The 122,756-nt window shown below is 39.7% G+C and overlaps 3 protein-coding genes and 1 long non-coding RNA gene across 6 annotated transcripts; 2 read left to right on the top strand and 2 right to left on the bottom strand.

Moving 5' to 3' along the window:
- Positions 1-3,506: 3,506 nt before the first annotated feature.
- Positions 3,507-11,604, bottom strand: slc5a1 (solute carrier family 5 member 1). Its single transcript, XM_038734602.1, has 15 exons — positions 11,377-11,604; positions 10,842-10,913; positions 10,301-10,405; positions 10,019-10,078; positions 9,718-9,822; positions 9,507-9,612; positions 8,950-9,030; positions 8,594-8,802; positions 7,937-8,072; positions 7,708-7,815; positions 7,459-7,609; positions 7,184-7,352; positions 4,904-5,119; positions 4,666-4,771; positions 3,507-4,567 (listed from the first exon to the last, which is right to left on the bottom strand). Exons 1-15 carry the CDS (start codon positions 11,509-11,511, stop codon positions 4,353-4,355), a joined length of 1,974 nt encoding a protein of 657 aa, XP_038590530.1. The 5' UTR covers positions 11,512-11,604; the 3' UTR covers positions 3,507-4,352.
- An 11,465-nt stretch (positions 11,605-23,069) lies between these two features.
- LOC119915042 lies at positions 23,070-28,505 on the top strand. The gene is made up of 4 exons (XR_005446882.1): positions 23,070-23,218; positions 24,608-24,636; positions 25,412-25,566; positions 28,082-28,505. It is a non-coding gene; the product is annotated as an uncharacterized LOC119915042 (long non-coding RNA).
- Positions 28,506-46,644: 18,139 nt separating this feature from the next.
- On the bottom strand, positions 46,645-72,922 carry gnaz (guanine nucleotide binding protein (G protein), alpha z polypeptide). Its single transcript, XM_038734333.1, has 3 exons — positions 72,654-72,922; positions 57,599-58,937; positions 46,645-48,716 (listed from the first exon to the last, which is right to left on the bottom strand). Exons 2-3 carry the CDS (start codon positions 58,319-58,321, stop codon positions 48,372-48,374), a joined length of 1,068 nt encoding a protein of 355 aa, XP_038590261.1. The 5' UTR covers positions 58,322-58,937; positions 72,654-72,922; the 3' UTR covers positions 46,645-48,371.
- Positions 72,923-80,763: 7,841 nt separating this feature from the next.
- On the top strand, positions 80,764-122,297 carry sppl3 (signal peptide peptidase 3). Of its 3 annotated transcripts, XM_038733681.1 has the most exons (12): positions 80,764-80,822; positions 83,040-83,156; positions 104,695-104,772; positions 111,106-111,215; positions 111,327-111,446; positions 111,666-111,744; positions 112,802-112,914; positions 114,025-114,131; positions 115,593-115,756; positions 118,064-118,254; positions 118,444-118,553; positions 119,253-122,297. In XM_038733681.1, coding segments are annotated over exons 2-12 (1,146 nt in total). In that variant the 5' UTR covers positions 80,764-80,822; positions 83,040-83,154; the 3' UTR covers positions 119,325-122,297. The 3 variants fall into 3 exon arrangements, with proteins under 3 accessions (XP_038589609.1, XP_038589608.1, XP_038589607.1); XM_038733680.1 differs by lacking the exons at positions 80,764-80,822; positions 83,040-83,156 and adding an exon at positions 83,786-84,256 and having other exon boundaries at positions 111,106-111,197; XM_038733679.1 differs by lacking the exons at positions 80,764-80,822; positions 83,040-83,156 and adding an exon at positions 83,786-84,256.
- The last annotated feature ends 459 nt before the right edge of the window (positions 122,298-122,756 follow it).

Below are 122,756 nucleotides of genomic sequence, written 5' to 3'. Positions count from 1 at the left end.
CTTTGGGCTCAGTGAACAGAGATGTAGGCCTATAAGATGTATCAGTGGACAGAGAGTGTGGGAAGGTGACTAGCCTCTGCAAAAGAGGAGGAACACACACACTCGATAAGTCCAACATTGTCTTAATTACATGGCGTGAATCACCTGGTTTTGTACAGGGTTGGAGGGTGTGTGAACCCAGTGGCTTCATCATGAGGACAGGACTTCTGGAGAGGCACATGCAGCGAGGGCTAATGCTAAGCTAGTACCTCCAACTGTAATGTTCGGCTGGCTGCTTGTTAAACTGCAATGTCCTGTTCTCTATTTCAACATGTGTGAAGTACGAAAGGGCCCTGCGATGGATTGGAGACCTGTCCAGGGTGTTCCCCTCCTTTTGCCCGATGGCAGCTGGCAATGGCCCCAGCCCCCCGTGACCCTGTACGCAGGATAAGTGGTTGACGATGAATGGATGAAGTACAAAAGATGCAACTTGTGGTTTTGGAGGCTTTGGGGTTGTTTTGTTGTATTTACCATGTGCAATTAATCTAATTTAATCTTTTTTACAAATGCAAAAAAAAACCCTTAACCATCAGTTTATTGTCACTGCACATGAGTTATAGGAACATGACATAAACCTGGATATACAGCTAGAATATTTCAGTATATTAGGCATATCAAAAAATACACTGTAGCTCACAGCCATGACTGCTGATATCCCAAACCCCACAGATCTGATCTGGGGACAGTGAATGGACTCTAAGGAGCAAATACTTTATGTCTTCACAACAATTAGAAATATGCTAATTCACATAGAAAGTCTACATGAACATTTGAATAATGCTTAAATAACTACAGACACTTCATTACTTTTATTTTTAAATAGACAAGAAATTGTCAAAATCCATACTGACACTCAGAAAGATGCAGTGAGCAGAGTACATCTCAGCTTCTCAAAAGGAGTGAGCCCACTGCTGCACAAATGCAGTAAGTACACTGTGTGACATAATAGTGACTATCATTTCTGGACAATCAGACTTGAGGTGTGATTGCTGAGATGTCACATTAAAGCTGCAGCCTAAATAGCTTCTTCATTAGAAGGGCTTAAGCCAGTGTCCTGGATGGAGTAATGTAGCATCTTGCCCTATGTAATGAGGCTCTTGTGCCATTAGGAGGAAACTGGTTTTCAGCGATCACATGTAAGGTCACTATCATGGTATCATGCACGACACTTTCATGAAAAATCATTATCTTTATAATTAATTAGATATAAATATGTCAGAGGTGGATGTTTAGGCTAACAAAACCTTTAAATTTTCATTATTTATTCTTGGATGAGGTGTGTATTCATGTCCATCATATAATTATAGGACTCAGCTCAGGGCAGGATAACACATAAGAAAAAATATAAATGTGCTGTACATTTACAGATAATTTTTGTAATTTTAAATACAGGCCCAATTGTTTTGTCAAAATGACTACTAGGTACAAAAGTTTTAAAATCCTTGCAGAAGATTGCTTCAGCCAGCAGCTTCAACCAACTGTAGTGGCTGCAAAGTATTCCTTTGGAGTAACCACTTCTTTTGGCCACCGACAGGCTCAGACTGTTACATGCGGTGTCTGACAATATCATGGAAAGGATCCCTTGTTTTTAACCAGAATTAGAAGTCTTGCTCAAGGACAGTTCTCACTCTGAAATTTTGTGAGAGGCAAGTTGTTGCAGGAATCACTGTTGGAAACAAGGGAGTTTGTATACATAGAGGAACTGCAAGCAAGACATAATTTCCTAATATTACTTCAACACAACAAACTCCTCTCTCCAACTCTGACTGTGCATTTAGACCAAACGCAAATTTAATCTTCAAGTTGCTTTTCTCGTGTGAGTTTTCTCTTCTCAACCGCTCCCCGAGACTTTGTCCCTCCTTTCTGCCTGGTCCTCTCCAAACATGCTAAAGCGGCCGATGATGTCGATGACAATCTCAATACTGAAAGCCTATCCTGTCACGCGACTTTGTTGCTCGAGTTGTGTGTTACCGCGTGTTACCCATAGGGATCCTTTTCATAATATTGTCAGACACTTGGTATAACATTCTTAGCCTGTCTGTGGCAAAATTAAGCACTTCTTGTGGACATCATTTTGATGGGCCCCATTTGCCCCAAATTTTAAAAGGACATTCTGCTGAGACACTTGTGCTTCTTAATGGTTCTTTGTTGTATTTTGCTCCTTCATAGAAATGCTTTGGATGCAGCAGCGTAACACAATTGTGATTGGCCCCGGTGCAAATATTTTTCTTGTGCCTCCCACCTGTCGCCCCAAGCACTCTTGTTTACACTCAGGCAGACAGACACACAACGACTCCACACAATTGCAAACCTGCAGCCTTTGATATGCTACACGCCGGACAGCAGCCAAAGTGCCAGATCTATCAACGCATATCTAAAAGCCTGCCCTGGACTCAAACAAACACAGCCTGCTCTTTCCGACTATCAAACAATTGAAATAGCTTTAGCAAGCCCACAGTACCAAATCAACAGAAAGTAGCTTACACGGTATGTCAGTAGCTACAGAACAAATAGCAATCAAGAAAAGCACAGCAATTCATTATGGGCCTACACAGAATGAATGAATGGATCTGTCCATCGTTGGCCCCAGTGCTGCACTATTGGTACTTAACACCACTGTTTGGATGTCATATTTTGAAAAATGTTACATGTTGAAAACTACCATCTCAAATGGCTACTGTGAGTGAGACAGCTCAAGTTCTTTTTCAGACTGGGTTTAACAGCTAGAGTCTGCTTAGACAGCAGCCTGGGTTAACAAAGCCTAGCAAGTACATGAGAAAAACATTTAAAAAATATTTTCATTCTTCTTCAAACAATGACCAACTGCTGCATTAGGTTATTTATCACAAACGACTCACTCTTTGCAATTTTCAAAGAATTCAAAACATGTCTCTTCATTACTCATCACTGTGGGTAAAAGTGGCTGACAGATGGCATTTGGGCTAGAAAATGTGTCTTTTCACTGTTGAGAGTGAGAAAAGCCTCCATTTGGACCTTTGACCGTGGTTCGTTATATCTAGTCACCACGCGGGCCAGCAGAATCACTGTCAAACGTATGATTCAAGCAGACATAAAGTAATATGCAGCTGGTGGATAATTAAGCAGGGATAAAAGAAATAAAACTCCAGAGAACAAAATATTCAAGTCCAAGGCTGAACTCATAAATCATTCAACAGCAGCGCACATATTCAAGGCCTGCATTACTGCTAAGTGTAGGACATTAACCACAGAGTTGGTGATAAGAGCTAGATTATAAATGTGGAATGACTCACAAGACTTATGGTAAATATGTTAAAAGGGATTATGGGTTTCTCATTAAGCATTTGGTTAGTACATTAAAGATATAATTAACCTCAGTATGAGCAGATTTGACCAGAAATTAAATATATGATAAAAACAAACAACAAACCAGTTACAGCAGAAACAATGCTGAACCACCAGAGGGAAGCAAAGAGAGTCAGACTGTGCTCTGTGTAATTCACAACTTTCTTCACTGAAATGTTTTTATTCATTAACACCTAAAACAACATACAAAAAGGTGTATAGATTTAAGAAGTGACAGCGTTCATGGACTTTGAGCACAGAAAAACAAGGCCTAGGTAGAATGAGGTAGCAAATACAGTAATTACCAGGAATTTAAAAATCTTCTATCTTGTCCTCAGATACCCACATCTTTAATGTATTACAAGTAAGTTTCTGTTTATCCCTCCTTTGCAATTAAAAAACATAAAAATGAACCTGGGTCAATTCACTTTCTCGTCCGTTACATGCAAACTTGAAAGTCAATTTCAGGTGAAGACGAGCATGAGTCACCCTGCAGCTCCATTCATGAACTGCTCTAACGTTCTCATTATGCTTAAAATCACAAAGGCAACATTAAAGACAAGGAAGAAAGCTGTGAGCGAACACTGGAAGACCTACATCTGTGCGGGGGGGGGGTGTTTCAGCATAATGTTATTATTATGCAATATTTAATTTATTATAAATTCAGCTGCCAAAAGGCAAAGTTAGCAGAAATTAAAGATTATATACAACCTGTGTACAGTTATGATATGTTTTTAGAGTTTTAGACGGGCATCTACTTTACAAAAATATACCTTATGTCCTGGAGGAGTTCAGTAGCCAAATACGACACATATTGCGACATAGTACTAATAATACACTATAGAATGGTGTACAAGTTCATTATCTTATAATAAAGGATGGGGGACTACTGAACAGTTCATGTGATCATAAATTAAATTCATAAAAAAATCCTGGCATTTTAATATAAATTACAGTATCCGAGTGCAATTGAGGTGATGCGAGTTTCTTTAAGCGAAAAAACCATGACAGAAAACAGCCACACACAAAAGGATGATGGCGTTGCCGTTCACAACGTTCCTCCATAGAGGCACCTCCGTGGTGTCTGTGAGCTTCTTCTGCAGCTCTGCCTGCTCCTCTGCACTCAGCTTGGGGGCTTTTTTATGCTCCAGGCCGCAGAAGCACATCACTGCCTTCTTGCACAAGCCTGGCTCCTCCTCGGGTTCTGTGAAGGAAGAGACAAAGGCGATGAAGAAAATCTGCTTGTGTGCGTTAACATGCAGGAATGCATTTATATTATGACACTATACGTCTGCTGATTACCTTCTACATCCATATAGTTGGAATCTCTGTTTTCAACCCAATCATCCTGTTCAAGGTCCACCCTTTCCTCAGTACAGTTCCTTAGGCCCCAGCACAGCCTATACAACTAGACAAACGACAAAACACATGGGTTAAAAGTAATTATTTATAAAGTTGGCCATTGCGGTGTCTTCCACTGAGTGAGTCATGTTTGGGACATTAATGATTTATCCAGCCTTATCTCACAGTGGTCACGTACATGCTTGTCGTCGATGGGTTTGGTCATGAGAGAGACTGTCAGGATGATGATACAGGAGATAACAAACAGGATAATGGAGAAGTAGAGGTAGTGGACCCCACATATGATGGTGGGACAGTTACTGGGGTTAACACAGCTGCCAGTCCCAAAAGCAAACTCAGCAATCATCCTGGAGAGGCCAATACACAGGCCGATTGTGAGGCCATAAAAAGCACCCTGAGGAAAGAAACAGGAAAATAAGTAATAGGAACACTAGCATGGCAACATTACCACAGTGACAATGCTAATATGTGTAACATTGTGATGTTTACTATGTTCGCCATCTTAGTGTAGTCTATGTGTTAGAGTGAAAATTTGCTAATTAGCAATACACATAAAGTGCAGTTGAGTCTGAACCAAATTTCATGGCAATCCATCCAATATCCAAAAGAAGGTTAAAGTCAAGGGCAACTGGACTTGGTTGAAGATACTAGAAGACGTTTCATCCCTCTTATATTTCAGTCTGGACCAAAGTGGTGGACAGACCAACCGACCAAACGTAAAAAAAGGAAACTGTATCCATTCTTGCAAAATATGGTAAGAAGGTTGTACTTAATGCTATGCTCTTGAGGATGCATCCCAAATAATTCCAAATGGCATGTAATGGATTCTGTTGGTGCCACAGTACCACCACAAGAGTAAATGGAGTGGCATCCAGCAGACGCATGAGATATGAAATATACATTTACATTTACATTACATTTACTCATTTGATGTTTTTATCCAAAGCGACTTACATTTGAGGAACAACATACAAGCATCAACAGAGCATCAACTACAGATCTACAACTACAAATATACATAATGCAGATTGCAAAACAAAGTCATGGGAATATGATTAACGAGAAACCAGGGCAGGAGGAAGCTGGAGAGATGAGCTAAGACAGTGATAACAGCAGCGTGAGTGAGAGTGAGTTTGTCGGATTATAAAACCCTCATCACTGACCATTTTGAATGTGACTGGTGATTGTATGAATCTGTTGATAACCATCACTGATCAGCTGATGGCGTGCATGACTTCAGGGTTTTGCCTAAGCTAATGTGACGATCATGAGAGTAAGATAGGGGTCAACAGGGGGTCCAAGTCTTTAGAGCCCAGCCCTACCTTTTCAGATCACATAACATATGTCCATGCTATTCAACAGCTTTATTGTTAAAATACATCCAGTTAGACAATAAAATAAAGCAGTGAAAAGAAATGTTACCAATGACATTTCAGCAGTATTTACTTCAGATATTTATAACGAACTGCATTTTACCTCACAAAAAAGTTAACTTCACCATTTAATCTATGCTAGTGGCATTGCTTTAGGGATTGCAATGATACAATGTCTGTTGGTCTGTCAGCTGGTCCACCACTTTGGTCCAAATGGAAATTGGCATGAAATTTGGCACAGACATTCATGTCCCCCTCAGGATAAAGTGTAATCAGTTTGGAAATCCCCAGACTTTTCAACTAGCGTCATCAGGTCAAAATTCCATATTGTCCAGAAATTACTTTGGTTCAGCCTCAACTGCACTTTGTGTTTTGTGCTAATAAGCACATTTTAGCATGCTATCATGATTATCTAAGATGGTTAACACAGTAAATGTTATACCTGTTAAACATCAGTATGTCATTGTGAGCCTGATGTAGTACGTAGAAGTACGTTAACTCATTTATGGCTGTAGACTCTTACACTTGTTTATATGAAAAGCGCGGTAGAGTGCACTTCACATTTAAAAGGGCCATGTTTAGTTTTCAGTGGCCTCTAACAGTGACGTTTCAGATTGCAACCACTATGTTCCCGTGTGTCCTCCTGCATGTGTTTGAACTCATGAGAAAGCACTTAGACATAATACACAGGATAGTAATCCAAAACAAAGTGGAGGTCTCTCCATGAACGCCTTCACAATGTTGACCGTGTTTTTGCCTGATCACCTGTAGCAGTTTTTTTATCATTATGTGGAGTTTGTGCTAGGGTCTGTGTTATGCCGGGAGCCGGTCATTGTTTGGTGTTAGCAGACTCCATTTCGTTAGCTGCAGCGTTGTCGCTGTGTGTTTGGTTCAGAATCAGAAGGCAAGAGGCTCAGGAGCGCACATGCAGAAAATCCAACCCGATTTCGAAGAATCGTACATGGTACAAAAGGGCATGTTTACAATCCGTTCACAAATAGGCAATAAAAAAGTGATTAGCTGATAAGTGATTTCATTTAAAACTACACCCTTTAAATGTAGAGATTATTCAAGAGGAAACTTACAGGCTCATTGACACGTTTGCAGAAGATGGCAAGCATGAAGACAGCTGCAATGGGTGGTGTGAGGTAGCTGGTGATGGACTGGATGTAATCAAAGAGCTGACCGCTCTGGGCTGACTGCACCACAGGGATCCATGCTATGCTCACACCAATCAGGATCAAGATAAACACTCTATACACATTACAAACACACACATGTGGAGATAGTGGGAGTGAGGCACAAATGAATTCTCATAATCGGATATCATATCAAACAGAACCCCAAACATGGGTTTTACCTGCCAGCAATCATGAGTTCTTTCTCACTGGCGGAGCGGCGAACCTTAGTGTAGATGTCCATGGTGAACAGAGTACTGGCACTGTTGAAGATAGAGGTAAGTGAGCTCATCAGAGAAGCCAGCATCACGGACAGCATAAGACCACGCAGACCTGAAATAGATAGAATTACAGATTTAAATGGGGGAAGATACCTTGAAGATAAGGGCTATTGTTTGCATTCTCAGCTCATAAGGTCTTTAGCCACCCACCATTGGGCATGAGATCCACAACCAGTTTGGGATAAGCGATGTTGGTGCAGCCCACACTGGCGCCACAGTATTCCTGACATTTTACTGGGTCCACACATGCCACCACATCTAAAATAAAATGACTAATATCAGCAGGATATTAAGAATATTTAAACCCACCACTATGTCTGCGGTAAGATGTGCACAAGCTACAACAGTACTTTCAGCCAGTGAGCTACAACACACTCACCAGGATAGAGTATCCTGCTGATCATGCCGGGAAAAACCATGAGGAACATTGGCAACAGCTTCAGGTAGCCACACAAGATACAGCCTGCCTTAACGTGAGATAAATTTTTGGCGGAGAGGCAGCGCTGGACAATCACCTACAGAAAAGTAATAGATATAAAAAGATCAGTAGTGCCATGATAAAATCAACGGTTCTCTCCATTTCAAGGTCAACTCGAAACATTTCTTAGTATCAGAATAAATATTTGAGTAAATGCAAAACTTAAGCCAAAGAAGCCAATTTCAAGTGTTCTGCTGTGCTAACAGAACAGGGATAAATTGGTTAAACAGAATTTGTTTATATGTGTGTTGGATGTCAGCACTGGAATAGGTATCTCATTCTTCCCTAAGGTCCAGCATTAGACTGACTGTTAATCTTATCTTAGTCACTGTCCTATTACAGCACGCCACCTCAGAGCGCTTGAGCGAGTCTTGCAAAAATAGGCAAGATAAAGGCGCATAAATGTGTGTACAAATGTGTGGATCAATTGAATGAGTCTGTGTGTGTCTTTATGACCTTGGATTGTTGCTAGTCTTTTCTAATAGCTGCCGTTGAGTCAGCACAAGTAATGTCACAATCACAGTGGTCATGCCCGGAAGTGCCATTTGCTTGACTGACCTGATCAGTGCACCAGTACCAAGTGGCCTGAATGGTGAGTCCAAACACAAGGCCAGGCCATGGCAGGTCTCCTGTAATCGCGTTTCTAAAGATATGAAAGGAGTCTGGGCGAGGCTTGTAGCAGCTTGAACTGATGTTTGCCGTCACAGAAGGGACGGCCTCCATGTAGAGCTTCTCTAAGTTTTCATAACCTCCCACCTCAATGAAAGCTGAGGATATGAGTGCAAGTTAGACTAAATTACTTTAGTCTTTTTTACTCTTCGACAATTTGATGTCACAATCAGGATTTGTCTTGTCACAATAACTCATAAAAAAGCAAATGAGTATATGGATAAAGAAGGAAAATACCATATTACCAAAGGCCATTAGGATGAATGATCCAACAAGCATAATGATGGTCTGTAACGTGTCTGTGTAGATCACTGCAGCCAATCCACCTGCGATACAATATGTCATGTTATCAATCTACGCATATTTATCCAAAATTAACACATTTTTCATCACTAATGCACATAACTGAACTTTTTGAAGAGAATTAGCTCAAATAAGTAACTTTGTACATGATCCAATTCATCACGCCCAATCTGGGTATTCAGTGTTTAGCTGTGTTATGTAAGGGCTCTTTCACTGCTCATCCTGTAAAACTTCACATGTGGACGCATTATTACAAAACAGCAACAGAAGGCCATTTCCTGCTTATCGCAGTTTCATGGGCAATTTACCACAATAACACACCATAGATAAACTATCCAGGAAGAGAGAGAGTATGTGTGCATGTGTCTACATGTCTACATGTTTCCTTGAGAAGACTTCGACCCCCCGGTTGTTGTGCCATTCAAAAATAGATAAGACTTTTATGATTGATCTGTGAGTTCAGTGTAAACGGAGGTGAATGTATCTTGAGGGGACAGACCTGTGACAGTGTACAGTGCAGTAATCAATAGTAGCATGACAACAGCAAGGTAGATATTCAGCCCGAGAGCCTGGTTGATAAAAATGGCCCCAGAGAACATGTCTGCCTGAGTGGAGAGGAGAGGAAAAAAACCATCATTTCAGTCAATAATGTACAATACTGGTGCAATGTTGATCACTGAGGGTTAAGATATGGTGTCACAGTGACTTACTGAGATCTTGGTGAAAACATACAGGCAGAGTGACAGCACAGAGAGATAGATGCGAATACGCTGTCCTCCAAATCTCTTCTTCAGGTACTCTGGCATTGTAACCACCTAAAAACATCCATATTAAATGAGATTACTTTATTTGTGTATGTTTTAATTACTTTACTCCGGGGTTTCTAGAAAAGTATCTATTTATTGCATCTTGAATGCAATAAATAATAAAAGGATAGGATAGGTTAAATAATTATATAAAAAGAGTAAGAGGTTTTGTATGTCCAACATGTGGCCTGTGTGGTTTGTTTACCCCAGCTTTTATGTAGATGGGAACAAAGAGCCATCCCAGAATGACGACCACTATAAGAGCCTGAAACACACAAAAACACAAAGACAAAACTAACACGTAATCTACGCCACCATTTACTCAAAATGTCCCTTTAAAGATAGATTCCTATAACTATAATCTATTGACTTATAAGCTCACCTGCCAGAGATAACTGATCTTATCTGTGTGACAGGTTAGAAACACATTTATGTGAGAAGTAATAATGGTATAATTGGCACATCAGACACAGATTAATGTACTTACATTCCATTCAAATCCACCAATGGCTAGTCCTGCAGCTGCAGCGGTGCCAGAAATTCCTACAAAGTGGCCACTGCCAATGTTGCTGGCAAAGAGAGATGCTCCGATCTGAGGAGTGCATAGTGTATTTATTTATAAATAATATGCATGCCTAATTTCTAAAACCTTCACAGCTTTTTTTTTGGAATGCATTTGATAACAAGAAAGGCAGTGAACAGATTCCAACTTTTCAGCTGATTATGGTCTTTTATGGTATGTCAATATAATAACTAAGTATGAGATGATTTACACACCTAATTACTCTAATAAAACAAATTTTACACAAAGTGGCTGGGGCCTAGGACTGGTGGGGGGGGGGGGGGGCTGAGCATACAGGGCCTTCTAGAGAATGCCTATTAGCACAAAATAAAAACTTCAGCATGTCAGCATGTCCGCATGTCCATAATGTCCCTTATTGCTGTAAGATTGGAAGATTAAGACAGAGCTTAATTTCAATAAGCATGAAAGTGACTCTCTGTCTTATTCTGAGCAATACGATACCCACCGGCCACCACACCATACTCCTGCCTGCAAGGAAGAAGCCACCGACAGTGGATCGGTTGGTGCGGATCATAGCCTGCAACAAGAGAAAGGCACACTTCAGAAAATCCATAAATGCATTCATACAAACGACTCACACACCTTTTCAGCAGCCACTGTGTATTTGTTAATGATTACATTTAATTTATATACACAGCTGCTACAAGAGTGATAAAAAGAGAAAAATAAAACCACAAAATCACTGCATGCAACACAACAATATCCCAGTAACATTACTGGTCATAAATTAATCCAAGCTATAAAACGACGTGATGTGAACCAGGTTGTTGAGAAAGATGCTGTGATTACACAATATCAATCAACTCAATTACATTTCATTTAAGTGCACAAAAATTTTTATTATTTTCACTTCTCCAACATGTAAATCTTTACTACGTTTTTTTTTCATGGCTCAGTGCAGACAGAATTTCTTTAAACTTCTTAGATTAAAGAAAACAAAGTATTTAAGTAATGGTCAGCTGAAAGACTGAATAACTCACCCATACTCCGACAGCCAATACAACCAAAAAGTAAATCACAATAACGGAGATATCTGCTGCATTGTTAAGAGCAACAGTGGCATTGTTGTTCCTTGCATGGCTCCTTAAAGAGGATCCAATATAATCAGAAGACATTTTGCTGAGAGGGTTACCAGACAGCTGTTGGTGGAGTCACTCCTTTTTGAGAAGCACCTGCACAGATACTTATGTACCTGAGTGGAGGTGTGTGTGAAAGAGTGTGTGTGTGTGTGTGTGTGTGTGTGTGTGTGTGTGTGTGTGTGTGTGTGTGTGTGTGTGTGTGTGTGTGTGTGTGTGTGTGTGTGTGTGAAAGAGTGTGGGAAATATGGGAGTGTGGGAAGGGGAGAAAACAGAGTGAGTGTGTTTATCTAATAAATTACCAAATATTGTGTTTGGTGTTGTGTTTGAAAGTGAATCTGGATGCGCAAATGAACCTTGCTGATACATGACTGTGGGTGAGAAAATCAATGTGTTAAAATATGTAACCTTTTAGCAAATAATGTTGTTAATGATCAACCAACAAGGAAATACTCCAAGTAAAGAAGCAGGTGTTCCTTTTAAAAAATGAATTACAGAAAAACCCCTTCACTGCAGTTAAAGTCCACTCAATTCAATTTCATCAATTCAATTCCAAAATTTTCCAAAACTAAAGTAGTTTGTTATAACAAAAAAAAAAGGTTGTATCAAATGGTGTAAAAATTAAGGTATTTTTAAATACTATTTTTCAAACACAACTGAGTAGCTGCCTCTGCATTGGAATAACATTAGGTTTCTATATGTTAACCCTATAAAAGCTTTTGCCCTCTCGTTGTCCCCTCACATTGACTCTGACACATCTGTCTGTAAGTAAAAACAGGATATCGAGTGTCAGAGGACATTTTTTGTCCATTTACACAGCGTTCAACAGCAGTGTAATCCAGGAAGACCTCTAAATAGGTTTACCAAGGTTTTCTTTGGTTGTTTTTGGTTGTTCAAAGTTTTACTGGGAAACTAAAAATAAAAGGCACTTAAGCATGACTTCCCCCACCCACAGTGCACATGTTTCTTTTTATGCACAAGTGTTTATTTGTGTGTTAATTATTAGTCTAAAAGCAAATGTTTGAAGGAGGTCACAACAGAGACTGAAATATAGATGATCATCAGTTGCTACAGTTGCCATCATGTTATACTCCTGTAAAACAAACGAGAAAAAGAAAGTACTTTGATAAACCACTAGGTGTCGCTACAGGGTAGTGAAACTAATCTGAGACTCGGGTATGAGCTCATACAAATGAGGGACAGTTAAGGGTATAGTATTCACCTTGTTTGTTTGTTCCCAATGGTGGAAATTAACTGAGTAAATTTACTACTTTACAGCTTTGATATACTTTTCACTTTACCTGAGTATTTCCATTTTATGCTACTTTATAATTCAACTACATTAAATTTGCAGATTCAAACAAATAACACAATATAATCAACAAATAAATAATGAGTTATTAGTATAGTAGTAAATAAATAAATTTAAATTAATTCACACACCAAAGCATCAATGATTATAATACAATATAACACATCACATATAGGCTTCATATACAATACATTATTCTGAAATGAGTCAGTGTAGTATTTTTCCTTTTGTAAGTATATTTTGATGTTAATACTTGGTGTGGCTACTTTTACTTTAGTAAAAAAAAAACTGAGTACTTCTTTCATGACAGTTTGTTCCTCACTCTTATTTTGCAATAATTTTGCCTCACGTCCAAAAGACAAAGCATTCATAGTGTCAAAGCTCCTACTGTATGCACATAGTCCACCCACCACGTGTTTTCACTTATGTTTCCTTATTAGACCTCTTCTCAAGAAGTGGACAGACTGATTATCTAGTTATTATTACTAGTTGGTAATACCTTATCTATAGTTTGGTGACATCATGTCATTTTCAGCATAGCTCTGCCCATCTTCGACCTTACTAGAGAAGTAAGAAACACCCATGAAATATAATGCATGTCAAATACCCTAATTAAGAAAGTCATTAAGTTCTCTAATCAGATAGCCGTAAGCAATCGCCCCCATCTCCTGCCAAAAACACAACCCCACTCCATCAAATTTGCACTCACTCACCAGTGATTTAATTATTGAAGGCTGTTGTACTGAATTACATTATGTATACCTAAAAGTCTTGCAACTCAGTGTACAGGATGTTTTTCCTCAGTCTTGGCAGATCTCACCAGCACTAAGCTCACTGTTCCAGGCACAAAATCCAATTTGCACCACTTTTCATACACCAACCTAACCTTCAACCTTTGTGTCATCTTTCTTTCATGTTCCAGTGTTTCCGGACTGCTTTGACCCAGTGAATTGCTGCTCGCAGCTTCATCTATCATTGTAATGCTGACATGTTCTAGGCTACAGTGCTCTGCCACAACTGATAATGCTGGAAGCAGAGAAATAAAAAATGGATTTTGAAAATGACAGGTAATATGATGAAACCATGTGTGTAATAAACACAAGAAGATTAAAACCATCTAACTGGAAAAACACATGATAGGTTACAGGCTACAAGATAAAATGTTTTAATGAATTTATGACTGTATAAAAAAAAGCCACACCATTAAAGTGACCACCACAGCCTTCTACTAAAGAGTAACAGCATAATGGGGAGGAAGAGATGTAGAGAGTGAGATAGGGGGTTATCTGACTGGTACTGTTACAAATGGCTGCTTAAAATCTCTAAATGGGGACAATCAATATTCACTTGAATGAGAATCAATCACTGGAATGAGGCCAGCACTCTGTAGGGATTATGGCTCGCGCTGATTTCAGTCCTGATTTTAAACCCAAGAGGAGACTTCAGCCTTCTAACAGCACCAGACAGATCAAGATCTTCTCAAACGTTTTTGATTTGGTGAGGCCCAGTTTACTTTTATGTTCACCAAGACTGCAATATGAGCATAACCCTGGCTAGAACCAGCCCCCAAACACACCACAGAGCCGATCACATCCCAGGGCAGCAAGACCAAAGACAAGCACTGCTTATTAGTGAAAGAAATTGATCTCTTGCATGAGTCCATTCCCAATATACAGCAGTCTACATAATGTGGGAAAATACTGTAGTTGTCTTTGGCAAACAGAGTATTGACTGAGTGTCCTGCAGCCAAAAAAGACATAATTGTGTCTTGTGAACATCTCCCTGTCTACATATGTCTGATTCAGGAATCTCTGGTAGCCCGCAGGCCTGGCCTAAAAAAACAGACATATCTTACATACTGTATTTATCTTATGACTTCAACACCAGCAGTGATGACTTCACATTGTGCTTTTCTGTGATTCAGTGTCACGTAAACTGTTAATTGTAAATGTTCATTTTCACATCATCCAAATTCACTTTTTTTGTCTGATTGATTTTCTAGCCTGTGATTGCACTGATGTCTATCCAGCTCTCAAATCTTGAATGGCAGGACATCAAACACTGTCATATGAAGACAGCACATTTAAGGGTTTTCAAAACAATCCATACATGTAAACCCATTAACAACAACAATAAAATATGTCAGCTGGAATGGATTACATTTTTCAAATGAGTTTAAAGTCTCTGTACGTCTGTTGATTTTCATTACATATTGATCAGAATATAGACCATTGGCTGCTTTAAATAAAATGACATGTATGCAGGCTCACTTTCACTTCCTACTATGACAAGTCAGAATGACAGTTAGACAGAAAACAATTAGCATAAGATGAAATTGTGTTTCAGATTTTCAGACAGTTCTGTAAAAGAAACTCTATTAAAAAACATTTTGTGGAATGGAAGCTCATGAACTGGCTCATGGAGGTTGCCCTGGAAGCAAGGGCGTCACTTTGTGTTGAAAAGTGGTGGGGACATAAATGCACAGATTATGGACGTGATGATACACGATGTCACGAGACTTGATGGTCAAGAACAAGATGAAAAGATTTGTAACACTATTTTGAAGAAATATGAAATGCTGAAACATTTGAGTGAGGAGTCTGGGGGTCCCAGAAGATTTTGAGCATTAAATACTTCATTTCCTGGATTCTGAAGACATTTCCTGCTCCAGTTTATGGTGGAAATGTCTATTTATATAAAAAGAATCAAAAAATTAGCTGGCAGGTGACATTTCAAAAATATAACAGAATACAATGCAGTAACCAGCAACTTGTTTTTTTTAGCTTAAGTTACTTTTTTTGGACAATGCATTTTTGTTTCTTATATTTTACTTTCTTATATTTTTTCTATATTTAAATTGCATTGAATGCTTTCTTATTGTGCGAATAAACCAAGTGTTTTCATTTGTTAGTTAACCTTTCTTTGTGCAAACTATTTTCCAGAACATTTTAACAAATGCTTTAAAAAGTGATGGGGACAAAATCAGCCATTTCAAAATGTGGTGGAGACATGTCCCCAGGGCCCCAGTGTAAATTACACCATATGGCGTAAGAGGGAAAGGACTTCGTGTCTCCATGCAGTTTGTACATGGAAAAGAAAAAAGCAAGTGAAAATCTTCAAAATGTGCATTATCCTTGACTTTAGTGACACCTTTGTGATAAACTGTCATTTTGGTGTTGGCATTCAATGCATGCAGTGGTCCCGCATGTTTTGATAATACATATCAATGAACCATTGTTATACAGGTGATAGATCAAGTAAAAACTAGTATACCCACACTGTAACAAATTTTGTCGTTAAATTACAGTAAATTACTGGCAGCTACAGTTGCCAGCATGAAACTGTTATTTTACAGTGTAACTACTGTAATCAATAACAACAGTTTATTACTGTAAAAAATATTACAGTAATGTGCTGTATTGAATATAAGCAATACAGTATAATACTGTTTGTTTGGTTTTACAGTATAACACTGCTGCAAGCTAATGATTTAAACATTTTACATTTCAAAATAAAAATATCTCAAAATTTCTAGCATATAAATGGATCAAAACAAGAGATGGCCTTACAACATGTGGCATTTATTAAAGTCAATGCGCTATCAAAAAAATTAAATGAAAAATTTTAAAATAAGTACATTTTTGTAAAATACAATTCATTAAAACGCAATTTCTGAACAGGTTCTCAATATGCTATACTAGCCTAGTCCATGTATCCTATAATCAGTTAAATTATTTTCTTGAACTAAGACGGCCATGTAACATTATTTATTAAAGCCACTGCTTTATACTCCTTCAGTAGCTGACAAATTTACAGTAATGTAATTCTTGTAAAATACAATCCATAACAACAATTAATCATCTCAAGCAGGTCCTCAACAATCTTTCAACAACTTGCATATCATAGTTAAAACTGTACCCTGCCTTCAGTGTCCATAAGGTATGATTATGACGTGCAATAGAAAGCGCGTGAAAGAACAAACCAGGAACTAACAGTACTCAAACAATAGGACTCAGCTATACTGAACGGAACACAATGCTCAGACATGTTACCTTAAAATGACCTCATGAAGATCTGGTTGTGGGCTTTTGTTTGAAAGTGAGGTCCTGTGTCGAGATGTGTTGTGGACTACATAAAGCCTCACTCAAAGTCCAGGAGTTTTTTTTTTTATATAAGGGTGGCCACATAGAGATTCACAGTTGCTGCCTTTTTATGGACCAGCTTCCTGGTCTTCTTGGACACCACCTTCCCCTGGCTGGCCTTTGTTCCCCTCTTGGGGTTGACACCGCTGAAGTGCCTAAAACAGAGAAAGCATAAAAGAAATTAGGTGTGCTAAATAAAGTTTATTTGCACTCAATATGTAATCCTCTCACATTAGACATTCCACTTTAGATCATTTCAAAAGAGGAAATACTGGCTATAGTATTGTTGTCATAGAAGTCAGTGTTTCAACTTAGCATGTTTCCTTAATCTGACATATCATGGTTATTTTGTGATTTAGTACAGTAAATATATTGGTCCTTTAAGACTGTACTTTGGATTTTTTCCAACCATGGTGTCTATTCTTAAAAAACTTCAGATATGCATGCATTATCCTCGGTTCAGACCTCACACGCAAGCGCATTGAAGCCCTCCTCTCTATCGCTCTCTTTTGATATTAAATTCTGACCTTTATTGGCAGATGTGAGAGCAACCTAATAACGCTCTATTTATCTATCTATTAATCTATATTTTAGCATGTAACTAGTAAATGTATACAGTATAGCAGTTTCTGAAACTTTGTTTAGGCTCTATGTTTTGTGTCCATGCATGCTTTCAACATGGGTTAACACAAAGTAGGCTAATGTCAAGAAGTTTCACTTTGTTATGCTTTTGTCTTTTACATTTGATAAAATCAACACACAATGTCATAACCGGGTAATGCTGACTTTGATAAGATTGAAATTACCTTGTTAAGTAAGCCACAAGAGCAGGATGGATAACAGTGTGCAGGCTTAGGCAAGGAAGAAAGCACCAGGTGGTGATCTGCTTCGTCCACTTCAGTGCTGCCAGGGCCAGAATCCGGGTGAAAACTGTCTTCAGTTCTTAATCTCTTTATTATCCTTCCTATTATGTTGATTAAAATTACTACTCTATGATGCTAAACTTGTATTTTTTAATTTATGTAAGTTGACCACGTGCTAAATGAGGTGGTGTGACATGAAGCAACATGACGTGATCAGATGAGTTATGGGCGGACTCAAGCAACAAAACAAGAAAATACTGTATTATACCGTGACATTGTACAGTAGCTTGCTGTTAATATGTTTTTCCCTCAAAGGCATCAACATTGACAGTATTCAACTGTATTTACAAATAATGGTGCATTACTGTACAAAATGTCCCGTTATTTTACAGCAATTTGTTACAGTGCGTTGACTGTCTCTATTTTGAGTGCATTTCATCTACATGCATTGACATCCTGTCAAACCTTTATTTCTGTATGTATGTAGGCTAAAGTTTATTTGTAAATATCTGTCATATTGTTATGTATGTTGAATTATTTTGTTTTTGATTGTTATCATTCAATAACAACCATGACGTTATTTACACAATAATAGTTAATAAACTAGGTTTTAAATAAAATATATATATTTCTTAGTGGCCCCTGTGCATATCTGGATGAATCGAAAGGTGTCTGCATGTCTCTTAACCAGCATCTGGAGGTATGCATCTGATGGACGTCTGTTTAGGATTTCATCACTTAAAAAACTAAATATCTAACACACAAGTAAACTTCAAATAAATTGTGTAGTACACATTATGGAATTAAGAAAGCTCACTTTCAAAGCAGCAGTTACTTATTAAAAGACAAAATGATTGGACTTATCTACTGTGAAGTCAATAAACAGTAAAGATGGATGTAGATGACTTCACTTGGAGGCCAGAATAATTCATGTGCAAGAGTTGTAATCACAGCACCATCTCTGGACACGGTTTCATATTCAGCAACGGAGGGGTATTGTAACCACAAGTCATGACAAAGGGTGAGGGGATTTCACCCATGAAGCTGCTGATGTCATACAGGGTAGTAGACATGCTGAAGGGAGTGCTTCACGGTGATCAGATGAAACTTGCACACGACCCCCACGGCCGTCATTATTAGTGAGGCTCCCTTGTACATCAAAGCCACAATTCCCCCTCCCTCTAATCACAGTGGGGTTCACGTGAGCAGAACTGTGGGAGCTGGGACTAGGTGTCTAATGCATTTCTTCAGCCCCCAGTGACATGTGCTGAGCTAGAGCTTCAGCCACTCACCCTCAGAGAGGGTAATAACTCACTGTAAACCCAAATAAGAATACTCAAAATATTTGTGGAAACTGATTACCTCAAACTTTTTAAGTAGTGGTAATAATATTTTTGACTAAACCTTAACTTAAATATAATACTAACATTATTTAAAAAAATCTTTCATTTCTGCATACTAAATTACATCACTGATGCTTATTAAAATTAAATTCCACTAATTCTTTACTCAGTAAATTTAATTGTGCACAACTTATAATCTGGGGGAAATCTACTCAAAAAATTAATTGTGCTAGACTCAAATACTAATGGAAACTCACTCAACCAACCTACTGCTCGTACACTTCAAATTTACAAAATGCCCACTTTCAGATAGTTGTCCTCAAAAATACGAATCCAAATCCATTATTAGATTTCAAGTTCTCTTTATTAAACAATCAGTAAAACTTTAAACATCATCTGTCATTTAACAGACAATAAATTAAGCACATCTTGCATAAAGCTGAATGGACTAAGTATCTGACTGCTTGATCAGATAACCAGTAACAATTTTGATAATCAATTTGTTTTCATTCTTTTTGGTGTTAAGTGATAATAACTTGAATCTCTTGAGCAAAGTCCTTTGATCCAAAGAATCTTCAGGTCCAGCCCTACTAGATTGACAATCAAAATAATTATTATAGAAATATTTTTACAGCACATTAAGCCATATAGTGTAACATTTCTTTCAATGTAATTCTAAAATAATAATAATAATGTTGATAGCAATAATGAAGGTTACGATATGGTAACCCTAGTTCTATAAGCACAGGTGGAGCCCTCTACTGGTCTATGGGTATGACTGCTTGCCCTAGCCGCGACAAGCCAAAGTCCATCACACCAACCAGACCACCACTTCACCTAGTGACAGAATGGTGGGACACCCCTGAGAAGGTCGCTGGACCAATAGGGGCTTGGCCTGACCATTAACACCTGGACTGCCCTGACTTCTCACTGGAACGTCAGGCACTGCCAGTGTATGTTCCCCCTCTACACCCAGTAGTCACCAGATCCTCACTTTTCAGATCCTAGGTCGCACTTGCGAGCTGGATCCCGAGAAGGATCCCGACATACCCAAGAGATAGAAACGCACAAACGAGCACAGTAAGGGCCAAGATGCCATTGTGCAGATCTCTGCGACACACACCCTGCTGAAAAAGGGTCGTAGACACTTCCACACTTCCGAGTGGAATGTGCATGCACCGCTAAGGGTGGGTCTGTTCCTGCCCGTGTCCAGGCTTGGGAGATTCACTCACAAAGCCAGCTGGCCAGGCTCTTCTTGGACAGGGTGTTACTGACTGCACTATCACTGAAACAGACGAACAGCTGACCAGTGCATCGAATGGGAGCTGTGTGCTCTATATAGGATGTTAGCCTAGCACACATGGACACAACAGATGCACTTTCACCTCCCTGCACCCTAAGTGGGGTAGGGGGGTGGAAAGCATCCAGATTTTATTGTCCTGGACCTGAACATGCTCCTTATGTTCTTAAGAACAAAGGAGGTGTGTTGTCTCAAACTGGCTCCAGCATTTTCTTGATCATCAGCATGTGGAAACGCCCTCTTGTCCATTATGCTGGTTCAGGTGGCAGAGAGCCAGAATGGCTCAGAAGCCTCTTGTCTTTTTGGGGACCAAAAAAGTACATGGTACAAGACCTCTGTGCATGTCATGCGCAGAGATGCCCTAAGACAGCCTGCTTCAGCAGAAGTTGCTGGATCTCGGCGGCCAGGAAGTCCACTTCCTCTTGAGAGGATAGACTGGCTTCCATTATGTCCAGGAAAACTGGTGGTATGAATGGTCCTTGAATATTCCACGGTCTGTTGATCCGTGGTGTCCTTGAACGCAGCACAGCTCGCTGCTCCAATGACGGCTCAACGTGCAACAGTGTCACCGTGAGCGCGTCATCAGTGGAGCAGTCATGTAAAACAATGGCATCTTGAACACCAGACAGGGGATTGTGGCAGCGTCAGCAGGTCTCTGTCCCTGCATAACGGTCACCTGGCCAGTCGCTCCCTTCCCCATCCGCAGGCCTGGACTTGTCCGGGCAGGACATGGGTCAGCTCGTCCAGGTGCAAAGATAATTTTTTTAGAAGTGGCAGTGGTGAATTCAGTGAGCAGTTCGTCGTTTGCTGAAGAAAAACGGATGCTGAGGCAGTAGGGACACTGCTATTTATACGTCACGCACGTATCGGTAGCGACTTCCTATTGGTCAGCTACGTGCACAATAAAATTACTGTGGGCAAGTGCGTGCGTGTGATTGGAGGAGGTAGTACCCATAGAGTCCAGCAGAGGGCGGAGCCTGCGTGAGATGAACAACAAATCCATCCAGTTGCAACTACTTAAAGACAAGTCAAATTTACACAAATGCAGTGACTCAAACAATGGGTGAGAAATAGAAGCTAACCATAACCTTAAACATGACAATGAGAGAGATTTGGAAGCTAGTGCAGCAGGGCTGGACCTTATTTGACTATTCCTTCATTGCGTTGGTATTCATTTTTAAATTTTGGGATGTGGAGATTCGCACAACCACCTACATTTCTGTCCTGCACAACGCTGCACAACATACCAGCTTGCACCGCCCTTTTCAGTTTGTCTGCTGTATGTTTTGTTGCCCAAAAAACACAGCTCGCATTTTGAACTTTTTCACCTAAGACTCTGTGTTAACCACCGCAGGTGAGCTGCTTGTGGAGAAGGCCTATGGTAGATCGCTCTCTGTTTGTGTCTCTGCAACTGTCAGTAGAAAGTATGGCGACTGATCATGGATGGAGTTGGTCTCTTGGATGGATAGAAAAATAAAAAGTCATGCACAGCACATAAAATCTAAGTGAAATTGAGGATTTTTTGTCTTGTGTTATGTGTTCAGGGTGTCCAAAGAATTTAAAAATAAGCTTGTAAATGGCTTTTAAAGAGATCGTGTACACGCTATCATCTCTCGGTGCACTGCCTGCCTGCCCAGCATATCTTCAAGCCAGCCACACTACTGACTTCCCCTGCACCTACCTTGCCCCGTGTTGTGTCCTTACTGCTGTTGAATAAACTGCTTGAACGTTCTCCCATCAAAAGTCTGCTTCTGGGTTCTGTTTAAAACAATACGTGAAAGTATATTATAACTGGTAGTTTTCCAAATGGACTCTGGTGTATATTATACAGTAATTGGGAGTAGTTTTCCAAACTACTTATTATAATATTGACCAGACTCCCTTTGGAAATCTACCAATTATAATACGCCAGGTCCCCTGCTGGATCCCCTGCAGTTTGGTCAGTTGATGATGTAGCTTTTTATATACAGTCTATGTGATGTAGTCTACTTGGGACTACATTATCCTGCAACACCTTGACTCTCCAGGGACATATGCAAGGATCCTCGGCGTTCAACAGCATCCTCAACATCCTCAGCACCAAACTCATCCAGCTCACTGCGCCAGCCTCCACCTGTCAGTGGATCACAAACGTCCTGACTGACAGGAGTCGGCAGGTGCGGCTGAGGAACACCACATCCAGCACCCGGTCAATTAGCACTGGCGCCCACCAGGGGTGTGTGCTTTCCCCCCTGCTCTTCTCCCTCGACACCAACTAATTGGTAGGCCTAGTAGTTTTATTGTGTATTTGTACTTTTTAAAGTAGTTTTTTATTTAAATCTGTAATTTTACTTTTTACTTAAGTGTGTTTTGATGAAAGTATTGTACTTCGCTACATTTTCAATCACATCCGTTACAGTAGAAGTAAAAAAAGTTTAAAAAAAACTCGCGACCACTTTGGCTTCAAGAGCAAGAGAACAATTTCATCATGCAGTGTAAGCAGCTGTGAAAAAATGCTGTATTAAGTTACTGCTAATGCAAACTGAACATTTCACTTTAAAAGCATTTAACTGACGAAACACAAGTTGACTTTTATTTTGAAGTAGCCACCGGAAATGCAATCTATAAGTAGGTTTAGCGCCGACTGCTCTCATTCATTAAAAATGCGTCTACACAACAAGATAACCGTCATTTTCAACCAGTTTGAAATATTGCTGTGAGTAATTCTACAGTCAGGAGCAGACACAGCGAGCTGTTAGATAAAGAGCTGCAGGCGACAGGCTGCTCACCTCCACCTTCTGAGCCAGGTAACCAACTCCTTTCACTTTCGCGGTTCGCAGACTCATGTTGTGTGCGGCATAAAGTAAGATCATGGCTACTCACCTAATTATGGAAAATACCAATAACTGCCCGATAATAGTTTCTTTAGCTACCCCAGACTTCTATGTCCTGTGGTATTACTGTAGGCATTGTTGAGTTTTAAAAAGTTACAACAAACTTAATGTACTCCAGTGTTTCAGTGTTTTCCTTCAAATTTAAAACTGCAGGGTTTTAAGCCAGACAATTGCATTAGAATGTTAATTAAACCACTGTTTATCTCCTCTTTGTAATGTGAACGAAACTGACACCTCTTTGTTTAGTGCCTTTGTTTAATACCTGCCCACATACCTGGAGGAATTCATTTTGTGAGAATCAGGACTGTAAGCTGTAAATCTGAAAAGAGGAACAACTTTCCAGTCCACTGCAGTGTTTTTGTTTCATGTTTGTTCTGTAATGCCATCTTTTATTCACCTATTTTTTAATTAAATTTTCTTGTTAATTTTCATCGGATCCAGCCTCTCCTTTCTCAAAATCTGAAAAAACGCAACAGCATCTGCTGTTACCACCAGTAACTACAGGTGTCACATGCACAATAAAGCTGCATAATAACCTCAAAACCACATGATTAATATATATCATGCCAATAAGAGTTACATTTACAGATTTTAACCATCACTCCTCGGTGAACTGCCTCTGGTCTTAGAGCATTTTCTAGTTAGGCCTATGTAGAGCCTATGTAGATTTATCAGTATCTACCATGTTTTTAGGAATCTGTTCACATTGATTAAGCTAATAAAAATTTCATTTTGTGAAAGTTGAAAATAATAAACAGAAATATGGTAATTACTTTATTTTTGAAAGTCCGACCTCCACAGTGTCTACTTAGAAAGATTTGTGCCCTTGAACAAATGTAGTTGAGGACCCCTAATGTAGAGGTAAGTTAAATAATAGCCTACTTGTACCATTCCATTGGTGGTTAAAAATAAGTTTTCATAGTTTGGTAAGATACTTTGCTCCAAATAGCCAAAAAGACATCCTCAGAAGTGAGGATTTATTGCAGAAATGTTGGATTAGACTGCATTAAATTTACCTAGATGTACCTAATAAACTGTTGACTAAGTCTGAATACATTTATCACAACAATAAACTCTACCCATATCACATGTTTGTGAGAAGCCTTTATTTTGTAAACTAATCAAAAGTTGGTGTTCATATATTGTTTGCACAATTATTACTATAGAGAGTGCTGCTGAAGGAATTTCATCTTGCCTATAATCACCTGACTTGCGAAAAAAATAATCAGCATTTGATGATGTTCTTGTTGACTGAACTAATGGTAATTCTTCATATTGTTTTTTTTATATTTGCTCTCGCAGAGTATTGAGTGGCACTACAGCTATCCAAGGTATGTTATCAATTTGCATATTTCTGCGTCAATTGCTGGCTTGCTGATCAGACATAGCCAACAACATTTCACAGTGAATGACATTTTTACATGAAAGAAGATATTTTAGCTCTGCCATGAGACATATGAGGGATATTGTACTGAAGTGTATTAGTCCAGCAATGACTATGAGATTTTATGATTATAGATTTCATAGATCTTTGATTTCTTTTAAACATTTCAGAATGATTGGCAGTGATCAAAAGCCGAGAAGACTGTAGATCTATTACAGCATTAAGTGAAAATATTTTTCACTGTAGACTCTGTTAAAGTCTGTTATTAACTTATGATGATATGGTTGAATGACTCCTTTGTGGTTCTTAAACTATTTAGTACCTGACTGAAATTCTGTCTCAACCCTGTTCAGACCAAAAATGGCACTGTTGATAAACAACACAAGGGTAGGAATGTTGCTTCAGGTAGAAGCTAGATGATGAAATATTATACAATTAGTCTAGTTTAAAATATATTTGATTGGCTAACTCAGTTCTTAGCCACATAATCTTTCATTTTGATGCAGCAAAACCTTAGTCAGGTTAAAGAAGTTTGCAGGATGACCTGCAAACTGCATTTTCTTGTCTTGTCAGTGCAGTGGTGTCCATTTCTCAGGTAAAAACTATATTCTTTTTGCCATATAGTCAGCCATCCTGCTTAAAACAAGTAATTGATGCATTATGTTTTCCTGTCAAGGCCCAAGTTGAAAGCCATTAATCTACATACATTTATGTATTTGCAGATGTTTGCTGAGTTCATCGCTTTACAAATGTTGAACCTATGCAACCAATTCTACTGCGAGCTTGAGAGATACACACCACAACTGATTGCCCTGTACAGGCAGAAGGCCAAGAGAGCAGAGGCCCAGCAGAGATCCTAAGGATTTATGACCTTCAGGTGAGATAAGATTACTTTTGCATTTATTTTTGTAAGTTTTCTGGTACATGATCACTTTAAAAGCCATTTACAAGCTTATTTTTAAATTCTTGGGCTGCACTGAACATATAACACAAGACAATATCTTCTAGAAAAATAGAAAATATCTTCTATTTCTATTTCACTCAGATTTTATGTGCTGAGCATGACTTTTTATTTTTCTATCCGTCCAAGAGACCAACTCCATTCATGATCGGTCGCCATATGGTCTACTGACAGTTGCAGATACAATCACACGCACGCACTTGCCCACAGACAGAGAGAGATGTACTATAGGCCTTTTCCTCAATCACCTGCAGTTGTTAACAAAGAATTGTAGGTGAAAAAGTAAAACATACAACTGACAATGAAAGTCGAAAGCGGACAGATAGCAGCCTGTATGTGTCTGTCGCTGTATGATACAGCAAGAGACAAACTTAAAAGCGCGGTGCAAGCTGGTGTGTGTGCGGCATTGTGCGGCACAGAACTGTGGGTGCTTGTGCGAATCTCCACATGCCAAAATTGAAAACTGAATACCAATCCAATAAAGGGATAGTCGAATATTCGGGTCCAGCCCTACTGCACTGGCTTCCAAATCTCTCTCATTGTCATGTTTAAGGTTATGGTTAGCTTCTATTTCTCACCCATTGTTGGATTCACTGCATTTGTGTAAATTTGACTTGTCTTTAGGTAGTTGCAGCTTGATGGACTATTTTAGAATTACATTGGTAGAACTGTTACACTATATGGCTTGATGTGCTGTAAAAATATTTGCATCATAATCATTATTTTGATTGTCAATCTGTAGGGCTAGACCCGAATATTTGATCGTTGGGTACACATTTGATTTTCAATTTTGGGATTCGAATATATTTTTTCCCCACACGTCTGACATCCACCCACAGTAGTGAACGTAATACTCCTCCCTCTCTTGCACTTGGGACTACTAGCCTAGCCGCGAGAAAAGTTAAACACAACCTTTTGGTAATAATAATGTGTTATTATATAGCCTACAGGTAAATAAGATAAAATATAAATGAAAAAGTCCATTTAATGTATCTGATTTGGGAACAAAAGTGCTCAGATATTAGCAAAGCTATCAGGTAGCAAGATTTATTATGAAAAAATGTACAAGTACAGAAAGTAGACAAACTAACATCAGTAAAATCCAAACTATGAAGAAACTCGCCTTGCTTTGGCTTACTTGTCAGTACAGCAGGAGAGCCTTTTAAGTTTAGTGTGTAAAAACTCTGCAGTTTAGCTTGTAAGTTTCATTTGGACAACAGAAACTAATGAGAAACATGCAAAAGAAGCACACAGTTCATGTTCTTGAACATGTTATTTCAAATAAATTGGACTTGGCTCTCCTCCCCCCAAATATTGTCACCATTTTGGGACCACTGCTTTACAGTGAGTAACAGAGAAGATGAGTATTCTGGGATGCCCATGGCTGTAAGGATGCATTCATGTGCTCCTTGGATGGTCCCATTTCCTAAGTTGTGAAGTCGTTCTTCCGACATCAGTGTGTTCACGTGCTTTTAAGTCAGAATGTGGAAACAACATAGACAATGCTACAAAGATGTGTTGGATTGTCATTGTCATCAAAGTAAGTTGTCCAAGTTGAAGTTTTTACTGCACCAGGACATTACCTGAAACCATTAAAATATTGATTGTACTGCAAATATTGCTATTATTTATATTTCCTAATTAATCTAGGTCTAAGGTGTAGGTGGAGAACCTCACCTTTTCTGTTTAAGTTTAATAAAACTATACAAGAAACCTTTGAGAATACGTTAGCCACAAGGTGGCACAGTAGTACAACACTACAGAAATGGTGCGTCACTGTGATGTGACAGAAAAGAAAGTGAAAGAGAGAAATAGCCTTAGATTACAGTCTATGTTCCTCATTTTATTAACTGTACTGCTTAATGTATGGTTAAATGGTAGGTCAGATGATGTCTTTCAGCTCATATTCTGTTGGGAAGTGTCACTGACCACTGAGTGAAGCCCAGTTGAAATCCAAATATCTTCCTTGTCATTACTGACTGTGTTTATGGGTGTGAATCACTGACTGCGTAGGCGGTCCATTTTAAAACAGTATACCATGGTGTGAAAACAAATAAACAATCTTTTCATTGTGCCTTTGGTGTGGTATTACATTTCGGAACATGTACCTATTCACAACAGCAGATGGAGTGAGTGAGCCAGTTAGACTACTTTAAGAGAGTGAGTCATTGACTTGTAGCTTTAATGTTGCTAGGTTAATGAGTTTCTGTCCAGCTGTAATATGTCTGCTAATTAGTACCAAAAGTGTCCAGTAAGTCCAATTTAACACGTTTTTTTGCTATCAATTAATAGCAAGTAGAACTAAGTGGAAAACGTCCCTACGTCTTGCTACTGCAAAAATAACTATGAAGCATCAAGAAGCATTGCGTCACACAATAGTCCTGTTTGAGAATAACAGCTTACAGTCAAGGAAAAACTTTCTGTTTCCCAGAACTGCCCTTTTCCAGTAAAGGACCTGACAGGAGAGCCCATGAATGAACTACAGAGTGAAGCATGAAGCCAGGAGAGAAACCACGGTTGCCTTCTAGCTGTAAATAACATACAGGGACAAGCTACAGAAAGGTGATGTTTATGCTACTAAAATGCTAACTAGCATACTTTAACTTCACACAATTACTGTGTCTTAGTTCGGATACTTCCTTTAGTACACTTACATGTAGTACTCTTTGTACACTATGGGCCACATTGAAGGTTTGTGTGAGTAAAGACGTGTGCAAACTTGGTATCACAAGCAAATTAACATGTAAGCTGATCTACTAACGGTGTGCATGGAGAATGACGTCTTCCAAAAGTGCAAGATAACACCTGTTATTCATTTATTACTTTTGCCTTAATGAATATGCAATTTGGGGCATTTAAATTTTATTGTGTAAAGTAATGGTAATTACTACACGCAATGTGATCTAACAAGGCTAAAAGCAATTTCATGTGAGTTCAATAGCATCTGTATTTAATACGTTTGAAAGGAAGGTTATCGTTGCGAGGAGGAGGTACAGGCGTAATGAAAGAAGACGTAGAGAAATTAAAAATATTCGATAATATTATTCTATATCCAATATATTGAAATAAAATTATTTTATTTATTCAATAAATTATATGAATTGAATTGGGTTTTTTTTTTTGTATTTTCCTTGAGGCTTTGGCAATACTGTTGTATTAACAGTCAAAAAGCAAACTACCACACATAGCATAAGTAATGTAAATGTTCTGTACAGCACCTTTCAAGTCTTTTCAACCACTCAAAGCGCTTTTACACTACATCCGCATTCACGCACTGAGCCTAAGTGCTCAAACAGAAATTAACATTCACACACTCGACCACCAGGGGCAATTCAGGGTTCAGCCAATGGACACTTTGACATGCAGCCTGGGGGAGCCAGGATTGAACCTCCGACCTTCTGATTAACGGCCAACTTGCTCGACCTCCTGAGCCACAGCCGCCCTTAGCCCTTAGAAATGGGAATATGGATTGTGCCATTGCTAGACACTACAAAGAGAAAAACCATGGTTCGGCCACTTCCCTTAAATTTATTGGCATTGAAAGATTGAGTCCTAATCCAAGAGGGGGTAACCTGATTAACCATCTTTTAAGAATGGAAGCTTTTTGGATTCTTGGATTGAACACGATTGAGCCTCATGGACTTAATCATTCCTGTGATGTAGATTACTATATATCTTTCTCTGAGGTGTGTTTTACCTTCAGGGAAAGTTGAGATACATAGTGTCCTGTCCTCCCCTTAAGGTGTATATGACAGATGTAGGATCTACGGGCTATTTGCCTTATGATACTTACTGTATGAGTTCCTGTAATGATGTAATGCTGGTGACTTATGTACAGTATATATGTATTGATGTTTTTTGATCTGTTTGGATACTAATCACATTCTTGCTGTTTTAATTATAAGATTTTGTATAAGATGTTGATTTTATGAATGTTTATACATGAGAAAAATGTCATAGAAAAAATGGAATGCACTGGTCATATGACCTACACAGTGTCTATTTAGCACACCTGTGAGTGTTTTTGTAATTTCACTGTGTGAGCCTGAAGAAGCAATGGGCGAAACGCATTGCTCACAATAAATGCAGTAAAGTCAGATCAGTGTGCAGTAGTTTGTTTTTTGACTTTTCATAGCCTCATCCTGCTATCTACCAGCACCTGGTTGTTGTTGCTGTGTTTGGGGAATTTCTTGTTTTATTGCCCACTGTTGTATTAACATTCATACCTAAAAAGCAAATTTTGTTTCGACTTGACTTCTTTTCTCCATGAGATGGAAGAATTTAGAAAGTTGCGTTGTTAACAGCGCGCCGGTCATAATAGCGACACAACCCATTATAGGTATCAAAGATAGAATGGAGCGTTGTGGGGTACAGGGCCAGGGACAGGAGGTCGTGAAGCGACCAGGCACAGTGCGGACAGTCGGTGATTGTTCCCTCTGGCTGGATGAAGCACAATCTGCTGGCATAAAATCATTTAACCAGGAAAAGTTACTTTTGAATATAAAATTATTCAACTTTAGGGGGCGCAGTGGAAAACCTGATCCTCCCTGTACCTCGCACTCTCTGTGGATTGTCTATTATATTTTTTCTAGAGCCCAAGAATCCAATCAGTTCCTATAATCAGTACTCCTGCCATGTATCAATTAGTGTGTGGCAATTTAATTGAACACCAAATAATTTAGGAACATGCACCATTTGAGCACAAAATCATTCAAACTAAAATAATAGGATCAGTAGGAACCAGTAGTTTATATTAAGCTTTAGTGCTTTTCAAGACAAACCAGACAGGAGTCGGGACAACTGCTCGTAATTCAGGACGTCTGGTCACCCTAGTTAATAAGTTCACGTTAACTGTGATAATAACTGTGATGCTAATTTTAGCTAGCGAAAAACAGGCTTAGACAAGATATACAGCTGACTCCTTTGATTGTCTTTTAGTACAACCAAATGCTGAACGTGACATTTTTAGGCAACCAAAGTGTTCCATTTAACTTTCATTAACTGAAACATGTAAATGCTCTGGATAGTGCCTTTCTTTTCTATGCAACCACTCAAAGCACTTTTTACTCTAGATTGCATTTACCCATTTACACACATTCACAAACTTAGCCTAAGTGCTCAATCAGAAACTAACATTCACACGCATTCATACACCAATGGAACAGCCATGGGCTGGGGATTGGACTGCTGATCTTCCAATTAGCGGGCAACCCGCTCTACCTCCTGAGCCACAGCTGCCCCAAAACACTCTGAAAGGGTCAAAGTTCTTTGACTGACAGCTCTCCAAAAAAAGTTAACTGCTCATTAAATGCAGCACCGTTAGATGGACGCAGTGTTGAGTCACCTCTATCCTGATTGACAGGTGGCCCTGGTAGCGACTAGTCAATCACAGGATAACCACGCCTTAAAGCATACTCTGCTTTATTGTCTATTTTCCTCTAAATGGGACCATAATTTACAAAATGAACATCATGCTGTTTTGCAGAAGACTTGAAAGTAGCGACTAAGGCCATAAACTCATTAGGAAAGTTGTTTACTGTGGTAATAAATAAAGTGAATCAGTTTGCCAATTTGCCAGTCACTGAGCTCACCGAACAATCAGCGGCCAATCAGCGTTTCTGGTGTAGTTTCACATCATTTCCCGTGTCACTTTTCACATGTTTTTTTGACAAAACGTGGTTTGGAGACAAGTCGTCAGGTGACAGTCATTGTCAATTCGTGTAGTGTGTGACCCCCTATCGTCGATCAGTCACGTAATGTGAACACGACTTCAAGGCTCCCGTTACAAGACAGCAAGTTGTGTCGAAGGTAAATGTTGTGTAGTCTGCACGAGCCTTAAGTCCAATGCAATCAGACTTCTTTTTGCAGCCACTGGAGTCGCCCCTTGATGGCCTTCAGAAAGAAGTTAGGTCTAAGCCACTTCCACATTGGGTTCACTTTTCAGACCTGGAGGTTTCCCCTTTTGTAGCTACCAGATATGTTCGGCTTGGCAGATCTGCTTGGGTCCCGGTGAAACTGGATCATATTTTATGGAGTTTCTTTAAAGCAGGGGTGACCAAACTGCGGCTCGTGGGCCAACTGCAGTGGAGTGGATTTTTTAAAATAAACTAAAATATGACTTGAGCTTATTTCTAATCTTCAACTACTACTTGACCTTCAATGATCGATTATAGTGGATGAAAACATTTACTTCAGTTGATTAAACATGGCGGAACTGAAAAGACGGAAGATAGCGAGTGAATGCCAAACATTTCAGAATCTGGCCTGTGACTCCTTATATTTTCCTGCAGGTGGATGGGTATGTCCGTGTGCTGTGCCTGGAGCAGATCATGAACAGATGACTGTATAAGGACATCCTTATCTAGCTGATGTCAGCTAGGCAGGAAAGTGCTCTGAAACCTAGTATTCAGAGCAGTCTGAAGCCTGAGCATTTTGCTCACAAGGATTACTTTTACATCCGATTATCTCATTAGTTTAAACTTCGGCCATGAACATCAAACATTTTAACATTATAAATATGACAAAAAAGGCATTTGGCATTTGAAAGTAGCATTTCAATTAGGAGATGAATGAATGAATGAATGAAATTATAATGTAAACTTACTGGACTGTGTTATTTTTTGCATAAAATGATCTTTCACCTGAGTGGGGCCTGTAGGGAGTGGTGCGAATGTTGGTGGATCAGGAACGTAGCCAAATCTAACTGTAGTTAGATAAATTTAGTACTTGACAAGGTGACTTTCACCTTTGTTTCTAAACTACGATTAAAAGAAGAAAACAATGAATGTTTGATTGTTGCCCAGTCTGTGCTTCCAAAGCAAAACAGAAACAACTTATTGATTTCTGAGAAATACAGAAAAAGGACTGCATTAAGTCCTTTACAGATGAGGAAATACCAGTTGGTCAACACATTTTATAGACTGAAGACTTTTTTTAAGCACTTCTTCAGATTTCCAATGTAAATATTAATTGAGATTTTTGATCAAGAAAATAAGCTCTGTATAATGATGTGAAAGACTACAATCTCCATGTAGCAACAATTAGTAAAGGAAAAGCTTTGTGCTGTAAGAACAAAATGTGAGGGGCTTTGGGTATATATATAAACTACATATATTATTTTGAAATTGAATGCTGTGTCTGAAAAAAGCATCAGATCTTTTTACTCTACCACAAGCCCTGTGAAAATGTCAGAAGCACAAAGAAATAGATGGGAAGCAACAGGAAAAGAAAGTTTATTATGCTTTAAGTGGGAGTCTGTAATAAATTCAATTTTTTATTATTATTATAAGAGGATAAATCAAGGCTAAAATGATTAAAAGGGTTAGGTTAGATCATGATAGTGATAAAGCAAAAGAGGCATTTTTAGACTGGTGTAATGAAGTAGGGCAGAAGGGCAGATTGCCCAGAATTTGGAAGCCAGTAAGCCTATTAATTATAGGTGGATTGCTTAGCTGAAATCGCATCTTTGTAATCTTTGTGAAGTAATGGAACATATGACAACGAAAAGACTTAAAGAGGCTGGAAATGAATCATGTCTTTAAGTGGGGCCATGAAATGGAGGGTCACCATGGAAATGGAGATAAATAGAAGATGAACTGGGAAATGGTTACAGCTGGGTTCTTGATGTGGATGGAAACTAGGATTTGATATGGAAGAGTTGGTTATTTATAAAAAAGAACTGATTCACAATTCAGGTATTCAGGACAGGGTATGAAGAATGTTCTCATCTTATATTTTCAGTGGTAATGTGAAATAGTCATAGCTGACTATATAGGAGTCCAAAAACATACTGTTAAAAGTAGTTCTTTTAGCTTGAAATGAACCCATACTCTGGACACTTCCTGTCTTTTTCTATGGCCTGTCTCTTCTCTTCATCCCTCACTATTTTCTCTCTCTTCCTCAGTTTTGCAATCCGCACCATTAAATAATGTCATCTTCACTTGTCCACAGTTTAAGGGTGTTGTGCCACAGTCTGATTTTTGGAGTCCTCTGACTTTCAAGAACAAGTATTGCGATATTCTATATTTTTCTTATTGTCAGTGAAGCAATGAACTGATCCTACAGACAGGTATTGTTTGTGTATTTTAAAGCCTGCTTATAGCTGTTGTACAAAAATATATATTTGTCCAACGCTGAAAATGGTCCACCAACAATTTCGCTATATACTCATGTATATGAGTTATATTCACTAAATAATACAGTGTCTAGCTATTTAAGTAAATTACTGAGCCTTTTAAAAAAATGAAAGGTTATAAGTTTTAGTGGCATCTAGTGGTAAGGGTTGAGAATTGCAACCAGGTGCATTCACGTGCTGCTCGGATGGTCCTATTTCCCAAGTTGCGAAGTCATTCTTCCAACTTTAGTGTGTGTTCATGTGCTCTTAAGTGGGAATGTGGAATCAACATGGATGCTACTACAAAGATGTGTTGGATTAGCATGATCAGAGCATATAAATTCTGTACACTTTATTTCTCTTTTTGCAATAAAGATTTAAGGAGGAAAAAAAGATTCTGATTATTCCAACACCTTATGAATAAGTTACTGCTTATTCCTCCCTTTTCAAGCACGGAGGAGAAGCTACGGTGGCAGACAAGCTCGGCTCTTGTGCTAAATAATATGTGTGGGCCTCCATTTGTCCAAATTTCATCTATTTTCTTACTTCTAACAAACCAGTCTACTACTACTACTACTAACATTACTTGTTCTTCTTCTTCATACGTTTTCAACGTAGGGACGAAATGCGCTATGTAGAGCCTTTTGTCAGTATAGCTACTGTAGAAAGATACATTGTAATTAGCATGCAGCGCAACTGAGTGAAGCACCATCAAAAACAAATGTAAAACTGATAAAGCCGACTTGGCACAAACTAACTTTGCCCAGGTGTTGCGACACTGGCATACGCATTAATATCAAGTCACTCTTGCGCAGCGCTGGACTGCCGCACCCACACTCTCATGTCAAAAGTGAAAATGAGTGTTAGCCTAATGATTACAACTTTGATAAGAGAATGAAGAGGGACTGTCCTTCTAGGCACAAGAAGAGAAAAAACTTGAGAGTGAACTGCGGGAACAGTAATTAGGTAAACTTGTGTTCTCTCCTCTCAAAGTCTGATGTCCGCAGATAAAAGTAATGTTAATGTGCAGTGAATATCTCTCTGTCTTTCTGTCCTGCTAACCCAAATCAGCAGCATATCTCGTCGAATGTTAGAGTGAAATACAACTTTTTATTATGGTATTTATACACTGCAGCTCGGAAACAATGATCGCGTTGCGCGTGGAAATGCATTTATATGCGTGTGCACGAAATGAAACTCGAGCATTCCAGCAAGAAACATCTGTGGGACCAATCCAGATAGGATGTGATGGCCCACCTCATAGCCGCACATCATTTGAAAACAAGAAGTTATTATTTGCCTCTCAGTCAAGATTTAGTTACAACTCTGGTCTAATGAAAGATGAAAAATAATGAATTTTAAAATGTTGATTAGCTGGGCAGACTAAATAATATGGATGCACATCTGCATCACATATGCAGCCAAGTCTGAGTATAAATAGTATTATATATTTAAAAATGTATTGAAGGAAACCTGGGTGTTTGTAGTAAGAGAATTGCGGTGTCCGGTGTGACTGTGCTGCAGACCGGCATTGTTTTTGCATTGTGAGTCGCAGCCAGTTTGTGGTCCAGTGATAACGTAGCTGGTAAAGTTTTTCAATATGAACATTTAAAAACTGAAGCCAACCTTGCTCAGTTTGGGACTGTGAGCTGCACTTTATCAGACATGCTGAAGTTAACATGTGCATGGATTTGTATTTGGTAAAATTTCTGGGTATTCAGTTAGTTTAGGTCTCTACCTCCTTGTTTCATCCTAACGTACAGTCCCAAACTGAGTCTATCAGATGGTCTGAAGGGGATACTACTACAACAGCAGAACAATAACGCAGGGTAATCCCCCGCACAGTGTTGGAAATATCCACTTGTCCTCTTGCGACTCAGTTTTCCTTATTTTGATTCACTGTAACTTATGATGCTGTATTTAAACATGTCCTGAGTGAATTTAAAAAGATAAGTTGCTTTTTTTAGACCAATAGATTTGAATGTAATGTACTTTTTACTCTTGATATTTTTAAAACTGGGTACTTTTTTACTTTTAGTTGAGTAGTATTATACTCATTGACTTTTTCTTTTACTTGAGTAACATTTTTTGTGTGGTGTCATGTACTATTACTTAAGTATGAAAATAAAGTACTTCTTCCACCACTGGTTATTTCCGAATTGCAATGAAGTAGAATAAACTAAACCATAAGTAGGAGTAAAGATAAATCAACTAAAGGTAGTATGAGTCTTAGAGATGAGTCAGTTCCCTTAACCAGGTCAGGTCTTCATCTGGATGGCCCACACAATTTCTTTGAAGGCAACAACTACAAGAACACCCTAATTTGACACCTGTGACTGATGCAGAGCAACTTTGGCTTCACAGCCTTAACCCCTCTCTGAGCTGCATTAGTATTACAAGGGCAGGCCAGTGATTAGATTTTATGCACATGCACATTGACATGTCAGTCAGTCCTGAAAGTGATTTACTCAAGGATCATAGCAAATCAGGGTCATGCTTTATTTCCTCTATACAAGACAATGAAGATTGAATCTCATGGAAAAGTGACACACCAACTCACTCATAAAACAGCAGATGCACAGAGCCTCACAGTCTATCAATAAGTGAAATACACTGTGTGTTTTTGTATAGTAGGCATGACAGGAAATGACAGGTGGAGCACTCTTCCCAATCCTACGCCATTCCACCAACGTCTGGACGTTTCTTGTTATAAGGTGATATGTTTGTATGTTTTAATGAAGTGAAAATATCTGTTTTAACATGAAAAGCACACAACCTCCTCTCCACCTTGGAAACCTGGAAAGGGGCAGACTACAGAAGCATACTGGAGGCCAAACTCATATCCTGCCACCAACAGAATCAATGAGTATGGAGTATTTCAGTATGCAGTAGGAGAAATAGCAATACAGTTGTACTGCCGTAGTGTTCTGGTAATCATTGACCATATTGGGTGTTGCACTAGGAGTGCCAGCACACTCTGAGTCTCTTTGTCTGTCTTCGTCCACCAGTCTGACAATTTATGTTCCAGTCTAGTCTAGTCCAACACTGCAGATGGCACTTGGCTGGACTTATATTCCAGGCTGGCAGGCCTACTATTGCTGCAGAGGGTTGGGGGTGTAAGTTTATATATTTGCTTTTGTTTGTATTTTCAATGTGTTCCTTTGTGTGGAATGTGATGTCAGATTGTTGAATGTGTTTCTCAATTTGATTGTGTCTTATTTATCTGCAGTATAATGTGTTCTCCCCAGTCGCAATACGTTGAGGTCTCTCAAGATGCACCGGTCTGGTTGTAACATTGAGTTAATTGGTATGAAAAGCATAGCTGTTGATGTTTAGTGATATAATCCAGTGAGTTGTATTGGTGATCACTGTCGACCCTGAAGAGCCTGATTTGATCATGCCTAACACTCAATACAGAAAATATGTAAACTGGTATAATGTATTATTGGTTTATTTTCCTAATGTTACTCAGCTGTTCACATCTAGTGAGGTTTTAAACATTGAAGTAAGTTCGTACCCTTATCATGGGGATTTTATTGAAAGAATGGATTTTGGTTTTAAATTTATGAAGGCTGGTGTGACCGAGCCCTAACCCCCTGTCTTATTTTTATGATTCAGTCCACAAGCGGTCTGCCATGTGCTATCACACCCAACCTCTGCTGTTAAAAATCAGTCACATTTAAACCCTTTGCCTCAGCAGAGGAATGTGGGCCCACATCTTATCAAATGCCCAAAAGCACTGAGAGATGGACTTGATCAAGGCTCACAAAAGGCCTGGTAAGGTAGGCCTATGTTTTCATTACTTTTAGGCCGCTGCAGAGAGTGCAGGTTTTCATAACAGCATAGCAAATACAGTTACCGTGTCAGGACAGACATTGTTCTGGTGTTAATAAAACAAAAGAGAGGTTCAATCTTGAGCGGACTCCACCATGGGAGCGTTGGAGGCTGTAGTGATACTACACTTTGTTACTGAAATTATGAATAGTAATATTTGGAAATATTATTTCATAAGCACTTGTTATAAAGGGGGCACCACCTGAATCGCTGTCCGCCCAAGGCCTTCAGGACTCCTTGGGTATAGCGGGTGTAGCACTTCACCTGGTTCACTTCTCCAGTGCTGCATCTCCGCTCTGCTGACCGCTGATTTTGCTGTGTGTGTGTCTGTGTAGGAGCTGACGGAAAGCAGAATTTCTGTGATTTCAACACAGATTTGTTGTTCACAATGTAACCGTAGCATTATCACGGAGAAAGTATGATGCGTTGAGAATGAGTGTACTACATCCTTTTGGATTTTAAAGCCTCAGAGACGCAGGACGCATACCTGTAACTTAACTGCAGCTAGTCTGTAGCCGATGACAACGCTGACAAAGGAACTCTACTTTGGGGACTGGTTCCAGGGATCCTGCAATGTCACACCTTCCCCTTGGTTGTATGGACAGTAGCTGGATTTGTGGTGCGTTCAAGCACAATAAATTATATTTGTTGTCTAGGTACTCAGGGCTTTGTGCTCAGTCCCTCCTGTTCATGCTGTATACCCATAATTGCAACCCCTGACATGTAGACAACTCTGTTGTGAATTTTGTGGATGACATAACCATCAGACTTTATATCGGGAGGAAATCAATCAATGATTAAAACCACTTAGAAGGTCAGTGGTACCCATCTTAAGGTCCATACATAATTTTTGTATATAACTGCTTTATGTAAGACATAAACAGAACTACAACTTAATCTCGTTATACAACACTGTGTCATAAAATGATAAATAAATCTACTTTGTATATCATATTGACTACACTTCAAAGACATGTAGTGGATACTGGCATTGCATTTTTAGCACAGACTAGTATAGCCAAAAAGCCACCAATCTGGACTCTCACTGAGAAATTAACACAATTAACTTAAAAATGATTCACTATTTGGTAATATTTTATGTTTTAGTCTGTCATGGGACTAACAATGGCTGCATTAGATACAAGTCCAGTTACTGGATCGATAAAACTGCAACCAGCAATTACCAAGGAGTGCTGAAGAAGGGCTTGCGCAGTCTAGATTGGCTGTCAGATGGGTCAAGAAGAGATTTTGAAGATTTTGTTAGGAAAGCTCTAACTGACTAAAAGACAGATGGTTCACAGCAAATGTCGGGGAGTGGTTGATGATATCAGTCAAGAAATAGGGCAGATCGGCGGCGATGGAGGGGGAGAAGGGAGTGGGTTCGAGAGGGCAGAAGCTAAGTCCTCTTATGGGAATTTTTAAAGACTTAATTTAAGATGGCTTGAGGGAGACATTAAGCTCATGTTAGAGGGGTCAGAGGAGACAGTGACCAGAGGGTAGCCTGGGATATAAACCTCGGCTGTCATCACTCTCTTTGTGTAGTGAACAGAGTGAGGAGGAGGAGTGCTGAGACGAGAGGAAAGGTTAGCGACGAGCTCCTGTGGGTTTAGGAGCAGGAGAGTGGAAGTGGTCAGTTTGTCAGCAGAGAGGCAGAGAGGAGATGAGATACTTAAACTCTTCCAAGTAAGCCAGACTTATGTTTTTTTCCCCTAGCTGCCCGAAGGCATGTCCATTTGATTTACCAGGTGGTTTACAGCCAAGGAGCAGGTGGGAGCAGATAGACAAGCTTAGAAGAAAAGGGAGAAGGTCCAGGAGGGCTAAGAGGGCAGGTATAAATGGTGAGGTCACTGAGGAGACACAGGAAGGAGTCATCTGGAAGGAGTAAAGTGAGGGGAGTTGAGGACAGGAGGAGAGAGAGAAATATCTGGTGGTGAAGTGGGGGAAAAGACTTTAGAAGAGATCTTATAGAGTGGAGTGGAGAGGGAAATGAGTGCCAGTCAACAACACGGAAGGAAAGGGCTAGTGGCAAGGGCCTTCTTCTTTTCTCTTTTTTTACCTTTAAAACAATGTCTGAATGATTCAGGAGGCCCAGAAATAGACAGGGCCATGGAACATGCCAGGGATTATAGATATTAATTGTTTCAGAACTGTCATCATTGGGCCAAGAATTTTTATTTGTGCCCATGGTTGTTTGTGAACTACTTACATTTTTAGAAGTACCCTCCATCCTTTTTCTTTATTAGATATTGGATGTCTCATTGCTGATGACAAGTCTGAGTTTGGCATGGGCCCAGCTTAAATCTTACATCTATGGACAAAGCTCTTTTGACATTTCCAAAATCTAAAAGTAAGCATTAAACCAACCTGAGTTATTGCTGTAAGTGAACTTAGATGGACCAATCCATCCATGCTCCTGATTTACTTACACTTAATATCAAAATCGGGGGTATTCAATTAGTATTAAAAGAGGTCCAGTTAGAGAAAATTTCCCGAAGCAAAGGTCCGGAACATCAAAACGACTAACTTGCGTTAACATCAACATATATGTTTTTAGTCAACAACTGACAATATTTCAACAATATTCACATCAAACTGGAGGGATAATAAATACGAACTACTCTAATAATGAATTCTAAACTATGTAAAGTGCCCAATATTTAGAAAAAATTAAATAAAAAGTGTAGCTTGAAGTGATGAAGCGCAGTCTTAACCAATTTTATAATAAACACTTGACATATCTTAGCAAATGAACAGCTGTAATGCCTCCTTCTCTCTTTTATTCCCTTTTACATCGCTACCACTTCCCTATTTTCTCTTGTTCAGTCAGAAACGTGAGCTCTAGCTTGTCTTGCTAGCTACGATTGGAGATCTATGAGATATTCTGTTTTTAAACTGCCCGTGGGAATCTGTACATTCTTGATTAAAAGCCATGTGAAATCTATTTTCTCTTTGGCCTCCTCTCTCCGTGTGCGTTTCCAAAACGTCTCCGGTGTATCTCACTCGCGGACATGGACTTGACTCAACTGCACAGATTTGATTGGCTGAGCAGTATCACATGAGATGATTAGAGCACATGCGATTGGTCTGTGAGTTTCCTGGGCCGCTAAGCCAGTAAATGCTAGCAAAGCTGCGCGGGTTAAAATAGAAACGCTCCGTCACGAGGTATTAAGTCTCAATAATAAATCGGCTGTAGGTCGGCGGTCCGGAGAGTACTGCGGTCCGCCTATTAGTGACCTCTGATCTAAATGAACGTGGCACAATCCTGGTACCTGGATTTCATATCAGAACACATTGCATCATGCAGTTTGACAAAAAGACACTTTATTCCGTGTCATATCCCCATGTCACACAATTTCTCCATACTATATCATATCATATCATTTGTTTTTTTTGTTGATCTATTTAAACTATTTGATTGGCAGATTTACTTTCCTAACTTTCTTATACAGCGTTATGACATGACCTGCGTTGAACATCATATTACTATTATTATTATAAAATCCCAAAATGTTCAGAGCAGAATTATCTCCCTTTGTCATATTTTCTAGTGCAAAGTAGTAGTCTTAAAGAAACATGCTTAAATAATATGTGCACAGTGTGTGTTTGGTATGGATGATGTCCTCTCTATTTCCTTCTATGACCTTGTACACCTTTTCTGTTGGAAGTCACCTGGTTTTCATTGTAAGGCGCCATTACATGCAATATGTTTTGTCCATAAGTTTTTAAATACATGTTGATTTGTTGATTGTTGTCATGCTATTGTTGATTCTGTGTCATAAGAGTTCTCTCTCTTGTAGTCTCAATGTAGTGTAGGGTCTGTTTGTATCTGCATATTTTTCACTGCTTTTATCGTTTATAGTATTTCTATATTTTTGTTCTTACAGGGGACCTATTATGCTTTTCCTTATTCTCTGTCTGATATTAAATGTTACAGTGTTGGATGTTCATACAAAACGAGTTCCAAATAACGAGGTGAATGCATGTAAAAGTAATCCCTGTTAGCAAAAAAGCTCAGACTTCAGACTGCTCTGAATACAAGTTTTCCAACATTTTTTTCTACTTTCCTGCCTGGCTGAATTCAGATCGAGAAGAGTCTATCTGTCGTCTCACATAATACATGACACACCCACTTTACTACACAACACACCTCATGAGATAACTTCCTGGATAAATTTACTTATTTTAACCCAAATTATAAATGTTTTCCCAAACCTAATCAAGTTGTTTTGGTGCCTAAACCAAACCAAACTGCAACCGTTTTAAGGGTGTGTCATGTATTAGGCGTCTCCTGTAGTACTGTGGACTCATAGATAGACTTGGTCAGATTGGCAGGTATTTCCTTATATGGTCATCTGCTCATAATCTGGAAGTCCAAAGCTCCTTTGCTCGTGGTGTAAACACTCCCCCTAGTGCTCAAACTCAGGGCTGGACTGGGACAAAAAATTGGCCCTGCATTTTTGTCCCAGTTGGCCCTCCGTAATTGATCAGACACCCCTCACCAATACGCCATCCTTGCAGTCCCTTTAAATATGTGTACCAACTTTTAAATTTACACAAACCACTATAAAGCTAAGTGTAAGTGCCGTGAATAAGTGTACCAGTGCAAGTGGATCACTGTACACACATTTAACTGACTCCCTGGTGAACAGGGGTGGCCATGGAGTACACAAGTACTTGTCAAAGAGAAAAAAAACTTTGCTAGAAGTCACAGTAACTTTTCAAATTATTATTAGATCCAGAATTGTTAGAATTCCCTGACAAAGTTGTAAAGTTTCGATAATAACATACTGGAAATATGCTAATAGCTGTTTATTCAATTAATGCATGAATCAAATGAAAATAAACATAAATGAAATAGTTTGTTCATTTTAGCAACATGCTACAGGTGTTGTATAACAACCCATATTATTCTGACTCATATTTATCAAGGGAACCCTTAGCTTAATAATCTTCATAATTTTATCATGATACATTTGGACCTTGGTCACTCAAAGCAGCGTGGGCTTAGCCAACACAATGCTGTTTTATAGCTAATGTTACAGTTAGTAAACTCAATAAAATATGATTTAGTGGCATCAAAATCAGTGAATAAAGTAAAAAAAGTTTTTTAACTTAACAGGTCTGCTAGACTGAGCCTACACCTACCTACACCAGCTCCCAGAAACACTCCGGTGTCGTCTACTGTAGGGGTGAGGACAAGGCAATTCGGGTTCACAGCACTGAGGCTCAATTCCAACGTCCCCCCTAAACCCTAAGCCCTGAACCCCCACAGACTTTACTGACATCACTTGCAAAGTGATTGAGTGCAAGAGGCTGCAAGGGCTCAAAATGCTGTAAACAGGAACGGGACAGCACTTTGCCACTTTATCACGTTACCTTGAGGGCGCTGAAACACGTTGCACACTTTTTATTTTATGTGTTTGCCTGATTTTTAAGTCCTGCAAGCTCTTGCCCTACAGAGTGGAGGAGAGGTAAATGTCAATATATATTTGTCAATAATCAATAAACTATTGTTGGTCAAAACAACATCATTAAGCAAAAAGTAAAATAAATAGTTTGTAATAAGGTGATTGCATGGATGACAGAGGATGAACTGAGAGTCTGTATAAAAGGCCATTATAGGATAAATAAGGATTTTATTGTAACTGAAAAAAATATAGAGCTGTAAATTAGCATAATATACAACCCCAATTCCAATGAAGTTGGCCATTTGCAAATCCTTTTCAACCTATATTCAATTTAATACACTACAAAGACAAGATATTTAATGTTCAAACTGATAAACTTTATTGTTTTTTGCAAATATTCACTCATTTTGAATTTGATGCCTGCAACATGTTCCAAAAAAGCTGGGACAGGGGCAACAAAAGACTGGGAAAGTTGAGGAATGCTCAAAAAACAGACTTAGGAACAATTTTTGTGCAATAACCCAGTAACTCTGCCTCTAATCAGCCACCTGTTTACTGGCTAACACTTATTATTTATTCACCATTCTCTATTTCAGTGCTGTTCATACTGTTATATTTTCATATTGTAGATACTGTATACCGATCCACCTACCTCAAGTCATTACTCCTGCACAAAATACTTATACTTATTTATTCCAGCATCCTTTGCACTATGCTTCATTGCACTGTTTACATGTGTACATGTATGCATGTATATGTACCTGTATATCACATCCACCTCCGACATACTCCTGCATCCTTTGGACTCTGCTCACTGCACTATTTGTCAATATGTCTATATTGTTTTTGTTCATAGTGTGTGTATTTGTGTTGTCTACACTGAAGTCTGTGTCTGATTTTATTTTATTTTTATTATTGTAATTTTGTGTTTTTGTATGAGTAAGCACATTGTGAGCAATGTACAATCCAGAGTCAAATTACTCGTATGGGTACACATACCTGGCAATAAAGCTGATTCTGATTCTGATTCTGAAAAGATTCAGATAATATGGAGAAATCTCTGCACGTAAGCGGCAAGGCTGAAAACCAAAATTGAATGCCGAAAATTCGATCCCTCAGGCAGCATTGCATTAAAAATTGACATCAATGTGTAAAGAATATTACCACATGGGCTTAGGAACACTTCAGTAAACCATTGTCAGTTAACACAGTTCGTCACTACATCAACAAGTTGGCAAGTTAAAACTCTACCATGCAAAGCGAAAGCCATATATCAACAACACCCAGAAACACCGCTCGCTTCTCTGGGCCCGAGATGACTGACGCAAAGTGGAAAAGTGTGCTGTGGTCTGACGAGTCCACATTTCAAATTGTTTTTGGAATTTATGGACGTCGTGTCCTCCAGGCCAAAGAGGAAAAGGGCCATCCGTATTGTTATCAGCACAAAGTTCAAAAGCCAGCATCTGTGATGGTATGGGGGTGTGTTAGTACCCAAGGCATGGGTAACTTGCACATCTTTGAAGGCACCATTAATGCTGAAAATGGAAAATGCTTTTCAGGGACGTCATTTATTTTAGCAAGACAATGCCGAGCCATATTCTGCACGTGTTACAACAGCGTGGCTTCGTAGTATAAGAGTTTGGGTACTAGACTGGCCTGACTGCAGTCCAGACCTGTCTCCAATTGAAAATGTGTGGTGCATTATGAAGCGCAAAATACGACAACGGAGACCCCAGACTGTTGACCAATTGAAGATGTACATCAAGCAAGAATGGCAAAGAATTCCACCTACAAAGCCTCAACAATTAGTGTCCTCAGTTCCCAAACGCTTATTGTTGTTAAAAGGAAAGCACGCATCAAATTCAAAGTGAGTGAATATTTGCAAACAACTATAAAGTTTATCAGTTTGAACATTAAATATCTTGTCTTTGTGGTGTATTCAATTGAACATAGGTTGAAAAGTATTTGCAAATCATTGTATTGTGTTTGTATTTACGTTTTACACAACGTCCCAACTTCACTGGAATTGGGGTTGTATTCCCTTTTTGTCTGTGCTTGCCTGCCGGGGGACAACAGATGAAAATGAGCTTTTCAGGCTTTTCAGGAATGTTATCAGTATGCACTATCCCTGTCAAATAAAGTAATAAACTGAACTAAACAGTAAATAATAAGACTATGAGGTATTTTAATTAGTAATAGTAAGTATAGTATTATTAGTATGATAATGTGTTACATACAGTTTAATTTTATTTGGTTCCCCTTTGTTGCATTTCATTTTAGACTTCCCTATTGGAGATGCAGTAATGGTAAAATAATCTAGAGTATTTGTACATGTGCATTGACTTAGTATGTCTGTAACTAAAGCAAACTAGACTTTCAATAAGTGACACCTATGTACATTTTTCCAGGCAATGAATTTCCAGTCTATTACTTCAAGCTGCTTAGCACCACCTTGTGACGAAACAGTCCTGAGAAAAACCCAGGCCCCACCAGATTACCAGTTGTACTTAAAGTGTCATTTACGGTTTCTTCCTGATTCATTCAAATAAACAGAGAACATTTCTATACCTCCTTTGATTTTTAGCAGCTATTCTTCCATCCTGTTACTCAGTGATTTTTTTGTTGGTAGCAACTCCTACCACATGACAGTCACAAGACATGATTTCAGCCGAACTCTCCCTTCTCAACAGTGGATTTTATTTATGTTCATCCCTCAAACAAACTGCCACTGTTGCTTAAATCAATCCACAAAAGAATACCCCCCATGACCAGAAGACTTTTTTCACAAAGTGATGTAAATTAAGCTAAAATAAGTAAGATAAAATGAATGTTAGAGAAATTAAAAAGCAGTGCTTTAATGTTGTATGTGTGGTCCGTAGTCTGACGCACTGAAAGCCTTATAAATAATGTTTAAACATGAAAAATACCCTCACCACATGAGCGTAACTTAGAGCCATTAATGATGAAACTTATAACAGGATGATGTTTTTACCAAGCAGGCCATCCTGTTACAGTTTTCATCAAAGCTACTCTATAGTTTCTTGTCTAAATGTCTTTCAGAAAACACATTCCATGTTAGTGTTCTATATTTCTCAAGTTTTAATGCGGTGGTTGAGGTTTGTCAAAACCTCACTGTATAAATATAGCATTAATTAATATTTAATTTGTATGATAAGTGTGACGTTTAACTCTTTAAAGATTTAAAATTGCAGTTTATTTGGGGCTCTGATAGACCCTCTCAGCAGACATGTTGTCTCAGCTGTGTTTTATACACTAATTAGAGTGGGATCTGTACAACACTGTACACTGTCACACTATCACACATAGGCCAAGTTCATTCAGGAGTAATTTAATTGCATACTTTATGTCTGAATTGTTCCTGCCCCAGTGGCTACATTGTATGGCAAGGACAAACACTTTTTATGCCATGATTTTGGACACTGAGGATGGAAGCAAGGATTTCTGACAGTACGTTCATTTCCATGTTCCAAAGCATTTGATGCAGCATAATATGAAAGAATAAGATCATTGGCATGGAGGGCCAGTCCATCATCTATGAACATTCCCAATCCCAAACACATTTAAAGCACTTTTGACACAACCACCACCCAAAAACACATTTACTACACCATGAAAATTTGCATAAGTTGTTTTATTCATAGTTAATGTCCTTTTTATACTTCTTTTTTAATGGTTTTGTCTTTTGTTGAAGTGGACATCCTGTAAAGTTACGCCTGAAGCCCTTAGCTGAGTTGCTTGCACGTCACCCTCTTAACAGAAAAGAAAGGGTAAGAGGAGGAGTGGAGTGGGGTTTTCCTCCTTCTCTTTCTCTCGCTCTCTCTTTATCTCTCTGACAGTAACCCAACTCAACCTTTATTTTCATTTCTTTGAACAAAGAGTGTACCTTACAGTATATTTACACATCATACTGACTGGCTGTTTAACAATTTCCACTTAGATAATGCAAGGAGGATTGAACTTTCATGGTTTAGCTTCTTCATTCTTCGTCATGTTGTCCTTCGATCCATTTTCTCCTCTCATGCTAACTTTGTAGTGAAATTTTCCTTGTCATCGTAGTAATCATCCACACCACTATCATCATCATCATTGTAATCTTTTTCACCATCATCATCAACATCACCATAATATCAAATTACCGTTATTATATTGATATAACTCTTTTCAATAGATTCCTCTCTGACAACTGTACAATCGTACACAGTGTTTGACTTTTATATATATTTTTGGGAATATATTATTTAAACCTAAGGAAAAAGGAACTTAATTCCAAATAAAATATATTAGTATCCCAAAGTAACAAAATCATGCATGTTTTAATGTTTTTGTCCATAAAAACAAAACAAAACAATAAAATGTACGTAATGGATGGGATCTGGTTTTATTTACAAATTGATCTTGGCACTGTTTTTGTTGTCTCTTGCTGGAAACTGGAATGATCATAAAGAATACTTTTGACTCTACCGAGCATAACACTCTCCTGGTATTATAAGTCAGTGACCTGCTATAAAAGGCAGGTTTGCGAGACATATTCTTTTTTTTTTTTAAGCACAAAAAAGATAACAGAAAGAGGGCGAAAGAACATTTAGAACAACATTAGAGTCAACCATGGGGCAAAACAGAAATAGTGTGTAGAAAACATATTTCACTTCAGCTTTACACTGTGGCAGTTTCCTCTTTTAGGCAGAAACCCTGCGACATCATGTCTACTGACAAACCCCCCCACCCCTTCAGTAATACAGGACTTCCACACGTCTCATCAGGTGCTCTCACTAGTATTGTTAGGGTGAAATCCAAAAGAGGACATTGATTTAGTCAAAATTCTTCTTGTAAAGCAGCATTAATTGACTCAGGCAAAGTAAAATAAAGGAGACAAAAGTAACTGCAAACCACCAGTACAGACCTACTACCTCGGGTTTGGCAGGCAGGTAGGGGTAGCTGTCTAAAATTTCCAGTGTTGCCTTGTCAAACAAGTGCTTGACTGTTGATCCAAAGATCTCGTGTGTGTGTGAGAGCAAACGTAAGGATGTGTGTCAGTGTGTGTGTTTGTGTGTTTGGTTGTCTCTGCATACTCAGCATATTCAGTGCAAACACATTGGGTAAAAATCCCATCTTGACCATGGCCCATCAGCTCTGTTGTTTCAAGTGAAACACTACAGTATTGTCCATCCCTGACCATCTTACTTCCTCATTTCCTTTGTAGTTCTCTCTTGCACCTTTTTAAATAGATAAACCGTCAGGCAGACTGATATGCCTTTTGTTTATCCAGCCTGATGGCGGGCCAACTGCTGCCAAGCAGCCCGCTTTACCCCCACCCCCAAACAGCCCCACCCACCCAGCGCCAGGTCCTAGCAAAGCCCAATGTACTTGAGATTGTTCTGGATGATCACGTCCGTGACAGCGTCGAACACAAACTGGATGTTGCTGGTGTCAGTGGCACAGGTGAAGTGCGAATAGATCTCCTTGGTCTCCTTGTTGCGGTTGAGGTCCTCAAACTGCCGTTGCACATAGACGGCTGCCTCCTCGTAGGTGTTCTGACCTTTGTAGTCAGGGAAGCACACTGTCAGAGGAATGCGTTTGATCTTCTCCGCCAACAGGTCCTTCTTGTTGAGAAAGAGGATGAGCGACGTGTTGGTGAACCAGTTGTTGTTACAGATGGAGTCAAATAGGCGCAAGCTCTCGGCCATACGGCTCTGTGTGGATGTGGAAAGAGAAAGGAAATAAGAAAGAGATCAGACCATAAGGAAATGATTTCACAGCTTAGAAAAATTCAGTATTTGAAGCAACAACCCAAATCATCCCAATTAATCACACAATCAGACCTCATTCACACAAGCATGAATCATGTGATTTGGGAAAACCCTAAAGAGAAAATTAGACCATGGAAGGTCACGGCAAGATTTGAGGATGAAAATAAAGAGAAGACAAGAGGCAATCTAAAGTCAACCAACACAAGCCACAGATATCCACTTGACTAGCCAAAGGTAAGGCTTCTCTGTTATGTCAACAGAGACTTGAGTCTCAGACAGCTGAAGACCTGAGTTTGAACTCTCACATTCTCCTCTGAAACAGCTGATTACTTCTTTTACCACCACTCTCCAAGTCCAAAACTGTAAAAAGATATATGTCAGTCTTAATTTTACTCATTGCAGGAGCATTTAACTCTTATGAAGAATAATTCTAATTGTTTTCTCTATATGAACATTTGAATTGATTATGTGGAGGCAGGGTCAAAGAGTGTGCAGATAGATAAGACTGCTCAAACCTTCTATTCCAAGTCTGAGCCACTGAGACATTTCCAGTGCACCATAACTGGTCTGGCTTCATTCTTCTTTTGCCTTGAGCTACATTAGTACGTCTTAATAAAGGGTTTCCAAATATTGGTGCATTATCATTTATAGCCAGTAGGCCCACATTATGTGTTGACTTCTTTTTTCTTTAAAATAAAGTAAAAATCTAAGATTTATTTCCAACTCAGTAATGGAAATCACTGATGTCTGATCATGTCCTGCAGATAAATGAGATAGTCATAAGATCCAAAACCAAGAACAATGTGACTGGTATCAACATTAAACTGGACCTTTCCCAGGTGACAATGATTAAAATTGTTTTCTTTCGTTCATTTGATTCCACTAGATGCAGGAAAGGATATTTGAAATTCAACCTTTCTGTTCAACATTTTTGAATTTCCACATTTAACTTGCAGAAGGGTAAAATGTGCTGGGTTTTGGTGCTAAAGAAAAATGCTATGTGCTTCTGTGTATATACATGTTTCTTTCTTCTCATGTGACATTGAATGTATAAGAGAAAAGAATGAAAAAGAAAGTTGATCTGTTCATGGCAGCTGCTGGCATGTGGCGACTGGCCAGTAGCTTGTGACTGGGAGGTTGTCAGAAGGAAGACTGCTGTTTAAAAGGTTACAGAAACAACAGGATGCTCTGAGCAAATCACAAGATCTGCACAGCATGAAAAAAGAAAAAAGATATTGAAGGGAATAGCGGAAACCCTGATTATTCAGTGGTGTAAGTGCACTATTTTCAGATAATGATGAAATGAGTTATGAGAAACCAAAGTTGCATTTAACCCTTATATGCAGCCCCACATTATTTTTTACAATGACTAATGTAAAGTAGGTTAAAACAACTATACTACCATGTTGAATTTGGTTTTTATGTCCACAAAAGCAGCTAACTTAAAAATACTGTCTTAAACAATCGTGTAATTTGTTATTTGGGTATGTTGGTCCCTTTTAAGAGAAAAACTGTTTGTCAAATTCAACAGAGTAGCCCATAATAAAAACATCCCTGAAGGGAAACTATATTGAAAATATATTGAGGTCTGTTGAACCACTACTGCAAACTAGCCACTGGATATTGTAGAAAAAAATCCACAATAGTTTTTGCTTTGCTAATAAATTATCAAATTTAAACAACTAAAATGACACACCACTGGGAGAATAAAAAAAAAAAAGGGCATTTGTTCAATACAAATTGCATAAGACTGTGCCTGCAAACTGCTCCTTCTTCATCCATCTGTCTTCCTCTCTGCTCCCGTTCTGTCACATGTTGTTACCTTTTCAGATTGAAAGCTCTTCTTTCCTAGTGTCCCCGGGGACTAAGACTGGCCCCTAAACATTGTACACTACACAAAGTCATGTCAGACTGTTTGACCTCACCCCTCTTCTTTCCAGCATGACAAAACAAAAGCCCAGATTCTGAGAGAGTATGGCAGGAGACAGACAGCTGAGCCAAAGGAGTCTCTAGTCTCTTCACCTGGCCACTACAGTGCTCATACAGTAAGAGTTTCGTAATGGGGAGCGGGAGCATCCTGGAGCACTAAAGCATGCAGAACCTCCTTCTTTATACCTACCCACACAGACTTTTTCCACCCTCGCTGCCTTCTCAAAGAAGTCCAGAGGCGCAGGGCTTATTTAAGCATTAGTATTAATGAGGAAGTTCATCCCAGTGTCATTGCTTTGTTTCCCCATAAATACAAATCACTCAAGTGTGCAGCCACCCTTTCTTAATTCATTAAGGTTCATTTTAAATGTGACTGCCTTACAAGAAGGAGTGCTTTGCACTTAACAACAGAGATGATTTTCTTTGTCACCACGTTTTTTCTGCTGTACCTGGAAATTACATTATTCAGGCTGCTCCCTTTCTGTTTTCCCTCTCTGTTTAATTACTAATGTCTCCGTTACTGTGGGCAGCAACACTGCTGGGTTTAGATTAGAACAAACAAATACACAATCAAACAAACATAAGCACATTACAGTTGTACGTAATATTTTTCTTGTGCTAGATTCTCAGCAAAATTACGTTTTTGATTATCAGCTAATCACATTTAAATACAAATTTCTGTATATGTTGTAGATAATGTCCAGCTAAAGATAAACCTGTTCACGCTCAGAATAAAACATAGTTTTTTTCTGTATCTTTATTTATTTGAAATGGGTATGATGTGAATAAAACAATATCAGTTTCTGCATCTACTAACAGCCAAACCTAAAATGATGAAAAATATACTAATAGCACTAAAGTTAAAGTAAGAGAAATTGAATCTGGGAATCCTTCAATACAGTTTAGTTGACCGATAGCTAGATATTAAAGGGGATACATTGAAACCTGTGTGAGCATAGCTTAGTAGGATACACCATTATGTCATATGAAGCAAATGAATTGCATGATAGTAATGTCTTTGATAATTCATTAGGCATAATATGCTGCGTGAGGGGAGAATATTCCTATATACATTTTGAGACACCGTTCTGACACCCGTCTCTGTGTTTCTGAAGGGAAGATTGGTGTGATAAAGCCACTGAAACTGTCATTTTACATTCAGATCACTTCATATGTCGCCTTTGCTGTGGCTTAAAAGGAAAAGTGCACATGAGAAACTTTGACATAAAAACATCAAACACCAGTAATTAATTTCCAGTCTTCTTTCATCCGACGGGCAATTAATTCCCGTGTGATAGATTAATCAAATAGTAACTGAAACAATAGAAATAGAGCTAACGCTGCAGTCAGTGTCTACCTTGGTGTTTGGCTAACACAAGCTTAGCACATGTTAAGCTCAGGCTTTTCATTTTCACCTCACATACACAGAATTCACTGCAGTTGCTCAGCCTCAGCCATTGCATATAAACCTGCGTTATGCATTCATACTACCGCACCCACAAACACTCGCACAGGCACACAATACGTGCATGCACATATACACCTCATATCTATTCTCTTCAGAGCTGCAGTTTGTTCCCCCTCCCCTCCTCTCCCCTCCTTTCCACTTCTCATCCTCCCTTCCCTAGTCACAGCTCACTGTCAACAGCGCAGGATTAGGAGCATTTGACTGGCTTGTTGCTAGGCAACAGTAACCATGGCAACCGATTCATTATGAAGACAGGGATGGGACAAGGAAAATGCATCAGGGAATGGGTTGATGGGTAAATGTTGTACTGTAATTATTCTAGTGTATTTTCTGTCTTGTGTAAACTGGTGCATTGAAACTGAACCATGTGGATCTGATCGATGAAGTTTGTTTTCTGCTCGTGTGACATTGTATAAAGCTTTGAAGGTTAAGCTCACTAAGATGATCAGTGAACATAACAAGCCATCATCATAAAAATGACACCTTGTCCTCTAATGAGGACCTTCAAAGCAACAGAAACAGTTTTGAATATGTGTGCAGATCTTAATCAGTGATCATCATACATACGCATGCATATAAAAACGAATGAATGTCTCAAAATTCAAAATGACTGTTGCATGACCGACTGAATCAACAAAGCACAGAGCTTTGCCACCTTTGGCTGTGCTTTTCAACTTCCATAACCAGTCCTGTTGTTTTCCATTAGATAAGACATAATTCATGGAGCCTCAATTCAAACATGCTAATCAACAAAGCATTATGCTACTATCGTTCACAGATTTTCCGTGCTTGCAACTTAGACTGGGTCTAGACTCACTTGCACAAAAATTGATGAGTCACCTCTGGTCCAGAAAGTAGATGATTGTTTCATCTGATTTATTGCTTGATTTTTCCCCCGACAAAATCATTATCAGTATCACATACCTTTATTTCACATCAGTTAACTAACTGTTAAAAGAATACATTACATACATGTTACTAAGGTAATGAAGGTCATAGATATCTTTGCTGGCAAGTTCATGTTATGCTCACATTGGGGATTGGAAAGTCTCTTAATCAGATGTCAGTGTTTCATGTTGTTGAATATGATTATGAAACAACTACAACAGCTAGAACATTTAAAACTAATTAAAATGATAGCTGCCTTTAAATAAATATAGGAATTGAAATTAACATTATAACATTTTATTTGTTTTTATTGTAAAAGAGACATTAATTATGCTGTACAACATCTTTACTGCAAGTGTATTCAACATTTGAGATGTTTCTTCATGGGAGGTTTAAACCAATGCATGTGACTAAGGTCATGCCTCCACAGTGCCTTCTAATATTGTCCCAGCTGTTTTATGGGGTCAAACTGAGGTTAGGTTATTTTATTATTAAGGGTCTGACAAGGATGTGTTTTTGTTAAAAATCTGTTGAGCCTGCGCAGCCATCTTTTTGTACAAGGTGACTAAATAGATGACTAAACCATTTTCTTACATACATGAAACGTGTACACATTTCCCCTGAGATCAGTCTGATTAATATACTGATAGAAGCTATTTTTCTCTTGTTGATTGTCAGTATCTGTTTTCTGGTAGATATATATAGAAATATGTTCGCTTGTTACCTCATCTGTGCTTTGAGCTTGCTAGCTGACATGTTTTTCACTATTAACATAGCTATTAGTGTGTTGGAAATGCATGTTTTCTGCCAAACATACAGATGGTTCAAGCATTTTGACATGTTCTGTAGGGTACTGTAATTGTAATTTGTAAAAATTCCTCTATATATTTGCAGTATCTCATTTTGTCTGTGTATTTCCTAATCTGTTGTGTTTCTGTTTTATTTTCTATACTTCAGTAGCTTGCCAGTAGGCATATGATTCTTTCTTAGCATCTGAATCCGGGTCAGTTTAATGACCCAATCCTTTACCTTCACATTGTATTAACCATGGAGTACGTAACCTAAATCATAAAGGACACTTAATCCAACTTAACAGAACTGCTGTTACACTCCCCGTCAGCTGGTATATCATGTAGAATGTGTAACCACAGACACATTCAGAACACAGATACAAACACACTCCTCTTTCTCACATTGCGAATGTATTGAGCATGCAGAGGCTAGACTATGCGTTAGGTAACAGTGTTGGGGTCAGCTGACAGTGGTTATGGAAGGGGTCAGCTCCAAGACATAGGAATTAACGATGGAGCCTTCTGTCAATGTTGAAGGAACCACAGCGACATACCTGCACTCAATCCAGTAACATTTAGATCAGGTGTACAGTCATGTGACATTTTGAATTGCTGCTATGTTACGCTGTTTGCCTGATTGTCGTGTAGATTTATGTGTGTGGCCCGATGTCCTGCATGGCCACCAATATGTGATAAGTATTCAGGTACTCTTTCATAAATCTGCATGGGGCTTTTGTATAAATGTTCTGCCTACATTATGCCACAAATGGCTGCAACGTTTCATCCATGAGATAAGTGTTTCCATGGCACTGACATGAGTATGTGTTCTCACTGAATGGTTCATATTTACAAATCTATTCAGCAGTGGTGTGATTGCGTCCGACTAAATACATGCCCCATGCATAGTGTGATTCAGTTTGAAATATGTGTGAGTAGATCATCTGTGTAGGTCATACTTTAACTACATCCTACATCAAGATTATGCACATTTCTGCCATATGTATTGTCTTTTCATCTAATAAATAAATATTATATGTAAATATGAGTATTTTTGTAGTAAAATATGAACAAGAAAATGGTGACATTAAGCTACTTAATGTCTCTTGTGCATGTCTACAGCAATAATCTTTACTCATTACCATTGACAGCAACATTGCCCAACAACATATTGCTCTTAGAGTTGCTCTGTGTATCATCAGCTTAAGAGCATGGTTAGATGATAGACAGGCAACCTGCTCAGGGTGGACCCCACCTCTCACCGAGTGTGAGCTGGGAAAAGGCCCTAACCCCTCATCTTGAATAAGATAAGTGGGTTAGGAAATGCATAGACAACTTTATAGAAGGAATTTTTATTAACCCTCACACAAGAGAGTATTGCTGCCTGTGGATAGCATCAATCTTGTTATGAAGAATAACTATGTGTGTATATTCATCACGGACACTCCAGCAGTGGCATCAACATACAAACAATGATGGCGTATCTAAAATACTTCAAAGAGCATCTAAATCTAAAATGTACAATATGTACCATTTGGACTTCATTCAATTGATATCTGGTGATTCTCTGTGCTAATGCAGTTAATGGCAACACAAAGACAGTCTATTTATGAAAGGATTTCACTTGAATCAGATAAGGCAGCATGTCGCAGTCTGGCCACTGAAGTTTACCATTGACCAACTGAAGAAACCCTGTCGGTGTGTTCAAAGAGATCTTTAGCTTAGCCTCATGTGTTAGAACACATAAAACTGTGAAGGCAGTCAATAATTCAACCACAAACCAACTATGAAAATGTCAGTAGACTCTACAGCAAGATGGCTGCTCTTATTTCAGGATGTCTTTCTTTCTGGTACTTTTGATCCACTGCTTTCTTCTTCATCTCCTATGATAGAATAATAAAAGTTGTTTTTTCTAGCACCTGTGAACTCCCATTGCTACACAGTGTCTTCACAATCTGCTAATTCTCACAGGTACAGTCTCACACTTTATTCTGTGAACTCAATTAACACCACAGTGCATTTTTCTCCTCAGACTTTATTTTTAACCTATAAAACTAATTGATTTCATGTTCCGACATTGCATATTGTACATCCTATTTTATCCTGGTAACCCATGAATTATCGGGCCAGTTCAATGACAGTGTTTCCTCTGTATTTAAGTTATGTCTTGTGGAGACTAAATAAAGACATCAAGGTAAACCTGTGAAATAGCAGACCTTTCATAGTTGGTATAGACTAAAAAAAGTAAATAGTATCTATTGTTGACCTTCCATTATCAAAGGCAGTTAAACAAGCAATAACTACCCAGCTATTTCAAAACACTCAGATAAGAAGATGGATATGCTATGGAGCAAACTTTTCAAATTCCACAACCAAGAAGAGGAGATAACAAACACCGGCCACTCTCTTTATTCACGCAGATTGAAAATAGCTTTGCTACCACATTAAGGCAGAGTGAATGCATTTCAGCCATTTCTACAAAATCAGGCCTCTCACGCCCCTGGCCAAAGAACTCTGGATGAGTACCATAACATTTGGATGAGGCTTTCCAACTTGTTTATTAAACAAAACTGAATGAACTGTAGAGGAATTACTGCATGTAGTAACATTATAATAATAAAATGATTACAAGAGTCCATAGAGTCCTAGATGCCCTGTAGGGATATTAGAAATCTGTGATCCCCTGATTTGGGTAGACATTTTATTTTTACATGGACTAAAAGTTTTACATAGTTGCATCATATACCTGTAGACCTGTTCAACTCAAGGTCCACTAAAAAGTCCATTTAGTAGAATGAACGTGTTTGTGTAGGTCTGACTGTTTTCCTACTTTAAATGATTTGCTGTTGAGAGGTTTGGAGGTTTAAGGATATTTGAGTGAGCTAAAGATTGCACATTTGTTTCCATTAAAGTAAAAAAAAAAAAAGCGACAAAGGCAGACTTGATGCACTGATCTATTAAAATGTAATGCTGGCAAAACAATTATATTTTTTATCTCAAATTGTTGAGAAATTAAATTCAATGTTCAAACTGTTTCGTTTGTTGGAAATATTATTGTCCTCATTGCAAGTAATCATCAAAAAACATAGTTTCCAAAAGTGATTTTGGACTTACCCCTATTTCATTTCAAATAGACCCTATCTAAAAACAATATGTTGTATCAATATGTGTATGACGGAAACAAATAAAAGAATGTAATTCTTTGTAATGTAATTCACTTTATATCTGTGTAACCACAGCATGGTTGTATTGAGGACGGGGATGTACAGAGAGGAAGTAACACATCAGGCTTGTGTTCCGTTTGCTTCTCAGAACTGTCAAACCATAATATACAAATATTACTTGTTTGGTAGTAGTGATATAACATTTTGCCTTTATTTACGATATGAAAAACAACTTATCTGGTAAATAAAAACGTGAAATTAATATGTCTTAATTTACTTAGAATCTGGATAGAAATATTATTCATTCATCAAAAATCATTGCCGTAACTCAAAGATATCAGTCAAGAAATAAAGATTTCTTCTTTTGTAAAAATGTAGAAATTGTAGAATTTTTGTACAAACTTAATAATAATAATATATAATAATATAATACATAAAAAATTGTTTGTGCTTATTTTATTCTAACCACTGCATTAGCGTGAGTGGCTGCTGTATGCAAGCATGTATTTGTAAATTCATGTCTGCATAGGCATAGGCCTACATTTTCTATGAGTGTAAATGTGGGCCCTTTTAAACACATTTTCTTACCGTCTGGTTGTCCTCGTAGAGTTTGAGGTCATAGCCACTTAGCTCGACACAGAAAATGATTGCAGTCACGCCCTCAAAGCAGTGGATCCACTTCTTTCTCTCCGAACGCTGTCCACCCACATCTACCATCTTGAAGGTGAGCTCCTTGAAGGTGAACTTGTTCTCCACGATGCCGGTTGTCATGTCCCGTGATCGTAGGATGTCCTCTACAGTAGGGATGTACTCAGCTGCAGAAATGCGGTCCAGGTCATTCAGGTAGTAGGCAGTGTTGTCCTCTAAGTGGTATTCATTGGATCGTTGAAAGCACTCCTGGACCCCTGAGTCAGCCCACAGACGTTTCATGACCCCCAGTAACTCTGGAGTGATCTCCCCCTTGCTCTCCGCCGGCCCTGTGAGGGCAAAGAGCTGCACAGCATCATAAGCGCGATCGGGATTGTGAAAGTCGATCTTGAGGGTGGTGAGGGCTCGGATGATGCGGGTGAGTGAGTCAATGGCATTGTACAGGATCAGGGGCTTGTACTCCTTGCAAGCCTCCAGGTTGAAGCCTCCACTGTGGATGATCTTCATCTGTTTGACAATGGTACTCTTGCCCGAGTTGCTGGTACCCAGCAACAATAGCTTGATCTCACGCCGCTGCCGCTGACTTTCTGAGCGCAAGTGGCGGTCGATTCGCCGCGAGCGCCGCGCCGCTTCCTTCTCCTCCGAGCTCTGACGGCATCCCATGGTCCTCCACCACGTGGTGAGCACAAAGGAACTCGTGCTGCTGCTTGATGGGAAAGCAAATTACAACGAAGTGGTAACCAAAAAGTAGCTGGTGGAAGAGTTGGAGAGGGTTTTCACTAAAGGTAGGTGCTTGCTGGGGAAGAGGTAGACAGAACTTCCCAACAGACCAATTTAACACTAGACAGAAGAGCCACCACACAGGAGTGACTCAGGAGTATTTCATTCTTTTTGTTCAGGGGCAGTCTGTGAGTCCTGTGTGGGCAGAACCCAGACTTGTGGGATGCCCACACAGCGCCTAGCACTGAGGTTGGACTGCCTGCTGAAGTCAAGGGAGCTGGGGTTCATAGCAGGAGCTCCCCCTGAGGAAAAGCTCTGGAGGAGGGCTGCGGAACGTTCAGCGTATGTCAGTAGAGAAAGTGTTTGGGCTTGATACGTGCGAATAGCAAAACCGCCTCACTCTCCTCCCACATGGCTCTTGTTCTGCGTTGCCCTTGTTTGGCTTCTGCAACCCTCCACCTCAGTTCGATATTGGTCTGTTCTGCTTGATCTTCCCGATAAAATATTTTCTGCTTCTCCTGTGGCGTGATATTTCCCCGACAACTGAAGGCCTCAGAGTCTGCCAACACATAGACACAGAGAAGAGACATAAATGACACGTTTAAGACAAAGAAGAGCACTTTCACCATCATTGACATATATGGATGTGATAGTAATAGTTTGTTTTGGAAAATATGCAAATTTGCTTTCTCTTGAAGCGAGAGATGAGAAGATTGAAACCAGTGTCATGCATTAGGTGTGGAGCTGGCCTACCTTAGCTTGTAAGCTAGGTATGGGAGAATGAAACAGCTAGCAGAGCTTGTTTAAAAACATGTCGACCATCAATCACTAATTAACATGTATCTTGTTTGTTTAATCCTTACACAAACAAAAATGAGACATGTATGGTTTTATGGGTTATAGATCGCCTGATATGATATCATTGTGTCTGTCCAGAGAACTATACCAAAACCTGTGCTTCAGTTCTGCACAGAACTGTTTGGTGGGTGGTTTAAACTGTTGCACTTGTACAGATTAAACAAACAAGATACAATGTGTCACATAATGAGGTTTAGAGGTGCTCATAAGTATAGTTTTTTACTTTGGAGAGAAAAAAGTTTCACACTTAACACACTGACATGACAATGACATCAGTCCACTTTCTCTTCAAACTTGTAGAACTTCCCAAACTGCTTAGCTATTATTTTAATAAACAAATGAGGAAGAAAATAAAGAATGAAGAATAACAACAATAATTGGACTATTTAATAAAAAATTGCAATTTTAATACTCTACCAGTATTCATCAAATGGAAATTGACTGATGTCACATGGATACTAACCTGTGTACTTCCCATACAACCATTGCCATGCTACCTTTATTCTGTGTACACTGCCTCTTCAGGTTTCTGCTCCACACCCCAGTCACCCACCCCAAGTCTCCCCGTCTGCAGTCCTGTGTTACCATGGACTCTGAGCTAAAGTAGATCTCAGCTGACCACGCCTACCCATTTAACACGACCACACACACACACACACACATAAATTCATTATATACACAATCAAGGTCAAACATAAGCATAGAAACAGCAGAGTAAAACAAACTCCACTATTTGAAAAGAGACCTATGAAGGATTAATGCGATAAATTAGTTTCCTTGTAACCAATAGCACCCTCCACTATTCACACTACAACAAGGCAGATCTGATTGTCCTCTTTTTTGCCTGCAGTACTCTTAGAGCTGCTTAGCAAAACGACATCGTGTTAAAATGCTTATTCACACTCACAGTGGAAAATAACAGGCTAAAACCAAATAACAGGTGCCTCTCATGCCTTCATACCACTGTAAAGCCCCTTGCCCAGACATCTGTTTTGTTATCCTTAAGATTCTACACTGTGATCAGAAAAAAGAATATAACTATTTCAAGGAATATTTGGTTTTTTTCTATTCCTGCTTTTAATATATTAGTTATTCAGGAGGCAGCACTTTTTAAGAAAATGCTGAAGTTTTGGGACATGAATTCAAATAAAATGCTGTTATAGATAGATTTCAAGCAAAAACAAATTTGGAGCAGTGAATGCCTGCAGGATTCTGTGATAAATAGATGCACATTGAAACATGCTGCATGCTATTGGTTGAGCAACACATGCAAAATCATACTGTGGCCTAGTTTTCTTGGCAAAACTATACTCTGCAAACCTGTCACATAATGAGAGGGAGGAGAGAGAGAGAGAGTGTTTCTCAGAGCTCAGTCAGTGAGGTCCACTCTTCAAATGACTGAGAGGACAAACAGAGCAGAACAAAGCCATAACAAAGCATCACAACACAAACAGAGTGGAGAGCATTGTTTCCTGGCTCCAGGCACCTGACTACCATCTGAAAAAGGCATAGCCAGCCAAACCAGTTAATGCACATGACTGATTCTGAGAGCCTATGAAACACATTAAAGCTGCGTGTGAAGTCTTTTCAATTTGCTATTTCAGAAATATGCAGCACTTGCATTTCCTCACTTTTTGAAGTTATTCCACTTTGGATAATTGCTGCGGAAGTAGTGTGCCAACAGTGCAAAATCAGTGTATATTATTATCACATTAAATTTGTATTAATAACATTCTCCATGCTATCACACTGCATAGAAGAAAACATGGTGTGTTGCTTACCTACACCCTAATAACAAGAACATAACACAGCGGGATTAAAAGCCTGGAACTGAAAAATTTCAACAACAACAAAAAAAAAATAATTATGAAAGTGCCTACAGGATGAAAACATGCTTACTCTTTGTAACAAATTACATAGTCTAATTTAAAGTTGATATAGCTCTAAATGCAAGCAACAACAAACAACTAACTATGTAAGTCCAATAAAATACCATCTCTACGGCAAGAAACCACATGATGCCTGCAGTGTCATTATCTTTACTCTATAAAGATACATTTCCAGGCTTACCTCCTCTGGTAACTCATGTCTATCCTCATATATGTCAAACCATCATCCAAAAAAAAGAGTCTTAGGAGGACACCTGTGCTATCACACAGTTGGCTCTGGTATGAAGAAGAGGCTTATCGCTTTAATAGTTAGCGAGTAGAGGTAGAGACATGGGGGCCACATAGAGAGGCCAGCATCTCAATGTGTCATGAGGGCTGAAGTAATGTGATAGCCAAGATGAGACAGAGTTCGGTCACTCTCCTGTCTCTCCTTCACAGCTCGTGCTGCACACAGCCCAGCAGATTTCCCTTCATCGCTCTCCCAGGTGCTTAACTCCTATTATTAATTTGCCATGCTACAAATAATTACAATCACGCCCTTTATTAGAGGTGAGTGCATGTAGTCACAGCGTGTTTTCTGTTGTATAACGGTCTACTATCCTGCTGTGGTTGTTGAGTCCACAGAAATGCTATTAAAATTAGGGTCAATCACATTAGACTGAGTGGTGATTTTAATCCATCAGAGGCTCGATGTTATTGCTCAGACACACCATTTATTTAAAGAAAAATGCATTATGCAGTATGTACAGATGCTATGCTAGTTTAGACAGTATGAATACACTCACAATGACCACTTGGGTGGTATACCCATCTGTTTGCAGGCTCAGTGAGTCTGGTAAATGGTGACACTGAACTTGATGTTCCAGATCCGTACAGCCATTGTTAAGTATCTACATGCAATTGTATCTCAAAGCAGATATTTTAAAGAGCTACACAAGCGTGTTAAATCCATTGTGTTGGTGTGAAATGAATCTCACCATGCTACTGAAGGTACGTGATTTAAATTGAATTAAACCACATATGAATGCAGGTGATGCTCTAGAGCGGTGAGATAATATGAGACTGACGTAGGGGTAGGAGAGTCACGCTTGTGCTCACGTGTGTCAGAGATTGGGAAGGTCAAATGCAGAAAACGTATTATTTTCATGAATGAATAGCAGAAGTACGCCATGTTAAAAGAAAGGTGAAAGGCACAGGTGTGCTTTTAGTGATCTTGGTAATGTTTTATGAATGAGGCACGCAGGTGTGTGTTGGCGCTGTGGTCAGCAGGCTTGCATTTCAAGAGAGATTGGATGAGGTGTCCCGGTAAGAATAAATGTGCTGTGGACAGGCAGCAGGAAGAATGATGCACTACACAACCTCTGTCAGTCATAAACAATTGCTGTCTTCAGGTTTCCCATTTATAAACCAGTTAACCAGTTCCCACTTACGTTAAAAGTAACTAATGCAAGAAAATAGCCCATTTATCTCAGCTAAGCAGGCCAAGGCCCTTTGAATGGCAACCTGGGGACTGGCACCTGTGATGGGAAAGTGAATGAAAAATAATGCTGCTGTTACATTCAGTATTTTCATTAGGATTATACAGAAAGGCACATGTATGACCAATTTAACAATGACTGTTGGTGCAAAGGAAATGTGCCTCGTTGAGGACTGTGCAGTAATTCATATCCATTATGCCCCATGGGTTACTAGACTTACTGAACTTTGCATGCCACCATCATTAATGCATTTTCACAACAGGCCTTGTATAGTAAACGTGTTGTTATATAAATACTAATAAAAAGCGCAATGTTACCTTAGTCTCAATGATGGATTTTGAAATTACATAAAGGAGCATCCCAGCAGTTAGAGTCCCTCCAGTAAACTAACATACAGTGCAGGCACATAGAAAATAAAACAGCTCACATGCCTTACAATCAGCTGCACAGTGCTCATCCTTTATCATCCAAAGGCAGCTGTTTTTGTATTGTTTTAGTGCTTCCAACTTGCCTTCCCCTTGCTGCCTGACAAGAAGAGGTTAGTGAAAGGCTGTCTGGTCAGTGTCCATATACAGTGTCAGAGTCTTACTGGAATCTGGCAGAGTGATTTTTACAATAACATCCTAAACCCCGGGAGTGAAACAGTAGCTAATCCCCAGATCTGTACTAAGTCCTGCTATTGTGTCAAGATTAAGCAGTTAGAGTGAAACTGTGATCAAACCTTCGGGCCGTGTCGGATATTTATGGACTCTGTGGCAGCTGTCAAGTCCAACTATATGCGTTTTTTCAGTTTTTTGTTTTCAAAATTGTATAAAAGCTCAAACTCTTTAGATAAAATACTGTGCTGTGATAGTCTAATAGGTCTTGTATAAATTGCCGATAATTTAAAAAATAAACAGCCTTGTGAGATTCCTGGAACAGAAAAATTGCCCGACCGAGCAGAGAAGGCCTCTAAGCGACACAAGAGACTCTGCTGAGGAGACGTTATTTATTTATGTGATGCCACAGAGGCGGTGTATAAGTACTGCATTAGTGAGAAAATCTGTGGTGATCAAAAGGCAATAGGCATGCAACTACTGTTGTCTTCAACAGCTTAGTCACCACAAGGTTACAAATAAGACTGGGGGGGAGTTTTACAGAAGTCAAAAAACGAACAGTTGAGAGTTGGATTGAGTTGAAAGGAAAAAAATGAATACATTGAAAGAAAATTGATTTAAAACAGAAAATCTGGTAAATGGATGCTAGTGCCGACTAATCCTCTTTCAGATAGACGTGATTGTTGGCATTTTCCACGTAGGGCAGTGATTTGAAATACACCAGGGAAGAGAACCATCATGACTATTGATTTTTAATGTGATGAAATGAAATAAAATTATAAAAATGCACTGAAGCAAATAAGGCTATTGACCCTATAGGTGCAGGTCAGGGTGACATTCACCGGCTTGTATAGATTGTTTGAAGCTGTATTGATGTTACTGAGCTACAGCGGAGCACTAGCTCTGCATGCCTACTGAGGGTTTGGGGGAATTTAGCATTCCTTTAAAAGGGATGAGAAATTTAAACTCTGGCAGTGACAGTGTTGACAGATGAAACACACACTATCAGAATATCATCTGCAAGTGCAAAAACAGTAAACAAAAGAACAACACGTGCCACCTTCAAAAAGAAATCACTAAATAATTAGTGAGAGGCTAAAATATTGAATATTGATATTTATTGCACTATTTGGTTAGTCATTGACAAAGTGGTCATAGTCTGCAAGGCTGTAATCGCTGGAGGTTTTTAAATATTTAATCAGGAGCAGACATGTTCCTGCAGCTCTTGCCTTTTCAATAAAGCACTGTAACTGTAAATATTCCCATGACTTCCAATTTCCAATTTGCGTTGTGTGAAAGAAAGTGTTCTTTATTGCTCTGTGACTGATGACTGAATGAACAAGGGGATCCCATATTAGATTCACCTGCAAACAAACAATTTCACAGCGTGCTTGAAGTGAAACAAATAAGCTAAACAAATCAAATTCAGACAAAATTAAGAGCCCAAACTACCGTAACGACATTAATCTAAGAGAACAATAAGCTATCTATCATAAAATGGACACACAGCCTTAGATGAATCAAGCCTTTTATTAGAAAGAAGCCTTGGATTTTACATTAATTCTAAAGAAAAAAATCTATTCATGATTGGAGACATGGGGTTTCAATCATTGCAGTGCTATGGTAAATACCGTGGACCACAACGTCTTTGTTGTTGATGGGCTACACATGACACAAATCAAGTATTTAAAGCACAAACACACTTTAAGCTAGTCTGGCTTGAGATGCTTAGACAATATTTATACGAGGTAGATACCAAGTTGAAAGCAATGTTTATGTTGTAATATGTACAGTTTTTAGAGTTTGTATGTGGACATTGTGTAGACATTTGTGTTAAATGCAACCTTAGTAAATTTGTGGGGGGGTTGCATATTTAAAGGTGTTTCTGATGTTCTATCGTGCTGCATGTATATTAGCCGACAGTATATTAGCAACACAGCAAGTACAGCCTTAAACAACTTTAACAACTCTTGGTAAAAACATTTACTCCTAATTTACTCTAAGATTAAGGTGTAGTCGTTCAATCTGAAACAAAAAAAATATTGAAATAGGCTTTGTAAAAAAGATTAAAAACCGCACCACTGACAAATTAGTTGATAAAATGGAGCTGGCTACTTTAACGATTACAATCGTAATCTGTCAAAATCCTTTTGCCACCCCAAATGGGGAACCATCAATAGATAAAAAGGGATGTTGTCCTTTGACACCTTCCAAATACGCCTGATAATCTTTGCTGTTAGCTGTTAGCTAGATGCTAACTGAACACAAATGGGTAATGGCAGTTTGAACTGATTAGTAATAGTCGCAAACGGGGTCTATGTTGTGTTCCATTTCCAAAGGGCAAAGACAGAAACTGAGATTGACTTGAATTGACAGTGAAGTGAAGCAGTCCATGCAAGTTAGAAATCCAGCTCCCACAGACCATGTGTCCAGAGAGATTTCTGACTTACTAAAGTCAGAAAGAAGCTGTAAATGAAATAAAAAAGGTGGGTGACCTGCAGGGCGCTACACTGAATGCTTTTTGTGTGCAATTCACAGACTGTAACTGTAACACTGTGGAATCTGGGGCAAAAAGCAAAGTCAATTTCATGCTTTTAGCAGCAGTATGGGAGATCAATGTCACCCCAATGTCAGTCTCTAACACAGATTCTGTAGATAACACTGTATCATGTGATGCTTTTGAAAAGTATACTGTATGTCTTGTTAGAAATAAGTAAAATGCATGCTTTTCTGTGCATATCTCAGCCGAATACGATAAATAAAGTCTTCCAACCAAGAAGGCCTGCGTCTGTGTGATGAGTCAGAGCTTTGTGGTCGCCCCATCCTACGTCAGAATCATATGAGATATAGGTCGCAGGCAGAGTTATCTTCAGCACTATTCAACAGTTTGCACCACTTTATGCAAGATTTACCGTTTGATTCTGAAAGAGCTACATCCACACTAGCCTTCATGTTCATACAGTAATCCAGTCAATAGAGTAGAGAATAATGTAATGTAGAGAATAGAGGGGACTAGGCTATAGAACGAAAAATGGACAAGCAGTGGACCTTGTCAATCAGGCAGAACAAGGATTGATAGTTAACCATTTATGTAGTCAAAATACATTTAAATATGCTGCCAGACAGTCTCAAGTCTCAAGCCCATCAGCAACCGTTTATCTAGGATTTCTCCACTAGAAGACTCCTGGGAGGAAGTGTCTGAAAGCCTCTCATGTCAGATAACACCTTCACTTTTTAATCATATGTCAGGTGACATTATGTCTTATGGATTACCCAGGATTCTGACGATATGAATTCATATTGTCATTATGGTCAGAGACGGTCAGAGGGTTTAATGTACCTGGAGTAGAGCTGTTAGGTCAAAATCCCTCAACATCAGTTCTGTGTACCTAAATGAAAAATACTTAAGCCTATATTAATCAATATGTTTGATATGGATGAAATTACTCTGTGTAATGTAAAAGTGGTTGCAATTTGGTTCTGTGTCCTGGATATTTACTATATGGTTGAATCTTATCCACTCTAATCCGCTCATTCAGTATCTGGCAAAGTGAAGTTGCTGGAGACTAAAATGGAGCTAAAAAGAAGAGTAGATATTGTATTTGCATTCACCAGGAGGCCAGAAAGTCGACTCAAAATGCATGAAAGCATGACATATTTGCTTTTTCTGGCGATGTGAATCTACCTATTCATTATTAATGTACTAAATCTTCGAGGTAATTTATTTATCATTATTATTAACAAGGTTATACAACAAAATGAAAGTTTAAAGTCCCTTCATTCTACACACATAGAATATATGTATGTGTATGGGATTGATTGTTCTTATGTAGTTTGTATGATGCTTTGGCAATATTGTTGTTACACATTCATGCCAATAAAGCTAATTTGAATTGCATTGAATTGAATTGAATTGAATATAACAGATACTTAAATATATATTAGACTAGAGTAACATACAGCGGATGAAGATGGATGGATGGATGGAGTAACATATAAAATAAATAAAATATATAATAATGGCTATATACATACACGAATACATCCAAGAAATTATTCTGCGGTGCAATTTTTGTCTGGGGGAACAGCAGTAACAAGATAGTAATGATGATATGTTTTTTATCTTCACATAAAAAGTTTGTGAAATAGAGTCCACCCTCTTTGATTGTGTTTGAGCACCAAGCACCATCTATGTAAACCCAGAGTTTGCCTCCTCTCGTCCTGCCGGAGTCTTGTGCTCTGTCTCAAAAATAAAAATGTAGCAGAGTTTGAAGGAGGTACTGGCTGCTGCATCTACATACAAAGCCCTTGCCATAGCTTACGCCGGCACAGTTAAAAATACACCAACAAAGTTAAATTTGGGAGTTGAAGCTCCAACATAATCTAGTACACTGAATTGTCTATAATTGGCCTTATCAAAAATTATTATTGTAATATGATATTCAGACCTAGTTATACCAAACTCTTAATTTAGATCTCACAATTATTTGTTCAACGTTCTGTGTGATCACTTCCTGACACGTTGTCCCGCATGCAGAGAAAGATGCCAGTATACTGTACACATATGAGGACACTACTCATTCATTATGGAAAACAATGAAGGACAGTGTTCTCCGTTCTACTCCCCGAAAACAGAGGGCTGTTTAGAGGGTGGAGACGGGGTATGGGTGAGGTCTCTGTATGCTAGATGCTTTTCCCTGATAATGCTCTGTTTAACGTTCCTGATCTAAATGGCTGTGTTCCCCCCTTTTTTGAATCCAGCGAGTCACAAGGCCAGCCAGCAGTGACAATGGCACGTTTGTGCACAGGCTGAGCTATGGGCGGGCTGTCTGATGTGAAGGCATAAGATGGCACAAGGTGGACGCTAGAGTCTCGTGTGCATGTGTATGCACTGGTGTACACACAAATGTGAGTACCCGTGTGAGCCTTTGGATATGTGTCTGTTATGGGCTATATATGCTGCTGGTTCATGCATACATTTTTCTACTTTTACAGAGAGAACTGCTCTCACTATAGTGTATATAATGATGATCAAAAGAATTCAGGTGAGTACTATAAGAATTCTAATCTACATTCAAACACTCCAACATAATGTTCATTTGGGTCATGACAGATAAGATAAAGGATCTCTGCAACGGAAGGAAATTGTCAGTAACTGATACTTTCAGGCTTTTACAACCCACAGACATTATCTGCCATTGCTGAATTGATAACTGGCGCAAAAAAATGAAATATATCTCATACTGCAGCCCATGCAACAATATAACAGCCATTAACCCACCTAATCAGCACTATAAAATAAATGCTGTGGAAACAATTATCAGTGAAATAGATGCTAACAAGAATAATAATTAGAATATCCTACATGTTGCGGTGGGGTTGCTGGCCCTTTGCAAGATGTACACTAGGTGATGAAATCAACTTCCAAAAAAAGAATGGGGAGGGGGGGGGGGGGGGGGGGGGTATGGGAAAATGTCACCTGCTCAAACAGAGAAACGCAATTATACTGCATGTTAGAAATTGGAAATCAGACCACAGCGCAAATGGTAATATATTCTATTATTTGCAAACCTGCACGCCCTCATGAAAACAAGTTAATTGTTGTGCTCTAAACTTATTTCTAGCTGTATTCCTGAAAGCCTGTGCTAACATCGCAGAATGCAATACTTGCACTGCATGTAGGGATTCACACGCACTCCTTTCATTTCTTTCAGCACAGACCAACATCCCTCACCAGTGGGTAGTAGGCTACACACTCCCTCATCATCCCCCCTCCCTCTAGTCCACCTCCTTGTTGTCATATGACCGCTGTTATGTGTGTGCAATGGAACACAAAGTTACTCTGTTAGTCCCCTCTGCTCTGCCCTCTCAGATTTGAGTGCTGGAAGTGAGGCCCTCTCACTCGCTGGCCTCAGGAAAACAGACAGGCCCCTGTATGTGACTTCCAGCAAAGATTAGAAAGGAGGGCAAAGAGAAAGAGATGGATGAATTGAGCTGATGTTATTTTATGTAACACCGAATGATAACTTAATCCTTACTCATTCACTGAGCCCCGCCTTAAGATTTTGCTTGATTCAACTGACAACTTTCATCTTTGATGCTTTACTGTTAAGTAATTTATTGGTGTATTCTCTACATCAGTGTCTGTCTAAAAGAAAACAGTGTCTTGCAGCCGTTTGTGTGGAGATGACACTTTGACAATTAAAAGAATTAAGAATTAAAGCAACCCCAAACAAACACAAACGCTGAGCCAGCTGAATCAGAGTAATGCCTTGCAAAGTGAGTGTCAAAGCAACTGAGAAACCTGAACTTATAGACACATATTTCATCTATGGTTTTATAGAACATTTCACACTGCATGTTGTTAAAGCTCAATTTTCATGTTAATTCACACAACTACTTTAGCAAATGTCTAAGACTTATGTGGTAATTCTGGCACTCCCTCTCCGGGAAATAAATGACATCTTAGATTAATCATAATATTAAGTAGGCTGCCAAGGGAACTATATTTGCCCCCCTTGGTACTCAAGTGTAATAGAGCTGAGTTTAATTGTCCAAGTCAGCGGTGTGCTCACCTACAAGGTTAAACATGGCTAAAAGTGCCCCGGACGGGGACATTTGCCTCATCCCCTCCACCTCAACAGCCGCTGTCACTTTAAAACCAAGTCTGTCCCTCCTGTCCCTTGCCATTATGTCACCCAGTGGAGTGGATGTAGCAAGCAACAAAAGAGGTGGAAGGAGGTCAACTCAGCATAGGTTCTGTCACACTATTGCTCTCATTTTTATATGCATAAAGGTCACTTGAGTGGCAGGGTACTCCATACTGCCACTTAAACAAACAGAGAACAAAAACATTTGGTGTTGATCTGTTGGAAGAAGCGATACGCTTAGTTTATGTGATGTGTATTCCACTGATTTGTTTGTATCCATGTTGCAGTTTGTGTATTTGGCGTAATACAAAACACAAGGTCCTTGACACAAAATCAAAGCAATTCCATTTCTTCCAATATTATGTATATTGTCTGTATAAGGGTGTGATGACATTTTTTACTGTATGTGTGTGTGTGTGTGTGTGTGTGTGTGTGTGTGTGAAGAACTTGGTGAAGGCCCATTATTTAAGCATGTGATTAACCTTTATATTTCACACTGGACCTCGTCACCCATCATTTTAAAGCCAAGGTCAGCAGTGACTTCTGACATTTGTTGACATGTTGTAGAGGAAAACCAAACATTTTACAGCTTTAATGAAAAGTTGAATCTGATATTAGTGCAACTTTCAGGGTTGATTCAAGCCCTTGCCACAGTGAATGTGACCTTGGTTTGTCTCGTAATGGTCACGAACCAGTTACTGAGATTGTTATGACAAGAGAATAAGATCACACCTGGACAGAATCATCAAAGACACTCTGACACACTGAATTGTGAGTGCAAAACATAAACAGCGAGACACTGTCTTGTCTGCAAAATGTTGTTTACATGCAAAACATTTATTGTTGTGCACCCAGTTCTGATTCTGGCTTTGATATTATAGTCAACAGTTTTTTTAATCTCCCAGTAATTGACGTGGCAGTAACATGACATAACATGGCTTCTCTTGAGATGGCATCATGAAGAAATAAATATCTGCAGAGTTTAGTTACCGCCTTAGATCACAACACGTTTTAACAATTTGAGGATTGCACTAACAATACATCAGTTTACAGTGCCTTTAGTCATCTCCTACTTGAAAAACACATGGAGCTGAAAGAAAACATGATATAGATGAATCTTAGCTAACGGTGAGTCACACAAAAAGTATGCTGTGAAAAGTACTTATTTGAATTGCAAAATGTAAAACATTTTCTCAAGTAAGAACAGCAAATTCAACTGGCAGCTACCAATAAAGGCTTATCCCAATCTGTCACCATTACACCGTGACAGCGATCAATACCCTTATCCCATTTCTTTTTCGCAAAACCCAGTTACAGAGGGTTCAGCAAAAGTATTAGGAAGTAGGAAGTCTTATATTCCTGATCCACTTTGGTGTATTACAATAATACACTATGTGTTCTTTACAAATGTATTAATGTTGTTGCATTTAAATTTATTTATTTTCTAGAGCCACGCATGATGCACACTTTAGAAACAGATTTTTCATCAATAGTACTCAAGACATAAAGGCAGGGTGGAATTTCTCCACCATCTTTGCCTTGTTTCACAGATGTCTGAGGGCTTCAATATGAACTGCTGCCGGTGGAATTATCACAGACACATCCAGCATTCTTTCGGTGTCACATGCTCAGAAAAGTGCTGTCTTTCTACCACAGTGAAATTATCACGGCCTTTCCTCCCTTTCTCACATCCAATCTGCTCCAAATCTTCCCTTTCCTTCTTTTGCTCTCTTGCTCTCTACTGCATCAACCTCCGCCCCTCTGCCCCATCTGCCTCATCTGCCTCCCTACTGTTAAACCCCCCCAGCCCCTCGACCCCTCCCTGCAATGGTTCTCTCTCTCTCTCTCTCTCTCTCTCAGGCATGTAACACAAACACACATACAGTACACACAAATGCACATGCTTTCCTGATGCTACAGAACCCATCCCAACCCCCATTGGAAAAAAATATAGTAACGCTCTGTTAGAAAAATGAAAATGTTGAAACAGTAAATGTCACAAATTATCCTTTTTTTTCCTGCTGAGAAACGGACTTGCTCTGCTCTCTTTCTCTTCCCCCCTCTCACCATTAAGATTTACATTCATAAACAAACACAAACACATATTGAACGAACTAAATCCCAACTCGAGATTATTAATGAATGCTGATGTAAATGTCCCCTGTAGAACAGCAGACAGCGAGCTCCTCCAACGTTCCTGGGTTGCTGTCAGGCCACAATTTGCCTGCTTATTCCAGTGCCTCTTGAGACAAGCTCCACGGGATTTGAACACCTCCCACTGCAAATTCACATTTAACGTCTCATAAAGCCAGTTATAAGTGCTGTACACCTGATCGTGTGTGATGGTGCTCCTACTCTCTCATTTCCCCTATTTCCATTTCACAGCTTAGGGCCTGGAAAGAGTGCCTAGACATACAAGCAAACGCACACGCACTCACACATCTTTGATGCATCCTTCACTTGTCCTACATACAGTAATTACATGAACTAAGCACTGCATTCAGATAAAAGCGTTCCTTAAGAATCGAGGATGCTCTGGGGAGATGATGAGTCAAATTGCAAGCATAATAGCAGCGTCCGTTGGCACAGAGCTAGCAGGGTGGAGGAGGGGACTGGACAGGCTGCCTGCCTTGGTGCCATCTCTGAACATCACCTTCCCCATTTTATCAGGGAAACACACTCGCCCTCCACAGAATGGCTGTAATGAAATAGCATCTTGCTCCTCCTCTGTGTCCAAAACAGGCTAGCCTTGCAGTGATAACAAAAAAAGCTGCGTGTGTGTGTTTGAGAGTGGTCAGGCTTACCGTGCTCACAAGCCAGCATCCATTTACAAAGGATACTGCAGACAAGCCCTTGCAGGGAGAGAAAGTGCAATCCACCTTTAGTCCTGCTGCTCCATCTTCATATCTTTCTCTTAAACACAGGGTCACACGCACACACACTCGAATCACTCTCTCTCTTTCTCAGCACCCCGCTTGCTCTGTCTTATTAAACGTCTGTGTTCTATATCCTCTCTTGTTTGCTCCAAGGCAGTTGAGACACTGCAGCGATGGGGGTGGAGGGCGTGTATATATGTGTGCGTGTGTTCGAGTGTGTCAGAGACAGAGAGGCAGAGAGGGAGTGCAGGACAGAAATGGAGGGAGGAGTCAGCAGGGATAGAAAGAGAAGGGGGAAATGGTCAGGATTAAATCATGAGAGTAACAGAGACACAGAGAGAAAAAACACGCTTTGGTAGAGTAGCTCCAGCATCCATTGTATCTTTATTTCATGCTACTATGATAAAATATACATTAAGCCATTAAGGAATCTGAGCCCTATCGGCTAGAGTGGAGGTGAGGCTGTGAGTAGATCTGTTTCTTGAGGTATTATATATGCTGCAGACAGGCCAGCAGCAGGATTGGTTGTGATTTCATTGATGACAGAAAAAACATAGAAGATAGGGAGAGAGGGAGGAGGAGGAGGGGACTGGAGAGGATAGGAGGGGAAGGGAGGAGAGGGAAGAAATGACGACAAAGGAATGGGAGGGGGATTGGACGATGGTGTAATGTGCTGTTTCCGTGCCAACTGTTTCTGTGACAGTGGGACCACTTCCTTTGTTGCTATTGGCTATAACCAAGAATTGATAGAGGCTCAGGCAAATGAGGCAGCATGCCACAGGGTGTGAATATGTGTTTCTTCCACTTCTTGTTAATCTCTGGGAACAACCCCCACCCAAAAAAAAAGACAAAAAAAGACTATGTGTTTGCTTGACTGCAGCCACAGAGAACATACTCATGAGCACACAGAAACATGATGATCACAGCGCTGGAGCATGATGTGAATTCTCGCTTTGTCATTATGGATGCCAACAGTGTGTAAAAAGACTCCTCCCCTCCTCCTGATACACACACACACACACACACACACACACACACACACCTGTCCAGCAGGGAAAAATCCCCAGATCAGGTTGCTCAGGGTGTGTAGTGTAATGTAATTGCCTGGACACCAACCCTGGTGTCATGAACTGTGAGATAATGAATCGGCTATAGGCCAGCGCAAGTGCACATCTGGTGGGGGTGAGCAACTTTGCCTCTCAAGGACCTTTCATCTGCCCCTTTTAATCCAGTCTGGCATGCAGGTGGTGTATTGTCCCCATTCTTTCTCCCTGTCACCCTCTCCCTCAGTGTTTACCCCTGTTACCACATTCAAAGTGAATCATTAATAACCATGAATTGTTGCTCCATCTGCACACACACTCTCTTCCTCTTTAGCGGTTGTCTAATACTGCAGAAATGTATCATCTCTCAGTTTCAGAGTGAACTACCTGAACTTCTCAAAAATGATGATGAGTAACAGAAACCACAAACAATGGTGCAATAACAGAACGCAGGTCAGGTGCATAAAACTGCCACCTGACACAAAACAACCAAAAACCCACACTGGGATGTCCCCATCCATATCAATCACTTTTAAACATCTGACAGTCAACAGGACACCATTTTCAAGCCTTTTTCGATACACAAATGATAACAGTGCTTGTTCAGACAAGATGTTACGTACAAGAGCCTTGGCTCCAAACTAGGTTGTTTCCACTTACGCTCAATAGCTGTTGTTGACATTTCACCTTAAAATGTCAAACCTGACTAAGTCACACAGGAGTTAAATCTCCAGGTGTGATAGATACATTAACATCACACGTACAAAAGATTTCAATCTCTGTCCTGAAAGAGAAGATCTAGTAGGCTGTTAGAAATACAAAGCATTAATCAGTCAAGTTCCTGATTATCATAGGAGCCACTGATATGCCATGCCACAACAACCACGTTGTTAAATGGTCCAAAGGGTTTTGAAAGGGTTTCAAAACATGACCTTTTGGTAGTTAGCTCACAGACTTTTATTTTGGTCTCCCATTACTTGATAAATGATGATAGATCGTCTACTGAAGAACACCTGCAATTATAGACCCCCATTTTGACTGTAGAATGACTAGAGTATTTTTCAGCCTAGCTTCAGAATTAAGGTTATTATTCGGATATTTGCTTTAATGACAAAGGTGCTAAGTCTTTGATTCCTTCAGCTAAAAGATATTTCGAAAATAAAATATTTTGTTGTCATTTGTTGACCTTTTTTGAGAAAACATCATCCATGCTTTTATATTTTTACAGTTAGACTTCTAATATAATTGCAATAAGACACATTTTCTTGTTTGCAAAACCGCAGCAGCAAAGCTGAGGGACCAAAGATCATATCACCCCCCATTAAGCAGCTTTACACTGGTTGGCTGTTAGTTTTCAAATTGATTTGAAGATTTCACCATTAAAGCACAGCAGGGTTCGTCTCCCATCGACAATATCAGACTTAACACTTCATGATCTGCATTGCAGCCTGGTCCTCTGGGAGAACATGTAACAGAAGGTGGCAGAGCTCCCATGGTCCAGCCAGAAAGCTAAAGCTGCAAGATTGTCTTTTTATAATGTTCTTTTAAATGTACTTTTTGTTCAACTAATTAGTGTACTGATTTATTTGTTTTGTAAATCACTTCACTGACTTTATTCTCAGTTCTGTTTCTCAAGATGTTCTCTGCCAGTGCCTTGTGACCCTTCTGTCTCCTTCAACATTTTTCCATCCCTTTCACTCTCCATAACCCTCACTATCCCTTTTTGTCTCTCCCAGATTGTCTCTGTGCCTCTCCCAGCTTCCTGTCTCCCTAATCCTTAATCCTGTGGAAATCGGTCAGGCAGAATGAGCCAGCTTTGATCAGGCTCTCATATCAGGCGTGCTAACAGTGTCAGCACACCCGGATCCCACAGAACCCTGGAGCCCAGGGGGAGAGCTTCAAACAGGCGTTTACCCCCTGACTCTGCTTGAGAGGAAAGGGAACGAGAGGCTGCAGAGTTCCTGTCTCAACTGCCAGCCACAGGCTCTGACATCAGTCTTTCTTTTTTGATTTGCATCGTGATTTAACACAATTTATCTGCGGTGGCACCTTTGCTTTTGGCTTTTTCTGCATGAACTAAACTTACAGTGGGAAAAGGGATCAGCAGCCAGCAGGGTAACGCCATTTGCGGCTCAGAGCAGTGTACAAAGATTTGAAAACCACTTCTGCTTTTGTCAGAGGTGTCCTTGACAGCTCGTGTGGAATCTGTGTCATAGGTGTTTTGGTATTGTGATCCAAGGCCAGGGATAATACCTACCTAAGTGGGAGGCATGTCACAAAACACCTGACTATCTTGTGGCACAAATGCATCATGCAGGGAAATTAGCCTTCCTTAAAGGTTAGCTTCGCGCAGAGCATCTAACAGAGTCAGAGAAAAATACACACACTGAATAGTGCCAAAGCAACCTCTGCTTTGTGCCCTCATTTAAATCCAAACATCCTACCCTGAAGATATGTTTGGAATAGACATGCATTCACTGACTTGGAATGAATGCCTTGAAGTGCATAAGTAAATAACACTGCAAATATTGGCATAAACAATGCATTTATCACTGCATTCTTTTAGTAATTCTATGCGAACAGCCTATACATAGATAGTGCCAATATTTTAAGTGGAAAGGTTATCCTATATTTTTAGATTACGGTCATGTTAAAGAGTAATTCACAGAGCCTACTTGCAGAAGCAAGAGAAAGGGTATATAAAGGTTTTTCCTTCTCACCACCACATGACCTGGAGGCTGGGCCTCTCTACAGATCTACAACAATACTGACAGTGTACTCAGTCTCCCCATTTAATCACTTCAGAAGTGTAATCATGTTTGTTAAATCAGCTAGAGAAATGAAGCATTTAGCAGGGCCAGTGCACGTACAGGATGTGCAACATCTGATATGAGCTGAAGATGGAAGAGGACAAACTCTTTTTGTGATAATATCAATGTGTTCATAATCCTGGTTTATAAAATGTTGGAGTGAGGTGTCAGTTTTGCCTTTGGAATGTTAAGAGGTTAAGACCTTTATCATTGTCCATTGTACAACCAAATAATAGTACATAAAACGTTTAAGATGAAACTGGAATATGGCAGGAAGAAGTGGAAATACCTGAATAAACTGTTGAAGAATATAAATCCTGTACAACTCCTTACACTTGAATGACTGGCTCTGGTCTTCCCCTCTTTGAAGCTCATCCACCTTTCTCAAAGTCTGACAAAGGCTGACATCTGTTGACCAAGCCATTGTACTACACTGTTAACATTAGAATCAAATGGTATTAGATTAGAATTCATTCTATTCTTTTATACATGTCAGTGTCTATGATTAGAATGTATTTTTTTTGTTTTAAGCACTAAATGATTTTAAAAAAAGATTTATATAAATTATAAAGTAAATGATTATGACTTTTTAGCACAAATCCTTCAATTCAATCTCATATTAAATTATGTGGATGCACGCGCCTCACAAACTGAATAGAATTTGAACGTGAAAGACTTGGACTTATTGGTATTTTCTTTATGCAACACTGGACACAGTAATTTTTACAAATGTAGAATACGAATTGAAGTTACACTTATTTGTACTTAATGATGGCCACGCCTTCGTGCTAGCTTTAGTGCACACAACAGTAGGCTGACTAATACACTCTTACCTACATTCTTACAACTTTTATTTGCACTTACATGATAAGCAAACTTATCTGTAGCTGTTATGCAATTGACATCAATATGAGATCTGTGCACACGAAATTTAGTTAAAATTAATGTCATCCACTCATAAGAAACCTTACCTATAATCTAAACATCCTGTTCAAATCAAGATTTGATTAACAGTATTTACACAAGCCCTTATTTATCTTTGTGTGCTAATCCCAGCCAAAACTGAGGGAGCCAGAATAGTGAATGTGCAAACCTTCAGTCAGTATTCGTTTGAGACTATCAACAGATGGTTAAACTACCAGCGATTTCAAACTCGTGGAATGCTCCCCGCTGGCATCTTTGATATTTCTCTCTTGTAAAGTTGTGATGTCTAAGAATGTAAATACAGACTAATAACATAGACCAGTCTTCTTCTCAGATGCTCTACACAATAACGTGGTTATCATGTGCACTAAATTACATAATTTAGGGGTTCTTTGATGTGTTACGTTATTAACTTGACCATATATACTTAAGTAGTTATTGTGAATAACCCTCATCAAAACTACGGAACATTTGGCTGTTGGTTTTACTTTTTGACTAAGTGTTGCTGATAGTGGGCTGCAGGTGACCTGCTAGTTGATTCTTGTCTAGATCAGCTCAGAGTGATGGACACCTATAAAACTCAGGTGACACTAGTTTTGTGTCACAAGGCGGGTGAGTGCAGGTTGATGGATGCTGCAGAAAAGCCTTATTTGCCCTTGAGTGAATAAGGCCTTTGTTTAATACTGCATCCTTGTCTTGCGAATATGTTGTTCTGTTGCTGAGAACAGATTGTACATAATCTGTAAGAAAAGCAGCTCTTTGCAGACTTTGGTAATCCCCACACTCTTTGGCCAGAGGGAATCCCATTGACCCCTTTCTAAACCCTAATGCCATCTTTATCTACAGGAAAGACACTGTGTCGTCTGTCTCTTTGCCTACGCCCTAATAGGCAAGTTTTCTATTGTCAAGCATGATTATTCATTCCAAAGAACTTAAAACTTACCTCAGATCAATACAGATGGTAGAAAGGAAAAACATGGCTTTCCTGCACTTTTTCTTTGTGATTAACACTTAATCAGCATGGGAAATTAAAAGCTTTGCAATGTTATGCCTACAGCCCTGTAAATTGATCTCAACAATGCAATGGTCAATTGTGGAAGTGGAAAATGATCACACATGATTTATAGCGGTCTCCAGGGTTCACATGGATGATATCACAGCTAAGCTGTGTCTACACCACATATTTCTGTAGAAATCAGGGCCTCAATATGGGACATTTGTAAACTGTTTAAAGTAGCTCATGATTCATATAACTTTAGATGCTCTCACATCAGCATTTGCATTTCTGAAGGCACATCTACAAATCTGAGCTTTCACAAGTTTCAGTACACATGGTCAAACCTGGGTGCACTGTACTTTCACAAATGTCCTGCCAGGTAAGGTTCTGACCTTATTTCCACATGCCACTCAGCTGTGCTTTTTATTTGTCTGGCCTTTGTAGAATAAACTATTTCATTTTGACTAACACCATCCTTAACACAAGCTCAGTGCAGGCTCATCCAGTACTGTCAAGTTCACATCCCTGTGATCTTAGGTTTCTTTCTTAACATTACATCATTGCTTGTCTTTAACACACCAAAGTAAGTTGCTTTCGAATGTGCAACAGATAGGGGTGTATGTTGCTGGTGTACTCCTTACACACCATTTAAGGAGATGTATCCTTCCTTCACCTGGTCCATTCATCCATGCATGCATCTGAGTATTGGTCTGAGTATTCAGTCATCTAAAGCAAGATGTTTCCATAGCTACTATCTAGATTACCCTGAAATTCTGTATCAATATTCAGTGCCTGAAGTGGAGGACACCCATTGACTTTTGTTAAACCCTATGACCTTTTGTCCAATTCAATTTTCCCCTGACAAACCATAACAATATCTCTCAAAAACAGATGAATTCTTTTAGATTTGCTACAGATAATCGCTGTCCCCAGAAAATGAATCCTAATGTGTTTGGAGATTACCTAATAGTGTCACTACTATCACATTAACATTTCCACTTTTCCACATGAAATCTATTGGGCAGATTAAATACTGGCCACATCCATGATCCCCAGAGGATATACCATTTCTGTTTTGGACACATCTCCTTTGACTCCACCTCAAGGGCAAATATTAATTATTTATTTTACACATAATATAAAAAGCTAGACTTGGCTCATTTGAATTTGTCTACACTTGCATGGTCGCTAGAGGATGAATCTTTATGTTTTTGGTGACTTTTTCTTTCTCATCACTATCTGGCCAAAATCCACTTGAAGACATCAAAGTCTAATAGGCAGATTGCCATTTAATTCACTTAAATTCGTTTCGAACACAACAAGACAAAGAGTTTACAGCCACGCTAACAGCCAGTGTCAGCACTACAACAAAATTTCCAAGGGGGCACAAGGCTTATAGCAGGGGGCACCAAATAACTGGCAAATGATATTGACCTTGACCAAAATGTTTTACTTAAAACATCACAAGGTAACAAATAACTAAGTCAGAGCAAATTGACAACACAGGAAAAAAAATATTCAAATAATGTCACTGTGTTGGTATTTGCAGACTGGATGTTAAATAAAAAACACAATAATTATACCCGTGTGAACATGATAACATGGTGGGACATTTATGCAACAAAACTAAAAACTATAGCTCAATCAAAGCGGTCTAAAAAAATTATTTCATTGAATGAACCTGGACTGTGAATGACCTTTTGTATGTGTAGAAGAGAACTGAATATTAATTAACCTATCTGCAATTTAAATTGTCAGTGAAGTTATGCTGCTGTGCCTTGTGCGTAAATGCACATAGCGTCTCTCTTAATGGGAAGACGCTTTACTCTATTTCACCCACTGGCAGCCCATCTGCTATTAATCAGAAAGTTAATTTTTATGACCTGGCCTGCCTTATCCGCTGATTATCACTCATATAACAGTCATATGCAATCCACACATCAAGCCTCCTCTGTTACTGGTGGTTGTTTGTAGAATAGACTAATTCAGTTAAGTCAGTATCCATTAGGGCTGAACTATTAATTGCATTTGCGATATTATCGCGATGTAATAAAACGAGATTTTCTAATCGCAAAGGCTGCGATTACGCTCTGGTCACATGACACCCAAGAGGAAAGCAGTCTGCACGTTACGCTGTACCTTCTTGTTGTACAATGGCCTTAAGCTAGCCAGAAGCTGACACTACATAAACTTTAGTGTCACTCTTTAGTGTCATGAAAGCAGCACTTGCCACCCGCGGGTAACTTGGTGGTGGTGATGGGTGAAATCGTCGGGCCATCCGAGGTTTTGACGGACAGGAGAAATGCACAATAGAAAGACACACGTAAGGTTAGCGTATCGTGGCGATTGGCGCCTACGTCGCACACACAGCCACCAGTCAGCTCAGGAAATATCTGTGAAACAGTGTTTCAAACCAAATGCACAAGTCCAAACGAGGCCCAGTCTGTCCCGAGTTACTGCCCGGTTACAGCCACCAGCATCACAGGCTGCAGGGGAGGAGGGGGACTCACTTTTGTTTTATTTTCGTTGTCCAACTTTTGAATTGAACCTCAAACTGAGTATTTTTTTGTTTGCTTACTGGGATACAGAAAGATGGACTCCTAGGAGATCTGAGCTGAGATAAGGATGCATTAATTGGTGGATGAAATGTGGGTTTTGTATTGAGCGTTTACTATATAACACTGTGGTAAGTTAGATTTTCTTGTGGTCTGTAGGTAGGCCGACATGATGATATTATATCATATTATTTAATGCCATGACTTAACTCGAATTAGCTTTCTCATATTATTATAATTTGATATATCTTCTCCACCATTGCTCATAATAATAATAATTATACCTAATTCATCATAACACAGGCCTGACCCACAAGAAAGAACAGTGTAATTCTATCTATCTAATATTGTGTTGGTTATACTATACACTGATTTACTGCTTGTCCATTCTGAATAATACAGAAGGTAAAGAGCTTAAAAATGAATCACATATTAAATCGCTATATTGGTTTAAAAAATCATGAGATTATTTTCCAAAATTGTTTAGCCCTAGTATCCATAGTCAGAACATTTCAGAATCTATAGGAAGGAAGAAGAACAGCATAGGGCATAGTAAAGAAGAAATGGACAGAGAAAGAGTGAGATTGCCTGAAGGTAGGCTGTTAGCCTAAATTTTATTACAGTCATCAGAAAACATTGAGATGCTTGGGGGCACAGTCAATGAAGTGGGAGGGGGAGCACTGGCCCCTGCTGCCTCCTCTGCTAACGGCTCTGAGGTGAAAATGCTCATTGCAAATTAAAATTTTGACCAGAAGATGACACTGAAAGAAACACCACCAAAGTCGGTAGACTTCCTCTGGAGACCATGAATGTCTGTACAAAATTTCATGGTAATCCATCAAACTGTTGTTGAGAAATATCAGTTTGGACCAAAGTTTAAATCCTCTAGTGTGGCTATAAAAAGTGTTTGCTGTTGGTTCCATCCATCTTCATCCGCTTATCCGGGATCAGGTTGCGGGGGGAGCAGCATCAGGACCACATCATCCGCAAAAAGCAGTGACGAGATCCCAAGCCCACCGAACCGCAGCCCCTCCTCGTCACGACTACGCCTCGATATCCTGTACATGAATATCACAAACAGGATTGGTGACAAAGCGCAGCCCTGGCGAAGGCCAACCCTCACCTGGAAAGAGTCCGACTTACTGCCGAGTACTCTGACACAGCTCTCGCTTTGGATGTACAGGGATTGGATAGCCCCGAGAAGGGCCCCCCTCACCCCATACTCCCACAGCACCTCCCACAGTATCTCCCGGGGGACCCGGTCATACGCCTTCTCCAGATCTACAAAGCACATGTAGACTGGATGGGCATACTCCCAAGCCCACTCCAGGATCCTTGTGAGAGTAAAGAGCTGGTCAGTTGTTCAAACCGTATTGTTCCTCTTCGATCTGAGGTACGACAATGGTCTGAACCCTCCGTTCCAGCACCTTGGAGTAGACTTTACCGGGGAGGCTGAGAAGTGTGATACCCCTGTAATTGGCACACACTCTCTGGTCCCCCTTTCTGAACAGGGGAACCACCACCCCAGTCTGCCACTCCTTGGGCACTGTACCCGACTTCCACGCAATGTTAAAGAGACGTGTCATCCAAGACAGCCACTCTCCGGGAACCATCACCAACCAACACTTTTATATTGAGGCTTGTACATGTCAACAATAGGACAAGCCCATTCCCTGAAGCTTTTTAAGGATGTGTAGATGCAATAATATTAAAGGCAGCACAACTGAAGTGCTGTGAGTGACTATTGCCCTTCCAGAGCTTTAAAAGTACTAAAAGGGAAACTGGGAAAACTGGATTATCTTGTGAACAATCTGCAAATTCTCCTATTGCAGGTTTCCCAACATTTCTCGGGATCTGTGTCCATTTAAAATGTGTCTTATTGCTGATCTTGCAGTTTCTGAGATCATGGCAAACTATGTTTTCTAGGCTAATGAAGGCTCTACTCTGACTAACGGCAGCACTGCAATTCTTGTTTACCTTTATAGATGCGATCGGCAAAATCCTGAAAGAGTTCATTGTCACCAAACAGAGGGCAACAGAGCCAGCATTGGATCCAGCAATTTTGAAATTACACTGATCAACATACTGGGGCATCACAACATGTAAGGCCTAAAATATTTTCAATAGATTTTACTTGACTGGCTTATTGTAACACACCATTGTGTTTTATATTTAGTTGTTGTGTAGCCCAATGTACCTCTCTTTTGCCCAGAGGGCTTAAAACCCAGGAGCATCAACTGATATACTGAAAATAACCTGTTAAGAGATTTGAATAAACACGTCCTATAATTTCTGTGACAGAGGCCAGTTCATCACTAAACAAGTCTTTCTTTGCAAAATAATATAAATGTATTTTGTCCCACTTCTTCTTTTTAGAAACCTCAGTATTCCCTTGTAATTTGTTCACAACATTTTGTTTTTGTTACCCATTTCTAATCTTAATCATGAATTCAATGTGTATAATTTTGAGAGGTTGTCTGTTTTAGTATTTTGTCAGTAAAATCATGTTTGAGGATTCGATCAAATGATTCGAAAATGAATGAAACGTCTTAATGTACAACCGTAAATTACATTTTTACCATCGGCGTAATGCTCAGGGCTTTAGTTGTAGGTGTATATGATAGGATGCAATGCTGCCAACTGAAGGGAAACCATTGCACGCATTCTCAGTGCACAGAAGCGTTTCTGTGCACGTCCTAGTAAAGCTCTACAGCAGGGCGATTTTGCGCGTTCCCGTGACTCTCGCCATAGAAAACAAAGCTGAACGTCTTCCATAACAGCTAGGGGTGCAGACTTGAGGAATATCCGAATTTAGCCTGGATACATTATGCTGAATATGGATTTACAGGGGGTGTAGCATCGTTGGAGACCAAGCCTTCTCGGCTGGGGTGACGGCAGGACATTAGCGAAACCGACGAAAATAACATCAGTATTTTTTTTTCTCGGGTTGCTTTGTCTTGTCCACCTAACGATAGCAAACCATCATTCCCATTTCAATTGCAACACATTCAGCTAGTGATTACTAGCTGCTGCCGGGACGTATCACCATGTTGTCACCTAAAAGTAACTGCTAGGACGTCGGATTGTGAAGGATAAGCAGAAACCCTATCTTACGGGTGTCACCGGGACCTGAACCTGTGTTAACCACAGCCGCGGAACCCACTGTTTTCGGCGATATGGCGGAGCAGGGCTACACATCTTGGTGAGTGCGCACAGGCATCGCGCTACCGATTTGTAGTAGCTACTGAATGTTAGCTGCTGCTACTGACGAGCCTGATCGTTATAGATCACCTAACCGTTGAGTTATATTTTTGACAATTCGTGGTAATACTTGACTATTCACACACACGCATTTAGATGTATTTGTCACCGTCTAGAGAGCAAAATGCCACTCATCCAAATATTTTTCTCTTTAGCTCTGATAAATGTAGCTTGCTGGTTGGCTAGCAGCGGCTAATCATCTCCACCAGCTGATGCTGTGCTAACGCAGCTTCGCTCAGTGGAGCTATTGTGAGCGAGAGCTACAGAGCTAGCTGCCCAGCTAACGGCTTGTTAAACTCATTGGGTTAGCCACTTAGTGAATGACTCTTTCGCTCCTATTATTCTGAAAATTGCAATTTGGCACGGTGTGCTACCATTGAATGACAGTGTCACATTAGTGCCAACAAATTAGTGTTAGCTGCTTAACGTAGCTAGCATTCATCGTCGACACCACTGCACTCAATAACAAAGGTTCTGCTGTAGCGCTAACGTTAAGCTAGCTAACTGGCATCGCAGTCAGGTCCCAAACTCCCAGTTTCAGGGTGAGCTTGGCATTGTGACACACCGACAGGTTGTCAATCACATTTTCAGAATTGTGAGGTTTACACTCTTGAAGCCAGGTTAACGTTATAGTTTAATTTTGGTGCTTGGTGAAGAATGGATTTTACGAAGCCAGACATAGATGATGTGATAATTGAAATGCGTTGTCCCCATGAATGAAAATTACCTGACTTTTGTTGAGGCCTAACAGTTAACGTTAGCTAATTAATGTAGACTAAATTATGCTTGTTTGAACCCAGCAACACGGGATGAGTGTTTTGTAATGATAATTTTAAGAACAGCATCCTCTTGTGTGTAAATAGTCCAAACCAGTGACCCTTAAAGAGCAGACTAGGTTAATTGAAATGTAGAGGTCCCCAGAAATGCTGTGTTTTGATCCTATGGATATGTGTAACTATTATTGTGTGTCTATATTTATTTTAAGGGGGTTCTTTTTCTGGAAATGCCTGTCTTTATAGTCTTAACATCAATTGTCTGACTTATAAGTTTAAGATTAGTTTATAGAGGCCTTTCCTGCTGTGAAGCTATTTGTAAGGGCATGTTGTTTTTAAAAACGTTAAATAGAATGGCTTTGTGCCATTGTTGTTATATGCATGGTTAGTCCTAAACATTCTGTCAGAAAGCTGCAGAGTTTGGGGAATTACTTAGAGAAGGAGAAAGATGCCCAATCACCGCATAATTTGTAGGATCAGGTCAAAAGTTTCTTATCAACAGAGACAATTCACATTTATTAAGGGTTTTTTTCTTCAGCTCATTCATCTGGCATTTTGATGCAGTTTTTTCTCTATTCTAAATTTGACCTGCATTCTATAAGGTTGGGGGGAACTGTTATGACATTAATTCTTACTATCAATATTCAGCATGTAGGAAACAGCGTTAGTCATCAATCAGGGACAGCCATTGTTTTTTTGGGGGGGGCTGTACTTTTTGAGAGGCTTTGTGTATAGTGTGATGTTGTTACTAGAAAACAGTTACCAGCTGACCCCCCTCATAAACACTGACATAAATATAATGTTTTAAATGCCATGTGCAGACTGAAACTAGTGAATTAGTTTGAGTTTAAAGCTAAAGGTCTCTGGCTAAAACCTCAAACTCGGTTGATTTAATATTAAATGTTTTAGGTTTTTCATTGCGAAAGTTTGCATGACATGTTTCTTTACAGTGATGGACTGGACATTTTCTAATGATAAGAGGACAAAGACACAACACTTAAGAGATACAGTCTTTAGCCCTATTCACACGGGACTAATATTACCTGGGGACCGTTAGTAATTTGTAGTAATTGTGGACGTCGTCTGTGATCTTAATCCCGTGCAAATTTGCCATGTCAGTAATTTGTGAAGTAAACATTACACCGCAATTACCTACCATATCTTTCAAATTTTATAAATATATGATGATAAATAAGTTCACTTTATGTCGTCTGATCCAGTGTTGGTATTGTTTTTAAGACTGTCATGGTACTTTCTTCACAGGTAGTCCAACCTTTCTCTGCACTTGGTCCAATCTCCCAAGTCCTGTACAAACAATTACTGGAGCAAGAGGTCTTGTGGAATATTTTCCCAAACACAGTGCTTTTGAACTATCACCATTTCGGGTAATTTATAAATCCCATGAGGTCCCCTGGTATTAATAGTCCTGTGCGAATAGCTCTTAAGGCGCCATTTAAACCTGTATTAACATGTGATCTATATCTGGATAATGACATCCAATCCACAGGCCTTTATTTTATTTGTCGTTATCTTTCGTTGAGTTTACATACAAAGTCAATGCAAAGACGCGTAGAGCCGCGATTTCCTGTCAGGTGGCGCGAAGCGTCACGAAGGGGGTCGGGCCGGCAACGAGAAGGAATTCGCGTGAGTTGAATATTTTCAACTCCAGCGAAGAAGTCACATGACGCTGAGTCGCGATAGCCTATCAGTGTTGAGATTGTCCGGTTGTCACCGAGGCTTCAGAGCGTTGTGTGGAGAGCGCCAGGCAGAGCGGCAAACTTAGGGGAGAAGAGCTAGGGGAGCAACGCTGCAACCATTGCACAAATAAACACCCATAGTCAGTCGGATTCGGCTCTGACAACTACGGCGGTTACTCGCGGGAGGAGCTCGGAGTTAACTGCTGTTATTAAATTAGCTTTTTACTTTAGTTTTGGGGATTTTAACGTTGATTTATCTTCACTGGAGCTTCTCAGCAGCTAGCTTCCATGCACATCCGGTTCCAGTGTTGTTGTTAGGATCGTTAGCTCTGGCGGACTACAACTTCATATTTGTATTAAAAACTGGACATTACTTGGAGAAAAGAAAGCGAGGAGGTTGAACTACCTAGTGAGTTCAGAAAACTTTTGTCTGTAACTTTATTCCAGCTATCATTGTACTTTACTGTGACCAAGTTAGCATAGCATAGCCCTGATCGATCCGAACTGCATTCAGAAAACAAACATTTTAGAAGTTGTTGTCCTGCTATCTTGCTGACAGACCTGACGACAAAGCATCAATTCATATGTTTAACAAATCTGCATCATGTTGTAGTTATTTCGGCATCAGTTTAATCCGTTTATTGCTATTTAATCACAGCGAAATGTTTACTATGGGTTCATACAGTTGTAGTAATGGCCAGTTGTGTTTATTCCCCTTATTGCGTTAAAATCGCCTTCTCGCGTTATGTGTGAACACTTGCAGGGAATGTACTCACGCGAGGAAAGCCTTGCGAGGCGAAAATTCGCATTTGGTCTGAAAGCACCATAAGATCATTATTTTCATATAACTCCTGTTAAGACAACAAGTGTATTTCTTAACCTGACATGTTAAGAAATACAGTTGTTGTCTTTTCCTATAAAAATCACCCCACCTCCATTAGAGAAATAAATCCCATCTACATGGGGCTTGAGTGTGGAGTTGCTTGTCTTAACGTGCAAGGTGCAAGCTAAGCAGAAAATCTTAAGGACATTGACCATCTATTGAGCCAGAAATGGTCTGAATGTCACTGAAGATCTTATGAGATAAAGGTGGCTAAATAGTTGAAGCGAAATCAAAGCTTGTTTGTTCTCATGGGCAAAATTTCTGCTTTGCAGTCAAACTGATAAGGCTTTTGCTCTTACCACTGCAGTGTGTGAAGACACCAATCTGTTCAAGATATTGGACAGCTTTTTACATGTTGACATACAGTCAGTTTTACAACAATGTCACATGACTTTGCTTTTTTACATATTTCCTTTTAATTTTAATGTGTTTCAGCTCAAGTTGCGAGCGTGTATGCGCATTTAAGACTGGTAGCTGTAAAACAAAGTGGAAGCTGAACATTTTCAGCTTCTATATTGTTATTATATCCATCTGTATTTTCCTTAACATTACATAGTAGGTGGTGTCTTTACTATATATACCAACACCAGTAAGGTAAAAAAAACTTAAAGTTACACTAGATGCTAGAGCAAACATAACAGAACTTCTGTTATGTTAACAGAATGTTACTTACTGCCAGTTTTGTCTGTTTTTGTTACTCTGCCTTAGTCTCTGTTACTGATCAGCAGGAGAGGAGCATCCAGACTAACCCCAGATTATGTCACATCTTGAGCCATTTAATGTAACCCCATGCCCCCATTACCTTGGAAGCAGAAATAAAAACACCCACAGAGTTGTGAAATACCTCACGTAATAATGAGCAGTTCTGTATTTAAAAAAACATTCACGCATTTCTATACTAAAACCATTACATTAATCAGCCTCAGGAATAACTTATACAATTTGTTGTATTAGTAGTAATTGGCTGTGTGTACAGACATTCGGTTTGGATGCTGTGCCCGACATCCAAACCGAACATTTCTGTTCTGCACAATTAGCTTTAAAGCCACTATGTTGTAGCAGGATACCGGATAAGTTGCTAATAAGTAAACCACAGCAAGCCCTGTAAAACTGGCTAAGTTACAGCATTGAAGGTGTCTTGTTTGATAGCAGGTTAGTTGTAGTTTGAATCAAGATGTAATAGGCTTCACAGCAGCAGGTAGCTTTGCAGCTTGCTTGATTCCTAACCATCGGTACATGACTTTATGTTGCCAACACACTGGGGACTTGTTTTTTTCCCTACTTTCTCTTCCTCATTTTCAGTTTTGCAGTTTGACAAATGCATGCTGTGGCAGTCATTTGAGGTGAAACTGTGAAAGTGTGCGCTTCCTGAAGGGCACACAGTGATATACAGTCACATAGACATATTAGGTAAGAGCAGCCCTATGCACTTTCTCATATAGTAAATAATAAATGCGGTGTGCCACTCTTTTTTGCATTTGTATCCGGGAAACATCAGTCTCTGTGCTCGGTGGTATCTTGTGAAAGCTGCTAATTAGGAATCAACAAAGAAATTGTCTTTTATCATAAACCATTATATTTTTCAACTATTTGCTATCCGAGGGACATCCAGAATAGGCATTGTAAAATATTGGCCTTCATTCTGGTGTGTGTGTGTATAAAAACATTTTCATTGATAACTTTTGCTGTAGCCATTGTTTTTTGCCTTGTCACGTGCCTTTGCTTTGGTTTAGCATCTCGGTTGAACACTTTGCTGAACAGCTAACAGATACAGCCACATCAACAATGGAATGTAAATATGATGTGATGTGGGCAAGAAATTCGCATCCAAATACACCTGTGTTTTATGAGTGCCGTGGTAATAGAGTAATGCTTGAAGTCATGTGTGCTGTAAATTTGTCGGATTTGTCCAAACTAAATCTTGCACTGGGTATGCAAACGTCACACGAATTTGTGCAGTCACATTGATGTAGATAGAATATAATTGGCTTTTAATAAGGAGTTGTCACTTGCAAGCTCTTAAACACAAGCCGAGTAGCAGACAATACTTTGGCATCACTTTGCTTCATGACCAAGCTCTCACACTTAGGTTTGATAAGCTTAGTAAGTAGATCAAAGGGGAAAAGATCATATAGGTAGACCACTTTCCCTACACTCTCTGCCGTTTTGAACACTGCAGAAACCACATATATCAAAACAATATGTGCTGGGCTTCCTGGCTAACGATAGTTTTAAAAGATTAATTTGCCCTGTAACATGTTAAAAATAATGACTAATACCCACAAGAAGCTGTAACCATCGATGTTGTGGTATTTTTACTTGATAAATGACATACACTGTTAATTGTTGTCAACCAGGTGATATCTTGATTGCTTTAGCGCCAGTGTTTAACAGTTAAATCTTTAGATTGTGTGGAGGATTAGGAGGATTGATTTGCGGTCTGTCGATGTTCAGTAACAAAAAACGATCCGTATTTTTTCAGTGTTGCAAGCAGAAAGCGAGCACATTATCATATTCATGCAGCATCAACGCAACGTCTTATTGAGGCTACCGGCTAAACTCATCACTGCAGCTTGTTTTTGCTGCCTTGCAAAATGTTTTAGAAGGTTATCGTGCTTCTTACAAGCGTGGCTGAGGTCATCGTATTGTACGTTGTGATTTCAACAGCAATCTTCTGTACACGTAAAACCACCTTAGCTTAGGGATATAAACAGAGTTTATTAGCCAGCGTGTCGATATACTGGCAATCAACAACAGCAGATTTACTTTCTCTGCAATCCCGTAACAAATCAGCCCTGTAGAAGAGATTGGAAAAGAATAATTGAGGATATTGTCCAGAAAATAATATCAAACTGATTTTATACATAAATACATTTTTTTTATAAATCAATCAATCAATCAATTAACATTTATTTATATAGCACTTTACAGCAACCAACAGGTGTCTAAAGTGCTTAATATCAACGAAGAATAAACACAACAGCATTCAATAAAAGACAAGAAAAAACATGAAGCCAGACAAGGTTACCTAAAACATCAGAAGAAGAGGGAAGTTGTTGCACCACTACTGCGTATTAAAAGCCATTCTAAATAAATAAGTTTTAACTTATAGTGCGAATGTCAGGGGGAGCTTGTTCCAGAGTTTTGGGGCAGCAACAACGAAGGCCCGATTGCCCCACTGTTTGTACCTCGACCTTGGGACTTCTAAAGCCAGTTGATTCGAAGACCGCAATAGCCGATTTTGCCTACCCAAAGTTAAAAGCTTGAACAAATACTCCGGGGCTAGGCCATTTAAGGCTTTGAAAACTAACAATAAATCTATCGCTAAATAAAGCCAGTGTAGTGTAAATACAACGGAAATGATGTGTGCACTTCTAGATGTATTTGTTAAAAAGCGAGCAGCAGCATTTTGCACAAGTTGAAGATGCGAGATGGATGTTTGACTTACATAAAGAGCGTTGCAATAATCTAGGCTTGAACTAATAAAGGCATGGATAGCCTTGTCTAGATCGTGCCTATTATGCAAAGGCTTAACTTTAGCCAGGAGACGAAGTTGGATGAAGCTCGTTCTGACAACATTGCTAATCTGCTTGTCAGATTTCATGCTGCAATCGAATGTCATACCTAAATTTTTGACAGTTTGCTTGGTGCATGAAGTCAAAGCTCCCAGACTTAAAGCTGGATTGTTTGACATGCATTTAGTACTGAAGATAATACTCTAAAAAGTTGAAGTGAAGATAAAGTTTTATCTTCATTCAGATTAAGAAAGTTCCGAGACAGAGACAACTTAATATCATTAATACCCATTAAGCAGGCAGTTTAGTGCAACACTGTCATTAGGTTTCATAGGCAGATAAATTTGCAGGTCATCTGCATAAAACTGAAATGACAGGTTGAGCTTGTCTATTATAGCCCCTAACGGCAACATGTATAAAGAGAACAGGATGGGGCCAAGAATTGAACCCTGGGGCAACCCGCAATAGAGAGGAGCAGATGATAAGTCACCCAATGTGACAGAGAAACTCCTGTCAATTACGAACTAAACCATTTAAGTGCGGAGCCTTGAATACCTACAAAATGCTCAATGCGTTCAAGAAGGACTGCACACTGTATCAAAAGCTGCTGACAGGTCCAAAAGCACTAATACAGTAGGATCCCCAACATCTACAGACAAGGCATACATATCATTGTGAACTCATAGAAGTGCAGACTCAGTGCTGTGACGTGATCTAAAACCAGATTGAAATTTTTCAAACACTTCTACAACAACTTCTTTTGTAGAAAGACTTGTAAGTGTTTAAAAACAACTTTTTCCAACACCTTCGAAAGAAAGGGCAGATGGGAGACTGGTCTAAAATTGGACAACACATTGGGGTCAAGATTAGGCTTTTTAAGTAGGAGCCTAACCCACAGTATGTTTAAAAGCATCTGGGACAGAGACAGAACTGAGACAAGAGTTTTAAAAAAAAAGTAGACTCGACCCAATGATGCTAAAGACCTCTTTCACCATCCTAAACAATATAAATATGTTGTCATGCAGACATTTTTACTGATGATGGCTGCAGGACCAAATTGGCAACATCCACTAAGTAATAGTCCAAAGGTATCTTTTTTATTTGTTATTTTTTCCTATTGGCCTTTTTGTTAATGAATTTAGGAAATTAACATTCTTCCCCCAGGAAACATGAGATATAAGATCTGAAAAATCCTATTATTAAGAATATCCAGCATACAATCTTATTTAAGCTCTGCTTTTTTTAGACACTGGCTAATCCACGCAACTCACAAAGTAGGAAATGTGGACTGCGCATTTAAAATTAAAAAGCCTTTTTACCTAATTAGCAGTATTTAGAGTCTTTGTTGTCTTTTTATAATGAGAATCTGAGGTACACTACCCTTTTTAATATTTTGTATTGAAATATAAGTAGTTTAAGTCCAGTGAAAAACCTTAAATGGTACAAAAGTACTCACTTTTAGGACTCTGTTGTATACAGTATGTTGAACGCTGTATTATCCAGTAAGAGCACACACTGGCCCGTTTGAATCCGAGGGATTACTGAAGCACCTGTTGCTTGTGTCTTGAACAGAAGCACCACTTAAGATTTGCCTTCTGATATTTAATTTGGAGAGAGGGTAGTCTAGATCATCTTAAATTGTGAGGCTGAGAGTGTCACTCATTGTGGTCATGTGCCCTCTGAAAATTAACAGGATTAGATCTGGACCTCCGTCTTGATAGGCGTGGCCAGCAGCTAGTTTAGATCTGTCTTTCCCCTCAAATCTTTTAAAGACATCGTGCTGCAGGGTGTCCTTGTGACTCAAAGCTGAAGCGTGGACCATGTAATTGTAATATTACAGACAAACAGAACCCAGCATCTCACATGCGCTCTACATCAATCTTTTCTGTACACTTCTATGTTGATCACTTATCAACGCTCATTAAAAAAAGTCAAAAATGTCACTGAGCAGACCTGAGCAGCAATGCAGGGCCGGTGTACTTATTTTCATGGCGGCAAAAAGGTCACCTTTGATCAAAAATTACATCTTGTTCCTGAAGGACAGAACCCCTAACATCCATAATTGGATGAGAATGGGGAGGCAAATAATTGTTGTTTCCCAATTGGCGTTCCAGATGCAACTCCACCCAGTGGCTACTTTAAACTGGTGTAAATGATAGTAAGGGGAACACGTATGCTAGGGGCTCACACTTTTTCACTTGAGTAATCTATCTCCATGTGTATATTCTGGTGACATAGTGTAGTGAGATATCATTTTTGGACACTCAATCTGTAATATCCGCGCCTCTAAGGGGCCAGCATTTGCAGAAGTCTTCACTGTGGCCTGGTGACCCAGCCCGTAGTGGCCAAATCATGCATGCAACTGGCTTGATGGAGGACGGTATTGGAATTGTGTTATTGAAGACCTAGCCTGTCAGTGAACAAGGACGTCTTATGGCACTTTGGGCTGCCGTCCAGCCCTCAACAGTCCGGGATTGTATTTTGTTTTTAAATGTTCCATTCATCTATCTCACCCATGTTCTACAGGCTTCTGTGCGCAGAATTCAGACGAAGCAGTTCGATACTAGAATATGAATTAGATCTGTGGTAGATTAAACTAGCTGTCTATCTGCCTGCTGTGTTGACAGTGAGGCAGTGACATCATTGGTGTCTGTGTGTGGAAGAACAAGGTCAGTTTCTTAATCACTTTCTAATGCTTGAGCCCAAACTGTTTGGCTAGAGATTCATCCGGATTAGAACCTTGTACCTGCAAAAAAATTAACACTCGTCTGAATAGGATGTCATATTCGGCTATATTGTTAGATGTTTATTATGACCCACAACTTGGGTCAGGCCCCATTGGGATGTGACGTATCAGGCTTGTATTGGACAAAACAAAACCAGAGAAAAGGTACATGATGCAGTATTGTACCGGTGTCCTGTTTCCACAGTGAACTACATCTTACCCCTCTCCTCCCAGATATCCCGTAGTCATTCCTGTGCTACTGAATAAGTGAAAGAGATGGGAGATTCTTCTGAACAGTGTTCACTACCACGCCAACAGAAAGAGGCTGATTTTAGTTGCAGTTTTCTTTAGTACCGTGTTAACAGATATTACCCAAATTAATGATGTTTATTATTACCTTCCATGTTGTCAATGATGTAATTTAAACCAAGATTTCAGGGATTTTTGGATTCCAACATTTTTATGCTCCTTCACATTTTGCAGGCATTGCAAACACAAACTGAAATGCAGCTTGCATGATACAGTAATATTTATTTTCACTGTACTTCACTATAACCAAGTAAGGATTGAGTTGCTGGCCACAGTTGTAGTAGAGTGGGAGACTTTTTTTTTTTGCCTTCAAATTACCCAGAGCTCTCTAAATCTAACTTTAATTTAAAAAAACGAAATAGATGTTGATTCAACTCAGTGGGTTATTTATTTTAGAGCTGTCTTAGTAAACAAAACTCCTTATGTCTCATTCAGTCAGCAACTTGCTCATTTGGTCAACTTGTTACGATTGTGGTTTGGGTTTTTTTTTCTGTGGTTTTTCATCATGACTTGCCCTTTACCGCTTTGCACCTTCTGTATACCAAAGCTGTATTTCCCTTTCTCTTTCTCCAGTGTTTCCTATGGGATTTTTTTTCAGCAGCGGGGGCTGGACAAACCGCATCACCCCTAAGCCTTAACGGCAGGAAAACCCTGTTAATATGACCTCAGAATCATTATAGATACGATTGCTCATGTTTGCCTTTTGTGTCTTCATTTTACAGCTTCTGACATGAGAAACCTCCTCCCTTCTGAGCATTTTATTTGCACATTAAAATCCAAAAAGAAACGTCTCCTCATTAGCTTAAAAGGACTACATTGCATCACTAATTAGCTTTACTAACCTCAGCTCCTCCGGTCACCACTGTCCTTTCTTTTCCAAAACCACTTTTTCAGACAAAAAAACTGAAAAATAATTTAATCAGTCTGTACAGGACAGAGCTGCAGGCTACGTCAGTTTAGTCTAAATTTGTACCTGATGTTCTAACTCAGCTAACTTAGCGCTAACCGGCTTCACTTTTCCAGCAGGTGGGAAACAACAGACTTTTCTTGGTCTTGAGAAGCTAACACACTGTAACAGACACTGTACATTTACTGCCAGAATATTTTCCTCCGCTCACGTTCACCGTCACTTTCTGCTGCTCGGACAATCAAACACTCGCTACGCACCTCCCTGATTCAGAGTTACGCTGCTCTTATAACACCATCTGTCATGTGTGTTTCTGCATAGAATGAGGAGAAGAAGCTAGCCAAGCATTGACTGCTGCCGTGCTTGCACAATGTGCGAGTGAAAACATTTGTAGCGCATAGTTTAATGATCGTGGGAAATTTTTGTGCACCGCTGCTGAATGCATATAGAGGAAACACTGTTCTCTTTACTATTCTCAGTATAACACTCGATAACTTACACAGTAGTGAGCAGTAAATTCAGCAATTAAACATTTACAAATACGGCCCGACCAATGCAGACTTTTTGAGGCTGATAAAATAAATAACTATAAAAGATATTTGTGAGAAGGATCCCTTAAAATAGTCGGGCAGGGTTTGTACAGACCGTGACATTTTATAGTTTAAAAATTAATGTGTTCTGTCAGGAGGACAAACGATATAATAGTGACTAGGGCTGGACAATTTAACAATAATTATAGCAATATAATTATTTTCAATAACAATATGACAAATGTCCTGCGATGGACTGGCGACCTGTCCAGGGTGTACCCCGCCTTTTGCCCAATGTCAGCTGGGATTGGCTCCAACCCCCCCCGCGACCCTGTACGCAGGATAAGCGGTTGACGATGGATTGATGGAATATGAGAAATGTGCAATAAATATTCGATAATGTTTGACATTATTCACTTGAATCATACACGAATTAGGACTTTAATTGTTTTGTTAAGATGTTTATTAGGGGTCCAAGCCCGAGTGGGCTGGGAACCCGCGATTGCAAGGCATCACGGTTCCCAGTACCAGCGGAGCTGTGAACCCTATTGTTTTAGCTAAGATTTTTATTATTATTCTTCCGCCACTAATTCCAATACTGCAGCCTAGACGGTAAGTGCTGCAGACACGAAACTCACAGGGTAGGTCCAAACCGCTGCACCTACCTCAGGCGCAAAAATCCGCACACTTCTACCTCTAGGGTCAGCGGCTTGTTTAGGCTTGGAACTCCCGCATACAAATGCGCATATCAAAAACCTTACATCCAAGCTTTTGGGGGACCGAGCTGAATCTCCTGGTATAGGCCACGTCCATTTCCGCCTAGACTTTTTTTCCGCTACAAAACTGAAAAACCTATTGTAATTAACTCCTCCGTTGCCGCAAGTCCGATCAGCACCAAACTTGGCACGGATCGTCTCTGGACTTGATAAAAGTTTGAAGAGGAAATTTTGATTCGTGAAAAAATGTCCCAATTACAGGTGCTGATCATATAATTAGAATATTATTATAATTCCATTCAAAAAGTGAAACTTGGATATTATATTCATTCATTACACACAGACTGATATATTTCAAATGTTTATTTCATTTAATTGTGATGATTAAAACTGACAACTAATGAAAATTCCAAATTCAGTATCTCAGAAAATTAGAATATTACTTGAGACCAATACAAAAAAAGGATTTTTAGAAATGTTGGCCAACTGAAAAGTGTAAACATGAAAAGTATGAACATGTACAGCACTCAGTACTTAGTTGGGGCTCCTTTTGCCTGAATTACTGCAGCAATGCAGCGTGGCATGGAGTCGATCAGTCTGTGGCACTGCTCAGGTGTTACGAGAGCCCAGGTTGCTCTGATAGTGGCATTCAGCTCTTCTGCATTGTTGGGTCTGGCGTATCGCATCTTCCTCTTCACAATACCCCATAGATTTTCTATAGGGTTAAGGTCAGGCAAGTTTGCTGGCCAATTAAGAACAGGGATACCATGGTCTTTAAACCAGGTACTGTGTGCAGGTGCCAAGTCCTGTTGGAAAATGAAATCTGCATTTCCATAAAGTAGGTCAGCAGCAGGAAGCATGAAGTGCTCTAAAACTTCCTGGTAGACGGCTGCGTTGACCTTGGACCTCAGAAAACACAGTGGACCAACACCAGCAGATGACATGGCACCCCAAACCATCACTGACTGTGGAAACTTTACACTGGACTTCAAGCAATGTGGATTTTGTGCCTCTCCTCTCTTCCTCCAGACTCTGGTACCTTGATTTCCAAAGGAAACGCAAAATTTACTTTCATCAGAGAACATAACTTTGGACCACTCAGCAGCAGTCCAGCCTTTTTTGTCTTTAGCCCAGGCGAGACACTTCTGACGCTGTGTCTCGTTCAAGAGTGGCTTGACACAAGGAATGCGACAGCTGAAACCCATGTCTTGCATATGTCTGTGCATGGTGGTTCTTGAAGCACTGACTCCAGCTGCAGTCCACTCTTTGTGAATCGCCCCCACATTTTTGAATGGGTTTTGTTTCACAATCTCCAGGGTGCGGTTATCCCTATTGCTTGTACACTTTTTTTTCTACCACATCTTTTCCTTCCCTTCGCCTCTCTATAATGTGCTTGGACACAGCACTCTGTGAACAGCCAGCCTCTTTAGCAATGACCTTTTGTGTCTTGCCCTCCTTGTGCAAGGTGTCAATGGTTGTCTTTTGGACAGCTGTCAGCAGTCTTCCCCATGAATGTGTAGCCTACAGAACTAGACTGAGAGACCATTTAAAGGCAGGTGTTTTTAGTTAATTATCTGATTAGAGTGTGGCACCAGGTGTCTTCAATATTGAACCTTTTCACAGTATTCAAATTTTCTGAGATTCTGATTTTGGGGTTTTCATTAGTTGTCAGGTTAGGTTTGGAATGGCCGATCAACACCAAAAAGATGTGTTCCTCTATAACCACAAGTTGCATTGATATGAAAGTTGAGCCGAATTGTTCAGGATGGTCCCTTGATTCCATTGACTAAAGTTGGCCCAAATATGACCATAGGTGGCGCTGTTATTGCAGATTAAAGTTGTCAGAAAAAATTCTCCATAACCACAAGTCCAATTGATACCAAATTTGGGTCATTTGTTCCTCATGGGGCACCTGGAGAATTTGGTGCAATTCGGCCAAAAGGGTGCGCTTTAATCTAAGCTCAAATACCGTCGGAATATCCCATTCATTTCAGTGGGTTTTTGAACCAAGACACATTTTGCCTCATAACTACGCACCACTACATCGCACATTCATAAAAATGATGTGTACGTGTTTGGGGGATCCTGCTGATTCTTATGGTATAGGACATGCCTCTGTGCAATGACGTTTTCATTTTGCTAAACCAAGAACATAATAAAACCTATTTAAATTAACTCCTCCGAAGCCGTAAGTCCGATCGCCACGAAACTTGGCACGGACCATCTCTGGACCGAGCCGATAAAAGTTTGTAGAAGGAATTTTGATCTGCCAAAAAATGTCTGAATTTTAAGCTAACAAATGTTTGAACAAACGCTAAAAGCAGGATGTCATGGCAGATCTTAGTTTGCAATGGGCGATCTACACCTTATCTGGCACGCCCTCCCGAGGGGCTGTGTAAAATATAGCGTCAATCGGCCTCTAGGTGGCGCTATTCATTGGAAATCAAATGACGCTCCCATAGACATACATTAATTTCAGATCTCCATAACCGCAAGCCCCTTTCATTTATAACTCTGGTCATTTGGTGGGGCGCCCGGGCCAACTCGCGCACCCTCCGTGGGTCCAGGGGGGGCGGCTTGCGCCGGGAGGCTTGGACCCCACTAACAACTGCTTGCAGTTCTAGTTTTTAATTGTTTTCAATGTTCTACCTCAAATTTGTGAAGTAATCCTGTTTGACCTCAAGTGTTGACTAAAGAAAAGTTTCAACCACAATTTACCATCTGTTTTTTCAACTTTCACGCAGGAGCAAAAATCAGCCTTTAAACTCGAAAGAAATAAAGATTTTATTTTTATCGTGATAATTATTGATATGTCGAAAAATATGAAACTTTTTATCATGATAACATTTTTGGCCATATCGTCCAGCCCTAACAGTGACACTATTTATTAACTACCTCAAACATAACTGAGATTTCTGGTTAAATAACAAGACAACATATTCATCGATATTATGATAATAAGATAATGTTGGCTGATATATCGGTCTAACTTGACTTGATGCTGCGGATGATGACAGTCTTGGGGTCACTGGATTTTTTGGGGATTTGTTTTTTATTCCGGCCTGCAGTCCTCACTTGTGGCCAGAGAGCTTGACAGGAGAAAGACAAGTCCAGATGGGGGTCAGAGCTGCACCTCTCAACTGAACTTGTCTTTGCCTCAGAAAAAGGCCTGTATTATAAGGTTGCATGTCAAGTGTACGCTATGTCAAGGCCCCAGATCATCGGGGAACAATTTGGTGCTTAGGTGCAGCATCAGCCTGCAAACTAGAAACCCTGATTACAGATTTGTCTGAACAGCAAGATGACTTAAAGTTGAAATTTTAGGATTAGTCAGATGTGTAATCCTACAACCACTTGTTTCAATCGGGGGTTTTCTCAAGTAGCCATGATTAGGTGATATGAAAATAGAAAAGATCGCCCAACCCTACTACAGATAGCAGAAAGTCCAGATTGATGAGCTGTATTTTGTAATGTCATGTTTGTTTGCTATAGGGCTGCAGCTAACGATGATTTTAGTATAGATTATTTCAACGATTCATCAATGCGTCGTTTAAGAAGTACTTTTGTTTGGTGGTGCGGCTTACTTTGGCGCCTGCCGTACCGCACAGCTAATCGTTCAAAACACCCTGCTCCGAGTAGATAGCAGGACGCGTCGCAAAGCTTGTGTCAGTCATTTGAGAGTTGTTGAAACTCCGGCAAAAAAACCCAAAGACTGAGATCAGTGTCAGCAGCAGGAGCGGAGAGACAGAAGACAGCAAGGAGAAGAGAATGAAGTTGTGGGTTTAGCTAGCTGGCTATTTAGCTTTATTAGGTGTCTTTTGTTGAAACATGTTCAACGTTTCATAAAATCGATGTGCTTGTCAATTTCACTTTTCGTCAACTGGCCAATCACAGACTGGATGCAGTGGGACATGAAAAATGGTTTGACATGCTACAGTAAACTTTCAAATGTTGAACTCCTCCTGCGGAATGGTTCTGATTATTAATGAGATGGTATCATTAACAAATTACGAGACCAATGTAATTGAAAACAACATGAAACTGCTGTTTTGTCCAATTGGAGTTAATATTATACTAGTGGTGGGCTATATAGTATACTATTACATAAAATGACAATAGCCTACATATAGCAAAATTAAATAATTTATATATTAACATTCCAACAGTAAACTATTAGATTAAAATATAACTTTTTATCTAATGTTAAATTACACTAATACACTCATTAAAACTAGTTTCTCCTCCATGTTGTAGAAAGAGCCTCTGCAGTGGAATACTTGAACATTTTTCACTGTGCTCCTGAATTTCTTTGGAGCACATCTTTACATGTGCTCTTACGGGGGAAAAAGGTTAGTGTAGTGCCCTGTCACGTCGTGTTCACAGCGTAAGCGTGATGTGCGTCAGCAATAAATGTTCGTGCGAAACAGTGTGTAGGATAGTTTTATGGAAAGAATTTGCGTCGATGCTTCGTTTAATCACATTTTATTTTATTAAAGGATGAATCGTTTCAGCCCTAGTTTGCTATACTAGATAGTATAGAAAAGACAGCTCTTCTTGCAGGACTGTAATGCATGAATATATTTGTGTTGTGATTCAGCAGTATTCTTCATAAATTGCCTTAAGGATGTTGTATCACACAACAAATACATACATTTTATATACACTATTATCTTTATAATAACTAGTATTAATTGTGAGCAAGTAGTTAAGCTTTATAAAGCGGCTTTAAAAACTTATGGGACTGTACAAAAGACAGATGGAACACAAAATGAAACATAGAACAGTATAGTTAGAAATACTTTCCACAAAGTTACATGAAGCTATTTGATTCTTATTTTTCAAACTATGGGTCATATGCTCCTAAATCAGTAGGCGTAATCAAAATGTAGAAAACCACACCATTGTTGTGAGCAGAGACCACCTTCCAGTCTAGGCTGGATGACATTTGCCTTATTGATTTTCATAATAAATTGTGTGTTGTTCCCCAGTTATTTTTTTTTAAATGCAACAAAATTTGCAGTTCGGATTTTTACTGCTGAATTGTTTCACTGTCCTTTCTTTGCTGTTTTCTTGTGTGTAATTATGAGCCTCATTGATCTCAGGGGATCAGATTATATTCAGCTCTGTGCAAAACAGCAGCATGTTCTTGTGGCGTGCAGTATGTTGTGTGCCGACTGGAAATGTTTTCACATTGTTCTCTTAGATGGTCGCTGAAAAGGATTTCAAATAATTTTAATTGTGACAACACAACATTCACTGTAGTCAAACATAACAAAGTTTGACTGCAGTGAATAGTATTCTGGGAATACCCAGTCCCACTTAAATACAGAATGCACAGGTCAGTTGGCCAGTGTATAAAATGGATGTACCGCATATACACCATATTGTGCAAGTTTTAGGAAGGTGTGGAAAAATGCTGTTAAGTAAGAATGTTTTCAAAAATGGAAATGAATAGATTATATTTATCAATTAACAAAATGCAAGCAAATCAATATTTAGTTTGACCCTTTGCCTTCTAAGCGGCATCAGTTCTTCTATGTACACCTAGGTACACCTACATGGTTTTTGGAAGAACTCTGCAGGTAGGTTGGCCCAAACATGCCAATCTCACTGTCGAAGCTTCGCAGAGGCGGTATGAGAATAATGCCATTTTGGAGATATGGGGATGCTCAACGTCTGATTTTATATAGAACTACCAGTTCTCTCCCAGTTATTTCATATACACATTACAATATACATTGGGTGGGTGGGTATGTGTGTATTGGCTGGGTGGATGTGTCGGTATGTGTGTAGTGGATGAAGAGACGGAGCCCAAACTTCACCGGTGGTGTGCCCTGTTATCCGCACTTGGCGGGACATTTGGATCATTTATCACCATTGATGAACCACATAAAGAATATTATATTGTTTTTAAATAGTACTTGAACTAGACATACAGGAACTGTACGTGCATGCTGTTGTCGGCCGTACAGCAGCCACGCAGGCAGAACTCTGCACAAGACCGGTAAATGGCAGACGAGCAGAGTGAAAAGGGTCAACAATAAGGCTCAGTGTAGCTGTAAATGTACAGCGTAAGTTACACTGATTAATAAATAGAGACTGCAGCTCTGTAGCTTCTCAAGATTAAAGCGAGCTACCATGTATCGCCGCCACACAAACACATGTGATTCTACTGTGTAAATCCTTAGTTGCAGACAACCCTACCACAGTTCTTTTGGTGGATTTAGGCAGCCTTAGTTGTTTCTCTCCAGGACTCCTTGTTCTTCTTTACACTGAAGATAGTTCTTAGTGACTTTTGCTGTATGTGTAGGGGTAGGGATGAAACGATTACTGGTTTAATGGTTAACCATGGTAAAGTTCCCAACGGTTATTATTACCGTACGCATTTCAATTACCATGATAACCGGGTACGGTTAACGGTGCTGTTATAATCTCACGGCAAACACTGTCCAGCATCTCCCAGAAGCAGGCGCGCATGCGCAGAATGCAATGTGGGTTTGTTTGGGTCAATGACGCCGGAGATTTTTCAGTCACTCTGAAGTACGGTCGTATTTTAATTTTAATGAGAGTGCTAAGGGAAACTTGAATGAAGAAAATAACCTTACAGTGAACGCAGGGTGAGTTAACTTTTAGCTTTGGTTTGTCTCTCCGACTTGCTAACAGCGTGTAAACTGAAGCTCTCAGTGTTGCAGCTCTTGTAAAATACGCCACACTTTGTTCTGTTGCTGTGTGCGTCGTGTGTCAGCAGAGTCTGTTTGTCCACTGCACTGTTGATACGTTGATACACCTTGTTTGCATGTCAGAGGTGTGGCTTTTTGGCCGCAAATCTTCCATGAATGCCACTTCTAGTAGATGTAGTAGATGGGTGTTAGCTGAGTTTGGCTGTTCCTCACCTTGTAGTATTCCTGCTATACAGCTCTTTCTGTTTCAGTTTGTGTTTAAACCTACATATTGAATTGGTGATCAACTGCACCAATCATACACCTGACGATATTCCTACAAAATCCCTGACTTTGTGCAAGTGTACCTAGAAAAATTTATGCTGTTTTGAAGCCAAAGGGTGGTCACACCACATATTGATTTGATTTAGATTTATTTTCTGTTCACTTACTTTGCATTTTGGTAATTGATAGGTATAGTCTAGAAACACATCCATTTTTGAAAGCATTCTTAAATTACAGCATTTTAGTACAGTACATACTATAGTTCTTAATCTTAATTCCTGATATAAAATCTGATCCACCCCACATATTAATTTTTGATTTGGTATGGTATCTTTGCCTGCTGTATTTGGAGGAGGAAATGTGACCTGTGTGCCTGCAGATATTCAAAGTGGTGCTGATAAAATTGCTACAAGCAGTGTGAGATTGTCAAATTGCAGCATCTGAAATGATTGACTGAAATTGCAGTTGGCATACTTTTCTTATTTCCCACAGCATGGTGGTATAAAGAAAATATGGCGAGAACTGTGCAACTATGATTTAGTCTGATTTAAAACAGATGGGTTGTACATCTGAATTGATTATAAAGTAGACTCTGATAGGAAACCCACCTTTATTCCAAGAGATAGTAATACTTGCACAATTTAGCACAATGATAAACAAATCCAATGGTAGTCAGTGTGTAGGCAGATGGTCACATAACGGCATTCTATAATATTTAACTAAAGTAGTATGTCCTTTGGTTAAAACCTTTACTATCACCCTTGGAAAAGCATCATTCAGGGTGAAATGGCTGAGAGACAAAAATGATCAGTGAGTCTTTTCAAACATTAAATCATACGTTGAGAGAAACATGCAATTGACATGACGGATTAAAAGGAAGCCATAGCATATCAGATGGGGTTTGACCTCAAACAATACATGTGTTTTCACTCACCTCAGCTTGTAATAAATCAGCAGTGTGGTCAAATATCAAACCTTTGGGGTTTTTGGAGGGAAAATGGCAAGTCACAGTTGGCCAACTGGCTTTGGTGCTACTTGCAATGTTAAACAAATCCAGTTAAGTACAACAAAAGGAGGAAGCATCAGATTAACAAGGTCTTTAAGGCAGAGTTTTCATAAAGTCACTTGTGGATTTTAAGGCTGATGTACTTTCCTGCTGTGAATGTGATGTTTATGAAACAGAAAACTTGTGTGTAGTAGAAAAGTAAAGAATACAAATTGTTAGTTAACCAATGAAATGTTAGTGTGAAGACAGTTGTTATGGAAACTATACTTGTTTTCAGTATTACACAAAAGATGCCATGCAATATTTTTCAATAGTTTCATCACATAGATGTTTTAGTTGAGTCTCACGTTTGTATTCCTCTTTCTTCTTTTTAGGGCGTACTCCCTAGTTGACTCCAGCCAGGTGTCCACCTTCCTCATCTCCATCCTTCTCATCGTCTATGGCAGCTTCAGGTGAGTGTTGCTAAATAAATAATCACTTCAGCTGTCAAGAGGATAGTGGACAATGACTTGCAGAGCAAGTTTGCCACATAAGCAAGGACCTAGAAGCTAGAAGTTAAACTTAGTGACTTTTGCTGCCCAACATAACAAAAGCACTGTTTTCATAAGCTTTTGCTCTACAGTCAAGTAAACATTTCCTATTTTGAGTCCCAGGCTGCAAGAATTTAAGAACGAAAGAAAATATGTTATGTTTGGTATGGTAAATATGTGCAAATTGTGAATATGTTTCTTCTGGTTAATGTGAAAAACACTTGTAGAGGCAGAGTTGAGTTCTTTCACAGTCCAAGTGTACCCGGTCAGCAGTTGGCATAATGAGATTTTGGTGCTGTTTGTGCATCAAAAGAATTTACAGTCCTTTGATTGGGGTAGTTGGATTAGGATACTGACCAGCGCCAGTGTTTCCCCTATATGCATTCAGGAACGGCGGTGCGCCGCTGCTGAATCATGACCGCCCGCTACAAAAATTTCTCACGATCATTAAACTGTGCTATAAATGTTTTTAATCGCACACTGTGTGAGCACGGCAACACTCAATGCTTGGCTAGCTTCCTCTAATCGTTCTATACAAAACATCTACGTGACAGATGCTGTTATAAGAGCAGCGTAACTCCTGTAAGGGATCGGGAGGTACGTAGCGAGTGTTTGTTTGTCCGAGCGGCAGAAAGTGACGGTGAACGCAAGCGGAGGAAAATATTCTGGCAGTAAATGTACTGTCTCTGTTACGATGTGTCAGCTTCTCAAGACCAAGAAAAGTCTGTCTATTGTTTCCCCAACTGCGGGAAAGTGAAGCCTGTTAGCGCTAGCAGACATCTCCCCTCCCCTTCAGACTGCGCAGCTGAGCAGGAAAGCTTCTACAGTAGACTGTGTCTTTTGGCTCTATGTAACTTAACATTAGCTCAATTTATAGAAAGTAACTTGTATCTGTATAGGTCTTTTTAAGCTAATGAGGAGATGTTTCTTTTTGGATTTTAATGTGCAAATAAAATGCACCTCCGAAGGGAGGAGGTTTCTCATGTTTCCTTTTTTTTTTTTTTTATATTAAAGACAAACATGATCATATACACATAATCATATCTGTAATGATTCTGAGGTCATATTAACAGGGTTTTAGGGGGTCATGCCCAAAACATGCTGTGTCAGAAATGTAAAATGACTGTGGAGAGCATCATAATCAACCAAATAACTTTCCCAAGATATTAAGGTTGTAGTTCCTCCCCAGTAGACTGATCTTTGGGGGGTTATTTATTATCTGCTCTAGCTAGATTTGTTCAGAGATAAGGTGAAAATAATGGCCCAATATGATGTGAAATTACATATTTTTCATTGGAAAACCCCCAAACCCTCCCACACACGGTAAGCGCCGCTTTATTCTTGAGGAGCTGCAGTCTCTATTCATTCAACTTGCGCTGTAAATTTCCAGCTAAACTGAGGCTTTTTCAAGTCCCTTTTCTCTCTCTCGCCTGTCATTCACTGGTCTTGTGTCTTATGTGAGTTTACGTGTATTTTTATTCAAAAACGATAAAATATTCTTTGTGTGGTTAACGGTGATAAATTTTCCGAAAGTCCCGCGAGCTGCGGACAACTCGGCACAACACCAGCGTCTCTGCAAGTGTTCCTCTTCCGACACGCGCACGCTACGCTTACACATGCGCACTGACAATCCAGGGTTATGGTTACAATTTTGGATTTTATTTACGCACTTTAAAAACATTTATTGAAAGTTTTATTCTTTCTACATGTTTATTTACAGCATTAAACATTGAAATGTATATTGTAATAGGCTGTATATTAACTTATTTGGAAAAATGTAAAATCAGACGTTGAGCACCCCTAAATTGCCAAAATGGCATGATCCTTGTTTCGCTGCGAAGCTTCTACTGTGAGATTGACAGTCGGATCAGGCTCAGCCCATCGAATCTTCGACTATTGGGGGTCAGCCCTACTGCTGAGACGTGTTGTGTTGGGGTTTTATATTCAGCCAAAAATTTTGCTTCACCTCCGCTGCTACAACTCCATCCTAGGGGGAAACACTGAGCGCACAGTCTTATGATTGGGGAAATGGAGTTTACAGAGTTTGATTCTCATGCTGAATTGAGAGGAGGAAAATTTGTGCTGCATTTGGATGGAAACTATATCACTATAACCTCACTGTATATATATTTATGTGTGTGTGTCTGTGTGTGTGTGTGTACATTAGGGCTGAAACGATTCATTGATAAAATCGAGGAATAAAATGCATCGACACAAATTCTTTGCATTGATGCTTCGTTGAATCCATTTAACTATACAGCACAGTGTTTCGCACGGGCATTTATTACTGCCGCACATCACGCTTACGCTGTGAACACAACGTGATTATAATGGAGCTATTTGCAAAGTGGAGGAAGACCGAGAAAATAGCGAGGGACAAAGAAGAAAGTGCCCAAAGTATGGGATTATTTCAAGCTAAAAAAAACAACAACTCTGTAATGTTACCATCTGTCCACCGTAAAACGAAACCTATGTCGCCTCGGCAACAGCACGACGCCACCTGAACAAAAAGCAGCCGGTGTTCTGCCAGCAGACCACAGACAAGGTAACAGTAACAGCAACTTCAGCATTTAACTGAAATAATGATTGATTGTTGAGTTGAAGGCTAGCCAAAGTAAGCAGCAGACCTCAGCTGTTATTGTACACACGTGCATTTGTTGTTCTCCTTGTTGGGCCGTGAGTTGTAACCTCACAGTCATGAGTTAACTGGGTGTCAGGTAGCTGCACCTTTTAACTCCCCTCCCTCTCTCTGTAGCTCAGACAATCCCTGCTACCTGTGTGTGCTATTCCATCCATTCACCCAGATTCTTTGTCTTTATAATTGCCATCAGGATCACTCATTTCCCGTTTCACATTTCACATGTGTTTTCTTGACAAAACGTGGTTTGTAGACCAGCGTCGGGTGACACAGCCGCTGTCAGCTCCTGTAGTGTGTGTGTGTGTCCCTGTCACCGATCAGTCATGTAGTGTGAACACCAGAACAACTTCAAGACTCCCATCATATGACGGCAAGTTGTGTGAACGGCACAGCCATCGGCCAACGCTGAAAGTCGGGCCAGTGCAAAAACATTAGTATTTAAAAAAAGAAAAAAATGAAATTCAACATCCTGCAGTTGTTTTGCAGCTCTTGCCGCGCACTGATGTCCAATCCAGAGTTGTAGTTATGTGACAAGAGGTTGTCAAATGCTATTTCTCTAATCTCAATCATGCTGCGACCTCTGGGTCGAAAGTCAAACCATGCAGATGGAACTTAAAGCTGCGTTCTCTCTAACGGCCGGCAGGATGTATTTAATAAACGATTTAACACTTTTGGAAGGAGGGACAGTAAACATTGTCTTCGGCTCTGCGCAGTATCTTAGCTGTTCCTAGGACTGCACTCTTCTGGACAGAGACCTCTGATTTTTTTTTACCTGGAATCTGCTGTAGCCACTCTCCCAGTTTGGGGGTCACAGCCCCCAGTGCTCCGATTAACACTGGCACCACTGTTGCTCTTACTTTCCACATCTTTTCTAGCTCCTCTTTCAGCCCTTGGTATTTCTCAAGCTTCTCGTGTTCCTTCTTCTTGATGTTGCTGTCGCTTGGGATTGCCACATCTATCACTGCAGCCTTCTTCTGCTGTTTGTCGATCAACACGATGTCTGGTTGGTTAGGCATCACCAGTTTGTCAGTCTGGATCTTGAAGTCCCACAGGATCTTAGCTCGGTCATTCTCAACTGCCATAGGAGGTGTCTTCCATTTTGACCTTGGGACTTCCAGCCCATACTCATGGCAGATGTTCCTGTACACTATGCCAGCTACCTGGTTATGGCGTTCCATGTATGCACTTCCTGCCTGCATCTTACACCCTGCTGTTATGTGCTGTATTGTCTCAGGGGCATCCTTGCACAGTCTGCAGCTGGGGTCCTGCCAGGTGTGGTAGACCCCAGCTTCTATTGATCTTATACTGAGTGCCTGTTCTTGTGCAGCCATAATTAGTGCTTCTGTGCTATCCTTTAGTCCAGCCTTTTCCAGCCACTGGTAGGATTTCTTGATAATCAGCTATTTGTCTGTGGTAGATGCCATGCAGTGACTTGTCTCTCCATGAAGGTTCTTCGTCTTCCTTGTCCTCACCCTCGGGTTTCTGCTGCCTGAGATATTCACTAAGCCCTTCATCTATGGGGGCCATCTTCCTGATGTACTCCTGGATCTTTGTCGTTTCATCCTGGACAGTGGTCTTGACACTCAATAGCCCTCGGCCTCCCTCACTACATTTGGTGTACAGTCTCAGCGTGCTGGATTTGGGGTGAAACCCTCCATGCATTGTGAGGAGCTTTCTTGTCTCGATGTCAGTGGCCTCTATCTCCTCCTTTGGCCAGTTTATTATACCAGCGGGGCATCTGATGACTGGCAGGGCATATGTGTTGATGGCTCGCATCTTGTTCTTCCCATTCAGCTGACTTTTCAGGACCTGCCTTACTCTCTGTAGGTATTTTGCTGTGGCAGACTTCCTTGCTGCCTCCTCATGGTTTCCGTTAGCCTGCGGCACCCCAAGGTATTTGTAGCTGTCCTGAACATCTGCAATGTGGCCTTCTGGTAGTTCAACCCCCTCGGTTATGATCATCTTCCCTCTTTTTGATACAATGCGACCACACTTGTCCAGTCCGAACGACATTCCAGTGTCGTTGCTGTAGATCCTGGTAGTGTGGATCAGTGAGTCGATGTCTCGCTCATTTCTGGCATACAGCTTGATGTCATCCATGTAGAAGAGGTGACTGATGGTTGTTCCACTTTGGAACCAGTATCTGTAGCCAGTCTTCGTGATGATCTGGCTGAGTACATTTCCAAGCATTCCAGTATCCATGTATGTGGCATTGAGTCATAGGTTTTCTGTCTGCTGTCCAGCTCTTCGTACCTGCCACTCTTTCTTGGATGTCTGCCGTTGGTTACTGGATCTTGTTCTGGGAGATTGCTGTGATCTGTTCTTAGATCCACAAGCCACTGAGAATTGGTGTTGTGGGATGCCTCTTTCTCCCATATGTTCCAGTACTGTTCCGTCTTAGCCCTGGGTGGATCTGATATTGTGTTATTACCCTGCCACTAAGAGTACACTTTGGATGGTTCGGTGGAGAACATCCGGTTTATTCTCCTGGCTTCTGCTTCTCCCTTGCATCTCTTTAGGCAGGTAGCCAGAGCGGTAAATCTTTGTTTGGCAGTCTCCAAAGCCTCAGGTATGGACAGCTTGTTGTAGTTCTAAGGTAGTCCTTTCCTTGCACCTTTCTGTAGCTCTGACCGCTGACTAACCTCTCTTCGTGTTGCCTTGATCTTGGCCTCTAGCCTTCTCCTCCATGGGGGGTAATGCTCTTTGTGGCTTGTGGTGTTCATCTTGTAGCCAAGCATCTCTAGGATCACTGTTGCTGCGGCATACATCAGTTCATTGGTCTCGGTTATGGCTTTAGTAAGTATAGTATGTAGTGCTGCATTCACATCTTCTAGCAGACTTTCAGAGGGTACTTTGTCACTTACCCTTGGCAATCTTGGTTGTTGTACTTGGGGGGTCCAGCTTAGTTATGATCTTCAATCGTAGGTCAGTCGCCCTTATGTTGAGTGATTCTGTACCTTAAGGGCTTGTTGTTATTGGGGCTTGGGACCCAATCTCTGAGTGTGGGGAGGATGATAACATCTCCCCGCTGACCTGTCTTCCTGGGTCCCCCTTGCCGTAGCATATTTGTTGTACTTCGTCAATCTCTAGTTATGATAGCAGTTGCCGTTTGCAGATGTTAGAACACTGAGCTAGGAGTTGTTTCTTTGTCAGTGTTGATGATGGTGATCGAAGCATCCATATATCCCGTGTGTGTGTGTGTGTGTGTGTGTGTGTATTTTATTTTTTAGGGATTGATGTGAGACACTTTTTTTTTTTTTTTTTTTTTTTTTAGGTTTTGGTGTAGAGCCTTAGTTCAACTGGAGTTCACAGATCTTTTGCTCAGCAACGTATAGCTGTCACTTCAACATTTCACCCAAATTTTTCCCATTGAACCAACAATGATGGGAAGATGTTTTTTAAACTTCTCCAAAGAAATAATTTAGTCATCTTCCATCAATGGAGACATTAAGTCTCTAAAACATTTACTGTAGAAAAAGGCTGTTTTTAAGTCTCCTGCGCAGCCCTTCACCTCATCAAGAGTTTAGACGCTTTTGAGGTTCTGATTATTGATGTCCAACTCACTCTCCTGCTCTCTGCCCTCTCCTCCTTTTTCTTTCTCTCCCTCCTTCCTGCAGATCATTAAACATGGACTGCGAAAACCAGGAGAAGGATAAAGATGGTAACCCCACGACAACAGGGGCTTTCAATAACAGCAACACAAACAACAGTGCGTGTTACAGACATGGCAAGCCTGAAATATACAGCCAAAATATTGTTTTGGATTTAAAAGTAATCACTTCATTTTTTGTGTGTGTTTTGAAATCCTTCTCACTTTGATGTCTGTATTGTTTTGCAGGTATTCAGACTATAGACTCCACACAGGCCCTGTTCCTGCCCATAGGAGCCTCTGTGTCTCTGCTAGTCATGTTCTTCTTCTTTGACTCTGTACAGGTGGTCTTCACCATCTGTACTGCAGGTAACCGCCGGTCTTGAATTTATCACAAACACAACAGCCGTAGAATTACTGTCATAGGGCTTTCGCATTTCTGTTCAGTAGTTACACACACTGGGGAAGGCCTCTTATCTGCGCTGATTATTGAAACTGAAGATCTTTAGCTGCCCCATTGAACTGGAACCAGCAGTCAAAGTGTATTAGTCCTTTGATCTCACTGCTGTGCTTTGTTCTCCTCCTCAGTTCTTGCAACAATTGCATTTGCATTCCTCTTGTTGCCAATGTGCCAGTATCTGACCAGACCCTGCTCCCCACAGAACAAGTAAGGAAACCATGTGGATTCTTTGTCTCTTAAACAGTGTCTGCTGTTGCTCAAACTGCTCCATGCTGTATTGTATGTCTTTTTACAAATATTTATAAAGCTCTGTGATTCCGCATAAATCAGCTTCTTCTCAATAAAAACTGAGATTGTCTGCAAGGCTTGATACCACTGGGAGAAAGTGGGAATTTATTTTTTGTTATTTGGGTGATCTAAGGCTTGTATCTTTTCACTTACCGCATACAAATCATTTGTAATAGCCTCTGGGCTCAGCTGTTCCACTCTCAAGCTAGATAGTAAAGGAATCACCAACACCACAACCCACCTACTCAATAACGAATAAGAACACCACCTCTCTGGTTTCAGTAAACCTTTGGCTGCTTTACAGAGTCACTCTCCCAACACAAAACCCGTTTTTTGCTCAGTGTTTAGGTTGTTATTTTGTGCATATTAACACGGTCACAAATAAAGGCTGCACAGCCTGCATAATTATCATGTACATGTCAGGTCCTTTGTCATATCAGGTCTGTCTTGTTCAGATTAAATCTAGGTAAGATTGAAGACACTTTTGTTTTGACGTACACGTGTCTCCGTTTGGCCAGATCACAAATCTGATTGCAGTCGCATCAATGTCGGCTCTACTCCCATCCAGAAGGAGGTGGTAGTATGAAGCTGTTTGGTAACCAAACAAAACCTCCAGAAGAAGAGTGGCTTCTGCACTTTAGCTCTTTAGTTACAACAATAACAGTTTAGCTAGCATTAGCAAGCTAACAACGATCGATAAACTATTCAAACACATGGGTGAATTACTTTTATGAGTTATGAGCGAGACAAGCGTTTTATTCCGGTCACAGGCTCTCCCTCACTCTGCTCCCTCACCCATAAAGATCAGTGCTCCCTCATCCTAATTGTTCTTTGCGCATCGTTAAGTATGCAAATATTGCTTAGTGGTAAAATATTTCATCCTGTAAATGTTTGCCTGTATGTATCACGTCGTCTTCTGAATAGTGCTTTGTGATTTAGAGATTATAAAAGTGTCTCTTTATTTGTCTCATTGCAGGATTTCTTTTGGCTGCTGTGGGCGTTTCACTCTGGCCGAGCTCCTGTCCTTCTCCCTCTCTGTTATGTTGGTGCTCATCTGGGTGCTGACTGGACACTGGCTTCTCATGGACGGTGCGTCTTTCTGTCATGTGTCTGCAGCAGGTTTTCCATTCTTGATTTAATGATCCGAAGATCACTAACATTTGTTTGAAGAGCCGGGTAGCTTGTGGTTCACATTAATGACACTAGACGCAATAAGCAATAATGAGCAGTGTATAAATATCAGCACATAATGGTCTTAGATATCGAAGTAGCCAATTATTAAACAATGAATTGTCTAATAATTTACTTATTTAATGAAATGTATGAAATTAATTGTTCTTGTGTAATTTATTTATAGCTCTAGCAATATTGTTATGCATTCAGGCCAATAAAGCAAATTTGAAACAAATAAAGTCAAACAAAATTAAGTTTTCATCATCTCCTGGGGAAGAAAGAACTTTACATGACTCATACAATATGACTTTTTAGTAACAGTATTTCCAGGCTGTTACTGTAGTGCTGCATGCTAATGCTGGAAGAATACACTCACTTTAGTCAAGCACTTTATAAAACGACTGGCATTTAAACAAACTGGTTGATCAAAGTTGGTATATTTGTGAAACAAAAGAGCAGAGAAATGTGTGTGGGTGGTGCACTTCTTTTAATTCAATTCAGCTTGATTTGCATGAATGTAAAACACCAATATTGCCAAAGTTACAAATTAAAATACAAATGCAAATAACTTGTATTTGACCCAGTTTACTTCACAAAGTGAACAATGCATCCCAAATAGCAACACTTAATTATCCCAAATAAAAGCACTTGCACAGATAAAACAGTTTGAATTGGAAAATAATCTCAAGAATCAAAATCTAATTATAAAATAGACAAAAATGGTAAAGGATTTTGACACAAGCTTGACAGTCTTACTGCGTGTCCCTGCAGTAGAACTAGTGAAATAATGTTTCACTGCCCCTGTGGGCTCCTATCACCATTACACCTGGTTAGAATAAATGCAGAAAGTGAATTAGGACATGAGCAGAGACATTTCATCAGTAAAGTCTGACTAATTAAATTAGGCCTGTGTGCACAGTAATTAATGTTTCTTAAATAAACTCTCTAAAATCTGTTCCCAGGTTGCTATTTCAGCTCATTTCCATGGAACTGTTTTTAATTATTTTGTTTTTTTCTTCCTCACAGCTTTAGCCATGGGCTTGTGTGTTGCCATGATCGCCTTCGTACGGCTTCCCAGTCTGAAGGTGTCTTGCCTGCTGCTGTCAGGATTGCTCATTTATGATGTGTTCTGGGTAAGATATGCTCCTGTCCCCCCATCACAGCTGGCGTATATGTCACTGCTATGAGATGTAGCAAACAGCTCTCTGGAAAAGGACACTCATTTAAAAAAATGTCCACAAATATTATCCCTGCATCCAAATTTATACAAAATAGTGATGATTGAGCTTATGAAAGCCCTTGCATTTGTTTTCTAAACATGCACGAGCAAATGCTTTCTTGCCAGCTGGATCACTGTGCTGCCTAGGAAGTGCTGCATTTTCCAGCAGTAGTGTGTTTGAAAGAAACTGAGTAGTTTGCATTGATGCTGAGAGCTACCTTCAAAATTCAACCTTCATAAACATAAAATGAACCAGATGAATTGCGAAGAGGAAGGCGGGCATGCTAGAAAGGACAGCAGTTATCTCCCCGTGCCAAAAGTAGGATGAACATCAGTATTGTTTCAGAGAAATTTAAATCATTTATGTCTAGTTGTCTTTTTTTCTGGCACTAATGGATTTAGGTGTGGTTTAATAGCAATATCTGGCATTGTTCCCATTTTGGATCAGCTCCTGCTGTAGCCACTTAACTCCAAAGTCAGGGGCAAGCAATATCTCATGAATGTAGATTTTAATATGATATATCAGTGGGTTAGTGAGTGACAAGAGGTGGGAAGTTGTGATTTTATTTTAGTTGTTTGCTGAACTGCAGTGTGTATTTTCCATTATTTAATTAAACCACTGAACATAATAATCCTTTTAGATCTCAATCTGAGGGTAGTAGAGCTCAGGGAGATCTATGAGCACCTGGCTGCTTCATTCACATAATGAGTTTGTTCAAACCGTTGCTTTCATTCCTTAGAAAAGACTAACGATGTCATTGAACTACGAAGTGTTTCACAAGGAAATGTCACACATAATATTTAAAACAATAGCATTGTTGCTGCACGCAAATTCAAACAGAACCAGTCATAACTGGCACCGCACAAACAAACTGCTTCTGCCGATGTTCTACCAGTGAGCAAGGTTTCTTTCAATTGCTCTCATCCTTATCGTTATTGGGCGCCTAGCAACGCCGCCTTCAGTGTTATTTCCCCACTGACGCTGACCGTTAATGTTCACAATAATGTCATAACAGACAAACATTAGATGAATAGGATAAATTAATCTCTGCTCTGTGCCTGCTTTGAGAAATTGTTTGAAGCAGTGATTGAGTCTACTTGGATATAAATTAGGTGTACAGGCAATATAACCGCAAATTGCAGCAGCAGAACATTTGGAGATTTATAACCTGGAGTTGAAACTATCAATAGACAATTAATTGAGTTACTCAAATACCAAACTGGCTACAGCTTTTCAAAAATGGTGATTATCTTCATATTAATTTCAATACTAGTAATAGATTTAGGAAAAAGAAGGAAAATAAATCATCAGGGGGCTCTGGTAAAGTGGGAGGAGAATTTGTCAACATGCTAAATTCTTCCTATTTCTGTCCAGGTGTTCTTCTCAGCCTACATCTTCAATAGTAATGTGATGGTCAAAGTTGCCACCCAGCCTGCTGAAAATCCCATAGACGTTCTGTCCAGGAAGCTCCACCTGGGGCCGGGGATGGGCCGCGACGTCCCCCGTCTCTCCTTACCTGGCAAACTGGTCTTTCCCAGGTAAGACTGACGTAACCGCCTGCTATTGACCAGCTTCTGCTGCGTGTTGGAGCTCCATCACTGTGTCTGTTAAGGTGTCTGAAATGTATTTGTTAGCTATGCTATTGACGTGGCTCTTGAAATTCTAGTGCTGGTTGGTCTATCAGTGAGACTCTCTGGACCAGACTGATCTAATTCAGTCATGGCCAGCAGAGGATGAAATGACTTTGGTGATCCTATGACTTTTCATCTAGTGCCAGAAACGGGTCACAATTTCCACTTGTTCCCTGTAAGTTCCTCTAAGAGTCGGGTTATGCTTGATCACAGCTAGTTTGTAAGTGTTTTATAGTTGTTGTGAACAGTCATACTCGAGGATGGAGTGAAAAGCTGGTCATCATAGAGAGGAGGGAGACGTCCATATTGTTGAAATATGAGTACAGCAGCCCACACTTTAAAGCAGTCTCTCCAGGAGGACATTCATAGTGTTGCTCCCTCGAATAGTTGTGTAACAAATGAAAAAAGAGCTATAGAGAGAAGTTCAAATCCAGCTTACTTTCTCAGCTCCACACAGCTGACCAATCGCAGAATGAAGTGTCGACTGTCACAGAAATGGTCGTACACAGCAGCCCTAATTCCATCTTTGGAAAGGTGTGGGAGGAGGTGGTTTCCAAAGAGTATAATGGCGCCTTAATGCTGGGCTGAGCCTGAGCGGGGTAATTAGTCGGGCCGGACCTTTGGGCTAAACCGGCAGATGAGTACAGCGGTGCGCGCGGTGATTAGCCGATAGGCACCTGTTGGTGAGCTTTTGTTGCTTTTGTTCTCCATGTGAAGAGCTGGGACGCTGCATGTCCATTAAGAGAGCCCGGCCATCTGGCCGCAGCTTAGTAGGTGGCAAACACTGTTACGAGGAGAGCCCCATGCAACGTAAGGGGGAGGCTAACTTAGCCAGGAGACCAAGGTAGGGATGGGCTGGTAGTTGGTGCGATTTGAACATTTTTCTATTATCTTTTATACATAACGTAACATGTGTACAAAATAATATGAATGCAACAACTGTATACAGTTGTGTTTTGTTTAGTGGGTTGCAGGTAAATTAGTGAGTCACTGTCTTGTAGGAGTGGGAATCACCAGAGGCCCATACATGGAGATATATCACAAATTTATTACATTTTTCCAACTTCCAATTAGGTCCCTAAAGTCAAATTTTGTCAACATCTGTTTATCTAAAAAGATATATTCCTCTGTTTGTTCATATCACTTTTTCAGACCTCTTATTTGGTCCTGTTAAGTTTTCTAGTGGACTAAAAAAGCAATAGATTTTATTATTCTAGTACCAAAAAGTTAAAACTCCAATCTGCAATTTATATAATAAAATATCGATACTTGGCGTCCGTGTATCGATACAGTATTGCCATGGCAAATATCACGGTACTATGCTGGATCGATGTTTTTCCCCCACCCCTACTGTCTTCTTTTCCTTGTTTGGTTCTGTTCTGGTGGTCTGGCTTGGAGCTCATCCTGTGTTTGTGATGAACTTGCCCCTAGTAGCCTACATTGATTGTGAGCTCACCTTGCGCTGGGTTAACGTGTCTGCTGGTCATTATATTTACTGCATGTCAGCTAGTGTGTGTTTTATGGGGTCATTGATATATCAGCCAAACTGTCTCTTGGTGCTTCACAATGTTTTTATACCTATTTTTTGATTAATCAAGGTTTAGATTTTAATATAACTGCTTTCCAGTCATACTTGCCTTTAGGGTGCTAGGGACCTGTTTGTGACTCCAAGGAGGGCCCTACTATCTTTGAATTTCTTAGCTGTCCATCAATTGAATTTCACCTCCATTTATTGTAATTCACCTATTTAATGGTATTATTTATTTTGACAATGTGTGTCAGTACTTCATATATATATATATATATATATATATATATATATATATATATATATATATATATATATATATATATCTATCTCCTTAGTGTTTGCGCCCCTTAAGCTTCAGATAGCTTAAAAAAGAGTGTCCTTTTTCACAAATATTTCTTTCTTTTCTGTGCTTGTATTTTAAACTGGACTGAACTAAAGTGAACTGAGCGAATATAAACTAAACTAGCAAACCCACGTTAAAAACTAAACTGAAATTGAAGACAAAAAGTCAAAATGAAATAAAAATAAAAACTAATGAAAAATCCAAAATTATAATAACCTTGGTAAGGACTTAAAAGTTGCGTAGAGAAACAAGTTATGAAAATACAACTACTGGTCCATGTTTCCAGTGTTTCTGTATTTTGTCATTCCAAACGTATTTCTACTTCTTTCCATCCGTGCAGCTCCACAGGAAGTCACTTCTCTATGCTGGGAATAGGTGACATTGTGATGCCGGGGCTGCTGTTATGCTTCGTTCTGCGCTATGACAACTACAAGAAGCAAGCAAATGGGGAAGTCCCAGGACCTGGTAACATGTCCGGACGCATGCAGCGCGTCTCCTATTTCCACTGCACTCTCATCGGATACTTTGTGGGTAAGCAAGCAAGCAAGCAATCGATGGACGGATGGATGTAAAAGGTCAAGCGTTTTAATGTGTCAGCGTTACATGTTTGGAGGTGATACTTTTAGTTGCATGCGCGCCATTATTTTATTTATTTATTTTTTCAGGTTTTTGAGCATGCTTTTTATTATGTGATTGATGATGATGTGACTGTGTCTTCAGGTCTGCTTACTGCCACTGTGGCCTCCAGGATCCATCGTGCTGCTCAGCCCGCTCTGCTCTACTTGGTGCCCTTCACCCTGCTGCCTCTGCTCACTATGGCCTACCTGAAGGTACATGGATGGGACGGCAACAGTTGCAAGAGATAAAAGTTTAGCTGTAGCAGTTTTGCAGAATGTTGAACCCTTGTAAGAAGGAAAGTTCAAGAACATCTTTACTGTTCTTTACTAAAAAGGAGAGCGGAATAAATATTTCAGCTGCAGTCTTTTTGTTTTTCTTTTTTTTTCTGTTTTTACACATAGTTTTCAACACTGCAGCATATCTTATTGTTACTGATTTAATAATGTAATTCACACATACATTCTAGCACACATTCCTTTTACATGTTTCCTGTACCAAAATGGTTTTAATCATCACTGTGAAATTAAAAACACAACAGATGATTTGTCAGACAGATTAACGGTACGCTTGCAGCAAAAAAAGTGGCTCATACTTAATAATGTGTTTCATTACTTTCATGATGTCACAGTTAGCCTTATTTTTCTTTTTCCTTTATTTTTAGATCAGGCATTATAGCCACTAGACAGCCAGTTGTCAGTGACTTACTGTCTGAAGAATCATTATGGGAATTTTAGAAAGCTACAAAGTTTAAAGTACAATAAAAGAATCTGTGCACAGTAGATTAAATGGTACAGTGTTTTTTTTTTTTTCTTCAACAAAAAGTGGGACAAATATTTTCTCGGCTGACCTGATGAGCATGTATCAGGAAAGCTTTGTTTCAAGACTCATGACTCTTGTTTCTGGCTCCACAGGGGGATTTGCGGCGTATGTGGTCCGAGCCCTTCCATACCAAGACCAGCAGCTCTCGCTTCCTGGAGGTATGATGCACTCTGGGATAAACGACCAGCGCGGGGAGGACTGCGGATCCTTTACCTTAATTAGAGGGAAGGAGAGAGGGCGCACTCACAGTGAGGCCATGTTGTCATCACTTGTTCATGCTTTCCGCCAATCTTCTGTGAAAACCCTCAAAAGGACACCAGTGTGTGGATCACAACGCCCCAACACGACTCATCCTTGGTCCCTACGTCCTGCCCGTTTCATCTCCGCTTCCTCTTTTTCTGTTTATTTCCTCTTCATTATAGCACATCCTGCCTATGCTGTTTTTTCTGGCCCCCTCCCCCTCTCTTTTTTTCCCCTTTCCCGTCTTTTATAGTTGGTCTCACTTGCCACTTCCCATTCCATTTGTCAGGCCTCTCTGCATTTCCGTATTTTTATCTGCGTCTTTTAATTTTCTCTGCATCTCTGTCACCCACTCGGATGAACTCGAGGGCCAGGCCTCCCCCCTTTTTGTGGACTTAGGGTTGCGAGACATGTCTGGGGTTTATATATATTTTTTTAGCATTGTCGTGGTCATTATTATTATTATTATTAATATTATTATGGGCCGATTTAAACAAACTGAGAAGAGGCGGGGTGTTGCAGTGGCACAGGACAGTGCTCGGGAGCAGCGACACAATAAAGGAGAAGAGTCTTCCCCCTCCATCCGTCTCCCTCTTTCTCCCCTGCTTTCTTCATTTGTCCCATCACCCCACCACAGTAGCGTCTTCCCTGCGCTCCCGCCCTCCTCTCTGATCATCTGCTGTCCCCATTCCCTGCCCTCACAGATAACTATGTATTTTATTTAGAAAAGTTTTATTCTTGGCATATACAGAAATGATGCATTATAAATTGTTAAGCTGCCCCCAGCGTTTGAGGGGCTGCTTCTATTTGTATATATGTGCATTTGCGGTATCTTAAGTTTGTATTTGTGTTCGGGAGCATGTTGAATAGGGTGGGAAACTGACGCCAGCAGCCAAATTTTGGTAAATTTCAGTTGTGTTTAGACAACTGGTCAGCATCACTTGTTTAGAGATTGTTTTCTAAAGTTTGTTGGCTTGTGTAATAGAAACTTAACTGATGAATTGTCTTGGTAGGGGTGGGAGGGGGGACAAATACAAAACATCTGCATCTGTGGCTGGTTGAGAAAAAGGTTAGTTTCCTGCTCTTGTGTGTGTGTGTGTGTTGTGTGTGTGTGTGTGTGAAGGGGGGGTGCGCGAAGCGAAACAGTTGCGTGAACGGTTGTTTTACTTGGTTTTAATTTGAAATCATGAATATGTTTAAAACAGTGACAATAGTCAGGTTTCCATAGAGCTGGGCGTGTTGGATCAAACTTTCATAAACACATGACACGTGTAATAGAAACAGTTTGTGTCTAACTTGTAAAACAAAATTGATAGAAAACCCAACAGGGGGTCGATTTTTCTTTTTCAGTCTCCCTGCAGACAGGTGGAAATGTATACAGTGTTTTTGTCAAATAAATGAATGTTGAATTAATTTTAAGGTATGCAATGTTACTTTTCATCATGAAACCACATCATACATCCTGCTGGGTTCTGTACTGAATTTCCCCTTGTGCACATCCTAAATTTACTCATATTTATAGAAACTCTTAAAACGTCTTATTTCAGCTTTCACAAGTCTGTAAATGTCTGAGCATAATGAAGTGAGATCAGTTTTTATATGTTCTGACCAAAAGTCAGTGGATCAGCACATCTCATCTGAACTTTGTAAATGTGAACGTCAGTGTTTCACCACAGTCGATGAAGACCTGACTATTGTGAAAGTTTGGACTCAAAGCCTGGAGATGAGGGTCAGTGGGATATGAAGACGTACTGTGGTTAGATTCATACGTAGCTATAGATGAAGTTTCTCTGAGTGAATGGTTAAGTGTGCGTGTGTGTGTGTGTCTTACAAAAATAACATCATGAAGTCTGTTTGGACCTAGGGAGAGGAGAAAATCAGTTATGCCCTTCACAAATTGAAATGGATATTTAGGAATTAAAGCTAACCCATAGGATGTTTTTGCTGTCACCATTTGGTCCCTGAGAGTCTATTTTTTTTCTCTCTCTCTCTCTCTCTCTCTCTTTTTGTCCTTCCACTTTTTTTGTGGTGCTTGTCGTTAATATCTAATGTATACTGGAAAAAGTGTGAGTGAGTTGGAGAGATGTACTGACGACGCAGTTTGCTGGCTTTTTGTTTGTTTTTTTAAAACTTTTTTTATGCTATCTGGCCGTGCATGTTAACTGTACAGTGTATTATTTCTCGGACTGCGTAAACAGGGCTACTGCAGTTTTGAGTCTCTGCCGGCCGACACCGAGGCACTGGACCTATGAGCTCGCCTAGAGCAGCGTCAGTGGGAGGGACAAAGGCTGCAGGTCAGAAAGACTGCAATTGATCAGCTCTGATCTCCTCTGACTGATATTTTGACCGAAACGCTGCGAGCTTGGGATGTCCGACCTACCGCTCAGTGCAGTCGTCTAAACTTGGACGTGATGGAATCAGAAACCCCCTTCACCTGTTCGTGGACATGGCAAGAAAATATATAGATTTATATACATATATATACATATATGTGTGTATATACATACATAAATAATTGATGACGATCATGGTGAAAACAATTAAAAATGTTACTTTTGTTTTTATAGAAAAATGGATTTCTTTTTACCCTCTTGTTTCTCCCCACCCCACCCCCCACCCCCCTTTAGTGCTTTAGTTTTTTTTTTATATTATTCCTTCTTTCCACCTCTTCTCCCCTCCAGCAGAGGACTCCAGTTCTGCTGGTGTATTGATATTACGGCTGAATGGATTCTGTATAGAAAAATGGTGAAATAAATAAATTAAGAACTGTGTAGTGAAACATGAATCCTGAAGCTTGATCTAAAACACTTTGTCTCCTTTTAACCCCTCCCTCTGCCCTTTCCCCTTCTTTCCCTTATTCAGGATTCTGCTGTAAATAAACATGACTCTAACTGTAACGCCATGTGTTGTTTTTTTTGTTGTTGTTGTTTGGGTCGCCTGTTTGTTAAAGATTGATTTGTAGCTGTTGAGTAACATTTATCAATATAATGCTGCAGAAAATGAGAACTTTTTTGAATTCCCTTTAATACTGTTTGTTACTCCAAGATAGTACATAGGCATTTTTTGCAGTTTCAAGCTTTCGGTTTTACTTAAAATCCAGAAAAAGAAACGACTGCAAATGTCATATTGTTACATAAAGACACATAAGTTAATAAATTACACTTTATTGTTAAAGATTAAACCAGTGATTCCCAACCTTTTTGCAGTGTGACCTCACACAAAAATGCAGAGTCTAGTTCATGCCGTTTCTTGTGTTTCAGATGTCTTGAGTTGTTAGGGACTCCACAAAAGACATTTCCCCTCTAAACTCAGATGGTTCAATTACTCAATAACTGTTTGAGGCCCGAAGCCTAATA

This window comes from Micropterus salmoides, unplaced genomic scaffold (genome assembly GCF_014851395.1).
Source record: "Micropterus salmoides isolate LMB-PRFRI ecotype aquatic unplaced genomic scaffold, ASM1485139v1 Ms_hic_scaffold_20, whole genome shotgun sequence".
In the NCBI taxonomy this organism is placed as follows: domain Eukaryota; kingdom Metazoa; phylum Chordata; class Actinopteri; order Centrarchiformes; family Centrarchidae; genus Micropterus; species Micropterus salmoides.
This window is presented reverse-complemented; position numbering and strand designations above follow the sequence as displayed.

What these genes read in the sequence shown, in the direction of transcription:
- slc5a1 (XM_038734602.1), bottom strand. Translation starts at nt 11,511, where the DNA reads ATGTCTTCTGATTATATTGGATCCTCTTTAAGGAGCCATGCAAGGAAC. An exon ending in TATTGGCTGTCGGAGTATGG is followed by an intron (nt 10,914 to 11,376) that starts GTGAGTTATTCA and finishes CTCTTGTTGCAG; the next exon opens with GCTATGATCCGCACCAACCG. An exon ending in TGTGGATCTCATGCCCAATG is followed by an intron (nt 7,610 to 7,707) that starts GTGGGTGGCTAA and finishes TATCTATTTCAG; the next exon opens with GTCTGCGTGGTCTTATGCTG.
- gnaz (XM_038734333.1), bottom strand. Translation starts at nt 58,321, where the DNA reads ATGGGATGCCGTCAGAGCTCGGAGGAGAAGGAAGCGGCGCGGCGCTCG. An exon ending in TCTACGAGGACAACCAGACG is followed by an intron (nt 48,717 to 57,598) that starts GTAAGAAAATGT and finishes ACATCCACACAG; the next exon opens with AGCCGTATGGCCGAGAGCTT.
- sppl3 (XM_038733679.1), top strand. Translation starts at nt 84,231, where the DNA reads ATGGCGGAGCAGGGCTACACATCTTG. An exon ending in CTTCACCATCTGTACTGCAG is followed by an intron (nt 111,447 to 111,665) that starts GTAACCGCCGGT and finishes TCTCCTCCTCAG; the next exon opens with TTCTTGCAACAATTGCATTT. An exon ending in TCATTTATGATGTGTTCTGG is followed by an intron (nt 114,132 to 115,592) that starts GTAAGATATGCT and finishes ATTTCTGTCCAG; the next exon opens with GTGTTCTTCTCAGCCTACAT.